Genomic DNA, 144,179 nt, shown 5'->3' with positions numbered 1-144,179 from the left:
TGTACATCGAAGGCACCTGCTCATTCCTCCCCGTAGCAAGGAGGACACTGACATTCTGCAGCAGCTGTACTAGCAGCATGCTGGGCACAACCTCCCCGTGCTCTGCTTACCCTGTTCCTGCTTTTGTGCTTTCTGTTGAAGATGTTTCATTTCATATTCTTAAGTCATTCCTCCTCAGGAATTTGTAATTACTAATGCTGCAGACTTTGAAACTGCATAGAATTTGAAACTACATGTATTTTAAGATATCTAAAGGAAAATCGATGTTTTTCAGTCAAGATAGGTGAAGAAGGCTGTTCCACGGCTTGTGATGCAAGCTCAGCTAGAAGCATTAGCATCATGCCAAATGCACCAATTGCTCACTGAACCATCTCTTCCAGTGAGATGTCATAATGTGTTGTTGTCTTGCTCTCTGAGGCTGGCTGTGTATTCACTGCAAGGTGCTGCTTAACCATACCAGCTACCTATATTGCCTTGAAATACTGGCAGAAGAGAAGAACTGTAGAACAATGTGTACCGTAAGTCCCATGCCTTTTTCCTTATATATAGCTTCCCACCAAGAACAAATCAATTTTCCATCAGAGGCCAGTGTAGACTGTACCTCAGTATTAAAAGTGTTGGATAAGAAGCAGCTGTCTCATATGGCAATGTAATATGCTCCTTTTGTTAGAGCCCAGCAGCAAAGCCAATATGGAATTTGTTGTTAAAATTGTTCCATGTTCTAGGAATGTTCTTATACTAACTCTTTGCTACTAGTTTGAGGAACTGATTAGTGTACTTTTATATACTTTTCTCAAAAGCTACAATAACCACAGGGTGATTATAGGATGGTCTGACTTCTCATAGCTCTGTTAGATATAAATTGCACTAATCCCTCTTGCATTTTGTCCAGCATTTTGGTTCTCTTTCAGAATAAAATGCACTTCCTTAAGCTAAAGGCAGCTATCAATTCGTAAAGCCCCCTGCCATTTTTTGGCAACCAAGGAGCAAATGTTTTCCAAAGCACACAAACCAATCAGATATGTGGTTGTAGTAGTAATTTAATGTTAAAACACCTTTTTTTCCTTAACAGCTTTTATACCTCATATCACCTTGTAGGTCTCTTCCAACTAAGAATATTCTGTGCACCTTCCACAGTACCTGAAAAATAGCAGCTACTTAAGCCTGTAAGATTCAGGTCAGTGTTGTAGGCCAACATCTTTAGATGGCAAATCCTATGTCTTTATTGCCAAAATAAGCCTTTTTCAGCTCACTCAGCCAAAGAAAAGATGTTTCTTGGTGCTGATTCCCTGTATTAACACTTCAACTTATTCTTTCCCCCTGGAAGTATTTAATTCCAATACATTTGTTATGGGTTGAAAAGAAGAAAACAATATAATGCTTTTGGATGATTGCTTGGAATTTTGCAGATGAAAATCAACAGTATGAATACAGCCTTTCTTAACTGAGCCACTGTGCTTACAGATACTTCAGAAAATGCTGTCTTTAGCTGAAATGGTGGTGCTTTGTTCCCAACATACAAATGACTCTTGTGCCAGAATGAGTGTAGCTGCAGAGTTTGAATAAACCAGCAGGTTTACTACAATGTTTTGCTCAAGAGGGAATATTTTTGCTTAAACCATAGCATAATGTAGGTGTGTTCATGCTAGGACATTTTAAAGGATGTCAGTACCCATGTACCACAAAATGTTTCAGTAGCTAAACCCATGATTTATCAAAAGGTCTTTTCCCTCAGAGATGAGTAGTTGCTGCTTGCTTTATCCCACAGGGAGGTTTGTTTGGGCCTAAATGAATTGTGGTAATTTAGAGTTTTGTCCTGCCCTATGTAGCTGTGCCATATTTTGTGTTGCAAGGTGGATGTGAGTTTACCAGGACAGCATATGTTGTCAGGAAATGCTAAACCCTCCATGCAGGTACTCCTGTGGTCATGATGAGTTCTGGTAGTGTTTTAAAGGGGTGTTCCTATCAACCTCTAAATTTCTGGAGAGGGTGAAACTTTAGTTTTGAGTTAGTATCTAAACTGTTGCCTTTCAAACTCACCTCTTCAGACATCAGTTTAATGTCTGGGGTTTTTTTTTGTGATATGCATACAAGCTGGGGCACCTAGAGCTGTCTTCAGCCGGCAGTGGGAGCTGGGAGACTCCCTTCTACTCCAAGAGCTGAGGTAGTGTGCTGCCTTCCATGGCTCAAGAGTGATCAACAGGAGGAAGATATTTGAGTTTGTCAGCACACTTGTAAAAGTGTAGAAATTTTTCTCTAATTCAGCTTGGTCTGGAGCATCAGGCTGCCTATCACAGCAAAGGTGATTTGTGTCTAAGCCCAGAGGTTGCCTTTGTGTAGAGCTCAGATTCTGCAGCTGGCCATTCAAAGGCATGCTACAAAGCTGGAAATTATCCCAAAGAGAAAGAGCTGTGTATAAAATAACTTTCTGATACCTCAAATGATAAACTAGCTTTGTCCTTAACCCTGACAGAAACTGATGGACAAATTACTAATGAGCTTGTAAGCACTGTGTTGGAAAAGGGGTAACCTGCTGCATATTAGATCACATTAAGTAATACCAGACTTCTAGGTTCAGAAAGTTTCTCTTCAGGTGCGGGAATGTGGTTGGCAGAACTGCCTGTGTAAGTGCACCAAAAAATTTTATATTGAGAAAACCCCAGAACTGTAACATGCAAATGAGGATTTCCCACCTCTGGAAAATGTGGCTAATATTCTACAGTATCTCATGAGCTAGAATTGTGAACTCTCCTAATGTATTTCCTATCTTCTGTGTGTACAGCAGGGTGGAAGAAAATATGAATGAGTATGTTGGTTTCGGGTGGTAGGGGATTTTTAGAGAGAAGGAAGGAGGAGGCAGTAGGTGGGTGAGAAAAAATGAGGTGGAGAGAAACATGTTGCATCTAAATGAAGTGCTGTGTTCTCCCGAGCTGTTGTTACCCGTGCTGTTAAGACCAGTTAGTCTAAGGAGAGAAGTCTGACTCTGAACAGTTAGTGTGCTGCTTGACCCTATCACAAGATAATATTCAGTAGCAAATGCTGTGAAGAAAGTGAATGCAACAGCTTCTGTGGGGAAAAATTGGCAGGAAGGCAAGTAGAAGCAGACTGTGAGACATTTCTTACAAACTGTGCCTAGAAACCAATCTGTTCTTCTTTATTGTTCTCTGATGAAGGGATGGATTATAAATGGTGAGGCCTGTGATTGTACAGTATCTGCAGCTTCTCCAGTTGAAGGCTAAAAACTCTTAATGGTTTTTATGCAAAAAAGGGTAAGAAACCATTAAAAAATTCTGAAAATGTACATGTAAAAACCTTAGGCTCAAGAGCAAATTATTATTTTATGCAGGAGAAGGAGGATTGAAATAACAAAATTCTAAATATGTTTTTACACTTCTTACCTACATTGCTTATATTTTGGCTAAGATAAATATCTAACTTTGAAAGTTTTAATATGAAAGAGATTTCTCATGTCATCTCCACTTCAGTCTGTCCTATTTATGTTTTTGATGATGTCTACATACTAGTATACATGTGTCTAGAAGCATAAAAAATTACAGGCGTTGTGTGAGTGCCGTACAAGCTCAGCGCAGCAATGAATGGCCCACTCTTGTCCCACTGAGTGCTAACAGCTCTGTTAATAGCCCAGACTCATTCCCACGAAGTCAAATGTTTGAACAAAATTCGTGGCGGCGGGGTTGGATGCTGTGCCATGGGCCCCAGTCACTCTCCGCAGGGGCAGGAGCAGCCTGTGCCCCAAAGGAGCTTTGCTACAAGCCCGGAGAGGTTTGGTGCCGGCGATGGCACGGCTGGAATTGGCTGCCTTGGAACCCGCCCGTGGCTGGGCTCAGCTCTGCTGCTCCCGCCGAGAAGGACGTCCGGGAAGAGCCCGGATTCAGCCGCGAAACGGGTTTGCTCCTTCTGCTCGGCTTTCTCTTTAAAAGGGCACCTCGCCTCGCCGCGGCTTGCATCAAACGCGAGGCAAACGATCCGCGAAACGGACGGAAGCAGGCTGCAGCCCGGGGTGGTTTTTGGGAGATAAGCAGCCTGGTGCTCGGCGGGTCGGTAGGCTGGGTGACAGGGCCATCTGCTGGCACAGCCGCTGCGACAGCATCCCTGGAATTCCGCTGCGAGCGACGCTCCTTCTGGGAGCGCTTCATGGCTTCGTTCTAACTTCAAAACAGCCGTCGCTCTTCTCAAATTATCTTTTTAAGCGGCTTCGTATCTTGTATTAATTTCTGATTCGGTAGCAGAACTTTTTACTGTAAAGAAAGACAACTCTTTAACTAAAAATTTAAGCTTCATTCAAAAGTTAAATGGGATGTTTGATCTGGGGCTGGTATTGCCTTAGATCGTGCCAAAACCTAAAAACTATGTTCTGAGGAAGTGTGGCTTTGTAGAAGAATCTCTCAGATTAACGAGAAATTAATGTTAATGCTCGGCATTCCTACAAAATATATACATTAGGGATATTTTGATTAAAAATACAAATCAGATATCTTGTGAACAAACATCAGCTAGATGTTTAACATTGTTAAATTTTTTGTGTCTTCAATATTGAAAAGGCTTTTGGAGGTATTTTAGTTTACTTTTGCAAGCACTGTGCAGTCAATGCAGTGTCTCAAACGTAACAGACATGTCTAATATACACGTGTGCTCATGGTTACCTGTCTGTATGTTTAAGTACATCAGTCCACACTGCTTGACATGTGTGTATTGCTGATGTAACAGGTCACACGGTTGTCTCAAACCTGCAGCAGATCAAGGCTAATCCTGATTCCAGTAGTGTTTATAGTGACTCTCTTAAAGCAGTACCCCTCATCTCTCTTGTGATTACAGTAAGAGATGTTATGCAGTAGCTCCTTGCTGACAGAATGGCAATTTATTGTAGACTAAAATGATCCCCTGAGAATGCACTTATCTGACTGTATCCAAAAATCCTTTCTCTTCTGTCCATGACATTTGTTGTCTCTGGCATCATATACCTTCACCCACAGAGAATGCAAGTTATTACATACTGCCTAGGGGCTGTTCTGACCTTTTTGACTTCTAAACAGTTTTCTACTTTTTTACTCCTTTCACAATTCTTCAAATGAAACGACAGATATGGATTTCATTACAGGACCTTGGACCAAAATTATTTATTGCTTACCTAGTAAACCTGGCCATAAATGTAATTGATTTATAAATCCCACAAAAGCACAAATATTAGCCAGTGGCTGCTTGTATTGCTGCTGTGTAGAAATAATGTGTATGGAGGGAAAACTTTTCTTCTGGTCAAAAGACTGTGCAAGCAACAATATTTTATGACCTCTGTGGATGAGGACTATTCTGGACCAAATTTTTTCCTGGTAGCTCATTCTATATTTTCACTTTCTGTTTTAGTGACTGTTTTCTGTTATCTGTTCTAAAAGGAAGGCAGAATGGACTGCAGTATATCATGAAGGATGGATTGGCCTGTGGAGAGGAGGAAGTAACTCCTCTTGTCTGAGAAACTTGGAAGAAAATGTCTATGGTACTAGGAAGCTAACCTGACAACATGAGTAATATAGACAGAGCTGTTCTGACCATCAGGGTGAGATGGAAGGCCAGGTAAGGTATTGTTTCATGTTTATATTTTTCTCTTGAAACTCTTTTGGCTAAATGTAAGTGTGGCCCAGTAACTGTAATTTTTGTTGTCAAGTTCACCTGTGAAAAATTGTACTGTATAAGGGAAATGGCATTTTACCTGCAAAGTCCAGTTTAGCTCCTGATTTACTGTGCTGAGCACTGGTCTCCAAGTTGTTTACACTTGTTGAAGTTCTTGTTTGCACAGTGATGTTGGGCTACTCCAAATATCAAATGTGTTTTCTGACTTCGGTGCAACTGCATCTCTTCCATTTGGCAACACGTTGGTAATGAAAACCTTGTTTCATCACCATGGAAGAGGCCGTGGGTATTGGTTTTTTTCTGTGTGATATTGGATGTGTGATGTACAGTGTTGCAATTCCTGTTAAAGTACTGAGTCAGATCACTTTCTTGTCAAGGTCCGCAAGTTCCACAGAACTGGTTCTGAGCGGGCTCTTGCAGAATGTAAATGCAGTAAAACAAAGCCCTCCAAAGAACTGTAAAAGGATTTGTCATAAATGGGACGAAATCTTGCATTTGTAGTAAAAATGCAAGGAATACAATTTTTGCAGTGATACCCAATCTGCTGGTTTTCTGTCTCAGCCCGAGCGTGAGAGCAGGCAGCGCTCAGGTTACGCGGAGAGGGGGGAGCAGGCGGTGGCAGGGACAGAGCCCGAGATGGCTGCTGGGCTCTGACAGCTGCGGGGGGACGAACGAGCTGCTTCTGGAGCCGCAGCAGCGTGTCTGCACCTTGATTTACTTCTTTGGATAGTTTTGGATGGTGGCAAACACTTCTGTGCCCTTGGTCGGACAGTTTTATTTAAGGTCCAGAAATGAAGATGAGGAGCCTCTCCTCCTTTTACGTCTCTCTGTGGTTGCTGTTCGCAGCAGTGATACTCAAAGGTGAGAATACTGCTTGCTAGTTAAATGTTGCACTGAAGTTTGTTTTATTCACATAGGATCTTGTGACCTGATGTACCCTACACGGCTGAGCCCCAGAAGTGTTTGATCTATTCAGTTTAACTCTGTGTCACTGATGCATAGACAAAACGATCATGTACGACCAGAACTGCAGCGCTCCTCGGGCAGGTTTGATTTGTTGGGCTATCTTTTTAGTCAGGAAGATTTGCTTTGAACTCTTAATTAGTCCAGAAAGCAGGTGTGAATCACCAGAGATGTACTCCAAAGCACTCGTTCCCTGCAAACTGCCAGCTGGCATTTGCACGATCTTGCAGGTGTGCGGGAGCAGGAGTGCCGCGGTGACAATGACTCGAGCAATCGGCCATCGGCGAGAGCAGCGGGCGCTCCGCTGGGGCCGGGCTCGCCCCGCCACCACGGGGAGGAAGGCAGGGCAAAGCGGGTGGGCACCCATCACCAGAGGGCACCGGCACAAATTAACCTTTGTTTAGCCACAGGCTGGGCTTTGAACCAGATAAGGGAGAAGACCGATAAAAAGCAGGTCCTGTGAGACGGAATAATACTTCTTTATCGTGTATGGTGACATTTGTCCTCTCCATTATCTACTCTTATCTTTTCTTTCTTTTTCTTTCTTCTATACTTTCTTAAGGGCAGTCTTTATGCTTTTATATTGTTTCATTTCTGTAGATAATAACCGATACGACTACGTACCTCTTTCCCATTGTTGGAATTGAGGCAACTTTTAAATTTTTTTTTGGTAACTTTTAGTCAGGGCTTTACTCGCCTTTGCCCGGGGGAGGGGAATTGAAGTTAGTCTTCAAAGGACTGCTCACCGGGTGAGGTCTGATGAGTTTAACATCTGCACATGGGCAGTAGCCAGAAGGTACCCAGGAAATAAAGGAACATTAACGGGCATTACTCCCCCGGAGACACTTGGTCTGGGAAAAGATTGATAAGAGAACCAAGGAATGAGGGCCGAATTAGTATCGAAGGGATCAATTACCAATAGAAGATTGAACACTAAGAACTGTGTAATTTAAAACGAGTGAACGTGAATTTCTTTGGGGTTTTTATGTGTAAATAGGTGAAAAGTCTGGTAAAGGACCATGTGCGATGGAATGGTTTTCATTGCACAATCCGGGCATGTGTGTATGAAATAATTTCTATTGCATGTCCTGCTTAGAATAACATCCTGCCCAGAATAAAGTAATGCCTAATTCTCTAACATGGAAGAGGAGTTGTTGGAGTGTTGTTGTTCTGTTTCCCTGTAGTTTCAGTGACAGCATTGCACCATACACATAAATACATGTATTTATACACAACCATTCAGGGTTGTTTCACTCTTATCCATCCCAAGGGATCTATTAAGAAGAACCTCAGTTACCCCACCTTCAGGGGTGGGTTTTGACAGAGTGCTTCTGTTGTTCTTGCCCTTTGCTTGCAGAAATTTGTGTATCTATGTAAAGAGGCTGCCTAGAGAAACTGTGATGTACAAAACAGTATGAAATAGCAAAAGTATAATTTAAAACCTCAAGTTTTGGCCAATTATCTTTAGTATCTAAGTCTGGATAGCAAGAAGCATCTCCAAATATATGGTTTTGAAAAGATGTTGGTGCACAGACATATTCACACATTAAGCAATTGCCAGCTTGTGAAGAAAAGCAGCTCAGATATTTTACAGGTGGTAGTTTAAAAAAAAAGACTAAATTTTTGGAAGTACCAGGAATCTTACCAGTGCTGCATGTGGGGACATACCAAAAGCCATTAGCCTGTAAGTGTAATTTCAGACCTTGCTGACTGGATGTCAGTAATATCTGCCTGTGAGAGTCATTAGTAAAATAAAAGTGATTATATTTACTTTCAAAAAAGGTAGGGATTGCTATATACAGTATCTTTCAGTGGGTGTGAAAAGCTTAAGTTAGCTATTCACTTGCTCCAGGTGAACACTGCCTTTATTTGAATAACTTCATCAGGTACTCTTCTGTAGCTGAACTAATGATATTCTACCATATATGAATGATAAATATTGTTATAGCAAATACTGCCTGAAGCAGTAGAAAGGAGGTGCTTTCTGATGCTGCTCAGTGCTTAATCTAATGTACTGAACAAGTGCATGTTTTCTAGCTGTAGAATCAGCCAAAGGAAAATATGCTCACATGCTGTTTAATGAACTGTTTGAAGACTACTCCAATGCTCTGAGACCAGTGGAAGACACAGATAAAGTTCTGAATGTCACCCTTCAGATCACGTTGTCCCAAATTAAAGACATGGTGAGTAAAAGCAGAGTTCTGTTTTTCTAAAAATATGCAGGAATATACCAGATGTAAGCCTTTTGTTTGGAGTAGGAAAAGCAGCCTTCAGTCTGTTGTGACAACTCCAGGAATGCTTCCTCACGGGCAGGGGAGAGGGGGTGGCCTCAGGGACTGGGGGTGTGTTCTGTTCTCCAGTTTTTTCTACATTCTTCTCTGAAGAATTGCATCACTTAAGGCTTCCATTATAAGTCTGGAGACTTAGAGCTGCTGAATTTTTAAGACTTCTTTTGTAGTTAAGTGTTGGTATCCCACCCTCCAGGCAACTTTTGCTGAGTTTTAAATACAGCAAATGCTTTTTCTAAGCTGCAATTAATTTCTACATAAAATCCCTAAAATTAGCCTTCAGTAATTTTATAAATATAGTTTTTAGATACACTTTTAAGGCAAAGGAAAATGTGTCTGGAAGGAGAAGGAAAGATTATTTTTATGACTTCTGAATTATAATTCCAAGGCCTCGCCAAGCTCCCAAAAAATTTCTTAGCCTGCATCTGTTAGCTATTTGCTGTTCTGAAGCTTGCAAAAGGAAATTAGGAAGAACTGGGGGCATTAGATACTGTGATTAAAACTAGGGAGGGTGCTGAGAGATGAAGGTTTGCACAAGTGAAAGTCCAGACCAGTGAGTTTCCTGTACAGTGTACGGGCCTAGATGCCTGTCTGAGAATTATTTTGTGGCCTGTTAGTATTCTCGCCTGTTTTGAGCACTACATCAAAGCCATGTCACAAATGCTGTCTGCGTATGTGATGTGATTTTTGTCACCTTCAGCTAGAAATATTTCTACATTTTTATGCAGGATGAAAGGAACCAAATTTTGTCAGCTTACTTATGGATTCGACAAAGCTGGTATGATGCATACCTCAGATGGGACAAAGATAAATATGATGGGCTGGATTCTATCAGGATCCCAAGCAATTTGGTTTGGAGACCAGATATTGTCCTATATAACAAGTGAGTGTGGCTGGAGAAAATCACCTTGCATATTTGAGGGAGGGAGGGGGTTAAAGGAGAAAGTGGCCTGCGGAGTGTGAACTTTCATCTCTGCCTTACCTTAGCAAAGGGTATGTTTGTTGTCTTAACATTTGTTGTTGATAATCTAAATATTTTGCAATAAAGCTATAGTCAAGATCTGAAAATTATGCTATCCAACAAATTTTCTGAATTTCTCTGCACTGGGAATTGAATACTCTGGCTGTCTGAGGTGCCTTCTGCTGAGGCTCCTAGAGAACTCTGGAATATTGTCCACAAAAAGATGATACATAAAGGCTGCACTCCTTGTCTGCTCTCCCAGGCCAATAATGACCTGCAGACTGTTTTCATCTTTTAATGGACTCTTATCCTACTGTGTTCTGTTTGAGGTCGAGTTTGAAGGAGCTATGGCCAACAAATGCAACATAATTCAGCAACACTGATGTTTGACATTCATGGGCATTCATACCTGTAAATAATGGTTAATAGTAAGTTCCTACTAAAATTCAGTGTAAATATGATTTCAGAAACACGCTTGTGATGGTGTGAAAGGAGGGTCTTCCCCACTGCCTACCATCTCTTGCCCTCACCCTTAAGTTTTTGTCTGTCAATCCTGATTGCCATTTTTCTGTCTTTTAGGGCTGATGATGACTTTTCAGAACCAGTAAATACTAATGTAGTGCTGAGATATGACGGAAAAATCACTTGGGATGCACCTGCTATCACAAAGAGCTCTTGTGTAGTGGATGTGTCTTATTTTCCCTTTGACAGCCAGCAGTGCAACCTCACCTTTGGGTCCTGGACCTATAATGGTAATCAGGTAGACCTCATCAATTCTCTTGATAGTGGTGACCTCTCTGACTTCATAGAAGATGTGGAATGGGAGATTCATGGTATGCCAGCAGTTAAGAATGTTATCACTTATGGCTGCTGCTCTGAGCCTTATCCAGACGTGACCTTCACGCTGATTTTGAAAAGGAAGTCCTCTTTCTACATATTTAACCTGTTGCTTCCCTGCATTTTGATATCTTTCCTGGCCCCCCTGGGATTCTATCTTCCTGCAGACTCTGGTGAGAAAGTGTCTCTGGGTGTTACAGTTCTTCTTGCTCTGACCGTGTTCCAGCTGATGGTTGCAGAGATCATGCCCCCATCTGAAAATGTACCTTTGATAGGTGAGCTTTACACACTTAAGTCTTTAAGCATGACTTATTAATAGCCAGGCTATATGTCAGGAAATCTTCATGTAATTTGTGATTTCTGGGAAGATAAATTTGCTACATTTTTGAAACACAATGAAGTACTTAAAATATATGTGGAATCTGTATAGGTATGCTGCAGTTTTTAGAAGTTATTTTGTGTTTATTTTAAATTATACATTAGCTAGCTGTTTTATATTTATTAAATATAATTAGATATTTCGAATTATGCTATCACATCTTGAAACAAAGCTGGTAATGGAAAACCATTTTAGAACTAATGCATGAAGTATAATCAAAAGCTATAAGCACAAGGTCAGACTGTTTCAAGATACGTTTCTGTCAGATCCAGACAGCTGGATGGCCTGGCTGGCATACTCACAGCTGACTTAATATCTGACAATTGCTACCCTGGATTATAGCTCCTGAGAAGTCATTATGCTGAAATTTAATTTATGTCTGGGAGTTCAGGAAAGTTCACGTGCAATGAAAGGAACCCAGCTCAGTCTGTTTTCTCCATTCCCACGCTCTCCCTTGCCATCCTTTCCAATCCCTTTGAAACTGGGCTCATGTGGCACTGGTCTGCGGCACGTCCTGCCTGTGCTGTTGCCGTCAGCTCTCGCTTCTCCTGCAGAGGCTGCAGAGCAGGGCTGGGAGCTGCTCCTCGCACAGGCTGGCTGGGTGCCCAGCCGGGTGCTTCAGCTGCCAAAGCAAGGGCAGAGGAGCACAGCTTGTGCTCCTACAGCTGTGTGCTCCGACATGGGAGCAGGCAGCACAGTGATTCCGCATGCCAGCCGAGCAAACATGCCTATTCACTGGCGTGTTTGAATGTGAAAGCACAGATCTGGGGTGCGACAATAGCTCAAACAAAGTGTGATCATCACTGTTGTTAATACCTGAGGAAATGGGATTTTCAAGGTGCCATGTGAAGCCATTGGCATGGGGATTTTGCAGATCCTATGAAAAGAACAAGGCTCTTCAGAAACATTTTTGAGCTGCTTTCTGAATGGATGTGTTTGAAGTAATCAGAGGGTTTAGCTTGCAAATATTTACCGTGCTAATACAGTAGTCACACATTCATCTGATAAAGACATGCCAGTAATGAGTATGAGATTTCATTTTAATGGCTTTTATCTTTGTTTTTAAATGGTGAATCCTGATCTAAGAGAATTAAGGTGATTAAAATTTTATTTCCCTTGCATTTATGCTTAACACTATGTTGTCACACTGTTACATTTCATTGAATTTTTTATTAGAGTAACATCTTTAATATTATTTCATTTTGTGTTCTAGGGAAGTACTACATAGCAACTATGACCATGATCACAGCTTCCACTGCACTGACAATCATTATAATGAATCTCCATCATTGTGGCTCAGAAGCAAAGCCTGTTCCACAGTGGGCCAAAGTGGTTATTTTGGACTATATGTCAAAAATCTTTTTTGTTTATGATGTGGGTGAAAATTGCACAAGTCCAAAAAGAGAGAAGGAAGAAGAATGTGGGTTAGAGGGGGATGATGGGTGTCAGAGGAGGCACAAAGAAGTGAGTAGTCCTCTTTCCACTAGGAATGACGACTGCAATCTCAAGGAGAAGCTCAATGGAAATTGGAATAAAAGCTATGGAGTTAATGGTGAAAATGTTAGGGAGACTGTTAATTGCTGTTCTTGTTACAAAATGCTGATTAAAAATATTGAGTATATTGCTAATTGTGTTAGAGACCATAAAGCAAACCGGGCCAAAGGAATTGAGTGGAAAAAAGTTGCAAAAGTGATGGACAGGTTTTTCATGTGGATTTTCTTTATCATGGTGTTTTTTATGAGTGTGCTGATCATTGGGAAAGCTGCTTAACTGAAAATGATTATATTCCTTTTATAAATCTGAATATTCTATGTTAGTTTGTTTAGGAGGAGTTCAGTGATAGGGATGCTTTTGAGATCTTTGTCTTGCATTCTGTAACAATAAATAAATTGATTCTGTAGGCTGTGACAGTGAGTCACAGCCTACAGAACAGCACAGCTGAGGACTTTGCTGGTGGCCGTCCTTGCCTTTTAGTACGGGTGTGCTGATGAGGCTGCAGGACAAGCAGTCAGTGCTGCACCTTGGTGGGCGCTGGCCGCTGCTGCCCGGGACAGAGTACTGCAGCAGTGCAGCAGACAGCCCAGCAGGGAGTTGTGTATTCACAGGGCTGCATCTCTGCACCTTGCAATTTGATCAGCCTTTTCTTTCTTCCAGGGGTGGGGAAAAAAAAAAAAGTGCGTTTGTGATATCACTTGTGATACATTTTCTGGAGATCACCCCTTCATGACATTGCCTTTTTCCATTTTATTTTAGCTTGACTTGAAAACTTATGTTTTTTGTTCCAGCTCACTGATCGCTGTTCATTTCATAAGCTCTGCATGCTGTGCCTTTATCTTCTAATATAGTTGAGCTTACTGAATATGATCTTCCTCTTTAAAATGTTCTGCTGCAGAATGTCACTCTGTTGTCACCATGGCTCAAATAAGCCAGATTGCCAGGGTTTCTTCCTCAGTTAGTCAGAGGGCTTCTTTGCAAGTCTTTCTCTTGAGCCTAATAATTCTCCTGTCTTTCCTACATGTCTCATTGCCCTGGGCATTTGTTCAAGGTGTGCCTTTAAATGTTACTTGAGACTGCTAAAATAGGAGGCTGTGACTTCTGTCTTCTCTCACTGTCTTTACCTGCCAGTGTTCACCCTCTGTGTCTCTTGTTCACTCTTACAAGCTCTTTAATACTTAAATTTTAAACAGTTTACAGGAATGCCAAGGTTGCTCTGTGCATTACATAGCACAAAATCATGATTTACAGACTCTTTAAAGCAGTGCCATAATCAACACTCCTTGCTCAACACCTTAGGTCTTACATATACAGGAAAATGTTTGTTGTTGACAACACCAAAACCCCCTCTTCTGTGTGTTAATTTCTGTTAACCCTCTCAGACTGATGGAGCTCTGAAAGGTGTTTCTTGTAGTAAAGTAAGAAACCAGTACCTCGGGCATGCCCATGGCAAATAAATTGCTTTTGCAAAGCACCCTGAACTTTGAAACCATGATATTCTAGATGGGGTGGGAGAGGCAGAATGGATCCATTGTAATGGATCCCAGTCAAAAGTTCATGTGATAAAACTAATTTTCATAATTGTCGCAGTTAATAGGAGCATACCTGTGAATCAGTAACTTAAAAACAAGGAGCTAAACTGGTAAAGTGATGCAGTTGTTATGCCCAAATTTATTAGAAGAAAGGGAATTGTCCTTTTTATTTTGATGATGTAAATGATGCATTGAATTGCTAATGGCAGGTTTTCTTTTGTGTGGAATAATTAACACTGTAAACTTATCTGGATTCTCATACATAATGCAAACCTTAAAGTCCAGGTTTTAATGTAAAGCTAAACTGGGTGTGTAGCCAAGAATAAACTCAGTATGTGGAAAAAGTCTCAAGTGTGTTCCCTGTGTATTATCAGTTCCCACTCAACCAGGGTAACTTTGAGTAGCTCCTTTGGAAGACAAGCTGTTCGTTTTCGTTCACTGTGCAGAGAAACGATTGCATCCATTTGCCACATAGTTCAGGGGCTGGCACTTACACCGCCAGCTTGAGGAAGCTGGTTTGCTCTTCGTTGTGGAAAAAGTTAGTGTCTGTAAAGCTGAGGGAGTAAGGTATTTAAAGATAAGGGTAAAATATTCAGAACAGGAGTCTTCAGCATGGAAAACTGATGACCAAGGGTTCATTTAAGGCTTATGGGTGGCATAAAGAGCTACTGTTCACAGTCTCTTACAATATAGGAACAGGGTGCATGAAATGTACACAGTGTGTGGTGGTGGAAAGGTCTGTACAACACATGATAAGGCTGAAGAACTCTTTGCAACAGAATTGGTGAATGTCAAAAGATTGTATGGATTTCAAGACTTAAGGGAAAAAAATAAAAGAAAAATCTAAATACGGTCACCAAGCATTTAAAGGAAGAGTGATATTTTAGGGATTCATGACTATATGATCTTCAGTGCTCTTCATCCCACTGGTGACACCCACTGGATGCAGTTTAAGATTTAGACAGCCCTTTAGTCTGATTCAGAATATCTTAGAAATTCAGTTTTTGTCCATGTCACTCTGTTCAAAGCAAACTGCTGCAGTTGTGGCTTTCCATGTGTAAGGGAAAGTTTGCAATCATAGGTGAATAGTGGGCCTCTGGGGCCTCTGTCATTCTGGTGCTTTTCAGTGTTTTACATGCTTGGATGATGTTGAAATAATGTTTTGTAATTCCCTAATACTTTTTATGTGAAGATATGATGGTATAAAAAATACCTTCCTTGCAAGAATATGACTTGAAAAATAGTTCTAATGTTTCAAACTAATTAACTATTAAATTTGTTTTAAAATTTTTATAATTTTCTTTGGATCACAAGACATTCTCAGGTGTTTCTTTCACCCTTTATTTTCATAAGGTGATTTTTCTTGATCTTGTAAGAAAGACTTTTCCATTTTTAGTTCACAAGAGCCCTGGATTTGATAAAGATTGTAAGTAGCAGATGATGAGTGCCAGTAGAAGCTGGTCCCTGAATTTTTGTGATGTTAGGACCCCTGAGCCATGTCTCTGGACTTGATCATCTTTCAGGGTAAAAACCATGACGTGACACTGCATGCCATGATTCTGGTGACAAGGCTGACCCAAGGCCCATCTACTGCCACGCAAGGGCTACCTGGTTTAAAGCTAGCTCAGGAGTTTCTGACTAAGCTGTAGGGACAGTAGCTTAGGTCTTAATATTTGCAGAATCACAGAATCATTTAGATTGGAAAAGACCTCTGAGATCACCTATAATGTCCAGTCATTTCTTGAACACTGTTTAATCTAATCCTATCCGTCTTGGTCTCTTCCTCTTTCCTTTGCGTGCCTCGTGCTTAGATCCAGCAATCTTTGAGGAAGATGAAATTCAGAAACTATTAATAACTATGATTCTAGTAACATAAAGTTAGCTATTTATGCACTGAGTAACTCTGTTTACCATGAAGGCAGCAGGGTGACTTTATATTTACTGAGGAGAACAATGATGCTGTAAAAATATGTTTTAGATCTATGTGCTGCAGAGGGAGCTGACAGATTCTTTTGTTGCACCATCTCTTGGCAGAGAGATCAACTCTCCCTTCTTGTACTGAGTCACTGCAGTGTTGAAATGAGGAAAAATAGAAACTGTCTCTTGTGATGCCTTCACTGCTCTTTTCACAAGCAGAATTACAGAGCTGAAGTGTAATGGGATGTTGGGGTGTTGAATTTTCAACAGTGGGTGCAGAAAGATAGAAGATGGTCTTTCCTAACCTAGGAAATCTGTTTGAGTTCATGGAAATTGGAGCAAGAGGGTTCAGACTAAATCAAAAAGGATCATCCTGAACAATAAATGACATTCTGAGAAGGAAAAGATTTTTTCCCATATTTCAGGAATTCATATGTCACATTCTAAGCATCTACATCTTTTGTCCATTGGTTAGCAAAGCTTGGTTCTCTGACACTGCCAGAATTATGATACATGTCTCACAGTCACTTCTCAAGAAATGCAGGAGTGTGGCAAGAATTCCTGATTGTGCACCAGTCCCAATCTGAGAAGCTGAAGACCTGAGTATGATCGTTTTGGAGACAGAAGAAGGAGACTATGGACTGAAAGGCAGCTCCTCTCATTCTGTTTACAAAAGTGTGAAGAATTCATCTTTTCTTACAAACTTATCTTATTAATTGAAGAAAAGAATATATTGACTCTTGTTTTCTTTCTTAACATGTTTTCATCAGTGGCAATACACAGGATCAAAGGTGACCTCTGTAGTTTTTGTGCAGCCACCTCCTTTGTACTTGCAGGTAGAGTGAGTGACCTAGAGCTCAATTAAAGGAGGGGAGCAAGCTGAACATCTATTTTCTCACTGCTCTCTGAAGTCTACTAAAAAGGAGAAATCTTTCTTCTTTGCTAGAGACTCTGTGGAAAGGACACAGAAGGTAGTGAAGGTGTTTGTATCTAGTTTGTGCTGTGCAAATTAGGGCTTCATTGTCTCCTGACACTTTTAAGAACTCCATTTTACCTTTGCAGTGAGGAATAACAGAGATAATCTAGCTCAGTTTTGCTCTTATGTCTGTCTTTCTAAACACTTTTGTACATTTGATTCCTAGTTTGCAGACCACTGAAGATCTGCAAGGCCACCAGGAGTGTCCTGCACCACAAAGGTGAGTGTCTCAGGTGGTGCCTTCTGGTGACCTGGGCTGCAGGGATGGATGCTGGTGGTGAACTAAGTCATGCCTAAGTCACATGAGTTGCTCTGTGTGGCCATGGCAGTGCTGTATCTTCTGTCAGGTGTACTTCTAGCCGTGGTGGTTGAGAAGACCATCCGGAGGAACCTTTACATCAGGATGAAATACAAATCTAACTGTAGAGGGTGGGATGTGAGCTTATGGGGAGCGTAGCGGGGTGGAAAATAGGGTCTGTGAAGAAGCTGGAATGTGGAAGTGCCCTGGTCTCTTCTTGGGTATTCCTGCTTCAGAGTAGAAGTCCATCTATTGAATTTTCTAGAACATCTAGAAAATGCAAATTGAGATTAATAAAAAGGGCATCTGCAATTCCAAGTAGGGTGTCTATTCTACTTTCTGAAGACATTTATTTAAAAAGTGATCCACTACTACCTTTTTTAGTAAGTCATCTAGGATTACGGATTTTTCTGGGGAGTAGGTATTGTTTTTTTTCCTTTGCCATTATCATGTTCTCTGTCTTGACATTCACACAGTTACTCACAACAAATCTTTATCTCTATTTTAAAAGAATTTGAAACAGATTTTCATAGGTCATTATTTTTGTTCATATTACTCTTCACTGAACAAGATTTTATCTATGGTGTTGGGAGTGCTGGGGAGACTGCACACCACAGTCTTTCCTACATTTCACTTTTGTTTGAAGAATGCACTAGTTTTGATTAATTTAAATGCAATGCCAGAGATGTCAAAAGAAGAGTGGAGCAAAAAATCACATGCTTTAAAAAATTACTTAAATTTAACCCAGATTATTGTAGGCACAGTGTTTCACTGAATAGAATTATTAAACTGGATTCATTGAGTATTTGCTTGCTATGTGTCTGTCACCACTAACAGACAACTTGATTAATAACAGTCTTAAATACTGTATAGTCACATCATACTCTGGTTTTGTTTGCTTTTGAATTCTCCATTAGCATGCTTAACAACAAGTTAGAAGGAAATTTTTGAGGCAATATAATATGAACAAATAAAGCATGATAGTATCATTAATGCACAGATCTGTATGCTTCTGTTGTTAGTGTGCCATAGATAAGTAACAGATCTGGCTCTTTTATTCATTCTGTATTTTCAGTTCCAGCTGAGCACTACCAAGCTGCTCACCACATTTCAGTAACAAGAGTGCCTTTTGTTAATGTTACATTGGAGCAAAAGCATAACCTAACAATAAATAGATGGTAAAGTCATCTGGAGTAGTCTCCAGCAGTTAGGAAAGACCTTTACAGAGAAAGCATTTGGCTAGAATGTGGAGTCCATGTTCAGTGGGGATGAAAGTGTTGGTTTGACGCCCATAGGGCCACAATTGCTTAGAGGATGGTAGCAGACACAGCTGTGTTGCAAAATAATGCTACATAATGTTAGCAAAATGAAGAGGAAAGATACGGGAAAAGCTAACTAAACATGAAGTGATAAATGTAAAATTACTGAGACTATTGTTCAGCGCCTGTGAGCTCACTAGAGCATGTTCAAGCTGTGTGATAGCTACTTTAATTTTCCATGTCCCATTCACTGGGCAGCCTGTGTCCAGGGGTGCACTGTTGTCAACACTGGGGCTGCATCAGCAGTGGGTCTCTTGTGGGGTAAGGGGTGACTGTCTCAGTCAAGGACAAGGGTGCCAGCTTACCCCAAATCATGATGAGGCGTCCAAGCCTTCAGCAGTTCGGTGGATTATTGGTGGAACCCTGGGGACCCACTGTCATCACCTACTGGTAAAGCAGATCTACTCCGTCTCTGCTCAGTTCCCAAAAGGAAGTATCTGGTGGCTTTCAGTAGGAAAATTGTCACTTCTATGGTCTGGAAGGTTGGCTTTCTCTGGGCTACTTCATAGCACTAAGTTCCTTCTGGAACCATGATTATTTAAATAATTTTCTGTCCAGCTCACCCATGTTTTCACAGGAAGTTGGTAGCTTCCTCCACAGGAGGCCTGACATGGCTCATAGCTGCTATAGGTGTATTTTCTTGTCCTGCAGGTCCTATTTTTGATTAGCATTTTAATATTCTACCTGAATGTCAGCGAGACATCTGTGATGAATTAAACTTCTGTTGCTTTTATCTACTGTTTTTAACATAGCTGAAAACAGAATGATGGTCACAAGATAATTTCTCTCCTCATAGTTAAAGTATGACAGTTTATGAAAAACTTTATGGAAAAGGCTTAACACTAACATCCCAAACCCAAAGGTGAACTGCCTTCTTACCCCTCACTCTGAAACAGCAGTGGAGTGCAAATAACCTCAGGGGTATGCTGTTCAGGTGTGAGCAAAACGTGGTCACCTGCACGTCCAGTGTCTCAGTTCTGCTTCGGAATGCCATGTTCACTACCCTGCAGAGGTTGTTTGACCTGCAACAAAGAGCATTCTCAACACCTATGTTCAATGTGGACTGGGCTGGATAAGTGTGTTATTTGAGACAGCACCATTGAGCTGCATGAATTCTCAGCAGTGCTTCAAGCCAGCATATTTTGTGTCTCCAGGGGCATTATACTGGGACCCTAGATTCCTGAGGCACCAGCAGCAAACCAGCTCCTGTCCTCAGGGGAATGGTAGAGAGGTGAAGGGTGCTGGAAAGAATAAGTCCAGGGCCCAAGTGTCTCTACTGTGAAAGCACCTTGCAAAAGTTCCTTCTGAGGAGTTAGTTCCTCATCTAAATCCTGAGACCTCTAGGGGTCATACAAGTACTGTTCTAGTTCCTGGGGTGCTTCAAGGCCATGCTTGTAGGCAACTAAAAAAAAAAAAAAAGCAGCAGCTCTTAACCATAAATGTGCTGTTTTCTCCAAGATGCAACAAGTGATGCAGTCTTGTTAGCACAGCTGCTCCTGTTAATCCTTTATTATATATATGAATATATGAAGAATTCTATCCTATGGGTAAAAGCAAAGATTGCTATTCTGAAAGGCTGCTTCAACACTTCCTCAGAAGCCATGCTTTAATTTGTAGTGTGATTCAGGGGCAAACAGTCTTAGGAAGAAATCTGATTTGGGGTAGGCTGTTAGTCCTTGAAGTACTGCAAGTTGGGGATTCCATGAGCAGTGGAGGTAGATCCTTACACTTGGTCAGAATAATCTGGTAGATTGCTGGGACCAAGAGAAAATGCCTGCCAGAGGCATTTGGAGTTATGACAGGAGAAACCTGAGCCCTTGGCCAGGTTGTGAAGGTAATTTTCTCCACAAGAGCCCTCACAAAGCTGTGCTTTTCATTGGTAGCTAGAAAAGTGTGGCTAACACCCCAGAGCTTTGGCTGCTGCTGAGCAGTGCTTCACTGCATCAAGTCTGTCTCTCCAAGGTTCCCCTTGCCAAGGAGGCTGGAGCTGGGCATGATTTTGGGAAAGGACACAGCCAGGAGAGCTGACCTACTGATCAAAGGGTATTCCATAACATAAGACATCTGCTCATCTATAAAAGCTATGAAGAAAGAGGAAAGGAGAGTGGTGGCAGGGAGGAGGTGGGGAATTTTTCTTCCATGGCAACTGCTATGTGTACTGAAGGCCTACTCCCCAGGAAGAAGCTGGACATCATCTCCTGATGGGAAGTAGAGAATAAAACTTTTTGTTCCCTTTGCTTCCATGCACAGCCTTTGCTTTTGCTTTATTAATCTGCCTTTATCCTTATCCATGAGAGGTTTTTTTCCACTTTATTTTCTCCCTCCCTGTTCTGCTGAGGAGGGGAATGGTGAGAGTGACTTAGTGGGTACCTGGTGTCCAGTGAGGGTCAACCCACCATACCAACTTAACTTTCATTGTTGCATCAGATTACCATCCTCTGGAGAATTCCTGAAGTGCACAGACTGTGCAACTGCTCCTGTGAGGTAATAGATGTAATAAGACTGTGTTGGAGGAAATTTGGTCCAGCTCAAGAGACCCAGAGCACCTTAGCTGCTGCCTGGGCCTGGTTCATGCTCTAACCTTCCCCCATGACACTGTTTCCATTTTCCTGCTTATGTGCCTTGTAGGAGGTCCTCTTGAGCCCAGCCAGGCTCCTTCCCCTTCCCTCTGCATCCCAGAGGGACTCATTCCTGCAGCTCTCCGTGCGCATGGCAGAGGGAGGAGGCCGTGCTGCTGAGCAGGCAGAATGGCTGCAGACACTGTCAGACTCTGTCACCAGCCTAGCTGTGTTGGAATGGTGATATGACCAGCAAATATTACCATTCCTGGGGGGAATGGTGATATATATCCTCCTCCTGGGGGGAAGGACTTCATCTTATGCAGCAGCAAAACATCAGTCACTGTTCACTTCCACTGTGCTGCTGCTGTGACTGTTACGTTGCTCTTTTGTAACTTGTATTTTTTTTTAAACCCACAAACAGAAAAAAATAGCTGGAAAAGAAGGCAAACCTTAATCAGACCTGTATCAATATTGTCTTAAATCCATTAATACACAAAGCCCTGCCTGTAGAGAAGGAACATGACACAATTACTGATTTCAGAAATTCCTGACATCAGAAAAGTTATAAGCAATTAACTCAGAAAAAGGAAACCTTGTGGGGATGCCATGGAACCTAAAGTGGCAAGTTTTGCACATAGATGATGGGGCTTTACCACAGGCTGGAGAGAACCAATGGGCAGATCAGCAGTGGTGTGGCATCTAGTTTTAATGAGATGCTCGTTTAAAGATGAGGCAGCAAAGTATTATTATAGCTCTGGGCCATGGTCCTGCTGCTGCTTGTCTTGCTGTGACTGAGGCCTGCTCTTGTGGCTTGTATATCAGCAAGCAATCCATGTTTTTTTCTTTAGCAGGATGTATGAATAAATTGCTCTAGCTGGGGGTGAATACAAGACAGAACAGAATGATTTTGTTTTCGTTGCCTGCTTCACTGTGTTTAGTGAGGGTGCTTATCTAGGACACTGTGTATTGGTAGTGATTTCCCAATTCCTTTCACTTAATGACTGTAGCTGTGTTTTCTTTCAAAATTAAGCATTTCTTGACAAGTTTAGAGATGGCATTTATAGAAGTAGAACATTGTGCTAGAACAGCTGCTTTGGTTAAGTTCTGGGTCCTGCTGAGGTGCTTCATGCCCTGGTAGCAGGACCACCACTTTGGAATTATCCCAGAAGTGTGGCCGGCTTTCCTGCAGCTCTGCAGTTCTCAGTGTCGACCCTTCAGGTGCACCCAGACATTACTGATGAATAAACAAACACAGGCAATTTCTATTACAGAGATAAAGATTTCCCTTAAAAGGGAATAAATCTGTAGGGAAAGGGAATAGCCTTCATTTAGTCCAGGAAGAGCTGTGGTGTGGAGCGTGTGTCGAACAAAACAGAGCTTTGTAAGAATTTTCAGACTTTTTACCTTGTATGTGGGCCTCCTCTCTTTTTATTGCTCCTGTGGATCATGCTGTCTCACTGTAAGTAAGATCTCTCCAAAGAGCAGCTTTATCTATACCAGGTAATTCACCTAATTGCATGCTATTGAAAGAAAAGGCTTTTACTCTGGTAGGGAGCTAGAAGTTCCAAGGTTCATGGCAAAACTAAGAGAAAAAGTATCTTATCAAGGATCTATACAATCACTTGTAGTTTGCTTTTGTCTCTTAAATACTGTCCAGCAACTCTGGATCCCATGTGAAATAAGTGAGTTTACTTTTATGACCTCAGTATACAACAACTGATGTTTTACATACCTCTTCTGACACCAATGCTAATTCCTTTTGCTGCTCTTGGTGGATGTTGCACAGCCTAACTTCTGTCTTGGCTTTTTTGCTTTCAACCTTGCTGACTTAAATGCTAGAGGTTTATTACATGCTCTCTGTCTGAGTTAATTTTTTTGGCCTCTGAATCTACTAATTGCCATTTGTAAATTTTCCTGGTGGTAAAGGTCACAGAGATAAAGATTGGCCCCCATGGCTCAACCTCTTGGCGCATTTCAGGTTATGAAAGGCGGTGTTGAAGTCTGCTGATTAAATTAATTACTCTTCTGAGGTTTCATCATAAAGAAAAACTCTTTTGCCTTTGTGGTTCACTTCCATAAAATTTTTTGCATCATATCTCAGAGCTGGGTTAGGAACCTCTAATTTTACTGGAGCACAATCAGATGGTAGAAAGAGTTTGTTTGTCAAACATAAACCTGATCCTGAACTGGGTGTTGCATAGATGCCTTCCTCTGCTTCATGAGACTGGAAGGCATGCTGCTGCTTTTGCTTTCCCTCTAAACTTTCTGCCTTTGCTAGGAACATCTCTGGGCTGGACAAAAGCCTGAGAATAAACCAGCAGTGTTTTGGTGTCTAAAGCCACACAAACCAGCACTCAACGTTCACTCTAGCCCTGGCAGAAAACTCACTCATAGAAGTGTGTGCTTCTAAGCATAAGAAACACTTTCCAAAGTCATGCCTGAGTGCCAACAGGGGATCTGGTGCCCTAAATGAACCTATTTCTATCTGAGGGAACCAGGAGCAGTCTAGTACCAGGATGTTGTCATAGAAAGCTGGTCTCTCGCTGTTTCTTACATCCAGCACTCCTGGTTAGCCTTTGCTCCCTTGCACTGAAATGCCATTTCCACTGCTGTTCCTGACAGTCACACTGCCAGAGTCCAGCAGGGTGGGGACAGCTGAGTTAGTACCAGATCATGCAGAATAACCCTTGACATGAGCTGTTGGGGAGGATGTGTAAAAGCAAATGCCCCTGTTCCTGCTGCAGGCTGTCCCCTCCTGATTTTCTTTGCCAAGCTTGTTCTTACTGTGTTTATTCACTGGTTACAGCATTGCAAAACTGGCACTGCAGCTTTTCTGGAGTTGTTGGAGTAGAGCAGATTGTGGTGTGCTGACACTTACTGAAGCTTTGAAAGCTCCCCAGAGCCACTGCAGCAGAGAAGGCCACTACCTGCAGAGGTAATCAACCTAGGGACCTCTCAAATATCTCCTTGCTGTACTCTGGAGTCCCTATGGACTAGCATTGCAGCCTTGTCTTTCCTACCAAGGTCATCTCCAAGGCAGCTGCAGCAAAGCCATTGTGGTACCTTTAAAATGTAGATTATAATTTTTAAAACAGGAAATACAGTATACATATGGCTATATAAATCACAAGGCAAGGTATAATCATTGCATTTATAGAATTATAGAATGGTTTGGGTTGGAAAGGACATAAAAGATCATCTACTTCCAAGCCCCTGCCACAGGTAGAGGTAACTTCCACTAGACCAAGTTGCTCAAGTCCCTATCCAGCCTAGCCTTGAACATTTCCAGGGATGGGTCATTCACAATTCCTCTGGGCAACCTGTTTCAGTACCTCACCACCCTCATAGTGAAGAATTTCTTCCTAATACCTAGTTTAAATGAACCCTTTCTCAGTTCAAAGCCATTTCCCCTTTGCCTGTCACTTGTGCCCTTGTGAGAAGTCCCTCTACAGCTCTCTTGCTCATCCAATTCCCAGCGCTGAACCCCAGCTCAGGCAGAGGGGCTGGGGCCAGAGTACTGCAGCTGCCTGACCACCCCTGGCTGCTCTTTTCCATGCAAGTCCAAGCCTTTGGGGGTTTTGCAGAGCATTTGGAGAAGAAACGTACACTATAACATCTGTATCCTGTTGTACTGGGGAAAAACTGAGTTCAGCTGTTTCCAGTGCCTTTGCTGGATTATGTTTTAGCACAGAATTTATGAATGCAATAATTAAGTGTACTTTTGAAGAAGCTTTTCTGGCACTTCACTGTAGTGAAAGTAAGGGCGGCTTTAGAAAAAAGCCCCTCCAAGAAAGATCTAAAGGCAACATTCAAAATTATTCTTAAGATGCAATTTGCCTTCTCTTTCCAGCACATCCAGTCCTCATGTCTCCTCCTTTTTTACTTAGTCACTGCTCTTCGTTTTTCCAAAGCCCAGCTTCACAGCTCCTCTGCTCTATCTCTTCCCAGCATGGAAATCATTTGCAGCACGTCCTTGATCTTGGATACATGAGATTCCCAGCTGGAGCCAGACTTTGTTGCCCCTTGTGCACAGGACACACTTGATACTTTAGGAGTACTATGCCCAGTATGTCCATTACATCTGCTGCATTTCTGCCAGATGTCAGGCTATCTTTCTAACCAGTACAGTGTTTGGGCATGATCTGAATAGCCTGAGTACCTATGGCAACCCCTGGTGCTGAAGCTGCCACCGACCTGCCAACACAAATTGCTTTCTGCAATATCAGAGCTGTTGTAAGCTTTATTTGCTCCTGCGGACTGAGTGTGTCTGCTGTTTCTCAATGTGCCTAGCTTGAATTGCCTTGTGGAAAGTAGCTCTTTCATCCATAACTCCTTCCTTAAAATCAATGATAGCAAATACCAACATTTTCAGAAATGTTCAAGATGAGATTTTCATGGGCACAGTGCTCTAAACTGAGTTTAGTGCTCCAAAAGCCAAGACAGAATGAGGGCTAAATCTTCAGAACTGCAGAGGAAATGCTGCTAGATGGGTAAGCATGTCAGAGTAACTACCAGAGTCTCCAAGGGTGAATGTTACTTCCCACCTTCCCCACAATGAGACATTATTCTCCTTCTATGTTTCAGGCCCAGGAAAGTCATGCATAGTTTAAATGGAAGTAATGACAGGAAGGTAAAGGGAGTGTAAAAAGTACCTATGCAAAATAAAAGGGAGCCGTGTCTGGTTGAGCTTCCATCTGTTTTATTTGAGAGGGAGAGTACTTGTCTGTTGACAGATACTAAATAAACAGAAAACATGTTCACCTGCAGAAGTCCCCCAAGCTGGAACTGCCTGGAGGTGGAAAGGATGCTGGGGAACAGTAGATAAACTTGTCCTGTTCTTTCTCTTCTCTGGTTATTGACTTCTGACAGTGGTGGACACTAAATCTTGGGCTAAATGGATCCTGCATCAGACTCAGCACAAACCATAAATTCTAACTGTACAGCTGCTAAAGAGAGGGAAAGATGTTCCTGTGGAGTTAATATATTTCCTCCTAGGTTGTAAAAGGTGTGGAAGCAAATCCATCACTCTGCTTCTTCTCCACTATTCATCTTGTGCTGCTCTGAAATACCATTTTCTCTCTTAGCATTCCTTTTAGTAGCAAACAAGTTGAGTAAATTCAAACAGCTTTGCAGTTTGGGCTCAGCAAATGTAGAAATAAGAGCTCAAGGTAGTCACAGTTGTCTCTGTTCTGGCAGAGAGCCCCCACAGTACACTGGACCAGAACAGCCATTGCACGAGGCTCCTTATAATGGGAATGTCCAACCAAAAATCAAAATTTCACACGAGCAGTTGCTTTGGCAACAGCCTGCTAGCAAGCTGTCATCTAGCAAGCTGCCAGGGTAACTCTTTACCAAGTGGGGAGGTGTTGGCAGCTTAAACCCATGGGAGCAGAAGTGATGGGTCAGGGCTGCAGTACGGGGGCTGACGCTACGGCTGCCCAACGCGGCACTGCTCACTCAATGTGTCTGTCCTGTTTGGGATGCAGCTCGAGTGGAAGCCTCTGAACAGCTTTTTGGCAGAAATTTCACAATGATTTGCCCAGCTTTATCATTTGTATCATAGTTCCTGTATCAGCTCATCCTTGTTATTGAGCCTTTTATGTCAATTTAAATGTATCTATTTCTAGCTTTCATCAGTTTGAGCCTCTTATGCCATCTGCTAGATGTCCAAAAGTTGCTTTCTAACTAGAAAATTGTGATCTGCTATATTTACTTTTCAATCAGATATTAGCTCACTTGGACTTGTTTTTTATCTTTGATCAATAAATCCTATAACAATCATCAAAAGCTTTTGTTACTTCTGATCAAAGCGGAAAAGTAAAATGTAGAGAATCACCTCCATTTTCCTTAGCATTCCTCTGCTTTTTGAGAAGAAGATCCTTATTCATTGTCTATTTTCTCTCTTCTCCACCCTCTTAAACTTCATTACTATTAAATCTTATCTTTTGGGTTGCCATTATCTTCTTGGAACAAGCAAAGCCCTAATTACATTGAATTTCTATATTAAAAACACTGGGAAGCAGATCCTTAGCCTGCTCTGCCATTTCTGGAGTGAAATAGCTGCTTCATAAAGCTGCCCTTTGTTTTCCTTGCTGACCTCTTGCAGGTTTTTCCACTCTGCCTTCACTTTTTTCCTTCCCCCTTCTGGTTTCATTAAAAGAGTAGCTTTCATCTTTTGTTTTGGGAGGTGTGTGTTTCCAAGGGCACTCATATGCTGGCCCTTTTGTGCTGCTTTCACATCAAACCAAACAAAAGCGGAAAACTTACAGGGAATAAGACCTGAGACCTCTGAGCCCTGTCCAACCCTGTGACATTGTCCTGCTCATTACACTGAGCTTGTAATGTCAGACTGCAAGGAAAAGCATTCTGGAAGAACATATAGATAGAATTTTGTCAGATGATGACTATACTTCCACCCCCTCTACTCATTTTGGGGCTTGTTGATTGGCCAATTAAGAAATAGCCAGGTAACAACTAATTAAAAAAAAAAAAAAAAAAGAAAATGGGCTCTACTGGTAAGACTGGAATTGACAATTGGAAATAGGAAAGACTCTAAGAAAGCCTGTCTAGATTAATTTATAATAATGCTTTTAAATTTATAATTGAAGTATCAGAAAGCTGTTCTGAAATATCTTTTTGGCAGGCATGTTCTCTTTTTCCCCCAGCATAACATGTGGTGTTAGGATGTCTTAGTAATCTCTTCTTAAAGACTTGTCATGAAATACACAAAGTCATTGAGTTATGTGTATATAAGACTATTACATGTGATCCCTTATCTTATACAATCTGTTCCAGGGTGTTCCTCAGTTCTGCCAAAGTCAAATCCTGAAATGCTTCTTGGTAGGAATTTTCCACGGTTGTGGTAAGATGGTAAGAATGTACCTCTGCGTGGGTGCAGTCTGATATACCAGTCAAATCAGACCCACAGAGGAGTGATGCCACAGGAAGCCTGCTCATCCTTTGTTTTTCATTAATATTTTTGTCTGTTCCCTATTACAGGCAATGTAGCCTTTGCGGACCCAAACAGCCAGGCCAGGTCTCCCCACAGCTTTCCCTGTTGACAGACATGAAAATCCATTTCTCAAGTGAACTGGAGGTGAACCTCTTAGAGGTGAGCGGTGGTCGCGGTGTGTGCGGGAGCACCGCCATCGCTCGGATGCCGAGACCGCGGCAGGACTAAGCTGGGGCAGCGCCCACGTGTGAAAAAGCTTTTGGTGTTCGATCCTTCTCTGGCTGGTGGCTCCTGCTGCTGGCCCCTCCTAAGCCCCGAGGAGATGCGTAATGCCATTGTGCAAGCAGGGGCGAGCCAGCAGAGATGAGAGGAGCCCGGTGGAGTAAGTCGCGGGGGAACGGGGGCTGCGTTGGGCCCAAGAATTATCTTAGCAATAAACCTACTCACAAGTATGAATGGGAGCAGGAGAGCTGCCAGTTAATAAAAAAGGCTCACAGCAGGAAATATTGGGGCTGAGCATCAGAAGCAGCCTGACAGGCAGAGTCACAGCGCATTTGTGGCGTTGCCCAATTTTACGTACAAGATGTTTTCTGTGCCAAAGGTGGGGCTTTCACATTGCTTTGCCGTGCCACGCTTACCTGCCAGGGCATTGCCAGGTGTGCTGCTGCTGCTGTGCCCTCAGCATCGCCCTGTGGACGCAGGCAGGCTGAGACGGGAGCAGAAGCTGGGCTGATCCTTGAGCTGCCTTGGGCTGCACGGCTCGCCCCTCTGCCAGTGCCACGGCTCCTGTGGGGATGTGGCAGACCTGCACCAGGGAGCCGAGCCTGGTTAAACACAAGCCCTCGCTCCTCCCCTTGGGTCCGTCCTGGCCGGTGGGAGCTGGTGGAGCCAGACTGGGGCTGGCAGCAGCGGCTCTCCAGGGATGGTTACAGGTACTTGGGGTGTGTGGCTCACCTGCCACTGCTCTGGGCTGGTCAAAGCTGAGCCAGCTCCAGTCTGGAAACCTGGATGTCATTCTTTCATAACACCTGAAGTGAAAAGCCCTGCTTAGCCTGTATGGGTGTCCAGCTGGCAGGTTCCAGGAGATTGCAGCAGTGCCTTTACAAAGGTACATTTCATCTTTAGCTGTTATCACGCTTAGACCAACATGTCCATGGATTGAGTGGACTGCAACAAAAAGCTGTTTAAGTAATATGATGAGACTAATGTTGCCCTAAAGAAGATGTTGGCATGTGTTAGCATGTGGGAGTGAAGCCAAAAAACACCAAAAGCAAAAAGTCATAGTTCTCAGAACTCACACCACCCTAGGTGCCGAAGAAGGCAATCTCCAGTGCCCAGCACTCTGACAGCTGCTACTGCACCCCTCAGTCATTTGGGGTCTGCTCTTTGTGCTAACAGGAAAATCAGAGCTACCCTCTGGACTGCGCCAGGGCAAGTCATGAGCATAGTCTGCAGAGTTTCTTGAACATCTTCTGGCCCCATTAAGATTTTCCCAGCCTGTGTCCTCATCTCAGCTGACAATGTTGACTAAACATTGCCTTGCCAAGGGCTTATAACCTCACCTACTGTGTCTCAGGGGCCAAGACTGCCCTTGTCACTTCAGGGATGCATGCTGGTCCCTGGGGGTGCTCCATTAGGAGGGAGTGGCTGAGTGTACCCTGGCATCTTCACACATTCTGCATCAGCATGCTCCTGATCCAGGGTGGTGGCAGACCTGTGCCTCTGGTTGGTCTCAACTGGCTTTCCCTGTCACACTATGACAGAGTGTGCAGCTCACCAAACAGCCAGCTGTCATTTTAACAGTTTATGATATTCTGGAGATGAAGCAGAAACTGTAGTAATTGCTGCTGCTCTATCTCAAAATGCAATTGGCTTTTGGGAAGTTGTTATTCATACTCTGGTTGTAAAAGCAAAATGGTGGGCAATCCTCACCTGCAATGGGCTGACATGTCCCTAAGTGCCACAGTCAGGACAAATAGTGAAGCTCACTGAGAGTTTTCAAAGTAGGAAGGAGTATTTGGTCACAAACAGATGCCCAGTCCCAGCCTTACTTATGTTAACCAACTCTGTAATGTTCTTTTTCCTCTCTTGTCGGCAAATCATTTACTGTAATTTAACAACAACCACGTGAAATTCACTTCCTTATGTTGGAAAAAAAAAAGACAAGAAAAATAGGATTAAATATCTCAGTTTATCTTTCCACATAGGTCACATGGCCAAAGTTGATTGTAAAATGTTGAAATACTAGTTTGAGGTGTAGCCAGTGCCAAGTGTTGTACATTTCCGTGTTCTCCCTCCCCTCCTATCACTCACAAAGATGTCACAAAAAGACAAGGAAGTTCAGTTTCTCAGGAGGCAGATTTTATTTTTTTTTTAGTGTAGATTTAAAGTACCACTTATTATCCTTAAATCTAATCCTTTTAGACCTTGGTGCTGTCCTAGTCCCAAACCCAAAAGGAGCAGCCTGAAAAACTTGTACAAAAGCCAAAGTGTGTAATGAAGTCACTTCATCTAAGAGTGTCTCAAAACCCCAGATGAGCTGCAAGGACTGGGTCCAGAAGTGTGAGGTGAGACCCTCGTGCACCATGTAGCCTTTTGTGGAAAGAGCAGTGCAGGTCCCTGTGTTTTTGGGGTGTCTAGAGACCCAGACAGGGGGCTCAGGCACAGATCGCTGAACCTGGTGAACACCTGCCTGGCAGGACACCGAGGAGACTGGGGGTTTGCATCTGCATTTGGGAATTTGGCTCCTAAGGGTCATGGGTGTAGAGGAGTTTGGGACTCAGAGGCAGTACAGTGCCATGCAAGACTTGATTTTTCTTCCCAGCTACAAATTACAGCAGACTTCCATGAATTCCTTTTCCATGAGCAGCAGCTTATGTTCGCTACGGTGGAAGCAGTGCTTCAGTGCTCTGCCAAGCTCTCCTGAGCTGCCCCACTGCTGCTTGGATGCCAGCATTGCAGCTGCTGACTAGGATTGTGTCCCTCTGTGTCCTGCACAAAGGCTGGTGAGCCAAGGGATCCACCTACTGGAGTGAAGCCAAGCTTTAAGGGAATACTTAGCTCATCCACATGGCCAGAAAGCCTCCTGCGAGGGACAGCATCTGAAAAGGCAAAGACTTGAGAAATTAAGGATGCCCTGTGCATGGCTAATACATGCATAACAACGTTAATAAATAATCCCTTGTCATTACCTGCCCTTTGGAGTGACTGTAAGACACCTTGGTCCATAACCTATGGATTTGTTACAGGAGTGAGAATTGCTTATTGTAGTTATTGCTTCAAAGATTTGGAACGAAGGACTTGCTCTAAGGGTAGGCTGTTTTGCTTCTGACTGACTTAAATGCATTTTTCTCTCTGCTAGTTAGCTTGAGGTCACTTCTGTGGGTTGTGTAGGCTGTTTGAAGGGGTTTATTTCATGCTTCATGAAGATTTTTGGGCTTACCTGTGGCTTCCTGCTTCCCACCAGTGCACAGATTGCAGGCAGCGACTGAGCTAATGACGAGCTTCTGTGACATTGCAAAAACATGCAGGGATGGACTCAAAGTGCAACCTGGCTGGCAGAAATGATGTGTGTGTTTGGAAAGAGGTGAAAAAAAAAAAAAGAACAAAAGCATATTTTTCTTCACAGTAAAAATATGATGGTGTCAGACAAAACATGAAAAGTGACCCAGCTTCCTCCAGGGCAGCCACCACCCCACAAACCAGCTGCGTGCAGAAGTGCAGGAGCAGTCAGGGTGGGCACCAGGTTTGTGATGGTGTGTCCCCAAATGCTCTGGGGAAAGGTGGCTGTGGGGAGCCCCGGTCAGAGGAGGTGAAGCCCCAGGGCCCACTGTGGGACAGAGTTTTAACTTTCACAGTCTGTTAGATGGAGATGTCCGACAACAGACACAGCCTGTTTAGACAAAGAGACAAAGACATCTGACACTATGTGGGGAAGACACAAGCATTGGTACATGTGGGACAAAGCTGAGCACACCTGAGCATTTGTCCCTGTAAAGCTTTCTGGTGCAAACAGTCCTTGACTGTTCATTTCCCACATGCAGGATTTGCAGTTTTGCCTGAGTGAGGATGGTGAGACAGAATTTCTATCTTCTTTGATTAGGAACCAAGTGAACTCCAGTTCTTGTCTTCTGGCTGGTGGGAAAAAAAAATCCCATCTAGTTCATCAGCATGACAGAAAATATTTCATGTGGAAGTACTTCTACAGTTCCAAATTTCTAAAACTTTCCATTGTCTCTTTCCTCTTTGGCAACTTGAACAATCATAACTGCATGGCACAGCCTGTCTTTGTGCCAAAAGGGAGGGACTTGCTGCCATAAAAGTACCTTTTTTTTTATTCCCTAGCTTGCAGCTTCTCCCTGCAACACCGTTCCGACCATTTTGCTGCCAGGCAGGACTTGGCTCTAAAACTCAGTCAAGTGTGATTCAGCATTTAATTGACACACTGGAGCATAAAACCTGAATATTACTGGCTTTTAGATGCATGGCAGAGGTAGTTTCTGTTGTTACAATGTAGGTCTTGGATTTATTTATTTTACAGGTCAGCATTATGGGCCAGATTTGCGGCTGATTGGCATCCAGGGAGAAGAGAGTCCTGTAAGTGCTCAGGACTCATTCAGACCAGAAATGCTAGGGGTGTCACATCAACCACGGAGAAGGAAGTGAAGCACTGCATCTACCTTTTTGTATCTTTGAAAAATGCATTTTACATATACTCTGAATGGTTTTGTAGATGAGATGTTGCCATATCAGAGTGGTGCACTTGAATTTCTTCTAAATCTGTTCATGTAATAGTTGTAAAACAGTTGTGTTCTGGATGGCGTTTCCTGAAGAAAGCTAAAGGTGGTTTTTAGCATGGTTTTTAGGATGATACCAGCCAGGGAAGAGCACATCTGTTCTTCAAGAACATGAAGAAAGACATTCAGAAAGGGAATGGGATCACCTTGATCCCAGCATTTTGTGTTGTCACAGTGCCCAAGGCCTCAGCAGAGCTCCTAACATTCCCAAGGCAGCAAGGTCATCTTGAAAGCACAATTGCATTTCTCTGGCATTGTTTATGTTAATATCCTCAGAATGACTTGCATATTTCAACCTTACAATGAGTTAATAATTAATTAAGATCTTACAGAACTGAAGACAGAAACCAGCAGTCTAGAAAAATAAAGAAATAATCTTGTAAAGTGTATGTTTAGAAAAAGTTGCATAGATTAAGTTTAACATTGGGTAGCTTGGGTAAAGGGAAAAAGGAAAGAGCAGAAACATTTCAATGTGGCACAGTTAATCTCATTTGGGAAACATTGCTTTTTGTGAAGGTCATGCCTCATGTTTAAACTTCTATAAAGGGCTGTGGTTTGCTGGTGGTTTCTTTCTCATTCAAGTGAATTATTGAATCATTAAGATTGGAAAATACCTTTGAAATTATGGAATCCTGCTAACCTAGTACTGCCATGTTCTCAAGTAAACCATGTTCCCAGATGCCATGCCCAAATACTTTGTTAACACTGTTGGGGAATGGTGATTCCACCACTTCCTTGGGCAGGCTTTCCAATGCTTGAGCACCCTTTCAGTGAAGACGTTTTTCCTAATATCCAATCTAAATCTCACTTGGCTCATCTTCAGGCCATTTCCCCTTGCCCTGTCACTTGTTACTTGGGAGAACAACCCCCACCTGGTTACAATCTCCTTTCAGGCAGTTGTAGAGAGTGATAAGGTCTCCTGTGAGCCTCCTTTTCTCCAGGCTAAACACCTCCAGCTCCCATAAGCCTTGTGTTCCAGACCCTTCCCCAGCTCTGTTGCCCTTCTTTGGACACGCTCCAGCCCCTCAATGTCCTTCCTGTGGTGAGGGGTCCAGAACTGGACACAGGATTGGAGATGTGTCAGTGTTGGGTACCGGGGGAAAAATCCCTGCCCTGGACTGGCTGGCCACGCTATTTCTGACACCAGCCAGGATGCCATTGGCCTTCTTGGCCACTTGGGCACACCATGGCTCATGTTCAGCAGCTGTCAGTCAGTATTCCCAGGTCCTTTTCCACTGGGCCACATTCCAGCCATTCTACCCCAGCCCGTAGCACTGCATGAAGTTGTTGTGACCCAAGTGCAGGCCCTGGCACTTGGCACTGTTGAACCCCACAGCGCTGGCCTTGGCCCATTAATCCAGCCTGTCCAGATCTCTCTGCAGCACTTTCCTGCCTACCAGCAGATCAACACTCCCACCCAACTTGGTGTCATCTGTGAACTGACTGATGGGCACTCAGTCCCTTTGTTCAGGTCATCAACAAAGATGTTTAACAGGACTGTCCCCAGTACTGAGCCCCAGAAAACACTGCTCCTCACTGGCTGTCAGCTGGATGTAACTCCATCCATGGGCGTAACTCTGGGCTTGGCCATTCAGACAGTTTTTTACCTGGTGAACGGTCTGCTCCTTCATGCCATGGGAAGCCAATTTCTCCAGGAGAATATTGTGAGAGACAGTGACAAAGGCTTTGCCTCACCAGCTAAGTGGGTCATTCCTGATAGTTCCTGGTTTCTCCATCCACTCCTTCTGGTAGATAGTTGTTGGATTTGATATGTTCCAGCAACTGGGACCTCTCTGGTTAGCCAGGACTAGTGCCTCAGACTTCTCCACAGACTTGGTATTTGCAGCAGATTTTCTCCAGGTGTATTTACACCAAGGAAACAGCCAGGGAGTCTAGAGCACTGCAAATGAGGTGCAGCTTAGCTTTCTGTGTTTGAAGCATGGAGCATGCTGAAATGAAAAGGATGAACCCCTTCTCAGTGCTTCTGCCTGGCAGTGAGGACATACAAGAGAGATACAGGAATTTGTGCACTGGGTTGTTGGAAAGCACAGAGAGATGTTAGCTCCAGCTCCATCCACATCTAGGCACCGACTCTAAACTGCATACAAGGAGAGATTTAGGTTGTTCAGAGGATGGTGGAAGAATGGAGAGATGCCCAGTATGCATGTTGGGAAGGTCACTGTCCTCTGCAGGTGGTGGGACAGAGAAATCAGTGGGACAGTTCACCTCCCCTCCCTGGAGGAGCCTGCAGGGATGATGGCTGCAGTGCCCTGCTCCCCTCCTGCTCTGAAAACCCTCTTCCCAGCTTGGAGGGGAGCACAGCCTTGGCAGAGTGGGATGTTGCAATGAAGTAACAGTCTCTGTTTTTAAAGAATGCTTTATTCACTACATCCTAGAAATGTACCATAAATGGAGCAAGAACTAAATAAACTCAGAGGCTTCTGACAATACAGAGAAGAGAGATACAATAAAATATCTAAAATATCAGCTCTTTTGAGAATAAGGCACACTAGCTTTTTTTTTTTTTACATATACTTTTTTTTTTCTTAGAATAGTTTGTTCTTAACCTAAAGATGTTCACATTTCAAGTTATTAGACTTACCTCAGTAGTAGTGTACATGAAATGGTTCAGAAGTAAATGTCAAGACAGGAATGGGCAGGAGGCTCAGCATGACCTGGCTGCCTGCATGCCTGGGTCCTGCCTCCATCCCTGGGTACTGCCTGCTACTACCCTGGCATGGGCAGCACCCACTGTTGGCTGGGGATACCTCATGGTTTTCCCTCATTGGCTCCTTTCTCTTCCTGCCATCTCTGTGAGTAGCAGGTCCCTTGTCCTGCTGCCAGGGAGAGGATTAGTGGGAAGGGAGCCATCACCCTTCCTCTCACCTCTGGGGGTCAGCCATGGCATGGAGCTGGAAGTGGGCCAGCAGAGGCCCAGACCACTGGACTGCCTTTTCCTGGCCCCAGGGCAGTTTGTGCATGGCCCAAGGACCCACGCTGGCGTTTAGTGTTGAGCCATGTGAGACCTTAGATTGGAGGAGGCAGTGCTGGACTCTGGCTGGGGGCTCGCCCCTCAGGCTTTGCCCAGATCTCCTCCTTTCTCACCCTACACAAGGGCAGGACCTTGAGGCTGAGGTCTGGGCGTGCTTTCAGATGTGCAGGTACAGACAATAAAAGTTTCCTGGGAAGGGGCGTGGAGGGGCAGAGTCCAACCTAATGGGTAACCTCACAGTGCTTTCGCTAATGGGTTGACAGGGTTGACAGGGTCAAGGGGAGCTCAGCTTGTCTGAGCAGGAGCACCTAAAATACAACTGCTCAATTTTGAGGCAAGCAAAAGCAGCGTCTTAAAAAGGTCACTTAACTGAGCTCAATCCAGTCTGGAAGTGGTTCAGTTGTCAAAATGAGGCCAATGTGAAACTCCGTTGGTATGTACTTATACCTCAAAAACTAAAGGAACATTGTTTACTGACTCCCTGCTTCTCACCTTTTGTCACCAGACGTGTTTGTAGAGCTGATGCACTTCATACAAAGGGCAAGATATTTTTTACCATTTTACTCTATTTTACATTCACTGCACTACTAAATAAAAGCCTTTAAACAGGCCACAAAACACTGCAAGAATATATTTACTTCTTAATAAAACAAACTTTTTTATAACATTGCAATAAAAGGTTTTTGTTTTGTGGCAAACCACATACCATGTAAATTTGCAACATAAAATGACTTTAAAAATGTATATTAAAAGATATTTACAAGCTCTATGTCTTAAAATCATTGGGTCTAATCACTCCCACCCCTGATGTGCATGTACAACTCCAGTTGTGGAGAAGGGGAATTAAGAGTGGAAGGGAGGCTGGGAGGGAGGCTAGCCCTGTTTCACTAATTCCAGTATCACTACCACCCCTAGTACCTTTGAAATTTCTCATGGAACACGATGGAGCAATGAGTAAGTAATGCTGCACATCTTGGCGAGAGCATGGCTACTCTTGCTAACAGCAACATACGTTCTCAGTCACTACAACATATACTTCAAAGAATAAAATGAAGAGCATTGAGAAAAAGCCTTGGCTTTATACTGGATGAAGATCTAAGTCAAGACACCTCGCGTGAAACATCAGCTACTCGTTTCTGTACATGCTGCAACTACAAGTAGCTGCAATAAATAGAAAATCCAGTTGCTGAGGAAAACTTGGAGCCTTTCTTTAGCTAAAAACAAGCCTGCAAATCACACTGTGAAGAGGTATGTGTGAGGAGGCTTTTTTTTTCTTTTCTCTTTCTTCCAAACAGGCAATATTAGTTACTTATGATTTCGAATGAGAATGAGCAGATTGTATTAATGCCAGCAAAAAATGCAGAGGTCTTGCACATTTTTCAAATTGCACTTTCCAGTATAATTTTTAAATAAGATACTTGTTGTTTTCTTCTTAAAAAACAAAACAAAACAAAAAACTAAGGTATGTATTCTTTAAATATTGAATATACTCTTCAAAATATATTGTTAAAACTTTCCCTAGCTGCTCAGGTGTGCTTTTTAATATATAGCTGATATATTATTAAAGGCACTACAAAATAGACATCTCTGGAGTGCAGAAATTACTAAAAAATAACCTTCATACCACAAATATATTGAAAATATAACTGCTAAAAAAAAAAGACCCTATGCAACCCTACTGCAGTGCATATAAATGCACATCAGTGGTGGGCTGGATGCACCGAGGTCCTTTGGAAATGTATGAATACAGGCATGTTAAATTTTTAAAAATAGCCTAAAAAAGTTAGTGAAAACTTCAAGCATAGAAAATATTTCAAACATGTTTTTCTATGACATTCTTCACTTTCTGCATTGTTTTACTAAGCCCAAATGTTTTCTCTTTCGCAGACAGTTCTTTCTTCATAAATAGTAAAGTGTTCCTTCAGTGTGTGTTTCTCCGCCGCCCTCCTCTGCCGACAGTTTCAATACGTCTGGTAGACATCGTGGATGGGCACCTGGATGGTGGCGGCTGGGAATGCTGGGGGGATGTAGCCGGCGTAACCCCCGTAGGCAGCGGCGGCAGCGGCAGCGTTCTTCTGTAGCGTGGCTATTGTGGCCGTGGCCGCGGCAGGCGCCGCAAATGGCACATAACTTGTCCCGTAAATCCCGGCGGCGGGGATCCGCTGCACGTTGGGAGTCATGGTGTACACCGGTGTGATGGGGCGACCCTGGAAGGAAAGGGTTCAGACCTCAAAAAAAGTACTTTGTTGTGACATCCCACTTCTGTGCCCTGAATGGCAAACCCTCTAGAAGGGAAGGAGGGAATGGAGAGGGTAGGCAGTACGTGCCCTGTTGATGGAGAGTTATGCTGTCATGGGGGGCTGCTCCCCCTCTCACAGTTTGGGTCCCCCACAGTGGGGAAAGCAATGGCCCAATGTGCAGGTGTCTAAGACAGCTCAGATGAATTTCAGAGCTCTTGGGCACTCTGACATCCTCAAGAGCGTGTCCTGAATGGAAGTAGGGCAAGACACTAGGCTTTCCCCCCACCCTGGGTATGCATAGCAGGATGTATGGGAAGCAGGATTTCTGTGCTGAGCTCACCTGGAAGGGAGGAGGTGTTGAGACAGCTGGTATTACAGCAGCGGCTGCGGCTGCTGCGGCAGCTGCTGCGCTAGCTGGGTCCTGCTGGACAGCTATAGGGTTGATGATGTGCTCAACAGTGTGGATTTTGCCATCTTCCATCATCTTGGCTGGTGGTGCAGCCTGAAACATGGAGTACTGGGCACCAATGGCAGGGATGGCCACTAGGAGAGACCAGACATATCAGATACGTTGGGAGAGAGTTTCCAGGACCTCTTGTCTCCCTCCCAGCTGCACCAACTCTCCAGCAGTGATCCTGTGCCGCTCTTGTCAGGGGAGGCAGCCTTTTGTGCAGGCAGGAGACCTGGGGCACGTCTCCCCTCCCATGCATGGGAGCACCATAGCTGATGCACAGTGACAGGCTCAGTGCTGTTTGGTCCAGGATTTTTCTCCCATGCTCCTGCCATGAGTATCCTAGGGCCAGAGTCCTCCTGGGGACTGGGAGTTGTGACCCAGATTTACACAATCCCTTCTGACCACTGCTGTCCTTCCCTCTGGCCAAGAGTGTGGCCTGAGCACAAGGGGTAAGACTGTGCAATGTCCCAGTGAGGTCCCTGCTCCAGCTGTTGACATCGAGGAATATGTAGCTGCCATAGGAAGAGCTGCTCCAGGACAGAAAGCTGTGGTTTGTACTGCAGAAGTTACAGACAGCAATGGGTCTGCTTTACATGCCAACCTTTGGCCAACCCTGTGAAAATATCAGCTCTTTTACCAGCATTTCCCAGGACTAGCTTGGCTAAATGTATTTTATCCCCTCTGTCTGCTACAGGATCAATCTACTCAATGACATTTAAAAAAAACCAAACAAACTTCTCTTTAGGGAATTCTCCCTCATGCCAAAATTGGACAACATGATGTAATTGGAGCTATGGTCTTTCAGACAAAGGGAGAACACTCAGAATAATAGTGCTCAGGATAGTGAGTCTGTACATGGTCCAAAATGGAACTTCATGGCTTGCTTAGGGAAGAAACATTCTTTGCTGAACATACCCAGTAATCACAATAATTGCACATGGCCTGGCAATGTGCACTTGTAGCCCAGAAAAACCAGCTGTATTCTAGGCTGTATCAAAAGCTGTGTGGCCAGCAGGTTCAGGGAGGTGATTCTGTCCCTCTGTTCTGCTCAGGTGAAACTCCACCTGGAGTGCTGTGTCCAGTTCTGGGGCCCCCAATATAAGAAGGATGTGAACCTGTTGGAGCAGGTTCAGAAGATGTTAAATGAGATGGAGCACCTCTGCTGTTAAGTCAGACTGAGAGAGGTTGTTCAGCCTGGAGAGAAGATGCTTCTGGGATAAAGACCTCTACTGGAGCTTTTCAGTACTTAAAGGGGACCTATAAGAAAGACTTTTTGGTAAGGCCTGTAGTGATAGAACAAGGGGTAGCAGGTTTAAACTGAAAAAGGGTTGGGCATAAGAAAGGAATACTCTATAATGAAGGTGATGAGACACTGGACAGGTTGTCCAGAGAAGTTTTGTGCAGCTCATTATTGGAAGTGTTCAAGTTCAGCTTGGATGGGCCTTTGAGCAACCTGATCTAGTTTAAGACATCTCTGCCCATGACAGGGGCATTGGATTAGATAATCTTTAAAGTCCCTTCCAGTGGAAACCATTCTATGATGCTATGATTTCCCTCATTGCCTCATATTGCACGCTTCAGTATTCAGTTTGCGAGCTTTTTAGCAGTAAGGTTATTCACAAGAAAAAAATAAAAATTGATAAATAATGGATGATGGGCCAAGAGGTGGCATTGGCACTTATGGGAAGTGCAGCCACTAAGCCAGAAAAGAAGCCTAGTATGTACTCAGGTTTATTTCTGTGCAATGAAACTTTGCAATGTTAATGTGTGCAGTTATGCCTGGTGGAAGGAGGTGACAGAAAGCAGCACTCTTGCTCTGATCCTGGAGACTGCAACAAGGAAGCTGATCAGCTATCTTTCAGGCAGAGATGTGTCCTCCACCAGTGGACTACCACTGTTTCCTCGAGCAGAGACCCCCAACTCACGAGGTTTTCCAGTTCTTTTACTCCAAGTCCATGTGGTCAGGTCAAACCTGTTTTATCTCTGGTTTAAATATCCTGGATAATTTCTCACCAAGGCAAAGAGCTCACATGCTCCATTCTGCAATAACTTCTGGCAGAAAAACAGTAGCAGGCATCTGGGGTATTGGGGTGACCTCCCAGGAGTATTCCAACTATTTGCAAAGCAATGAGCTTTAAGGTTGGTCTAAACAGTAGGCAGGAAACTTAGCAGTCAGTACATTTCTACTCCTCTGTTCTGGTAACATGCTTTCAAAGTCATACCCTCTTTATAGCAGAGGTAACTCTTGCGTGTGGTACCTCTTATTAGATCAGCTGATCTGACAGGAAAACAGACCACGTGCTTCTGTGCTCAAAGGCTGTTCTGGAACCATACGACACGGGAAGGTCTGATAAAAAAATCTGAATCTCAACATGCTTCAAATGTAGAAACATTTTGACTTGAGCTTCAAGCTTTTGTTTGGCAGTCGAATGAAATATAGACACCACTAATAAGCATGCATTTCCAAGCTCACTTTTCAAGCATCCTTTAATAATACCTGGAATTCCTAAAGTATCTTTGCAAACACACATAGCGGTAATATTTTCTGGTAGTGAGTGGGTAGTTTTCTCAGGAAGTCTGATCTTTCTCCAACTCTAAACCTAACAGCCTTCCTTTGTCTCTAGACTTCAGATATTGTGTCATCCAGCTGTTATGAGGAGCTCTTCACAAACTTCATTAGATGCAAGCTGTAATTTTCACTGACATAAATGAAACGTGTTGGGAAACCACAGTAGCTCTATTATTAAGCAATGCTTACATCTTGCCATTTACAGTTTACTTGGAAAGAGAAATGGAAAGAAGACATCAGGACTTCAGGATGGGGTCCCCATCCCCTTCAAGAACCTTCTTCCTCAGGTTACTTTTTTAAATAAAAATCTTTCCTAACAACATCTGGAGGAATTACATAGCTTCAGCTTTCTTCTTGTTCACTTGGGAATGGCAAGGGCTGGGTACTCAGCTGACAAAGCAGCAGAAGGGGGCAGCCCCTGCCCCAGCCCTTGGACTGCCCCATCAGAGCCCAGCAGAGATGAGAGCACTCCTGCAGGCACAGAACAGCAAAGATGGACCCCGAGGGCTCCCTGCCTTGCTCCTTCCCCATGACACTGATGGAGATGGAGGAGCTTGCCTCACACAGGGACTTTCCTGCAATGGGAAAGCCCCAGATCCTTTTCTCTGCCTTGTTCCACTGGAGCAAGATGGACTAAACAGGGCTCCAGTCTGGCTGGAAATCTAGGATAGGAATCTCCCAGGGTGAAATTAGCATTGAAGACATTAAAAGAGAGGAAGATTGCTCTTAGTCACTATGTTCTGGTTTACAGGACTAGGAGAGGAAAGTCTGCTTCCTCCTAAACAAATGCAAAAGGGGAGAGGAGTGAGTATCGCTTTAGTCCTTTTTATGCTGGCCTGAAGAACTCCCAAATATTTGTGTCCCCTATCCCACTGTGTGCCTTTTGTGTGAAGAAAGTCTGGCCAGGGCCAGGAGGCACTCAGCACAAGGGAGCACTGAGCCCCAGCCCTGGGGCCATCCCCATTGCTGCAGCTGCAGTTGTGGACTGGCCCTGGAGGGGTCCTCACATGCTTGAGACAGGGCTTGCAGTGGGGGGCTGCCCACCACCCCTGCTTTCCTCCCCTCCTTACCCATACTAACCTGCACCAGGCTTAATGGCCACTGGATTGACTGCAGGTAACTCCAAGTTGGGAACCAGTTCAAATCCTTTCTCTTGCTGTTTTCCTTTGCCTTCATGGTACCTGCTGTAGATTCCACGGCCGGCGGAGTATCCCCCCAGGTAGGAGCCCCTGGGACCTGGAGCTCTGCTGCCAGCTGCACCTCGCCCTCTGCCTCGTATGCTGCCTGCTTATGATAACAACACAGAAGATGGTGAATAATGGAGAGTGACAGCCCCGTGGGGAGCATGAGTGACCCCAGGCTGAAATCTGGAGGCTTGCACCTAGAAATGTGGCTGCTTAAGTCAGCATGATTGAGTTTTTAGTCAGCATGATTGAGTTCTGTTCTCCTGCTTAGGAGAACAGAAGTGCCTAAGAAGCATCCGGTAAGCCTATGCTTGTTTAGCTTTTGATGTTTGTGAGCATATATTAACTGCTCATTTATATTGATGGAACTCTTGTGGCAAGTGTTACAGGTTCAATACAGTCAGCTGAAAGTGAGGGGATCCTCTGGCTGATTCTGTGCATTAGGAACAGCATCTGCTTTCCCCTGTCCTGCAGAGGAGACCCAACTTGTCAACTGCCTGCAATGGGACCCTGCCAAGATGGCACAGCATCACAAAACCTGCCCTTTAATCAACTTTGTCACATGACTGCATGTATTTTCACTTATGTTGTTTAATTGTTTTCTCTGCTATTTTATTAGGTGCATATAACCCATTTCCAAAAATATTACCTTTATGTATCTTAGTGACTCCACATGTGTTATGACAGTATCTTGCACACTGCAGTATTGATGTACTTTATGATGGTCTACTTGAATATTTAGACTGTTACTCAACTCTGTCATAGTTCATTGCAAGTACAAATCTGGAAATTGAGAAGAAGCTGAAATTCTTGAACACCTAGGGCTAAAAATACTTCTCGGTTTATGTGGGTGCTTTAAGAATGTATTTATACTAAATTGCTTCTTCTATGGAAATACACATCAAATGTCAGGAAACTCTAATTCCTGTAAGTACAGGATAATTGTAATTATAATACCAGTTATAGCTGTTAGGGTTTTTTAATGAATAGGTGATTTTTGGTTAATTTTTAATGATTGTAACTGGTAACTAATTAAAGTATACATAATAAAATAATTATTTTTCACTCATGTGATTCCTTCTGCTTGTAGTTCTCAAATGACTTTATGAAGGACAGCATTGCTGTCATTTTAATGTGGAAGGTAAATGACACCTAGAGAGCTCCTAACTAAGGGTTTCCTTAACCTCCTTCCCTTTGGATAGGTCACCATACCCATGCCTCCAGAGCACTCTGTCATAGGATCCAGCTCTTTGAAAGGAGACGGATTTGAAAGATGATGGCATCCTTAGACTTGCTCAGACTTAGTACATCACTCATAAAACCCAGATCCCTCTGTTCCCCATCCCATGCTTGGTTTTTACCTATTCTTAACCCTGTGTTTGATACCTCTCATACTATCTTGTACATTTGCAATTATTTATAGATAAATATACTTTGTGTAGTCATAAACTAAAGTAAGACCAAACAGAAATATGACAAAAAGGCCTATACAAGAGTATTAAGAAAAAATTGGGTGGCACTAGCTGTCCTTTGGCTGAGGCAGACCTCTGGCATCAGCCTAAGATCAAACCTGCCCATCACATCCCCTAAGCGTGCTTTACTAACCTTTCACAAAGTAATCTCTGTTGGGTCCGATCAAGGCATTGTATGGATATCCATAGTATGCTAGTGTGTATGGATCACAAGAGTAAACATAGTTAGGTTGCTGGGTTACTTCGGAGGTTGCTGCAGCTCCTCCTTTTGCTGCTTTCTGGTAGCGAGTGTATTGCTCCTTGTCTACTGGCTTGGCCAAAGTAACCTCCAGGCAGGAGCCCTCTAGTTCAACACCATTGAGGTTGTTCATGGCATGAATGGCATCTTCCCTGGTTGTAAAGTGCACAAAGGCGTAATCACGTATTTTTTTCACTCTCTCTACACAGCCAGGGTTAAACTGACCAAACACCTTTTTAATGGTGTCCTCTGTGGTCTCAATCATTAAATTCCTCACATATAAGATTTTAACAGTCTCCATGACATCTTCATCCACGTCTATCTCTGGTTCTGCCCAGTCAACAGCAATTTGATGTCCCCACAGTTGGATCCTTCCAGGCATGAGTTTTCTCCTGGCCATGGCTGCTGCTCGATGGCTCTCATACTCCACAAAGGCAAAGCCTCTGTTCTTCATCTTGTCTGCGGCGCTGGCATACACGATGACATCCAGCACGCCTTCTGTCACCTTGGCAATCTCTTCCAGGATCTCCTCTCTCTTCTTCATCTTGGGAATGCCTCCGATGAAGAGCCGGCAGTTATCCACGCTGCAGCACACACCCAGCAGCCTGCCGGGGCGGATCTCGTAGTTGTTCAGCTCCCTGACAGCCCGCTTCGCCTCGTGCTTCTGTGTGTACATCACAAAGGCGTAGCCACGGTTCTTCCCATCAAAGTCCATCATCAAGCGCATCTCGTAGATGCGGCCCACAGACTCGAAGACGGGGACGAGTTCATCCTCGTAGACATCGCGGGGGATTTTGCCCACAAAGACCTCGCAGCCACGGGGAGGGTGCAGGCCCTCCCAGCCGGGAGGTGGGCCGCCATACTTGCGCTGCCCGTTCTCCTGGATCATGCTGTATCCAGTGCGGGCCATGAGGGCCAGCAGAGCTGTCTCGTTGGGCGCACCAGCGACGCCTTCAGGGACTTTTGTGGTGGCCACATTAGTGGAATCATTGCTCATCCTTGCAGTGGAATCCTCAGCGGTCATGGTGTCAAACTCATTCACAGCGTGATAAAACCTGGGCAAATGAAGAAGGAGGACACTCATTAAAAGCTAGTAGCTACCATGAGAATTCCACCTCTCTCTCTCATTTTCCTGTAGCTTGTTTGTTTTTCCAACTGGGACTAAGGCGGCAGGAAAACAGAGGAACAAGCCACACCAGCCTGAAGAGTGATACTGCAGGGACAGTGCATCCTGGACATAGGCAAAGCTCCTCTTTGAGGGAATGGTCGAGGATCACCTGCCCATACATCCCAGGCATCAAGAGCTGCTGTCAAAGGACACCAAAGGCACATGAATGATGCCACCAAGTACCTCAAAATCTCATGACCTTTGAGATCCTTGTCTTCTCTTTGAAATGGTAGGAAGGAGATTACACAGAATTGGGAGAGACAAGATACTGACAGGAAACCACCTACAGAGCTTCTCCCTCTCAGTCACTCATCAGTTAATCCATTTACTCCTGAACAGCACAAACATCAGGTGCCACATTCCACGGTGGAAGGTGGCAAATGCATGAGAAGCACCAGACAGTTTCCATTTGATAACAACCCCTTGCTCCTCTAGACCTCTGCAGTAACTGTCAAGTAGGAAATAATAAATACACTTTAGCAGTGGGGGTGGGGGACAGTTTTTGTTCTTTTGTGCAAAGAGTGATCTGACAAGCTTCTGAGTTGCCTACTGCTTGTGCTACAATGTCTGATGTGTTTGTCTCTTCAATTAGTACAGCAGGACTCGACAAAAGCTGAAGAGAATCACTCCTTTATGAGAGGCTGTGCTTTAAACCAAGCACAGCACTGCAAGCCTGCAAGAGGAAGGCAAATCTCAGAAACCTTATTCTGCATTTGAACACAGGCAGAGAGCAGGAAATGTCGACATACAGGAAATGACCATGCTAATAACCAAAACTGCAAGACAGTGGGCTTTCTTTCTGAGCACAGTTAAATAAGACACCTTGGACTCTGAGAGTAGTTAGTTCATTGACTTTCAAAGCTGCAGTGCTCCACCAGACAATTTAATACAAGTGACTGTATATGACATGGACCATTACATTTTAGTGCTATTTGCACATTAGGTGCTATAGCATTTATCTGAGTGAATTGTATCTTCCACAAGGACCTTGGCTGTATGGAATCAGAGAGCTGTGGACCCTGCCACATCCCTGTATGTCTTGTTTGCTAACCACTCCAGCATACAAGCAAGTGTGCAGTATTTCTCATGAGAATTTCTCTGGCTTTTGCTTCCAGATAGGATTAGATAGACTGCAGAGTCTTTCAAAACCTCTGCTTATGCCTTGTAGTGATATTTAAGTCACTTAATCATGACACTACTCATCTTTTGAATAAAACTTGCAGGCTAAGCTCACAATTAGTCATTTTTCCGCCTAAAATCATTGGTTTTTGTTATTTGGACAGTTCTCTAGAGCTTCAGCCTTTTTCACCTTTGCTACATACAGGGATGAAGATCATCCCTCCTTCTTCTCCCCATGTCTCTGTCTGGCCAAAGCCTGCTTTTTCACATCTTCTCACTAGCAAGTCACATGGAGTTGGGTGGGTTTTTTTTCCAGCTCTAACCTCAAATCCTTTATAGAAGCACCACTTGCTCTGGTTATGTCCCATGTAGCAGGCATGACTTGTATTTATTACTCTGAATGCCACCTTGCATTCAGCCCTATCCCAACTGCATTTTGAGTAGATCCCACCTATTGAATGTTACACAATTGGCTCCTCCCCATTGTGTTTTACAACTCCACCAGTCTTTCCTTCACTGATTTATTTGTCATGACTTTCATTCATCACCAGTCTGTTGATGGAACTGTCAAAATACACTGACTCTTGTAGGACACTGCAAACCACTGTAAGAAATGTTCCCAATATATGGGTTTGACAGGGTTATTTTTTATTTTAAATAAAAAAGGACGAAGCTTCAGAGAGATTTATTTATTCTATACAGTTTTCTTATTCAATGAGACACAGGTTTCTCTCTGTCCCATAATTGCACTGGTGACCACCAAGGAAGATCTTTCATTAGTGCAGCAAGGCCAAGTTCACAAAAATATCGGCACAAATTTTAGGCACCAAAGTCTGATTGGTTCACAAAATCCACTAAAATCCTAGTAACCTCAGCACCTCAGATGTTTTTCAGTAAACCTCCTGAGCTATCCAGAATTGCTGGTCTATACCCAGAGGTGCCTCTGCATGAGCCAGGGCAAACACTGTTGAGCCTGGTTCATCTCCTAAATGCATTTGGGATTGGGAAACCAGACCTCTGAGCTTTGCTCTGTGGTAGGACCTGATCCTGCCTGTGGTTTTGGGCCGTGAGTGTTGCATGCTGATGCTTCTGAGCCATTTTAATTTAAAAATATGGAGAGCAGAGGAGAAGATAAAGAAAGTGGAGGGCAGTAAAAGGGATGCTGATGCTCAGGCAATACTTTACTAAACACAATTCCTTTGAAGCCAGATCTGTCATGGATAGCTTCTTGAACTATTGTTGATACAAATTTCTCTCAGATTCAAATATTACTCTTTAACAGTTAGACATTTTAATTTTAATTCCTTGGAATTTTTTGAAATAATTAAGAAAGTTAAGGCGGAGTAAAACAGCTTCATTTTTCACTTGACAATTTGCTTCTAGAAGTGTAACTTCACCTTTCTTGGAATAAAAGCAAAGCTAGTTGTACAAACACTTTGGTGGGAAATAATCATTACCTTCACATGGGCCACCTGTTAGCAAGTCAAGTACTTATCACCCCAAGTTTGGCTAAGTTTAAAAAATACCAATTCCATTCAAACCACCTGTTTTAGGTCAACTTACAAAATAAGTCTCTATATCTCTGTTATCTGCAAGGCTCTGTGTCTAGGGCTATAGTCTGGAAAGCTACAGATTACTACTGGGTTTGTGGAGTGAGGGGAGATGAAACAGAATCTCCCTTGACCTGCAGAAACCAGTTGGTAATTCAATGGCCATGGAGGAGATTGTATGTTCTCTAGCACTTTGCATTGCACCAGAAAGGTGATTTCTCATATTGCAAGTTTTACATGAAGCTGCTTCTAAGTGCTGCTGGCCACCTTTGCTGCAGACACTGCCATACACCATTTGTGATAGTGCATAATTAAAAATTCCTTATGAACCTAAACCACATTTATCCCTATGTAATTTATTTTGAATCAAGATTCATGATCAAATATGGTTTAGGTTTTTTTTCCTGTGCAGCTGCATAGAGTTGGGTAAGTACTACCTAAGAAAGTTATAGAGCCCATATAGCCCTAATTTTTGTAACTAAATACACACTTAACAATTTGTTCACTGCCACGTTGTACAATCAACACCTTGACTAAGTTCATACAATCAACAGCTTGATAAATATTACCAGAACATTTATCATTAGTGATCATCTGTAGCTTGATGAGAAAATGCACAGGATGTCTGACCTGAGCTCTTCTCTTCTTCTGTTACTGCCTTTTAAAACAGTCTACCAACACAATTTAACCCTTTTCAGACTGGAATGCAATCCCTCTCAAGAAAACAGTTTATGAAAATACCAGTTCCCAAAGTGTTCAAACCTGCTTATGCATTTTTTAAGTCAACAGTCATGATAACCTGCTACTCTGTGTTGTGGGCCTACACAAGGCATGGGCTGGTAATATGGGTCTAGTGGCCTTAACAACGCCAAACTGATTTCCAGCATCCAATAAGTGAGATTAATGCTAGAAAAGGCAAAAATTTAATCTCCATGAAAGTGCAGTGTCTTTGAAATATAAGTGGTTGGTTTCTGAGCTCTGAGGAGGAAGGCACATCTGATCTTGTTAACATAGAATCAAAAACAGAGAGACAGACGTTTTTAACAAGAAAGGTTATGTTTTGAAGACACCTAAGTTTTAAATGACTCACTATCAGGACTGAAACAAGTCCTTGGCTTCTTTTTAGAAAAAGGTAAATCCTGCTTGATTGTTCACACTATGTTAGACGGCTGCTAACATCTGCCAGCCTACCCAGGAGCAAGGCTTACGAGCCCCTCAGTTCAGCATCTCTGTTCCAAGGACTCTTCCTTGCACAGGTGAACTCAGACATATATGTTTCACTGAAACCATTCAAATGTCACTTCACCTTGCTTACAAAACTCCTCTGCTGCAAGTAGGAAGGGTGTAAATAGTTGTTGCGCTAAACATTAATTACCTTATTTTTAAAGGTACTTTTTTCCCACATCCCAGAATATTAAATGGCAAGCTTACTGTTGGCAATGACTGACCCAAAGCATACTGTGAGCAGGCTGATTAACTGAGACAGGTATTTATTAAGTAGAAACACCACACCTTGATCAACAGCAATACAGGGCCAAATAGTGATGTCCCTTGTCCCAGGGCAAAGGCAGCTTGGGGCCCCATGCAGAAAGCAATGCCCAAAGTCCATGTATGAACCTATCCCTGGGTCAGTCCAGCACTGGGCAGTGGCCTGCAAAGTTAGGCAGACACGTTCTCCTCTGTTGACCCTAGTGTGGTCAAACAGGCTTTTACAAACACAGGGACACAGCCAGCGTCCTTGTGCCAGTAACAGTGTGTCCACTTCACTCACGTGCTCCTACAAAATGAGGTTGTTTATGTCTGGACTTAATTCACCCCTCCAGTTTTGTGTTACATGGATTTAGTGGCATCATCTGTGGGTGACACAACTGCTGGCAGTCACAAAGCCTGGGGACAGCACCACCACAGGCAACAGGAGAGACCAGGGAGATGTGCTGTCTCTGTGATAACTGTCCAGGGAGGGATGGGGACACCTGTGCCCCACCTGCAAGACCCTGTACTGCACAAACTCCCACTGAGCTGGCAGGGCGTGTCCTCATGGACTCTGCACAGCTACTGCTTCCTTCAAGAAACTGCCACAGTTTTGCATTTTAAACCACAGAGGGAAAGACAGTTGCTGAAATTTCAAATACACCCAGCTGACAGAGGAAAATAACAGCTACTGGTTTAAATGTGACCTTCCCAGTGTTTTACTTGAAATAATAAGGGAAAATGTTGATCCTGATGATGATGGTAGGCAGCAGCTCTAAAAGCATGGCTGTTATTAAAGTTCTTTATTTTCAAATCCTGACTCTATTCTCATGACAACTTTATATTCATAAAATGCATGCAAAAACAGCTTACTAAGAACAATGGTGTAATTTTATCACAAGCATCAGACACCCCAGAAATGCTCCTGCATAAAACCCAGTTTGCCTGTTTAGAGATCTATTGGCTGAACAGAAAAATTCAACAGCCTCATCAATTCTAAATAAGGTAGTGATTCATGCATTGCTTCAAGTGTCATGTGCAAGTTACCTCCCTGCTTAAAGACTATTACACTATCATTATACATCACTTTGCTCTTTCTTGACAAGACTGTTACTTTTTTCTTCCTCATTGATTTCATAAATGAGCTGAACAAAGCAGGTGTCTTTGAGATTTTTGCCAAAGCTGAGCCATGGCATGCCCAGCTGCAGGATCTGGGGCCAGTGTGGGGATCAACAGGAACTGGATCACACCTGGTATCCTACGTTCTGCCATTAACAAAATTCAGGTGTCCAAAGCTGAAATTTTGGTGGGTCAGTGCAAGAGAGTGCAGCATTTCAGGACAGCTTTTGTCCAAGGCCATTTTCTGAAGGTCTTTTAGGCAAGAAAGCAAAGGTTACAAGGGATGGATGATGCCTTCACCCTTTTACAAAAAAGCCATACCTGGGGCCAACGGGCCATGACAATGACTGCAGTGTGTCAGACACATATCTTTACCTGCAGCTGAACTGAGTGAAGAAGTTGCCCCAGGCTAGGTGAAACATTTTGAAAAGGTGATTTTTTATAATCTGGACCATTTTGGCAAAACAGTAGAAAAAGTGGTGAACTGTGTCAGCAGACCTGAAGGGGCAGGAACAATGACTTGATGAGTAGCTTGTGATGAGCGGCTTGGAAGAAAGCAACCTCAGAGACCATTGACAATGACATGTCTGTCTGCTATGTAATTTATCCTCCTGCCAGCACTGCTAAACGACTGCTTATTCTCATCATCATCTGCATGCCTCAGCTGGGTCATTGACCTTGTCCCTCTCCAGCCAGGGTCAGGAACGTTTTGGCTCAGGTGCTGCACAAAACACTATGAGATGTGCATGGAGCAGCATTTGCTGCACCGCATATTTCCCACGTATGTTCAGACAAGAACATGCACAAGCAGAGGCTCTCTGCCCACTAGAAGTACTATACTTAAATATAGAGAGCAACAGTGCCTGAGAGGTAGGATAAAACCAGCCTATTAAATCCTGAGGCTAGCTGCTGAAATTAGGACAAAAGGAAACAGCCTCAAGTTGCACCAGGGAAGGAAAGATTTCTTCATTGAAAGGGCTGTCAAGCATTGGAACAGGCTGCTCAGGGACGAGGTTGAGTTACCATCTCCAGAGGTATTTAACAGACATGTAGATGTGGCACTTAGGGATGTGGTTTAGTGGTGGACTTGGCAGTGTAGAGCTAACGGTTGGACTCAGCGATCTTAGAGGTCTTTTCCAACTTAAAGGTTCTATGATTTTATAGAATTCCTAGTTCTACTACGGTGACAATTGGCATTCTAATCTAGAGCCTATCATCAGAGTTCTGACCATTGATTTAATTTCAAGAGTTTATATTTCATGCTTAAACCTCAGTTTTATTCTGGTCAGTTATGTTCACTTTGTATGGGGCAAGTTAATGTTCAAGGCCTGAAAAGCAGTCTTCAGGGTGGATTTACTGCAGGGAGGGTCTGTGCATGTTTTTCAGTTGCTTAAATTTGTCTTAAGTGACTAAACATGTTAAAAATGGTTGGTTCAATTTAAAACTCACCAAAATCTGTTGACTGACTTTTGATTGTATTAGGTTCAAAGAAAGAAACAGAAAATAAAGTGTGATATTTCCATCAGTAGTCCCATCTAGCATGACTTCCCTGACATCAGTTATGAGACTCTAATGGCTGAAAGAGGGATATATTTAAGACAGGGATGAGCACTACAGAAAATCCTGCTTTAAAGGTCTTGCAGAGACAGGTTATATTCTCCAGGCACCAGTCAAAAGCAATGCATTTGGCTTAAAAAATTGTAACAAAACTACTAGATATATTTTCTTTTGCTTCTTGCTCCTTTTCAGGAGGAAAACACCTGAAATTATTCTGTAAATTAATGTCCTGGAATTTCCCAGGTTAAAACTCGAACGCTAATCAGATAATTCAACAAGGAATTTGTACAGTCAACAATTGGCTACAGCTTCAAACTAGGTTTTGAAGGTTAAACACCTTATTTGTACCATTACCATTAGAAAAATAACAATCACAGATCTAATTCCCTTAACCATATTAAACCAGTCCCCTTGGCCAATTAATCTTACCTCACAGCAATTTTATGTACAATTTTTAAAATGGAGTTAAAATTATGATTCTCATACAAAATAAGTCACCTTGTGTTGTGCAAACATCTTGCCTATTCTGTTACAAACCCTCTCTGCAACTTTCTACAGTATATTTAATCTTGTGTGTGATCCACTTGCATTATATGTAAGCAGTATCCATGCTTAGCAGTGAACATTCCCAGGAGGAAGGTCCCTCAATGACCTGACCTCCTGCTTAAAAACTGCAAAAATTATATTCAATAAGATATGAGTAAAAAGTTTGGGTAAGCAAAACCTAGTCTCCCCCCTTATTTTATATAATGCACTTTTCTGCAAGTCATTCAGAACTTTGTCCAACAAGTTGTGTAACCCCTGTTTTATCCTATTTGCCCCAGCTCCATCTTTTACCCACTCCAGTTGATACTAATTCATAACTCTTACCTATTTTGATAAGACTTATTACTGGCTGAAATTATCACCCTACATTATATGGAAGCCACACATTGAGGAAGGCCAAGAAGATGAGACATGATTTGTGTAATCACTATTATCAGCTGTCTAAATCAGGAAACAGCACAACCATCCCCTCTTCCCCAAAGACCCATATTTCAATCTAGTCAATAAAGTCCATCATTACCATGATCAGACAGGAAAACACATGGTATATAAATTTCAGCGTACTCTTTCATATTTTGGATGAGCTGTACTTGATTGGAAACTTTTTGCAGTGTTTCTTTACCAAAAATGAAATTAAACACTGTTCTCTGCAGGAATTCTGATACAGGTAAGTGTGTCCTCCTCATTAACTACCTACTTTAGAAAGCATTCTGCTTGGAAAGGGAGAAAGTTTCATTCAGGGTGGACTAGAGGCTCACAAGCTTTTGCCATAAGAACGACAGGAGAAGCAATGTTCTGCAACTGAAAAACAAAACCACAACTAGACTAATCTGTTAATCATTACACGGGAAAGATAACACATTCACTTATTTCACTTCTTGTCCTTCTGAAGAAAAATCTTATATATGAACACGGTGATTTAATTCAATAATCGAAAATGTCTGTCAAAGTCTTTGCTGAACTCTGTGGTGCAGGAATTTATAACACAGTGTCTATCTGTCTACATAAACATTACAGTAATATGTTCCACTCTGCAGTGCTACCAATTGTATCTTAAAAAGTTCATAACCTACAGTTTTCTTCTTAGCTTTTCTGATCAAACTTTTTCCTCTAACTCTCCTGGAGATTCTGGAGTGGAACAAAACACATCCTGCTTGTTTGTATAAAGTCTACTCGCTTAGTCAAATTTATTACAATAAAAATAGCTTCAGAATTCTCAGTTTACCCTAATCCCGTGCACTACTTTTATTGCAACATTCTAAGCTTTGTGTATACCACGTGAACACTGCAACAACAGGGGGCCCAACCTGCAACCCTGCTTTCAGCAGGAGGCAGAGATTCCAGGAAAAGCTGAAAGTGGCTCAACGTGTTCCCTCCCCCTCAGGTCACTGAAATGAAAACCAACATAAAGCAAACCACAGTTGGGATGTGAATGTTCGCCGCCGAAAGTACATTAAACTCAAAGTATTTGGCTTAGTCAGTGGCTGGGGTTTTGTCCTTTTTTTTTTTTCCCTTTGTGCACTGACATTTGACCCTTTTTATAATATGCACCTTGCACCGCTGAAACCCAGTTAGTTATTAATTAAGCTCGGGTACCAATGGCTGACTCGTACATATCACCATTTTAACTGCCTGGCGCTGCCCGTGCGCCGAGGAGTGGGGGCTGGAAGTCAATCGTCTCTCCGGTGAAATTCTGTCATATCGGCAGAAAGGAGCTGCAAAGTGCAGCAATTTGTACCTGACCTCTGATCTAAGAAGTTTGTACAGACCTTTGAACGTTGGGTTGGAGAATTGAGAAACAAGGTTTACAAGTACAAGGAAGAGATTTTCAGCACTCGTTACCTGTGCCCAGTGTTAATATTATAAATTTAAAAAAAAATGTTTAACCAAGGCAGGAAATCTCTCAGAGGGCAACTCTCCCATGCTGGGTTAATTCAAGGCAATTTAAGACTACTGAAATTACAGCTCACTTGGAAATATCTATGGTTTTGAAATGAAATTTCTGTTACTCCAGAAAAGGAGTGGGGTTTGAGACACATATGATTTGAAATTCACCTTTTGTTGACCTTAAGTGAGATTATTTATCTTTTAATTAGAAGCTGAAGAAAGAAGACAAGGATCATTTGATTCAATATAATTTTTTTCAGCAAAGACTGGAGGTGAAATGCAGAATTGAATGGAAATCATTAAAAAGAGTAGCAAAATGGTGACTCCTTTGTTAATTTTATTTTTATGCAACATATTCTCTAAACTTGATTATACTGTGCAAAGCTATATGAGAAACCCATGGAAAAAGAATCAAACCAACAACATAACAACAAGTTCTTGACAGACAGTCATATGGCCTTGTCTTGACAAACATAAAGGACACATTTCCATGTTCTGTTGGATTAATGTGTCAATTTAATTACAAACCTCTCTCAACTCTTACACACACGGGCAAGGTCTTTGGTGCAACACCATCACTAACACCAGCTGCAGACTGCATTGGGTGTGAAGGCCTTCGGAGATGAGCTGTGATAACACGACTGGAAAAGGTGTCCTGTCTGCAACCCAGTCTGCCAGGCCATGGAGCACTGCAGGGGCAGCAGTAACATTTGCCATGACATCCCTCAAACGTTCTGAGCACAGGCTGTCATCCATGGCATGCTGGGATGTGCAAAGGGAGAGGGGGTGCCTTACAGATACATTTTGAATCATGATTTCAATCCCACCTAGCTCAGGACAGGACACCATTATATACAGCTGCTGCATCTGGTCCACATGTAAACTGACATTTTTGTCATTGGTTTTAATTACTTTCAACAGCTACATTTATTTTTTTCCTGGTTTAAGTTCAAACTTCGCTACTGTTATCAGCACTGACTCCAATAAAACAATAAATTAATAATTAAATAAATAAGGGTGAACAGATTAATAGCATGTGTCCAAAGTCACATACAAGTCTTACACATTTCACATGCTGCTTAAGTAGAATATGAATATCAAAGCTGACTTTCTTTAATGCTTTCAAATTTTCAGTATGCAGATTGAGCTATATAGATTCATTTGTATTAATAGTACTTGCATATATACCCTGTTTACTTAAATCTTCCTAGCCACCTTCAATCTACAAACCCCAAATTCTGCACCAAAAACCGATAACATAGCGCACTTTTAAAGTTTGATTTTTTATGTCAATCTCTTGAAAAAGCAGAACAAAATACCAGGCAGCCCAGACAATGGCAGACAGACTGACTGAAAACACCATGTCAAGCAGTTGCAATTGGCTGCCTTTTGCTTCGTTAATTTAAGATAGCAGACAAGATATCTCGGAAACATGATTTTGTTTTCTTCTGTCTAAAATATCAGTAGTTTAGTGTTCATTGTTCTGACATTTGTTTTGGCATTTGCTATGCAAATTCTTTTAGATATTCACATGATCTCACAGCTCAATCTTACAAGCAGTTGCTTAATTCTCAAACAACCCCTTAGGACCCTATAAAAGAAGGCAAACCCCTGAACCCATACCTTGATGATGACATACTTTTGGTCTCGACTCCCTGATAAATGAAAACCAGATAAAAAGCCCTACAGAGCAAACAAGATTTCCCTTACCTCTCCGCTCCTGCGATCGAAGTGCAACAGGTTAAGGGGACTCACGCCTTTGCCCGAACAACCTTTCTTCCTAATGGCAAGAGCTGTGCAACCTGGTTATAGAGTTTATGCATCTCTTTATTGGCCAGCGAGCGTTAGCCATTTAAATTCCTTGGGAGTCATTTGTTAAGGGCTCTTAGGCTGAGGCTAAGTGGGTGGGACGGGAGGGAGAGGGGATGTTAGTGCTGCCAGACGCAGCGAGCTCTCCGAAGTGGTTTGAAGATTAATAGAAAACTCTGCAATGAAGGGATCTTTGGAGGGAGGTCTGGGTCCAACCTTCAGGGAAGCATAGGAAAGAGAAACTGTAACATTTTCACAGGTAAAAAGAATTTGGAGAGAAAGATTTCATTCAAAATTCAAAACTTGGAAAAAAAGGAGTGAAACATGTACAAACAACTCCTTCCTAGCACAAGGCGTTGTGCAAATAGCTTGGGTTACTCACGACAGATAAGATAAGAAAAGGGCATATTTTGCTTGACTGCATGAAGCTTTTTCAGTGAAATATTTCTTTTTCTTTACATGTGTCTGGCAAAATGATTTCAGGCTGCGCTGAATCAATTTACCTTTGGTTGTAGGAAATACAAAGGGTCTGCAGCTCCTGGAGTGAGAAGCAGATTTACTGAACATGTCGGCGGTGGGACGGTAGGAATAACTCAGCCTATGCCGTGTACCCGACATGCACTGTGTCAGCAGTAAACACGGAAACTCCAATGTGTTTGCTCAAAAGGAAAAAAAGCACCTGGTGCAGAAATAAAAGCACAGGGGTGGTAAAACATGATTCATGACAGTAGAAATGGTCTGTACATAACAACGGAGCATTAGGCCCTGGGAGCACTTAGGCAAAGCAAACAACACACCTTCTCGAGCAGCCAAGAGGAGGAACTGCTCCGAAACACTCTTTGGATGATAGATTTGCCCAGTTGGCAAGCAGTGTGCACAACCAGGCGGCGGGAGAAGAGGGAGCAGGGCATGCCTTGGGAGATGGCTAATTTCTGGGAAAGGAGACAGCCTGAAGAAGGGGAAAAGCAAACAGCATGTTGCAGTAGCAAAACACCTACAGTTTTCAGTCCTTTCCCAGGTGTTTTTTACAGACATAACCATTCTTTTCTTCTTTCTCTCATTTTTTTATTGTTTTTCCCACCCCAAAAAGAAAGCTTGATCCAAACCTCCATCCAAAGCAAACAAGCAACAACCTCAGCGCATCCATGTGTGCAAGGAAAAGTGTCTTAAGCTGTCAGTGACAAACCACAAATACAAGTATATTCTTCAGAGTCAGTTTGTTTGAGATAGTCCTACATAGTAATTTATTCTTGTCTTATGAGTCCTTTAGTCTGGGCATGTAAAACTTAAGAAATAACCATATATTGCCAAGTCAGAGGCTGGTCAATAGGGAAGAGGGGTAGGGGAATCATTGGGTGTAGAGATAAGCACTCTAATATTAGAAGGCTCCAAGTTAGAGAGAAAAATCTGGAGGATGGCAAAGACTGGCAAAAGAAGCATCTTTGTGGTGGTTTCTGAAAGCAAACAGGAAGGAGACCTGTTCTACTTACACTGCAAACCAATGGGTGATTACAATCACTCTGTTCTGGATTTTTATTCTTGTTTATCCACTGTACTGAGCTGTGGTGTGTCAGACACTGTACAAACACACCTGGAGCCTGGATCCTGGTCCCAGAGTGCTGGCAGCCCAAGTCTACCGTGCAAGTCTTTCATCTTCAGAATTCATCCCCGTAAATGTTAAGCTGTAAGAGCTGTGGAGAAACAGGTACTGTCCTGCAAGCAGGGAAGCTGCAGCATGGAAATTTAAATGGTTTACCCAAGACTATGGAAAAAATCAGTATCAAAACTGGGAAAAAAACTCTAGGAGATTCTGCCAAAATAAGATCAATCCCACTGGTCTCTATAAGAAAATGAAATAAAAAATCGGCAGTTATGAATTTGCAAAACTCCATCAAATTATTTTAAAAATTCAGTATCTTTCTCTCATTTCATATTTTTCTGTTGGAAAACAAACCAAACCTACTTACAGCTAAAAATATTGTAAAGTGAATCCTATCAGCAACAATTGTGTGTGTACTTGAATGCCCAGAGAAGACTACTCTGGTGTAAGTGAAAAAGCACTGATGCTAGCCATCAGTGAGCTGATGGGCTCATTTTCAGAAGGCTGTTCAAATGCTGTGTCAATTAGGATCATGTAGGGAGGCCTCTTCAACCCATGTTTTCATTTCATATGTTCACTTTTAGCTGCATCCTGTTGTGAGTTTCCAAGTTATTTTCCCATTATTGTTTAAAGCAAGAATCATCAACATATCATCTGTTGCATGGTATACTGAGGTGTTACCATTCCCAGTGGCAGAATTAAAAAATAAATTAGTTTTTCTTGCAGGTTATGCTTTTAGAAGAAACTTCAGAAGTTAGGGCAGAATTCTGCAGTGTGTGTCGCAGCTTTCCCTGACATTAGACACCTGGTTTCCTTTGACTTCAAAACCACTGTGTCCATAATGATTGCACAACTCTTTATACACCTCTTTATGATGGCATGTAAGGAAGAGGGGAAGATGTTAAGGGCAAAGCCATGCAAGCAGCAGGGAGAATGGATTGTGTATACACCACATGTTCCTCTCTTCATACAGCGTCCATTGCTCTGGGCTAAAAATATAAGCACTTCTTTCCTAATGTACAGCTGACTACAATGAACAAAACCCACCCACTGTTACAATAATAACATATGTATTTAGTTGTCTTGTCATTTTAATTATTGACAGTGAAGCAGGGGCTAAATCCTAAGAGATGTGAAAAGGAACAGTCCAGACCAGTCCATGCCCATGTTTCATTTAAACCTTCCATTGCCTTTTAATCTTTCCTGTAGTGGGATTGCAGGTGAAAAATTTTTCCTAAATAATTATTCTCCTGAACACAGTGATAGAAAAAGCTAGAAATGTAAAGAAAAAAAGTGATATTCACTGGAATATGGTAATGCCTGCGAATGGGGACCTTCTCCCTGATGCAGAAAAGACTTCCAACAAGTTGGTGTGCTTCCCCTCAGCTGTCTCTCTTCTATAAGTAGACACACCAACTGGCCTTTACAGATGGAGTGCACCAGGCTCCTCCTCAGTGTGATGGCAAGCTCTAATGAAGCATTGGATCTGCTTCTGAGATTTTTAGAAAGATCAAACCCAAGTGCTTTGGGAGATCCAGAGGCTGAGCACAGGTTCATCATTTTACTGGCAGGATGTCATTGTCCTGAGAAGAGTGAGTATTTTTGATGATTATGGTAGTAAATAGGTTTTCAGGAGATATTTCATGATGGAAATTTAGCATAATGTGACAGTGCAGACATGTGAGCAAATGAAATGAGAAGGGAGAGTAAGGAGTGAGCAATGGGTTGGCCTTTATGATTTCATTTGCTCTTCAAAAACTGCTGAGAGACTGCAGTAGAAAGAGAAGGGAATGTACCAAGTAAAATATTTCACTGAAAGGACACATGAATCTAAGAGTGACCAGCAAGGTGTCTCTAATCTCAATCTCAGAAAGTCTTGATCAGTATATTCACACATAAACCCAGTATCAGTCACAATACAGCCACAAAAATTGGGATCTCATAATGTTAGAAACAGGGTTTTTTTTTCCTTTTCTATAATTTCCTTCTCTTTTTAAAAAAGTCACTCTGTAGTTTGTGGAACAGGTTCCCACATGTTTATGGAACAATTTTATTGCCTATTTGAATGTTTAAAGGGACAACACCACTTTATTTAAATTAATAACATGTTATTTTACACGTGTTCTTATACAATGTGAGTTAATACAGCAGATCTTGCCATTTCCTGACTTCCCTAAGCTACTGCAGACCAAAACCTGGGGAGACCCTTCAGAGAACATAAAGCCTGTAACAGGCACAGCTTTCCAAGTTCTCTCGCACCCAAGCTTTTTCTGTGCATAACCTATGTCAGTGTTTTGATCTTTACCTTGCCACATCACAGAGAATTACCCTTCTGAAGATGGACTCCCCCTCTGCTCTGCCAGCCAGCCACATGCCTTTCCCCACCGTGGAGATGCCAAAGTCACAGTCCTGAAGGCGGAGTACCAACAGGGGGAAATTTGGCCAAGGACACCTTGGGCTTTCCCACTTTGTTTTTTAGTCTTAGGCTTTTCTAGTTAATGGGCAGTGGGATTGGCTCTTATAACCTTTATGGTCACTAGGCAAAGGTTTTGTTCTATTTTTAGTAAAATCTATATTATTGTCATTCTGCAATGAAAGCACAGAGGATCACTGTAAAAGTCAGGCTCAGTTTCTCCATGTAGAATTTTGTGCTTTCATTTAAACTTGAAAGCAGGCTTTAGGTTCCAAAACGTAAGACAGATACTGAATAAACCCATGGAGTGCAATAGCTTTTTAATCAGCACACAAAACAAAAAGGAACCAGCAAAACACAAAAGTGGTTTTTTTTGTTTTTATATAGCCATAGCCATTACATTTCTGTGGCATGTTTGCTTTCCATTAAAATAAATACAGGGTGGGTTCTGGATAGACATATCTACAAGGGAGATTAATACAATAATTGCCTTTCAGTCCTAGGGTAAATAAAACACTCCATAGGAAAAGGTTTTGCCCTTGCTAGTCTGATGTGGCTACACCAGACCACTCTTTCACACCACAGCTTCACCAACATGTTAAACTGGTGCTGTCTCCACAGGGTCCTGCTCCATCCTTACTGCAGCCTCTGCATGTGCTACCACGAGCATTTGTGCAGCTGCACCATGTACCCATCCACACCACCTGAGCAGCTGTGCTGGCAGAGGGGTAAAAGAGGGTGGGACCTGTCCCTCTGCCAGCATTGCTGGCTTAATGCATTTATCAAGTCACCAGCATTGAGCAAATTCATGGCAAAACAGGGGAAGGGTTTCTTTTAAAACCTGCTGAATCAAGTTTCACAGCACAGCTCCTCCTCTGAAGAGGCCAATGAGGTTCCACAGGGGGGTAAATGACAGCCTTTCTCTAACACCAAGGGTCTCACTGAATCATCCAGGGAGACCAGAGGGAATAGCAAATTGCAACTCTTTATAAGTCTGTATGCAGCTGGTGAATTTTAGCATTGTAGCTATTGAGGGGCTGAAGGTCCTGGAGGAATCAAGAAGGAGGGGCAGCACAGTAGTGTGAGCTCAACAGGTCACAGAAAGGTATCCAATGGCCACCTCCTGTGGCTAGCAGGGATATCCAGCCAGCACAAGCCAACCATGTACCAACCAATTTTGATAACTAAAAGGTTACTGGCAAACAACATTCTTGCTGGTTCCTTGCAGGGCCTTTTTGCAAAGAAAACCACAGGGTTATGTGATACATGTTCACAAGAAGGAGAATAAAGACCTCCAAACATATATTTACAGGAGCTTTCAGAATCAGAATATGAAAATGAGTGTGGTTAGCATACACAGTATCTCCTAGTAATTGCTCTGCTTTTTTTATAGCTCACAGTAGAATATAAGGATATTAAGGGAAAAACTCTTCCTCCAGCCAACAGACATCATCTTTGGTAGGGCATAAGCTTTTCTGTTTTCATTCTTAATGTCTTATTGAAAATGAAACAACAAGCATCACATAGAAATTGTGTGCAAAAAATGGTTATCCAATAAGGAAACTGACAGCGTTTTCTTTAGGAAGGCAAATTTATTTTTCTTCCTCCCAGTAACATGAAGGAAAAGTTTAGACTACAGAAGACTGAATGATCTGCTGGGGAATTTAAAATATCCATTAACTCCAGCAGCTCTAATATTGTATTTTATTACATGTCCACAACTTCCATTTCTCAGAAAACTGATTTACTATCAGGATTAGAAAAAGCAGCTTTTGATGATGTTGGCAGAGTGCGAACTCACATGCACATCAAAGGCATCATTACCAGAGAAGTCTGTCTTAAGCAGGCTGTGATGGGACTTCCCAAGGAAGGAATTTGTGTGACTCAGTCACCCATCAGTGGTGGGTGCTGCCATGAGGCCGGAGCGGGGTCACACCTCTTGGCCCATGGCACGGCAGATTTTGTCCATGCGGTCCAGCACAGATTTACCCATGCTGTCACATGCCTTACCTAACCTCAGCCCAGTGATCTGGCTCCTCCTCTGCCAGCCTCTGCATCCTGTCTGCTCCTCTCCACTGCTGACCTTCCCTATGGGCAGGCAGGACAGGGGCTGCAAACCTGCTTCCAGCTGAGCTTTCTTCTCTGCAGCCAGCATTGTACCAGAAACAAGCTGGAGGCATGCTGCTCCTGAGCCACTCTTCTGGGGTGACTCGAGCTATGGTGCCAGTCTAAGATGTGCTTCTGCAGTGTAGGAAACAGGATGGATTTGCCTGTTATTCCACCAAACATTATCTACAGCACAGGCAAGTCCTAGAGCTACATCTACAGCCAGCCACCTGCATGGCACACAAACACAAGTGTAACATAAGCGACTCTTGATAGAAACTTTGCAACCTTGTAGTAAAAACGCTCACCTTAACGAAACATGCTTAAATAGTAAAAGGGCACTTTCACCTCTGCAGCTGCACCTGGGCCAGGGCTCACTGCTGGTGTGGGACTCTCAGGCATCAGCCCCTGAGTGCCCGAGATGCCCAGGTCACCCTGTGGGGTAGAGCCAGTCTAATTAAACTTGAAAGTACTCAAAGGCTGTGTTAATGGGCAGCTCTCAATAACCACAGCGAGGTGATTTTTTTACAGAACTACACTTCTGCTATAAAATGCTTCTGTCTCAAAGAAAACTCTCAGAGTGCTGATGACATACCTCAACAGATATTTGACAAGATAAACCAGGCAAAGTGTCTGTGATTTCAAGGACCGTAATAGCTGAAATATCTAGGAGTGAAAAGAATGGTCTGAATGGCAGTAATTATTAAATCCAATAGCCAAATTGCTCTTTTCCTTTCTTGATAAAGAAAATATCTCTACAATGACCTAGGATCTGCCACTCTTGAGCCACTGACAACCCCTAAGCAGGAGATATGTCTCATTCAGGAAGAACCTAAGTCCCACACTTCCTATCTCTAAGAGAAGGTTTGTATTTTCAAGAGGACATTTTCAAACTGGCAGTAACTAAACCCTTAAGTTCAGACCTGGAAATGGTCCTGAGACAGGGAGATACTTTTACTTTGGTTAAAGGAGGGGCTGGAGCCACAAAATGAGTTGTTCTGAGCAGTATCTGCACTCTCAGCTCTGCTGAAATCTCTCTCAGATTTCATCTCTTCTGCAGGGTGGATGGATGTAGACACTTGGACTGCCCAAGCTAGGCCCTGTGGTTGAGGCCACCTTGTTTTGGGGGGAAGGAGAAGGCTTCATCTAAAAGGTTGTCTGCTGTGCTGTCTTTGGGTTCAGGGAAGACACCCCATCATGTTTTATTTGTTAGCAGAGATATTACCCATGTGATCAACTGTTCTGCTGTGGAGCAGAAATAATGCTCACCATGCACCTGAGACATGAGCTGTTTGCAAGGATGAATTTGCAATTAAGCAGGAAATTGCAGCTTGTCTGTGTTAAATGAGTGACAAATGGCAGTCAGTATGCAGAGATATTCCCTTTCTTCGGAAAAAAAAAATTTAAATCTTCTCAGGAACTTAAAAAGGTCAGTGACTTTGCCCTTCCTAAAAATAAGCAAGGTAAACTCACTCCTAAAGGAAGCGCAATAAATTGGTGGGAATATATACAGGTTACATCTTCAAAGTAACCATTTTCCCCAATATCCAGAGAAGGAGCTGCAACAGTCTCCGCGCAAGATAAAATGGTTGAAATGTGACCTTTGTAGGGCTGTGTGCTGTCTTCAGAGAACCAAGGGAGGTAGGCAGAGACTTATGCATGAGGACATTGTCCTTCCTGCTGCCTCACCCGTGAGTATTCCATAAGATTAGGACAGAATGTCTGAATATGAATATGTAATATATTGCTATCTAGCACACAGATTAATGTGGCAACCACCAGGTTGTCATCTATCCAAATACTTAGATTTTCACGTCACCTCTGAGGTCTGAATTTTCTATCTGTAGGAGAAAGTATTTGTTCAGTTTATATTTAGGGTTGTATATGAAGGGGTGGTTGAAATCTTGTTGGTGTATTAAGTTTATTTGAATGAAGCCAATACACTCTTGGTGCCACATCATCATGCTTGACATGAACTATGTCATATCAGGACTTTAATTTGACTTCTCATATGTTTCTTGGTATGAAACTGGTGGTATGTAAAAGAGAGCACATTCCAGAAAAAGCAAATAAAGCTATCAGGCGGTGAGGTTTGCCTTGCTCTAATCTCTGGCCTTTGAAAGGCAAAGCAAAATTATTTTCTGAAGATGTACCACAAGACCAATGAAGAGTAGTAAGGTTATTTTGAGGCTTTAAACAGTTTTTCTTTGGAAACTCTCAATTCTTGTGGGAACAGTTATTGCTAGAAGTGAAATCTAAGTGGATTAAAATTGCCTTGATGATGCCAATAAAAGAAAAGTAATTTCTTTATGCAGTTACTGAGCTGTATCATTTCAGAGAGGAAAAAAATGTAATATTTTGTCTTTGTGTATTTTCTCCAGAAAATACCATTTTATACACTGGAAAAGGTTACTTTTGTTCTGTTATTGATCACCTTAGAAGGTGAAACATAACACTAAAAAAGCACTTGGGGAGCACAGCATGGGGGTTGCTGTACATGCTGTGGCACTGGTGACCTGGAAGAACAGGAGCCTCCACAATGACTGCCTGTTTCTAACAGGGATGCTCAGTGATGCTCAGAGCACAGGCAGCTTCACAAAAGGATCAACTTTCCTATCTAAAGCACAAGACAGTCTCTTGCATTTAGTAGCTAAGGAGACAGATTTCTGAAATAAGATTTTCCATAACCACCTCCTCAATGGACATTGTGTTTTAGGGCATCTACTACTTCACTGAAACAGGTTTCTCACTGTCCAGGCTCCCTTTGACACAGCCTGAACCCCTTCTAAATACCATAGGAAATATAACCATGACCACAGTACTGTCATGGGTTATGGTGACTAACCTACAGGTCGTTCCTCAGCTGGCTGCCAGAAGGAGGTTTGTGCCCTGCTAAGCTGTCACACAGCTGGTGCCTCCATCAACAGGGTGTCCCCAGCACCTGGCCATCCACTGCCTCAAGACCTCAGCCAGGGACTTTGGAGATCACAGAGAAGCAGCAGGACAGACCTTGTGCTTTCAGATGCTCTTTTACTGAAACTATCAACGAAACCTAAATCATTACAACCCCTAACAATGACTGGAACTGATTAAAGGGCATTTTACAAAAGGTTCCTCCCTGGGTACACTGTGATCGTGTTTCGCCGAGAGCAGCCAGCTACTCTCCTACTTCAGCTGGCCAAAGGTTAGCACGTCAAAGCGAACAAAGTCCAGCAGCAGTTCATGGTTAAAAGGCTAAAGCCACTCTGGCTTATGGCAGGTGCTCTAGCAGTAGAGCTGCTGTGACACTGAAAACACACACATAGAAACTACTGTAAAATTTGGAAGAGGAGAGAGTGCATTTTGGCACAGAAGACAAACAACGTTTGCTGCTGTAACTGCGCAAACAGGCAATAATAGACTCATTGTCTTTGCCTGAGTTAATTTCCCTGTTTGCACATCCTAACACTGGCATGCTGTTCCTGGTTTTCCTGAATGTGTGGTGCTCCCATCCTGGTTTCTTAAAAATGGTCCCACACCCTGCCCCTGCAGGGCCTACAAACTCATGACTTCCAGTCTTTCATCTCCACATTCCCACTTGGGGCTCTCTCACCAGGAGCAGTCAGGCCACTCGTGGGTGGGGAGAAGTCTCAGACAGTTCATGCAGCCTTGGGAAAGCCAGGACTAACTCTGAGATTACATTCATATGAAGTTGAGGGAGAAGCAGTCAGAGCTGAGCTTTCCCCCCATGGTGTTTGGGGAAGCAGAGGCCAGCAGGGCTGTACAACCTGCTGGTGATGGCACCCATGGCCTCAGCAGCCACGCAGCCTGCAGGACACGGTGGAGACAGGGGCAAAAGGACAAGTTGGGAGGATGGGAATTGCTGGGAACCTGGACTAAAGCTGGAATTGCTCTGTAATTCTACAGTGGTATTGTAGAAAAGCAGACTTAATAAGGTGTGTTATAGATCAGCCTGCTATAATGATTTTTAATCCTCCAGTCCCTGTCTGTCAAATACACACTGAGATAAGTAGGAAATAAGCATGCTCAAGAGCCTTTGAAGACTGTATGGGTGCCTAGATACTGTAGATACTGGGCTTGGGAGGTCTGACTTTAATTATTCATGTCTTAAAACAGCAACATATAAAAATCCAGTTCTGTCTTTCAAACACAAACTTTAATCACTCACATATTGCCCAGGCCACAGAAACTTTATCAAAAAAAAGGACACAGTAACATTCTAACCCTGAGTAAAAATCAATTTTCTGAGACTATGCTGTATTTTATTTCATTAGGCATCATTTTAAAATTAACCTAGACTTAAAGAAACATATTCCAGAAGAGCTGACCTTATAATGAAACAAGGAAGAAACACCGAGGACAGGTAGGAATCTGAAGAGTAGAGGATATCTTCAGGTAAGGATGTATAAGGGAAAAATCCCATTGCTTGTCTGCCTGTTGGTTTGGAAACCTCTGACAGCAAATATACTGCATGTTACTGTGCCTTCATTTCAGCAAAGAGAAAACACAGTTTATTTATTATCCCATTACAGGGCTTTGTTTCTGATGTCCTTAACGCTCAAAAGTGGCAAAAGCACCAAAACAACATAGTGTTTAATATCAAACAATGCTCTTGTTTCTCATCAGAACAGGGAAGTCAATGCTTCCTCAGCTGCACAGCCAGGATGAACATAATTACACATTTAGACTGGGATTATCAAAGAAAATAAGGAACAGCGTGAAAGCAGGGCAAATTTATGATAGCAGCAAAACCTGTTAGGATTTTCTCTAAGTGCCTGTCAAGCTACAAGCATGATGTTTTCTAAAACTCAATGTCAGTTCTTAGCTCAGAAAAAGGAATCAGCATCTGCAGATGTGGCATGGGGAAAAGGAATACGTTGCATTTCAGTGCAGACTGGCACACAAGATCCCCAACTTTTGTAGCTGGGATAGAGGTTACTGCTGGCATCTCACAACTCAGATAGATTCTCTGCCCTGCTTTGCAGTAGTTCTTTCTCTTGGTTTGACCCATAAATTGCATTCTGGACACGAAAGTTCAATTGAAACTTAGTTCTTAAAAGGATATTTTTAGTTCTAATCATGTATGCTCTCCACCAAAACTGTGTTTTGCTTAAAAAAAATTCTCAACAGGCCATAACATAAGCACATCACCTGGACTTTAGCTTTCATATCTTGAGGAGGAGCTGCAGAAACTCCTTGCTGAACAAGGATCACTTTTACTCCTAGGAGGAGATTCCTGGTGAAGGAAGGACTTGCCCACTGCCTGTGCTGCACCTCCACTTGACCTGTGAAACAGCAGGGCATGGTACATGTGTCCTGTCCATTCCCAGCCAATGAACCCCTCTGCTCTCTTTTAGGTCCTCTTTTAGAGAGAATCAGCCAATTCTTCCTGACCAAAGTCAAAATGTGGCTCCAGGGACAGACAAAATGGGTCAGCTTGTGCCAGGAATGGCTGCCTGGGCTGACGCAGCAGAATCTTCTAAGAGGATTGTTGCACTCCCAGGTCACCCTGTGTGACCCTATGCTCTCGTCAAATTATAACGATGCCTTAGAACTAGGAGGGTCATCAAATGTACTAGAGAAGACATGGGTTACTTGTTATATGGATGAGCCAGCCTGCTCCAGAGTGGTTAGCAGGCCACCCCCAGCTTCTGACACAAACAATACATTGGTATTGATTTAAATTAATAAACTGCTTGCTGCCTACTTTTATTTTCCTTAAGAAACACAGCATAGTTAGTACATGTAAGTGAAAACTGCTGGTTACAAAAATTACTCTAAATAAAAACAATATCTAGCAGGCAAAATAAATTTGGAAGTCTGAGGTGCAAGCTGCACATGTTTTGTGTCATACCTCTAAATGACTTTCTGTGATTCTGCTGAAACCTGCCAGGAAAAACCTACCCTGGGGTCAGGTGAGACAAAATTTATTTTCCTTCTGGTTTCTCAGAAGTGGAGTAGTTGCATGAAATGTGGGCCTACAACTAAAAGGTTATTTCATTTATAAGTGTGCAGAAACTTGCATCTAGCATTGGACCAATTAGAGGATGCTGCAAACGTTCCTATGCCTGCCCCTCTCTCATAGACATTTGCAGTGCAAGTGGTTAAAAAATCCCCTCACAAATGACAATGGCATCTTCTCCTGGGAAGAGACAGGCAAGCAGAGGAGAGAGAGGCACATCATGGCACAGCCTGCTGCTGACAACCTTAAATCACCAAAGAGGAATGATATACTGTGCCATTACACCCAACTTGCACAGAAAGCATCCCACTGTTAGCAGGTGAATGACAAAGTCATATTTCACAACCAGATTTCAGCAAAGAGGTCATGCTTTGAAGATGAGAGGCTGTGCAAAAGAAACAGGCTATTTTTAAAAGTCAAGCCCAATGCTTGGAGAAAACCTTTTAAAAAGTAGCCGCCAGCACAGCTGTGTTTATGGGTCTATTCAACCAGTGAGTTGGCTCATAGAATTTGAGTGCAAGCAATGATTTAACTTCATGACCCAAGCAAGAAACTGGAACACTCCAGAAACAATTTTGGCAAGGGTCCATTTAATGAGTCAGAGTGTCCTGTTATCTGATGGCATGCTTTTACATGGGGGGAGCTATTTTAATTGCTGTATAATAATCTAAGAAGCTGCAAAGGGTTGAACACTTCCCCCTTCAGCACCTGCCCAGTCAACATGCATCATGGTTGTGTCCTCCTCAGCAAGGCAAAACGGCTCCCTCTCCACTGGACCTATGTGGTCATGGGCCAGGGTAGGGAGTCACCCTGCACATGCCCTCCGGACAGCTGGGACTGTGACCTGGGCTGCAGCTCTCCTGTCCTTTCCTGTGAACTTTCCTAGCTTTTATGGCTGGGGAAGGGGTCCCATCTTCCTGGTATTTATGTCTGTTCTTTTTCACATGAGCAGCCAGGAGAAAAAATGAGAAATAGAGCGTGTTCAGGAATCAGAAATAAATCCTATTTGAAAGCGGAAGAGATGATTCAGATGGGTACATTTGTTCTGGTGATGATTTTCATTAAAAAAAACACCTCCCAGCCTCTTTACTCAGTCCCACATTAATTTTCCAAAAAGCCCCCAGCAAAACCCAAATATTTGACCCTTTTGATCTGTTCCTGACAGAGCTGACAGGAGACTTATAGACACTATGAATTAACTATATGACCACAAACTGCCAGTCGCAGATATTTTTATAAGCAAACAGGAAAATCTATTGCATGTAAGAAAAACACCAATGTAATATGCTAATCTGAGGTGTCAAAAAGCTGCTCTTACATCTAAAAATATTTAACATTGTAAAGTTGCTTAATTTAAAAAAATAATGTTTGGGTTTTTTTTTCTTCTTTGGTCAGGCAAAGTTAGATCTGGAATGATCAAATGCCAGTTGCTGAACTATGTGCAATTGCTTTTCTGTCAGGAATTGCCATAATTTCTAATACCAAAACTCCACCTGCAGATATAGGAATACTGAATATTAACTGCCTTCCAGAGTCAAGGTGATCAGAGGCATTAAAGAGGAGGAGCAGAGGGACTTGCTTGAACATCTGTTTGTCAGGTACTTGCATATTCCCCTCTCATACAAACTCACAGATCTTCTGGCAGCCTGAAGGACACAAACCAGAGAGGTTTTCAGTGCCTGCTGTCTTGACACAGAAACTAATCTACAAGACAGAATAACCCTTTTTTAAATTGCTTGCAGTTCACTCACAGAAGAATAACATTAAGTAATTTACATAATTTCAACTCTGGAAAACCTGTGTTTAAACAAAACAGCAAAATCCCTGGAACTGGACTGGAGAAGCATGACAAAAAAACCAAACAACAAAACAACAAAACATGGATCCTATCTCCCACAGCCTGGCATGTTAGCACAACTCTATTCCAAAAATTTACTTCCTAAAAAACCTGTAAAAATCTGACCTCTTGAAAATAACCTTCCTACCCCCTTCCCCCTGCCCCCCCCCTTTTCTGTTTAATGTACCTTTATGGTATATTCAGGAACAAAACAATCAGGCCTCAAAGTTCAGCACCATTATAAAATTAAGTGCCAGTTAATAACTTTCTAAGGAGAGCAATCATGGACTCTGGACACAAAGTCTAGTGAGGTCGCTGGAGTGTCCTACATACCCAGGGCAAATGGAGATCTGCACCATGAAGTTCTGTTACGTGGTGCTAGCACAGAATCTCTTTGCTTAATCAGGTAGAAGTTTAAGAAGACTGCTTATCACCATAAGGAAAGAGAGGGAACAATTCATGAAAGCATGAGTTTACCAGTTTTGCTACTGTCCATCAGAAATCCTAAAATTTGACTAGGAATGATTATTATGTGTGTTTTTGAAATAATTCCTTCTTGACCTGTTTTTAACCTAGTTCTTTAGTTTTCCACAAAACAAAGCTCTAATTAGACTCCTGATGTAGTGAAATATCTAAGCAAATGCAAACAGTTTAAATTTCATCACATTAACAAAATTATGCTGTGTCTAAAACTACACATGTGCTGCTGGGGGTGGATCCTCCCTGCATCTCCCAAAATGTAGCCAGAAGTCTCAGTAAACTTCCTACCACTGTGGTTAATGAACAGAAGAATTTCACTGTCTTTTCACACTGCCCTAAAGACACTCCCAAGTAATTCAACAATTCCTTTATTGAAACTTCCTTGTTTAAATGCAAATGAAGAGCAGATCTGAGCCTACAGTGTTGAATAAACATAAATTGAAATGCCTTAACCGGATTTAATTTTCATGCCTTCCCTCTTTTCTTCTGTCAGGAAGATATGTCATCATGAAGTTTAAAAGAATCCTCTTTCTATTTACAGAAGGCTGCTCACCTTTCCATTTGCCATTTTTAAGATGAACTAAAAAGAAACACATTCTTTATTGAAACACCCTTTACACCTGTGCAGAAAGCAGCCACTCTGAAAATTGCTCAGTTGCAGACATGTACATTATTCCAGTTAGTGAGTCAGAGCCTTTGTATCCAACATCAACACTAACTTCCCATTTACATCAAAAAATTCTGCAGCACAAAATACAGTACTCCTCGAGTGAAAAACTTAGCATATAGAACAGTACCATATTCAACAGCTGTGCATGACTCTAGCTTTAATGTGGGCTATCTGTTACTATGGTGGTACTACAGAATCACAGTGGTGGTTTTCACTCTGGCTGATCAGAAAGAAATTTCTTCAGCCTCACTGGAGCAACCGCTCAACACAAAATGGATCAGGAGGGTCTTTGCTGACTTTTGTTCAGGGTGAAACCCCATCAGGGCTTTGAGGACTGTAGCCTGTTGAACCTGTCAAAATAGATTTGCACTGGATGTACTGACCATTCTCCTTATCTCTGGACTGTGAAAAGGAAGAGCCTGTTGACTGTTGTCAAGAAGACAGGCTTGTTTAGGCCCTTTATATTGCTCCTCAGCACTCTATTCTTGGATTTCCAGCCAAATGACACCTTTCTGCTGTGGGGTGTGATACACCTCTGAAACAGGCAGCTCTTTTGAAGTCCAGGCAGCTGGTCATCAGCCCATCTTACTGCTCCCCACTCCCCTCTCCCACCTGTTTGTTTTGGTGACATTGCTCCCTTCCATGGAATTTTGCTCAATGTTGTGAAGATATACCAGGTGTCCAGAGTCCTTTTCCTGCCTTTCAGCCTTCTCTCAACCAAGGGCAGCAGGGTTCCCCCATGCCCACCACCATATCAAGTCCTCTCCACAGAGATCTCCAGGATCAGTGGTGCTCAATTGGATAGATGTACTTGATCATCTCCCACTCTCCCCTATGATTTTGGTTTTGCAGGCACTGTGGTATGATAATGACAGCATTACTCAATTTCAAACAGTGTCCCCTCTGCTGAGAGATTCCCACCTGACTGCTCACACAGAGCTAAGCTTTCCACTTCTATACTGATTTACAAGAAGTTGTCATAAAATGTCGAGTAGATGAAAATATAGGAATATACAGAATGGGGTCCATAGGCACATGCTACTAATTTTTTGGCAGTACAGCCTGTTTTTCCTGGCAATCCATTCAGAGCTATCCTTGATGTTATGCCCATATAATGACCCAGGCATGCATTGCCCTTTCAGATTTACTCATGAGCACAGTCCCTTCAGTATGTAGGATGTAATTGCAATGTAGGTCCCCAGGATAAAGTTAACAAGTATAAACCTGCTACCAGATAGAGGAGGGTTTGCAGAATCAAGATTTCATCTATTATTCCCATTGATTAACACCAATGGACCAAGTAATCCTGCTAAATTCATTCTGAAGATGCTTATCCACAAATTTTCTATTGTCAAGTCCTTAGTTTCAGATTTATCAAGTTGTCTGCCCATACAGAGCTAACTACAGGTGTGGTTTGATCATTTCTGGGAACCACTCAAGGAAGAGCTTTGTGATAGAGTGGCTGTGACTTGGAGAAACATGAACAGAAGTGCCACAAACGAGGGTGGCAAAAGCAGTTTCTGTGCATTACAGAATTTTTACATAGCAATGTTCCTTTTAAAGCATCCCAAATTTTTCAGGTGAAAGTATTCTGTTCAGTAAAGCTTAGCATGATTCCAGCTAACAGTGTGTTTAAGGCTGTTGTGGGGGCTGCTTCCATCACAGTAACAGAGATTTCCCAAAGGAAAGAAGATAAGAGCAAGATGTGCAATTTTTCTGGAGACCATTAAAAACTACATTGCTGCGATAGTACCATTGCATTTTGTCTGATAATATCTTTGCAGGAAGTAGGAAAGACTGGAATAATGATTGTTTTCTGCAGTTCTTCAAAAGGGATGAGAAATCAGTAGAGGCTGACTCCACTCAGAAACAAAAAAAAAGATTTGGTTTGAACAATGCATTTTCATTTTTAATCCAAATACTCATTAGATGCAAGAGATACAATCTAATGACCTCTCAAAGTTGTTTCTTTCAAAATACAAAGGTTCAATGGCACTATGGCACTTTTGCTCAGTGTCTTTTTGCTTTTCACCCTTATAGCCTGGGGGTTGCAGGGAGTCAGAATATTGTGCTATGAGACATCAGCCTTGGTTTAGTTCAGCCATTAAAAAACATCTATGCACAATTATTTGTTATTACTTCTACCTCTGCCTTCTAATGTGCAAGCAAATGGTGTTTGATATTGACAGTTGTTTAATGCTGGAATTAAAGGGAACCATTGAGGCCCAGCACCAGGGAGGGGAAGGCAGAACTGTCATTCATCTGGATAGATATGCTTAATCATCAACTATGTACTGCACTCTGATCTGTGCAACATCTGACTTCTGAGGAAATAAAAGTTCTAAAAGTTATTACAGGAAGCAAAAAATTCATAAAGAAATATCACTGAAAGCACACATTGCAAAGAAGGAAAAAGCCAAACGAACATTTAAGCACTCATTTCTCTTTGGCACCATTGGGAATCACATATACATGCATGCAGCACAAAACAACTTTTGTAATTAAAATAATTAAAGTTACTTCATTTTATGGAAATTGTATTTCACATTCAGCTGAATTCATAGGTTAACTTTGTGTTATTTTAGCAAAATTGAAAAGCTGGGTTTTAATGCATCACTGGTACTTCTGCTCAGCTAGAAATGTGCAAAGGTAAGTTTGCTTGTATCTAATCACTGTCTTTTAATGTTTGCATTTTACCTGATAATTTCATTCACTGCAATAGAGAGAGGAAAGTCAGCTTATTGTCTCAAAATATGCTTCTTCAATTGGCTCTGAAAAAAAAAATAGCTTCCCTCAGAAAACCCTTAGTCCTATAAAAGAAAGTGTCCCCCAGTAAGATTTACACTTCTGCCTTAAGGAAATAAACTACTGAAATGCCAGTGTTTTAAATTGCTCCCAAAGTGACACAAAGAGGTTTTTCTGATCGTGTGGTCATGTACATGTAGACTTCTATAGAGAAGACTCTCCAACATTTACAAAGAAAAGTCAGTAGTTTTTCTTTATAGAAGGAATGAGTCTTCTGCCAGAGACTGCAGAGCTCTTGCTCTTCTGCCCTAAGCCCAAAGCATCTGCAATGGCCATAATCAGCTGCCATGTGGCTGTCAGGGGGAAAAAAAGTAACTACAAAGGTCTCGTTTGGGGTGGGCTCTTAAAGAAAGAGGTCCAGCACAGCAAGACACGAGTTACCCATCTGATCCAGGTGATTTGTTGTCAACATCTTTGTAAGGGGGAATCTCACCAGTGGTGTGATAGCTGTTACACAAACAAGTACAGTAAGCAAATGTAAGCCTCCAGAATGAGCACTCGAGTGCAGGAGGTCACTGAAAACAGGGCCTGGATGCTCCTCTCGGCACTCTCCAGGGACAGCCCTGTCACTCACCCAGGGACTGAGGCTATCCCAGCCTCTGAAGGGGCACTGCTCACCTTGTGGGGCCCTGGCAAGCATGGGCAAGCTGGGAAATCCTGACACTTTCCGGGGAGGAGACAGCAGAGTTTTGCAATGCTCATTCTGCAATCCTGGTTGCACGAGGGTTTTTGTTAGGCAGGGTTTCTTTTTTTGCCATTCAAATATCTGGCCCTTACATTGGGAGCATCACTCCCAAAGTATCTGAAGAGATCATTTCCATTTAATATACCCCTTTAACATGGTAATTTCTGGTTCAAATATAAATTAGAAACTTAAAATAGCATCATTATGTGCACTTTGTGAGATCCAGGACATTTTATTTCATACAGGTTTAGCATTAACGCCTGTGTCACAGGAACTGCCTTCAAGGGTGAAGAGAGAGTTGTTTTTAACCAGCAGCTCTACAACTAGCCCAGTCTAAACACCAGTCTCAGTCTTTTTTGCCTGGTATATCCAGAAAAAGGTTTTGCAGACCAGATTGTCCTCGTGATCCCTGTGCAGCCCTGCTCCTTTCAGTCTGTGTACACAGATTCAACCAACTGAAACTCGGTAAACAGCTGTGCTGAAAATCAAGCACAGGGGATGAAACCGGTTTGCTTCATTTTAGCATGCGTTGATATGTTACTATTTACTGAAACAATTTAAATTGTTCGTAATTTACAGATGGTCATGGCTCCCTTATCCTGAAAGTTGTCTCAAACAGGACTTAAAGACTGAACAGATCCTGTCTGTGAACTGTCAGATAAGATTTTACCACTTTTTTTTTTTTTTTTGTTACTGCAAAAGAAACTTTTACATCAGTCCAAATTTACTGTCAAATACTGTTCCTAGGAGGAGAGGGCAAGAATTCCACAACACTATGACACAGATGAAAATCACAGGTTTTAATCATAGTCATGTTTTATGTCTACCAGTTCACCAACAGACTGAAACTATGATGCAGCCTTTACCAAAATTTTTATTGAATCATATTTCAGTCCTTTAAAGCAGCCTTTTGTGGGAATCCATTTGTTTTGTTCTCCAGCAACCTTTCCTTGCACTTTTCTCTAGGAGTTTTAGTACTGCTAAGAGTTGGAGCCACACTGAGACTACTTTTAATAAAGTAAATGTGTTACCACACTCCACTGCAACTTTACACCACAGAGTATGTACTGAGCATAAATATCATGTAGTGTGCAAGCACAGTGAGCAAACACATCAAGAAAATCTCTGTCACGTCAGGAAGGATCTAAATATGAAGCAAGCACAGCCAGGGCCAGACATTGATAAACTGGAAGCAACAGGTTATTTTTTTAAAAAAATCTCTTGCATTTTGTTTAGCACACAAAACATACTGATGATAAATCATGAATACATGACAACATGTCATTCATTTCACACTGAGCCCTCTTCAGGATTATTTGACAGTTGCCTGGGATGTAAAAAGTAATTTCTGAGGAGTCACAATATGTACATTTTTTGAAGACACATCCAGATCAGCAAAGCACACATGGAGGATGGCTCCTGCATGAATGAGTCAGTTTCCACTGCCTGGCAGAAACTTTCAGTCACTGAGCAAAATTAAAACAATTATTTGAATCTATTCATCTAAACCTCTCTGAATGGCACATGCATACTAGGAACTTAAATCCTGGCATTTTTTCTGTTTCTAGTGTCCATGTTCCACGTTCCAAGGAACATGGAAATAAGCTTGAAAAAATTAGTCACTTTGCCTATTTTTGCAGAGCTCAGTCAAAAATCAGCAAGCATTTTTCAGCATGAGTCACTACCCACATCCCTCTTGCAATAATTGGATTACACATTTTCATTAAAATCTCTATTATTCCTACTCTTCAGTTAGAAGAAGAGCAGAAGTCAGGTTTGAGTTTTATTAGAAGACAATGACATTTTCAAATGCACTAATTTTGTTTATTTTAAGACACAACAAAATCCAAACAACTAGTTAATCAGCCCATGCTCTAGAGGACACCGTTCAGCCAACTACAGTTGATAAAAGCAAACTGCAAAATAACAAGGCTAACTCCCCTTACTGCTTCCAGGGAGACAAGCTTTGGCAAACCCTACAACCCGGCACCATTGCCCTTCTGCCTTTCAAGGCTGGGAAAATGAAAGTGGAAAACGGTACCTGGGGAGAAGCTGCAGAGTTCCCGTGGGCACTGGCTACCGCTGGGCTCTCGCTGCCTGCCTGCCTGCCGGCCTGCCTGGGCAGCCCTGTGCTTCCAGCAGCTCGGCTGCCCGCGCTGGTCAATGTTTTACCAGGCTGGGAACAGCCCGTGTCCCACCCTCCTGGCAAACATCTGTGCGAGAAGGCAGTGCCGGGGCCACGGGGGCAGAGCCAGCGCTGGAAAGGTCGCTCCTCTTCTACCTGCCCTGCTCTCCACAGGGAAAACAAAGCACTCGAGAAAATGAAAACTTCCTAAGAGGGAGATCTAGGGAAAGCATGTCATGAAGGGTAAAAAAAAAAAAAAAAAAGATACATAAGCGGTGCTATTAATAGATAATTTGTGGCAGGTAAGTCATGATAACCTTTCTGTGTATTGTTCTAAGGTTGCAGGCAAGCCTAGGCGTGCCTTGCTGAGGGCTGAGCGAATGCTTAATTTGTGGGAGTACATAAATTTCCAAGTAAATCTTTTGTATGAGACAGCACTCAGACAAATGGCAGCTAAAACGCCAAAATTATAACAAAAAGACCAGAACCGCATGATAAAATAATGCAAAGGGAGCCTAAACACAAAGATGGGAAAGAAATGGCCAAAGCAATGTGCAGCACCTCGCTCTACTCCTGTGTCTTGGCTTTTCAGGAGTGCCGCAGAGTTAAAGCTCTACCTGTGCTAAACAGAGGTTTCCTGTTCTCAGGAAGTTAACAATTCCAGAGGGCAGATGAAATGGGCTGGCAACTGAGCACAGTGCTGATAAGGTGACACTGCTGCTCCCTGAGGAGGAAAGGATAGCTGCTGAACTTGGGAAGCACCCAGAGGCTGGGACTCAACATGGAGTGGCTGCTCCCAACATGGGAGACATTTTCTGGACCCGGTACACAGATGTTTGCCCATGGAGGAACAATGAGAAAATCTAGGTTACGTCGTATGTTCTGGTTTTGTGATATTGCCTTGTCTGTCACGAGATTTCAATCCTGGTTTGGGGAAGAGCAATTAATTTCATCTCATTTGGATCCCCAACCTAAACATAATGTATTTTAATGTACGTGTTTAAGGAGAAAATCTACATCATAGCTGCTGCAGCTAGTCAGATTAGCTGCTAAGACCTGCCACACAGTGCAACAATGATCACTGTAATGGGGTCCATGTGATAGGGTTGCTGTTGATCCGGATCTTGTACAGCCTTGCAAAGGGTTGGGGATGTCCATACCCAGGGATGCTGGGTGGAAGGACGCCAGCGGAGTCCAGTCAGGTTGAAAAGGCACTCTCTGCCTGCTGGGTATGGGTACACTGCTGTGTGTGTATTCACAGGTGGCCAGCAGCACAGCTCCATCCAGCTCAACAGCTTGCACACACATGTGACACCGTTGCTTCAGCAATGGGTTGTGGCTTGACTCCAGCAGATGTGTCACTGGAATCAGGAGTGCTTTCCCTGAGCCAGGACTGCACAGAGCCCAGGGCAAACCTGCAGGGGCTGATGCATGGCCACTTGCTGCAGTAACACAAGCCCTGTGGCTACAGCCTATACCAGATGCCCAGAGTGCCCAGCACACAAAAGTCTGCTCAGCTCTCCAAGGTCCATTTGCTCTGTGTGTTTTCAGGTGTGTTGCTCCCTCTTGCCAGTCTGCATTCACTTCCCCTCCTCTTTTGCCTGGAAAAGGAGAGGCATAAGGGGAATGTCTCATGCATTTGGTACTATGCCACCATGGCAGCAGCCTGTGACTGCCTGCTAGGATGCTTCTTTACTGGGAATGGGCAGGATACTGCCATGATTAGAAAAGGTATGTGGACTTCCCTACAGCTGCTAGACACAATCCTGCTGCTGTAGGACAACCTGCAAGACTGATCAATATCTTTTGCATGAGCCTCATGAATTCCCAACATCAATTTGTATGTATACCCTCTGGATGAAAATCCCTCCCAGCTGCTTTACAGCATCTGCTGCCAGCCTGTGAGGAAAAGTGCAATAATTGTGCAGGAGAGGGAGGGACCCATCTTCTTCTGCCAGCTTCTTGGGCTTGTAAGCCACATCATGATAACCTCTTTGTGCCTTGCTGATACTGCAGTAGGAGTAAGAACACCCTGCTATTCCACAGAGCTCCTTGGAGTCTCAGCTGTGGCTACCAACTCCAAGACCCCCAGGCAGAAGGAGGGGATTTATCTGAAAGAGCTTATGTGGCTTAAGACCCTGCCTAACCAGATTTAGGTAGCAGGAACTTCTCATGGCAGTCTTGCTCCACCTGCTAACCGATGCTGCTTTCAGAGAGGTTCACTAGATAGGCAAGGGAGAAGGTCAGCCAAGCTGTTTCTCTCTTCAGTTTGGATAAGGAACCCGTTCAAGATCTCTCAGGTTTTCCCAACAAAACCTAGTTGGAAAATACCACATTTCTGTGAAAAGATTTACCTTTGCCAGTTTGATGTTTCCTGATTGCAGTAGCATTTCACAGAAGACTCTGGAGGAGACCTGGCCACACATCTCCATCAGATAAAGTTTTTGTCACTGTTGTATTCCGTGTCTTGGTCTGGTCTTTGGCGAGTTGAAAACTGAGGCTGCAGTGGTGAGATCTGGCAGTAGAAGAGCAGCACACTGGTACTCGGGTTATGGAGCCAGCCCAAATTTAGTTTGCCTGGCAGCATGGACAAGGTTACTGCCTGTTATGGGAAGGTTGTACAAATACTCAATTTTCCACAGTGCTAACACTTCTACAAATCATGGTAGCCTGGCACAAGCCTGAGAGTCCAATAGTGTGTTGTATTGACACTCCAAGGCCAGAGGACTTCGAAGAAACTCAGTTATCAGTTGTAGCTGCCAGATATAGCTACCACAGAAAAATGATGGCTCTACTACAGCACACCTAAAGTTGTATCATGTCCCCCATGGCAAATAGAGCAGTGCAAAATTTGATGGGTCCTCCCTCTAATCTGCCCTTGTAGATTAGCTGATACAAAGCAACAGAAACCAAATCCTTTTTTCATTGTTGCATAAGAAATAAGTAAAGAACCTTCCCTGTATAGCCATCACCTTGAGAAAACTCAGTGTTTTTCACACATTTTCCTCTCTCAGAGATGAGGTTTCCACAGGGATCAGAGAGCAGTGGATGCTTCTGAGGAGGCCAGGTCTGCCCTGGTGTCACCTGTCCCAAGTGTGCTGCACCAGGCTTTTGCAGGTCTCTGGGGTGGGCTTCTGATTAAACACACAGCCCACAGAAGGGACTGGGGCCCATGGAAACTTGGCATTTCAGTCTCTTTTCAGCCTGCAACCTTTGTCACAGAGCACAGGTTTCAAGGGCAATGTAACACTTGCATATTTGCTTACTGCAAATGGAGGAGGTGCCGGGTTGGACAGCATACAGACTGAAAAGTCAAACATTAATTTGATGCAGACATCGTATAACTTTGTACTGGCTTGGGAGCAACTAACACTTAGGGATATTAAAAGTGAGAAAGCACCTAAAATTCACAAAGCTCTTTCAATGAAACACCTATTTACTTACAAATTGTTAACAACCTTAACAACACAGAGACCAAACAACAAAACTAAAACATGGGTATCAGGTAACAGAGGGGAAATTTCTGTGAATCTTAAATAGAGCTTAATTTTGTTCCAGTTCTCTTTCAACAGATGCATTTGTATTTCATCCTGCAGGGCCACACTTGCTTTGGAAAAGAGTACAGGCAGATCCAGAGGGGCTACTGTGGAGGCTTTGAAAATTTTCCATTCCCAGTAAAGAACCTGCATCTGAGCACATGGGGCTATTAGGAATATGTTTAGACCCATCCCTAAGCAACGTGTCGAAACTACCCCAGGAAATACAGGTACAGCACTGATCTCCTCCGACAGGATCTACATCCCCCTCTCTGGAGCAGAAGGACTAGCAGCTACCTGCTGCTGCTAAAAAGCAGGTGGGAGGGGGAAAATAATGTCTGTGAGCAGTGGAAGATCTTTATCACAGTAAAACAGCAGAGACCTGAAATATGAATTGAGAGCACTATTTCAACAGTGGCCTGAATGCTGCACACATGAGGACACCTCTCCAGATGTGGGTTTGATTGGGTGTCTGGGCTCTTGGAAATCCTACCTGGACATGCCAGCAGTGCAAGATCTACAGTCCTGCCATACCTTCTCATCCTTTTGGTCCATAATTTAGTATCTTGTGCTGAGCTTTCAGATCAAAATGCCCTGTAGATATTCATCTATCAGAGAATGAGTCCTCAGTGCTTGACAAAATACTCCTCTGGATGATAAAGAGATGGTAAAGAAACTGAAACATTGCTGCTAGCTGATCCCAGAGCCGTTTGGCTTGTGGTTTCACTGGATAGGAGTTGAAGTCATCACTATTCCCTTAGAGGGAGCAGACCTTGCAAAATACGCACGATACGTAAGAAAAGTTGATCATGATTCACAGAGAAACCAAATGTTGATGTTGATTTGCAAGCAGTTTCTGTAGAGCTGCTAACAAAGAATGGGCAACACTGATACAAAATAATATATCAGGCTGGAAAACACCCTACAAAAATGGGCCTTTTTTCAAGACACAAACCAACATATCCCACCTTTCTTGTTCACTCCCTTATTTGTAGCTTTTTTTTTTCAAAAATACTATTACGAAACATTATCATCCAAAGCTTTCAGGGAGTATTGCCTATTTTTACTCTATCTTGTTTTGTAAGGCCACACTACACTTGTGATTTGGCAACTTCACACTGTGGACAAGTATTTCAAAACATTCCCTTCTTCTGAACACACAGCTGTTAAACCACTTTTACATGTATTGCTGCATTTTGTGATGCCACCCACAGTCGCTCTTAGGAAAGGACCTGGGAAACTCAGTGTTTTAAAATCAGGGATGTACATACCCCATGGGTTTGATTTTAATGCAAAAGTCTCTCATCTAAGCTGCTTCTGGGATTTGCTGATGGGACAATTTTATGTAAACAGGGAGAAGCTCAGGCTTTGGTGGTTCTCATTTAGTCAGGATCCTAACTGGACAGCTGGGAGGGGTATTTGTGGTCTGGATGCTTTAACAGTGTCCTCATCTTATCCCTGGACCCTTGTATCCAGTTGTGGAGACCAGGTGCAGAGGGGCAAGTGGACAGGTCTGGGAGGAGATGCCTTCAGGAGCACTGTGGTACCACAACTGGCTGACAGCCATATCCCAAGGGCACTGGCTGCAGGTAGCAGTGTCTGTGGGGCATTGGTGTGTGGGGACCATGACATTAATTTATTTATTATCTATTACCTATTATCTATTTTTATGTCAAGATACATTAGGTTTTAAAATGATTTGTAAGAGCTGACTGGACATGTGGATCTCTAAAAATTTAGCGTTATTCTAATAAAAGAGAAAACCTGTGTTGCTAACAATACTTTAATTCCACTTTCTTGGGCATTGACATTGGAATTGAAACTAGCCTGTAGCCATTTTAGCATTGAGCATTTTTCTTACACTGTCCTTAGCACCTTATTTTAAATTTGGGCAAATATTTGCTTTCAAATTCAGTTCCTAACATTTGATGACATAAAGAATCTTTATTAGACTCCACAAGTGCAGCTAGTTGCTTTGAATGAACCCCAGGAGACAAATAATGTTTCTAATTTAAAACAACACTTAAGAAGATAGTACATACAGAGATTTTATATCTGAATGGAAAAGAATGGGTCTGAATCAGCCTTTCCAGAACATCCTGCCAAGATGATGAATGAAATAATTTTATTCTTATTTGCTTCACTCAAAATCTCAGAGGAGATATTGATACGGATCTCTGTGAGGCCAGTTCCTGAGGGCTGTACTTACGTATTTGGAAGCTATTATTTACTTAATTATCTCTGTGCAGCCCAAAACATCCCAAAGCTTCAGTACACAAATGCCTTTTACAGCACATCCACCTCATCACCAAATTCAAGGCACAAGGAAAAACATTTGTAGAGGAATGGGATGAAGATCTGAAGGCTGGACCCACACAGTGGACCTCTTGATTTGTGGTTTTCCTATCAGCTGCTGGTAAGAGGTGTCTGTCTGCCTCTCACTTCTCTCTTTTGGTGGAACCCAAATATTTCCTGCCTAGAAATAGCAGAATGGCTAAGACACAGCTGGAGGTAGATGGGTTACCACAAAAACATCAGTTAGTTGAGGATGCCAAGGATAGAGTGAGTGATTTGATGACTGTCTGAAAGGAAGTTAAGAAAAAATCATGGAGATTAATAGACACATAGTTCAGGAGGAGCAGGATATTGGGAACTGCTTACAGGGTGAGTGATAGATGCAGAGGAAGGTGGGATAGAGCTGGAAGGCATCTCATGCGTAGAAGAGATAAGAGGAAATCCACAGTTTCTGAAGGGAAAAAAAAATAGGATGGGGCAACCCGGCTGCTGGAGTGAAGTACGTTGTTTTGGAGGGACAGCTGACAAGACATAGTAATGCTTGTGAGAAGGGAGAAAATGAGGGCTGAATTGGAAAGAGGAAGTAGCAAATACAGGATGTGCAGATGATGGCTCTGAAGGATGTGCCTGTGAGTCAGATAAAATAATAGTGTACTGGAAGAACATAACCAAAAGGACATCTAGTCCCTGGGTGAAGGAAGAATTGATGGGTAGTGTGCTTTCAAGCCATGCATCTGGCACCACTGCTCTGGGTGCTGGAAGCCAGACTGCTCAAAAGTTGAAGAAATGGAGTCCATCTAGAGAGAGAAATGGGAAAGGGCCAGAGGGGACAGTGCAACGGAGCCTGACCACATTAAAAAAGGGATATTAGGGACAAAATTCCTGGTGTGGTGAAGCTGGAAGGATGCAAACTATTCAAGAGGGTCTGGTGGGAAAGCTGAAGTGATGACAGCTCAGAGGTTTGAAGATCAGAAAATAAACTGCCTATGGGGATCTGAACAGTTAGGGAGCATTTTTGTGACCAGGGTGAAGTCTTGTTTCACTTCCAAGAAGTCAAGCAAAGCTGTGAGGCTGAGAAGGTAGAAAGCTAACAGGGACATGGGACATTGAATGACAGTCACTGTGCTGAGAAATGAGAGATCTTTGGGGCAGCAGGAGAGAGCCTGAGGTGCAAGATTTTGGGAGGAAAACAATGAGGACAGTGTACAGGTGGTTGAGCAGGGGGAGGAAAGAGAGGCAGTGCTGGGTGCAGTCTGCAGGAACTCGAGCTTGCTGACCCTTGCTGGCACTCAGCGGCGCAGGGTCAGAAACGGGCGGGCGCCGTGGCTGGGGAGGGCAGGTCCGGCTGCTGCCAGGGTGAAAGGAGGAGCGGGGTAATGGTAGAGGAAGAAAAATGTCAAATGAAGCTTTTTCCTGTTTATGTTGAAAATACCCTCAAGTAGATTTTCATACTAATCAAAAATATTAATATAAAAGGCTCCTAGGAGAACCAGTGATACCCTCTCTACAATAGCTACATCACATGTGCAAACAAAATATGTTGTTAATCTTGTTTTTTTTTTTATACATAAGGACTAAAACCAGGAGGTATCATTTATCCCTATGCATACACAACCAGTAATAGTTTATGCTTGTAGAGTTCCTATCTATTGTATGAAAGCTGAAGAGCTGAGTAACACAATGTTCTGTACCAGAAAACTGCAGCATTTAGCCATTTTATCAGTTCCCCAGAGTAATTTTATGGTATTTCTATTTTTTGAACTTTTAGTAACAGTGAAAGTGGATTTATTTTTCCATGCAAAGAAATTATTTAAGAGCAAATCTGTAATGCCTACTCTGGCAAGCACATTGATGCATTTTCTGAGCTCAGTGGCACATTGATCTTCAGTCTGGCTGTTCTGAGGCAAGCAGCATGGCTAGTGAAAAAATCACGATTCAAACTCCCAAGTTACAAAATTCATCTTGCTCCTGCGTAAGATTTTAGAATTAAAAACCTTTCACCAGATTATGCAGAATTCACTTTATAACATTTAATCTTAGGCAGACAATGTATTTTGAGATCTGATATACAGAACCCTGCTCTACTCACTACTGTGAAATCAGGAGCTACTCTACACATGCATTTCAGTGAAAATAAAGTGCTATGTACTTATAAGCACAGTCACAGATATTTGTGGTTGTCTGGGTCTCAGTCTGGCTTAGCTGCAGGCTACAATCCAGATTTCAGGCTTGGACTTATGTTAGAACTGGAGTTACACATTGTGTTCTCACTAATCTTTGCACAAGATGGAGGGACTCTCAGGACCAGCTTGTTCTTGCAAGTCTTCTGCTTAGAGCAAATCTTCCCAGAGAAAAAGAGTTTGCATTTGAATTTAGCTTCATCTGTACTAGAGCAAGATCTTATAATACTAGAATTATAGATTTACAGAATTATATAATAATTTGTGTAAGAAGGGACCTTTAAAGGACACCTAGTCCAGCCCCTTCAGTGAACAGATATATCAGCTTGATCAGGTTAGTCAGATCCCCGTCCAATCTGAACTTGAACACTTGCAGGGATAAAGCATCTAACATCTCTCTGGGTAACATGTTCCAGCATTTTACCACCATCATGATATTTTTTTTTTCCTTGTATCCAGTCTGCATATTTTATCTATAGATATATCTATATTACATGTAGATATACAGATATATATACCTATAGATACAGACATATCTATTTACCCTCTTTTACTTTAAAAGCATTACCCTTGTCCTATTGCAACAGGCCCTGCTAAAAATCTGTCCCCATCTTTCTCCCTTTAGCTACTAGAAGTTGCTATAAGATCTCCCCAGAGCCTTTTCTTCTCCTGGCTGAAGAACCTGAACTCTCAGATTTTCCTCACAGGAGAGGTGATCCAACCCTCTCATCATCTTCATGGCCTTCCTCTGGACTTGCTCCAACAGGTCCATGTCCTTCCTGTGCTGAGACCTCCAGAGCTGAATGCAGCACTCCAGGTGTGGTTTCGCAGGAGTGGAGAGGGAGAATCACCTCCCTTGGCTTCTTGACCACATTTCTCTTGATCCAGCCCAGCCTGTGGTTGGCTTACTGGTCTTTGAGAGGACATTCCCAGCTCATGTGCCAGCACCCCCAAGTCCTTCTCCAGAGAGCCATTCTCAATTCCTTCATCCCCAGCCTGTCTTGGTACCAGGGGCTTCCCTTCCCAGGTGCAACACTTGCACTCAGCCTTGTGCCTCATGAGGTTCCTATGGACCCACTTCTTGATCCCTAGGGATGGCATCACATCCCAGCTTGATGCCATCTGCAAATTTGCTGAGAGTGCACTCTTTGGCTTGTTGTTTTCAAAACAGTCCCCTAAGCAGTGAGGACTTAAACACCTGAAAGTATTTAATTTTATTCAACACAACTTCATTTGTTCCATGAGGATATTGAAAATCACTGAAATTTTGCCTGTTGTGAACTCCTAGCTGGGCCATTTTTATGGTACTGCACATCAGTCATGGAAAGCTACATTTTTTTCCCTCTTTTTTAAACAACATAGTAGATGCATGAAAACAGCTGTTCAGAAATAACATACAAAGAATCCTAAATGGATATCATAGACCACTGTGAAGGCAGACCATGAATCGTATTTTAATGATTACCAAGACTCCAAGCATCACCAGATTATGAGAAAGATCTTAGAAGATGCCTTAGTAAAGACTGCTCAATTTATCACCATCAAAATACCAAATTCTGAACCCAAACTGTTAGTGTCCTGTCCCTAAGTGTAAGAACAGTGCTACAAACCTGTTAGCAGTGTTTTTTCATGATTGATTATTTTCCTTTTTTTTTTTTTTTTTTTTTTTTAACAATTTATCACCTGAATCTAGAAAATAATCCTTATTCTTCAGGGATAGTAGGTATTTCATGTTACACCTATATACTTGTGGCCTTTCAAATCCTCTTAATGGTGTACATTTCCTTAGCCTTTCCCTTGAAGGAATCCCAGCTCACTTGTTTTTCACATGGTGCTTTCACCTCCTTTGACATACAGTCAGCTCTGAAGGAGAACACTGGAATGATTAAAGTCAGAAATTAAGAAATAATACTTGGTTTCACTAAGCTTACCGTGGCCATTTTGAGTGAGAGGATAGCCATTTTATCTGATCTCACACATTAGTCAGATACTGGTTAAAAATGTAGGGATGGGAAACTGAGTGTCTTGGCCACTAAAGATTTTTCCTCTTAGTAAAGGACAATACTGTCTCCAGACAAAATGTACCAGCAGCAAGCACCATTCATCATAGGAAAAGTCAGAATGCTGTCATATATTTAATTATTATAATTGAAAGTGGCTCCAGATCATGAAAAATGTTTCCATACCTTCACCCATTGCTTGGGGTGGCAGTGGGGACACCAGACTTCTCAAAAGCAAAGACCAGGTCCAGCACAAAAAGGAGCAATGGCTCTGCTGTGTTTTGTCTGGGGCCAGCCAAGGCTGTTAAAAATTTCCTGTTTGTCACTTATGCTTGCTTCATTAGAAGAAATAGATTATCTCCTGCTAGACACTGGGCCTGTTTGAGCCATGCAGCATCTTTTCAGAGACACAGCACATAGCTGGCGTGAGCCTGCCCTCCAGCCGAGCTCTGACAGCCTCACTGCTCTCTGCAAGCTCCCCTCCAGGCTGGGCAGCGCCTCGGGAGCTGGAGCTGCGAGCCTGCGGCCAGCAGATCTCCCGGGATCCTGCCTCCAGCCGGCATTGCTGCCAGCACGGCCACGAGGCCGCTGGGGGAGCAGGCCGAGCTGGGAGTGCCTGCCACCCGCCCGGCTGAGGGATAACCCCGCACGGCAGGAGCAGGCAGGGCTGGGAGTGCTGCCACTCGCCCGGCTGAGGTGTAACCCCCGCACGGTAGGAGCAGGCCGAGCTGGGAGTGCTGCCACCCGCCCGGCTGAGGGGTAACCCCGCACGGCAGGAGCAGGCCGAGCTGGGAGTGCCTGCCGCCCGCCCGGGCTGAGGTGTAACCCCGCACGGCAGGAGCAGGCAGGGCTGGGAGTGCCTGCCAACCCGCCCGGCTGAGGGGTAACCCCGCACGGCAGGAGCAGGCCGAGCTGGAGAGTGCTGCCACCCGCCCGGCTGAGGGGTAACCCCGCACGGCAGGAAAGGTAAAGGTGTTCCTTCAGCAGGGGCCGCTCTCGGGAACGAAGGTGACGGCATGTTGGAACGCCGTCACTCCTCGACACAAACAAGTGAGGGCAGCTCAGACCGTCCAAATAAACAAATAGTAGCACAGAGGGAGGAAAAAAAAGCACGTTTTGGATTTGCTGCCATTTTTCATGTGTACATTCGACGCTTAGATGTTATTACAATGCATGGATGCCATGGTTCAGTTATTGATTGAATCCAAGCTGCTGAGCCCATTTCTTGTTCCTCACTGATGTCACTTTATTGATAGGTTGAATATAATTTCATTTGCTTGTGGTTAAGTAAATCATCAGTGCAATTCTTTATTTTCTTGCAGTGGTAAAGCCACTAAAAACATGAACAAGGCAGAGCATCAATCAATTTAAGCTTGTGGGATCACACTGTGTATGAGCCTGAAATTCCAGACTGTGAATCAGTCTGTGTGGCAGAGCCTTTTGTGATCCTTTGTATAAAAATGGAGTAAGCCTTGTTGAAACATCATTCTTATCAGTGTGTTAGTCAATGTTTTGGGTGTTAGCATCTTGCTGATTGCTTTATTTGTTAAGGAACAGTAAATAAAATGGTAGTGTGTAGCTCCTTTGGTGCGCAGATCTCTCACCTGTGATGCTGTATCTCTAAGGGAAGAAGCGAAGGAGGGATGGATTTATAAGTGCAGAGTTGTACTAAGGAATTGCTACTGTTAAAACAAAGTTCACTCCATCCCTGCTCCTTCTATATGATAATTGGAAATGGAGGCAAGGGGTTGTATTGTCTTAGCTCTGCTAAAATCCCTCCCTTGCCACCTGTAGACCTATGTGAAGTAGTATATGCAAGGAAGGAAAGACGATAAATGATGCTCCAGAGAAGGTGAAAGGAATTCTCATGGCCTCATTAAGAACACATTCCCGGAAAGCTGGTTTCTAGAAAATAAATTTTCTACTGATTTCATTCCAGTTGAGTGAAGAAGGAAAAGGTGAGACTATGGCAGTCATTCAAAAAGAGGTTTCAGCCCTATCATATTTTGGTGATATTCTTTTAGAAACCTGTGTCTCCAAGATCCTTTTTGCCTTGTGAATAAGATGGTGAAAGAATATCCAAGCTAAATGTCTGCATTTCTAACCTAAAGAAAAATACCATGCTCAGTCATGAAAATTCATGTGTCAGTCAGAACCCACTGACATCCCTGGGATATCAGATCATGGGTTGACGCAACCTCTTTTAACCTAATGAATCTGCTTTCTTCATTACAACAAATTAGCACAGTTCCCCTAGAGTCAAGGTAGGGGTACTGTTTCAGAGAGCTTCACAGCAGAGCTTCAAGCAACGTGAATAATATCAAGAATAAGTTGCTTTATCCCCTCTGAAACAAAACCTAGAAGCTCTATAACAATTGGTACTTATATAAAACCTTAAATAATGCATATACCATTTATAAAACTTTTATAAAAGCCTGTATTCCAGGCAGTACAGATATGTATATATCTCAAAAAAAGCCCATGTGAAAACATGCCATAGCTGCCTGCAGCCACAGAAAAGCTCACATCTTGTGACTACATGCATCTCTGCACACATTTGACACAATTCTCATGATTTTTTGTATATATGTGTGCATAAAACCTGCAGTATCCCTTTTTAAAAAAGTATTTGTAAATAAAACTATTTATTATATTTTTAAATTTTAGAATGTTTATTTAAATAGTTTTTACAATTACTAAGCCGTAGGAGTATCAGAGTGGTTTTTTTCTTCATAATAGATATTTCATATACTTTGCCACATTGTCACTCAGATGATAAACCCACAAAACACAGTGGGCCAGAAACAGCTTGTCAGAGCTTCCCCCCCTCACAGCTTCAGACTTTAAGGCAATGGGATTGCACTGATGTTTTTAACAAAGTGCTTATCTTTCCTGCTCTGTAAGACAGGAGGATAAATAGTACTTTTTTTTCTGGTAGTCTGAAGATAAGCAAGTTAATTTAAACTACCAAGTATAATGTTTCTCGCTATATGTTCTCAAGTACAAGGGCAACCCAAGTTTTGCTGTATTGCTGTGACCCGTGTTTTACTTATTTGGAGGACAAAGGAAGAACTTGGGGTCATTTGTTAATCCACAAACTTTTGAAAAATTATTTTAGTTTCATAAAAGAAAGTACAGATCTCAGTTCTGAGTCTTCCTATGCACAAAAAGAGGGACAAAGTGGAACAGAAGAGACAGAAGGTCTTCTTGGCTAGGGCAATCTTGTCAGGCTAGTTTAACAGGGTTAAAAAACCATCCTAGTGTAAATAAATGGGAGCACGTGGCTTCACAAAGCATAGCCTGCAGGGCAATCTTGTCAGGCTAGTTTAACAGGGTTAAAAAACCATCCTAGTGTAAATAAATGGGAGCACTGTAGTACGTGGCTTCACAAAGCATAGCCTGAAATTTATTGGACCCCAGACAAAATACACTATCATGCAATGCTGCCCTTGCCACTGAGCCCTACTGCTGTGTCTTCCCATGCATCTGGTACCTATAGCCATGGTGTAGCTGACAGAACCACCTGCTTCCCAGAGGTACTGTGGCACCACTGCTCCCTGCAGTGCTCTCCCCTCCAGCTCAGGCATAGATGGGAAGTCAGAGTACCTTAAATTAATCTACACATCAGAAAACTGATACACAATTGGCTCACAATCCAAATCCAATAAACTGTCTGCAGCAGTGATGAAAAACGGACCCCTGAAGAATAGCAACAATAGGATGAATGTAACTGATCTTTTCTGCAAGTTGTCTCCCAGCCTCCAACCATTTTCAGCTCAGGGGTCTCCTCCAGCCTGATCTAGGTTGCCCAGTGGTGGACCTCTCTTCCAAGTACTTGCGCAGTCTTCCCTTGAGTGCCTGAAAAAATTGCTGCAACTGTCATACCCTTCGGTAAAGGGTTTCACAAATCCAGTAGTTGCTGCATGAAGAAATATCTTCTTTTATTCTGAAAATGGCTCCTAAATCTTTGTCTAACAGTCACTACCTCTTGCATTGGGAGAGACTGTGAACAGCTCACCCCAAACCACCCACTTCGCACCACCCTAGATTTTATAGACCTGAATCAAAGAAACCTCCGTGGTGATCTCTGCCTGAGCTTGAGCCTACTCAGCCAGAGGCTGACTATCACATGTGTTTTGGCTGCTTTTTTCCAAGGGATTAGGGAATTTACTAAAATGTTCTTGTTACCAGGGTCTCAGCACATCCTTGTGGCAAAGCCCTCACCCACTTGTTGAACATGGAGCACGCTGAGCACAACAGCCACGCAAAGCTTGGTGGGGCCCCTGGTCTCAAATATTTAACTTTCAAGAGTGTGAGTGCTGAATTGCTCCCTTCATGATACTTTGCAAAGTACCAAAGATTTTGCTTTACCTGGTGTATTAAGTTATGGATATTATAGGTAAGATCCCCTCATTACTTAGGTGCACTCAGTAGCTTTTCATTGTATTGCCTGACATCATGTTTCCCTTCCATCACATAATTCTGCCACATTTTAATTTGCCTTATGGCTTGCTTTCACTTAGTTGTAAGTAAGCCAGAAAACAGAACTTTTAATGGTCATCAGCACTGCAAGCACTCATATATTTATTGCTTCCTGCAAATATTTGCATGTGATACTACTGAGTAAGATTTTCAGTTGCCCTTTGAAAGCAAAAAATTGATGAGCTCAGTCAGCACACTTTTTTAAAAGCTGGCTTCCTGAGAAACGATTTCTAATGCTCCATGTTTTTGGTATTTTAACTTCTTTCAGTAAGTGGGCTGGAATGGAAATACTGCCTGATCAAGCAGATCTTCTTCAGGCAACATACCTTCAATTGATTTTACATCCATTCATCAGAATAATTTGCTTTAAAAATTGATTTTATGTCTAGCTAGAACACAAGCAAATATGTTTAAACCGGGTACCCCGTGTTTACATGTGCACCATATGGCTACCTGGTTTACCTCCCATAATGGGGCAGAAGGGCATTTTTAATTATTTACAACAGCGGCAGCTCATCATAACCACATCTGTAAAAATCACCTTGGCCAGTCATATTCCTCACAGGTCTGTGAAGCATCCCAAAAGCATATCCTGCCCTGCTCACTATGCAGACCTTCCAGACATCTTCTCCCCTGCTGGGGCAGGGGAGGGCAGGCAGGGCTCCCCACCCCGAGAGTAAGTAATGGCATCCTGAAGAAGAGCAGCTGGAGCCAGGAACGAATATGTGCAGAATGGAGGGGCAAATGTACCAAATACCTCAGGTTAATTGACAATCAGTTAAAGCTAATGCCTCGGAAAGCTCTCATGATATTGCAAACTCAGGACTGAAAGTGATAGATATAGAAGGCTTACATCTCCACAACTTTAAATAGAGGATGCTGAAATTTTTTCTCACTTATTTACTTACGTTTCCTATGTTTAGTCAGTGATTTTCCAAAGCAAATTTAAGATGATAGTATAGACCAGAAATAACTCCATGGCAGCACACTCAGTGGGGGTGACTTGGTCAGCATCACTTCCACTGACACAGGTGTTTCCAAAACACCACAGTGGCAACAGACAGAGCAGAGGAAGGTAGTACTGCTGTAAAAGTGCAGTGAAGTGATACCCCTGTGAGACACCACTCATGGTCCTTCCCTCCATTCTCAACAATCACAATATTGCTCTGGTTTCCCCAGGGACCTGCTGGAGGAGCACTCTTAAATACTTCACACAGCCCCCCAGGATCCCTCTGAGAGACACTGCTGGAGAAACAGCTTGGACCTGAGAATCATTTATGGATGGGCTCATGGATGGGCTTTGCACAGCCAGGGCCCTGGTTCTGTGGCAGAGCTAGTCTCAAGTTAGTAATTGCTCATTAAGCATATTATGCAAGCATTTATTCCTGCTTTTTCACAAGTACCAATGCTTCTGCTTTGTGATAGCCACTCCTTTTCTCACTGATTTCACGCACCACAGGAGCACAGGTCCCGTTGGCATCAGCATTCTCCCCCAAGCCTTGCCAGCCCTGCTGCAGTGACCCTGTGCTTCCTAGGTTAGGACCCATGTACTGCTCAAGCCATGTTTCTCCTGGATTCAGATTACTCAGATCAAAAGTTCAGCAGGTTCTATGCTCAGTCAGTCTGTTTATGTGTTTATTTGTTCCAGTAATATGCCAGATCTTCGCAAGACTTAACAATCCCATGAGAAGTTCCTTGCCTTTCTTCAGAACTGGCTTGACTTGTGCAAGCACAAACTGAGGGGCTGCTTTGTGGGGAGAGCAGAGATGAGGGGTAAGTGAAGGAACACGAAACATTGTTTGGAGCCAGCAAATTGCCATTAAAGAATGCTGCCCACTTATGTAGAAAAACTGGGTGCCAGCCACTCACCAACCCTGTTATTCAAGTTCTGCAGCCTGCAGCAAAAGGCTCCTAGAATTAGCTCTCCCAATCTGGTGGTGAGACACCTCTGATGTCTGAAATGGGCTTGCCTGGGGGTTGTTAAATACCTGCTCCATGTGATTGGACTAATTAAAAGTTTTTAGCCAAACAAACCCCTGTTTGTGAGGGTATAAGAGCTAAGAAGATTAGATGTTAGTTAAAGTAGACATAACTGAGAAAACAAAGTTGCTGCTGTTAATTCTTAAAAATGCTACCCCACTGTGTGCGGGTGAAAGGAGTGGATAACAAAACTAATAGATGAAACAAAAGTCTCAGGTGACAGGTATATCCCATCAGAAAAAGTGCTTCCTTGAATTCAATATTGCAATGTAACAGAGCAATATATTTATACTACATAGAGATGGCAAAACCAGCTTTAGTAAAAATTGGTCTTGATCTCTATTCTTCCTGCAAAGGACATGTAGGTATTTTCTATTATTCTACAGGTTTACTACTATAGCTCATCGACAAAATACATATATACAAATAGCCCCAGAAGCTGGCTAAGCACAACACAACTGCACACTTTGATCAGAAAAATTGTCTTCTACTACACTAAGAAACTGGATGGGTCTTGTTGTACTGACCAGCTGGGAAATCAGTGCCTCTCAAAGACTTTCTACCCTGTCCTTCCAGGGGGGTCTCAGTTAAAAAGAATCAGCTTCTTTTACTTTTTCATAGGAATCAGAAGTCAACTGTTTTCTTCTTCCAGTAGGGAACTGCTTGCAATTGCATCCCCAGTAAGAATAGGTTAGGGAAAATTGAACTTGGATCCACAGCATATTTGTGCCGAACAAATGTTTCCTCCCTTCAAAAAACCCACAAAAAACCACAAAACCCAGGTCATTAGAGCCTCCAGACTCCTCCTTCTCCCCCTCTGCAAACAGACTCATGTCTTATGCTTGCTTAGAAATTCTTGACTTTATTCCCAGTGAAACTGTTCAGTTCAGCAGCAGCCAGCAGCCCTCTCCTTCAGCATCTGCTGCTACCTGTCATTTTGCCTTGTTTCACTCCTTTCTGGGCAGACATCCCATGGATCCCAGTTTTTTATCTTGATGCCTTCATTCTCCCCTACCAGCCTCATTCTAGAACACCTGCTAAAGCTGCTAGCACTAATTATACTTTTATTTGAATGCAAATACTTTGCTTGGGGACATAACAAGTATACACCTGATTTTGGAGCCTCTGAAAGAAGGCTGTTGAGCTGATCAGTGCCAATGAGGAAGGGAGAGATGTAAGAACTACCTCCACAGAAGTAAGTGAAGTCAAACACGTCAGTGAGCATTCCTAGGTGCTGGAATGGAAACCACTTGCACCTTTTAAGGTTCAGAACAGCTGGCACACTTTGGGCCCATGTCATTTAAATGCCAGCTGCCCAAAGCAGAGGGCAGATCATCACTCTCCCATGCACAGACCGAGGTTAGGGTGAGCTCTGGATCGTACCTTATGCACAGCGTGGGTGCAGTCATTGGGTTTTGGCAGGGGACACAGCATCCTCCTCTGGAGGCAGCCAGCCCCTGTGCCAGAGAGCATTTGATTTACTATCAGAGATGTAGCTAATAGCGTGCAGAGATAGAAAACCAAACTCCTTATTTAACAAGTAAAATAAAGAAATCTTTTATATCTGGAAATACTGAGGCGGATGATCAAATAATTAGCACTGCAAGTTTGTACTGCCTGCAGCTAGAAGAACTGCTCTCTGTGGAAGCAGGAATGTGGTTGAGCCTGCAAAAACGTGATAAGGGATCTGTACCTAAGATTTTTGGATGGTCTGCATACGTCACAGGTAAGTTTCCAGAGAGTTGAAGGAGCATTAAGGACTGGGCTCCCATGGAAAAACTCCCTACTCTACCCAGCTGAGGATGACTTAGCAAGCAAGTGCCAATGCCACATTTTTTCTCCTTCTGAGGAGGTGTAGCAAAACTAAAGGTGTAGAAACAGCCTTTCTTTTTTTCATAGCACAAGCTGACCCCACAATAAGCAATAAGAAAAATTCTTTTTACTTGCTTTTCTCAACCAAATTAAAAAATCAATTCCAGTTTAATTTTTTTCTCCAGCACCTTAGAGGTTCCTTCAATTTCCACATAAAGTGCTCACAATTGAAAATTGGAAATATTTTCCTTGGAATTTTAATTTTTATACAGATAGTCTGTTTTTCAAACTCAACCCAAACTTACAAATAGTTTTATTTTTACAGAATCTTCAACTTTTGGTAAGTATGTAAGCTGTTTACACATATTTTTGTCCTAGATGGAATCCTGATGAGCTTGCATATTGTAAAGAAAAAAGTACAGGTATGGATTTCTGTGCTGATGTTTCATCACATGTGTGGGCTGAGGTTGGCTGTAGCTATGAAATATAAATGTAGTATATACAGATCTTGCTGATCTAGTAGAAGTATTAAATAACGAGTCTCCTGGCTCATTTACAGAAGATGATTCAAGCAATCCATAGGTTCCTAGGCTGCTGCACAAGATCACAGCCTGATCACACGTGTATGATGGCATAAACAGATGAATAATAGCAACTGCATTTTCAGTCCCACCCACATTTCATCTTATTTTTTTAAATCACATTACACCTACACACAACGCTTGGCTAAGATTGACAAACACAGACTACAAGAAAATCAATATGTTGTTTTCTGTACGTGTGTATATTAGGAGGAAATAATATCTGGGAGATTTTTCCCCTTTTTTCTTGTTTTTATTTTCAAGGAAATAAATCTGAGAAAACAAGCGACAAAACTCATTAGTTGTCATGGGATTTCAAACGCTGAGTCCTAACACAAGTGCAGGTAAGATTGGACTAGAGTAGGAGACAGCTGACCTGTTCCAAAATATTGCAGCCTGGCTTCCCCACTGGGCTGCTGTCAGCCCCAGCACATGCCATGACCTTGCCTCTGTTGAGAACTGGAAGAGTCCTGGCCTTGACTCGAGTGGAAGCAGGACCAAGCCCTGCTCAGACGGTTTCATGCGCTGCGTGTCGGATGTGCGTGCCAGCGTTATGCAACGGGGTGAAAAATGAAAACCTGTCAGGCACAGAACTGGTGCACTCAAGGACATACTGGTATTTGTCTTGCAGCTTTGCCACTCTACACTCTGCTTTGCCACAGGGATTAACCACGTGCCATTGAGAGCTGCCATGATAAAGTCAACCAAAACACTTCATTTTTTAAACTTGCAGAACATGATCTAAACTTTTGAGGGAAATGGCTTGCTTGGCCTCAAGTTTTTATTAAAAAAAAAATTAAACTGGGAAAACATTTACTTTTTCCAGCCTTCTTTCCCTAATTTTCCCCTCCTTTGTCCCTCAGCTAATAAAGTAGCAGATTGAATTCACATCCCAATTCCTTTATTAATTATTTTTTCAACCAAGTGAGTAGGTATTGTAAGTTGCCAGCCTTTGCTTTCTGGAAATTCTTTGGTGTATTACTGCATAGCAGAGTGGTGTGACAAGGATAAAGAGATTAGAAGTAATTTCATATAACTCCTTCTGTCAAAATCTGCAGAGGGCTTTTACTGGTAACTCTGAGTGTTGCTGAAATTCTTCATTAAAAACTTTCAATATATGGGAAGGAAATCTCTAAGCTCTGAAACACAAAGTAACCAAAACAGAGGGAGAGAAGGAATATTAAATCAAAGTCTGAATGGAGAGGGAATACAAAGGAAAAAAAAACCCAAAAAACTTCACCCCACTCAAGTACTTCAGTAATAATGCATGTTATCTCCAGGGGGTTTGACATCAATTCAGCTTTTGAAAGCCAGAAAGCCACATGCTGATTTTCACCAGTTTCAAGTAAGTGGGCATAACCTGTGCAGACACAGGCTCTCCTTACCAGCCTTAGACTGCCCAGGTGGCTGTGACCTGCTTGATGGTCACTACTGCCAGCTGCCTTGGCTCACACCAAACTCAGGCTGTGCTTTCCCTGTTTGCTGTATCAGCACACTTCACATACAGCCTAGAAAGGCATAATCTGGCCATTAGACGAAGAACATTTCTTAGTATGGTGGTCAGGTATGGCCCCTAGGACTGTCAGTGTGAGAAAGCAGAGGTGAAGCACCCAGAGAAGAAGGAACTAAATATGATCTGGCCAACACAGCTGGGCCAGCCTACAGACCTGATGAAAAAGCTTTGAAGATGAAAAGAGGGTGGTTTTGCATTCTCTATGGTTGCTCTATTAAATGAACAGAGGAATGGACAAACATTAAATGATAATGTCAGTCCTGCATATTTTCAAAAGTTACTATTGTGTTATAAAACAATCACCAGGTATTGCAGTCCTGTTCAGAGCCTGTGGCCTTGCAAAACAGAGAAAGTGCAGATGAGCATGAGCACAGGTGCATGAAAGGGAATGTACTGCTACCACCATGGATTAAGAGAAGAATATAATTGCTCTGTCCCCTATTTGAGGTGCATACTCTTCTGTTTTGGGAGGTCCTTTTCTCTCTTTGTGAATCATTCACCCATTAGTTTCCCCAAACATGTTCATGTCTCAGGTTTGCTCAGTGAAGGCTGTAGCATAATCTGCCGTGTTGCAGCCCACCCAGGACAGGAGTTTTCTTCCTTATCTTCAGCCATTTGCTATGAATGAGGGAGATTGCTCTGTGTGCTTAATTTCTGACCCTGGATTCCAAGCTAGCTGCCCAGGGGATTCCTTCACTCTGCCGTCTGTGGCACCCGTTGCATCAAGTGTTTCTCAGTTGTCCATTTCTGCTTTAAACAGAACCAAACCTTTGCCAATATGTACTGGCTAGGAAATATAAGGCATTCAGGCTTTGATCCTGCATCTTTCTTGACTCACAGTTTTGGGATGGGAGGGAAAGCAGCCCCATTGTACAGCTGTGCCTCAGCCGTGGGCTGCCTGAAGGCAAAGTGCAAAGGAGAAACACAGCCCTGTGTGGCGGGCAACCCGAGTCCACAGTCCGATCATCTCGGTCTCTGACCAACCTCCTCTTCCTCACCTGAAAACAGCTTGACTTCGGGCAGCCATCCCTTTTAACTGTCATCCACCAAGAAAAGGAGAGTAAAGCAGCTCAACAGCACAGGGTGAATTGCTACATTTGACTTCTGCCACTTTACAGGCCACTTTAATAAACAGATCTCTAGAAGAGGTGCACTGTGGTGGCCAGAGCCATGCTGAACATATTCCCTAAACAAGGAAATGTCTAACCCTAATACATCTAGCATGGGTAATATCCCAGTCCTCAGCACACTCCTCACTCTATGTCTTCCTTCTTTACCCCCCTATCTTTTCTTAGCATGCAGAGGACACCAGCCTCATTTAGGTTTTCATTTGTTTTTTCAGCTGCAATGCTGTCAGTGAAAGAGGCTTGCCCTGCAAGGTTTTGGTCACCTGTTCTGCTTGGCCAGTCTCATTAGATCTCCAGCTGACCAGCAGGGATGAATGTGGGACCACTGCATCCTCAAACCAGCCTCTAAGTCAGCAGAATTCAGACTGTGAGTGACTCCCACCCATGAGAAGCCATGGTTTGCTCCTCCCTCTTTTACCCTACGAACGTGCAGGGATGGGGATAAAACACAGAAAGGGGCCATGGCACAGAAATGACAACCCAGAATCTCCCTTCCCAGCCCAATACCTAATCAGCCACTGATGATGGGGATGCCTCTACTTGCGAGTTCTCCTCCTGGCCCCACAGATCCCTGACAGTGGCAGGAGGCTGGCATCTCCCCACCCCAACCACTTATTTCTGGTGTACTCCAACACAGCTCTGCAGCCCAGGAGGGACAAAAGCATTGCAGGGCTTTCTTTGGGTACCCTCCAACCTGACACGTGCCAGGTACCATTGTCCTGACTCCCACATTTCACCAAGTGAAGGTGCCAGCCTGGGCCTGGGTGGATCTTGCAGATGTGTGCATGGTGGGGGTGAGTGCTGCTGCAATGTGCTGCTCTCCTGGAGCACTTCATATTTGGAATGTGGGTGCTGCAGATTTGATCTCACACTGCCCTGGACCCTCATGGCAGACAGGGGCCTCCTTCGCTTGGCATGCAGTAGAGAGGGTGACCTTGCTCCTGCAGAGGAGCTCAGACACCAACAGTAGCTGCTATCCCCACCATTCTGCCAGAGACAACAGGAGGTGACAGCACCTGATGCACTGCAGGAAAGGGAAATCCAAAGCTAAGGCAAGAGGCTCTTGATTACGTCTTTCTGCCTTTGGTCTGCACATGGATCTTGTGTATCACTGGCCAAGTCATTTAAACCAAGCTTTGTACAGATGGTGACCAGCAGCATATTCCTTGTTTCCAGATGGGAACATTTTCTGGACTGCAATTTTCTTGCAGGAGCAACGAGCACTTAGAGCTGCAAGGGAGCTGTTTGGGAAATGCATTTTGAAAATGTGGATTTTAAGCAAAATTAAGTTTTCTGGAAAGTGGAGTCATGAGGTGAGCAGTGTGACTGACTTATACTAGTAGCTGAAGGGCAAATAAAACAAGAAAAGAGGACAATTTGTTTTGCCTGGAGGTGAACATTAAATTTCTGAATTCATTACCCCATCATTATATTTGGTGATATTTTCTAAATGAAATTCCACTCAACAGAAAAAAAAAAAGAAGTGATTGCACAATTTTGAAAACATGGAAATAACACATCAACTTATTTGTGTACGTGTATTTGTGACCACCCAAAATAACCTCTTAGCTTGACACAAACCTATAGCTAGAGCTTGCTTACCCTTAAGTACACTGTTCGGTGAAGATGACCTTTATCTAAGAAAGTTCACCTGTGCCTGGCCCTGGTATCCTAAACTGTGTAATTAAAACTATGGTAAACTTCTTCATTTATATCCTGTGTCCCTATTTTTTAGAAAATAAATATCAAATGGTTGTTATGCAGATTATCTCATTACTGTTTGTAAGTATTTAAATGTTATAGTAATGAGCACTACTAAAAAGCCAAAGAGTAATAAATCTCTCTTCAGAGCAAAGGAATTCAAGAGCATGAACCATTTACATCCCAAATGGAAGGAGGAAAAAAAAATTAAATATTTAAAGTTCATTGTCCACCCTAATTTTTTATGGATGGCATATGCAAGGCTCCTTCAAAAACCCTCATCACCACTGAATGTGTCAAAAAGCCATGATCATACTACAATAATTTATATAACAGAAAGCAAACTAGGATTGTGCAGACTATAAATGTAGCACTTCATATTTTTATGAGTATGATATATCTGTGCATGGTTTCCTAAGCTTCCCTGTATCTTTTTTTTTTGGATGCAAACTGAAACCCAACCCCAGATTCCATCATGAGGCATCCTACTGATGTGTGTGTCACCAGAGGGGTAGCACATGATATTTACTGCTTGGACTTCTGTTTCACAAAGGAACAGTAAATGACAAAGGCAGGGCAGCAGCAGAGAAAGAGGGAAGAGGCAGGAGTGGGGGACTCCTTACAGCTCCTTGAGGGAAAGTTGGAGTGGTGAATACCCTTGAATTCACATCCCAAAGTGCTCTGGCTTGGTCTGCATCCAGTCTCCTTGGATGACTTGCCCTTTCTTCTGCTCCTGCCCTTGTCCAAGAGCAGTGCCTCAAACTCCCACATTTCCTTTCTCCTGTCATTTTCTCTAGCCCTGAGAACTCCTGCCTGGCTGGCTCTGAGTGCAATCCCCCATGTCAGACCTTGATCCCAAAAGTGCTCTCTCCCTGCCCAGCCACCTCTTCTCAGTCATTTCTGTGTTAACAAATCCCCTTTTCCATCAGCCTTCTGACTCTGCATCAGCTTTTCAAGGCAGACAGTGGTCTTCTCTCTCCTGCCTCTTTGTCTCTCTTCTCCTTCTTCCCACTAGGTTCAACCTGTTCTTCAGGAGCCCCACGCTCCAGTGCCTGTTTCTTTGCTTGCTTTATCTTCAGATGCCCTACAGACTGCTCTTGAACACAAGGTAGAGAGCCCAGCAGGCTCATGCTAGAACTTTGCCTCAAGTTTTGTCAGAGCATAGGCAGTATCAACAGTGGGTTTGGGGACTTGGAAGTTAAAAGTTGAAGTTTTCAGTAAACACATGGAAACTCAGTTTTCAAAGGTTCATATCCTGCTTTGACCCCTGCACAAGAGCCACTTCCCTGCTTGAGGTCAAGTGCTTAGGAAACCTTAGGAAGAAGTTGCAAAATTTGAAAAAAACCAAATTCTCTAGCTTTGATTCTCAGAAACTGTCAAATACTTTCAGGCTAAGTGACTCTTGGACCTCTATACAGGTAAATGAAGAACAATTCACAGGCCTCAGGCATCTTGCCATGCAATGCAGAGCTCTGCAAAATTATGAGCAAATAAAAATAGTCTCCTAATAGAAAATGCAGGACATCCTTATTAACCAGAGTTGCTCTGTCTTCTTCCTTTTACATCTGCTTGTACAATGGAAACTTTTGAATGCTAAATGTCATGCACTTGAAGCAGTTACAGTGCCGGATCTCTGTAGGTTATATTGTGTGGGCACTTTTTTCTGGAGTGGGCTAAAGAAGTTATATTTATTTATCAACACTGAAGCTACAGCAGTACATTTCAAACTGCTTTTCCAAAACCAGTGGTCTGAAGCAGAAACCTGGGACTTGTCCCACCAACATCCTGGGGACTCCTGGCTCTCCTCTGCCCCTGGAGTTTCACAGCAGGTGCTGCTCACTGCTGTGCCAGCAGGACTTTCCTGTCACTTCACAGGGACACAGCTGGATCCTGAAATGCTGGCAGTGCCCCCTTCCCATCCCTTGACAGGCTGTGCCATTGCAGTCCTTCACAGAGTCTCCCTCACCCCAGGGCTGTGGGACTGAAGGAAGGGGAGCTGAGGCAAGGAGCCCAGGGGCTGCCAGAGGTTTGGGTAAGGTGTCCAGCTGTGACTGGCACCTTCCCTCATCCTTCCCCAGGACTCGCACAGCACAATGGCCCAACCCTATTACAATGGAGGTGGAAGCCAAACACAGAAAAATCCCTGAGATTTGCTGAAGTTCTCCACAGACTGGCCATAGCAGACCTCACAACCTGATGGGATGTTCAGCTATACCAGAAGAAACCAGTAACACAAAACAGATATCCACAAAAACCACTGGACTGTACCATTGTTAACTCATGCATGTTATTTTCTATGGCAAGGTTTCCTAAGTTTTATACTGGTGCTTTTCCTGCAAAACCAGTCATTTGTATACTTTTTGCTTCTTGCCCGGCTTGTTCTACACCCTGTTGCACATATGTGTACAATAGTACGTGTGAACTCAGAAGAAACCTTTATTTAATAGTGATTGACATTTGCAGGAGCTTTAAGAATGCAATGATTTTGGCATCAGTTACTTTCCAGGTAAGGATTAACAAACCAATGTGTCAAATACCAACTGATGTTCTTTGTTTGAAAAAGGCCACGTTTCAAAATGGCAGCAGCTTTCAGATTATTTTTTCACAAAGATTGTGCTTTGGTTTGGAAATAGGGAAGCACAGCAAGGATTGCAACACAAAACAGATAAGATTAGATTAAGAGGAAATGTGATATAAGTGTTTTGGATCTACAGAAGGATGAACAAAATTATGTTCATCTCACACTGTTCGTGTTACAGTGCTTGGTTTAGAAGACACAAAAGCAGTGTCCCCCTCATCAGAGCTCAGGCAGAAGCTGAGCCCTTTCTGTGTCTTGGTATTGTGTCCAAAACCTACATTCAAACAATGTAGAAAAGCAGTGAAAAGGAAAATCTGGTTCATCCACCTTGCCTGTCATTTAAAGCTCCTGACGTTGGCCAGAAGGAGGTTCACCCCTTTTGCTTTTCCATGGTTCTAACATCTCTACATCCCGCTGTCTAGTGTTTGCAAGGATGCAGAGTGGGTGGTCTGTGGATCACCAGGGCACACACAAGCCAGTTCAGAGCATGTATCCTCTGCCAGGATCCCTGGCCACAGTGCCAGACTCACTGACTGACACAGACAGAGCATGCAGAGAGCAGGGAGACCCAGAAACTGGCACCACTGCCAGAAGGCAAAGGTGAGCCTCTGAAGATGGGGAAGCAGTGAGCCAGCTTTGAACACAGACCTCCAAAAGAAACTTGCATAGCAACAACAGCAACTAGCAAGCTTATCTAATCCTCTTTGCACCAGCCTCAGCTCTGCAAAGCGTTTGTCTGACCCATTTGTGGGTATTCCTAGGGCACAGGGGATAGATAACCTTGTATCCACAATTACAACACAATCACAGTTCCCAAACTGCAGCAGGATGCTTTGTGATTGCTTTGGAGTACAACAAAAAAGACAACATACAGTTACCTATGTATTAAAAACATGAAGTTGCGTCCAAAGATACTATAAATTTACACCCCAGCTTACAAACCCCCTGTTCAGTCCATGTTTTGTGTACTGGCAGCATGCACGAGAGTTGAGGTCTTTAACTGATTTTCACTATTACCAGTATGAAGCTTTATTGAGAACTTAACCTTCTAGGCTTACAGATGCATGGCATTTTCCATAAAATTAAGTTTCTTACACTGCCCATGGGTACGTAGACCTCACTGTCAGCAATTTTGCTTAAATTTCTTTTGGATAACCTGTATTTTTGACAACCCTTATTTATTTAGAAATAAACTCTGATGTATGTTTTGGAAAATACAGAGGCAGAGATGCTTCATGCTTCACCTCTTTTATATATGTAGTATATTCTTTAATTATATTATTTAATTAATAATCTCTTGTGGCACTTCTCAAGAGTGTATTTCTGGTATACAGAGGGAGAGAAAAAAATATGACACAGTGGGCAAAATGATCTCATAATATCATCTCCATGAAACAGAGATAAAGATGGTAAGTCACAGTGCTTTAGGAATTGAAAATCCAGCACTGAGACTGATTTGCTGTTTAAATTTTTTGTATGTTTATGTACAAATATACAAATATAAATAATATCTTTTCCTTTTACAAATAAACAATCCAAAACCTCAGTGATCTATAGATGGAAATGCTAGGATTTTACTCAGATTTCAGTCTCCTTTGTAAAGGCCAATGGGATGGACACCACAACCTGCTGTCAGCAACCCCACAGCCCAGAGACTAGCAGGATCACTGTTAACACCTCTCAAATCTCTGTGTTTTTTTAAAGGTGCCTCTCTTCCCACTGGCACACCACCATAAACCCATCTTCGGGAGATGACAGGAATCAAAAAGCCACTGTTGAAACTCCAGATAATGCCCTAGACAGAGGAGGGGGGGAAAGCCCTGAAACTCTTCTGTAAGCAAAGTGCTCGCCCTGGGCTTTCCTCATTCTGATGTGAAAGCCAACAGACAGACCACCAGTGCCTTTGGTTTAGCAATACTTGCTGTATTTACTCAGGGCTTCTGGCAGCTCATTCCACATTCCTCAGAGCTGTAGGTTTTATACAGTGCCCTGTATATCAACCAGACAGTGTACCTGATAAACTTCCCCTGAGGCAGGTGGCCATGGGAATGGCCAGGAATTTGTGCAGGAATTTGCACAGGAATTTTCTTACTTAGACTCATAAGGTTAAAAAACAGTAAAAAACTAAAATTGTTCACCAGTCAGTCTTGCTGCTTACCAAAAGTGTAAGCTTGCAGATGACTCCCTGCAGAAAACCAGAGCTTTCCAAGAGAAATAAAGAGTCACCATGGGAAGACACCTTCTCACCACCTCTGGCAAGTACCTGCAAACACCTGTGGTGAAACACAGGTCAGAGAATGGACCTTAAAATGTCAGGGAGGGCTCCCAGTTGGAAAGGCAGAGAGGAGCAGAACAGCACAGACACAGCTGTGTTCAAGAGCTGCTGCCTGTCTCAGACCCTGTTCCCACTGATCACACACCATGGAAGGCAGGGCACTGTGTTGACATCCCAGATACCTCTTGCCACCCCTGTGGTGCTTAGGAAGATTTATTCTGCACACATACAGTCTGACCTGTGACTCACATTGGTAAGTTGAGACTTGGGACTCCAGTATGTGGAAGAAGCATGTAAAAGCCTTTTTGTTTATTGTTGCTCAATACAATTATCCTCTATGAAAATCACATTTTTTCCTTCCGTGCAGGACAACTGTGGCCTGTTTGAGCCCTGCCCAGGTTGGAGCTTGCTTCTGGGCCCTGGGGTTGTGCAAACACTGCTGGGTACATCTGCAGCCACCCTTGGCCTGGGTGCTTAGGGTGAGCAGACAGCTTTGTCAGTAGCATCTACTCATCCCATTTACTTTGTAAACACTGAGTAAGACACCACAATGGCAGGAACAGCAAGCACATTCAGATCTCCTTGACCCAGCCAGAGGCACCTCCACGTTCATCGAAAGTGTGCACTCAGTAAGTCAGATGAGTTGTGTCTTTTCTTGCCTGCTTCATGAGGCCAAGAAGCTAAAGGCAGAATTCATCTTCAAGAGCCACGGACTATACTGCAGTCCCAAAAGTTTGAATGCACTCACCAATTAAGTCTAGGTCTGCTTGCAGCCTTTACTGTGACTGTGCTCCTATGAGCTTCCAGCGCCGTATTACTGCTACCTTTAATGAAAATGCTAATGACAGTGAAATGCTTCCTGTGAGGACTAACACATATTAGGATGTGGATAGCAGTGTATGAGCTCTGGTGAAATTTCAGCATACAGTCAACAGAAATTTTACTGCCAGAAACATGGCCTTAAGTCATGGTAATAATGTTAATATTTAATTGAGGTGAGTTGAACGTGCTCTTTTGTTGCAAAAACATCTAGAGGACATGTCCCTGCGTGCATGATCGTGTTTGACTCTACCTTCCCTCCTTGCCTTTCGTGCTTTTTTCCGTGCTCTGGCTCTTCCTCCCTCCCCAGCCACAAGAGCTCCCACAGTTGCACCCTGCATACTGCTCACACCTCATACCCTCTGTTTGTCACCCCAGGACAACTTCCAGCTTTAAATACCTGTTAGCCACAGTCTATTCATAACTCCACCCTTACAAGTCCTGAAATCTTGAGCACAGCTTTCAAACCCTAATGAAGCACCTCTGTCTCAGCTTTTCTGATCTCAGTCGGGGATCAGACTCAGTGAGCTGACCTTTTCCTCCCCTGTCTCCTTCCTCCTCCACTTCTTTCTCCTCCTCCTCCTCCTCTTTTCAAGGATTGCTCATTTGTCATTTTCTCCCTTCCCTTCTCTTCCCAGCCCTACAAATACCTTCCCTTCACCCAAGTCCATCACCTTCCTCCTTGGGTTTTGATTCCCCATTTTCTTATTGCTGCTGATTTATGCTGATGACCCATATCACCCTTTTTGTCACGCTATGTCCATTTTACCAATTCTGTTCCTCTTCTGCCCTGATCCTTTTCCTCATTAAAAAACACTGTTTATTTGGCATGCACTGTCCAGAGGCTATCTACTGCTGGGTTTTTCCTGCACTAAACTACAAGTGGTCCCATTCAGCACCATCCATTAGCCTCCCCCATTATGTCCACCATTCCGCCTTTTTGCAATTTCCGTTCCATCAACCCTCGTGACTTCTCTTTTGCTTTTAGCCCTTACCTCTATACCAAGTTAAATTGCAAAATTCTCCCTACATTTCAATTTTCTTAGATTCTCTTCCCCATAATATCCAGCTCAACCAACACCACTCAGTTTTTTCTCTTCTGCTAGAAAGGTTGAGATACTGTCTGCTGAAAGCCCAGCCATCACTTCCAGCTATATGTGGATAAAGCAGAGCCTCTAATACTGCCCCCCACTCAAGGAATACCCAAATACTCTTTTCTCTCCTTTCCACAGTGACCATACTGCTCTGTTTGCAGGCAGGGCACAATTTTTATTTGGGCAGCCTTTCTTTCAAGATACAGCTAAGACCTGTTGATGCTTTCTGCATGCATGTCAAAGACATTGGCTATTCTATCTGCCCTCAAAACTTAAATGCTTCCCTGGAGTCTCACCCTCGCATTAGCGCATGAATGGTGACATTCCTTTTTGCTCTTTCATAATTTGATCCACTGTTGATCTACAATCTTGATGCACTGTTTTATCTTCCAAATATTATTTCAAGAGTAATTTTCATTGCTTTGAATGTGCCACTCATTTTCTGTGCTCCTATTGATCCTCTTTCCATCTTCTAACAAATAAAATAAAAGGTGTCCTTACACACAATACTTGCCTAGGCAGGCAGACCTGAATAGCACAACCAGATGTATTTTGCAGCTTATGAACACCCACTTTATGCTTCTCATCATATGTCCTTCTGTTTTCCTTCATAATTCCTCACTGGGACTGCTTCCCTGGTCATAGCTGCAGAGGATCTTTTCTCACCTCTCTGCAATTCCTTCTAAAATCTCTCCCTTGCTGCTGAGATAGCCCAACAGCAGTCAGTGTGGTGGCATGCTGCTCTGGCTCTGTACCCAGCTGACCCCTCACCATTTCCTTGTGCTCCACCTGCATCTATCCCCTCTCTTGCCTCTCACCAGCTATTTTGTTCATAAGCCCCACATGGCAGGGACAGCCCTTCCGCTCCGCCTGTATGAGCAGGTCCACGCAGCAGAAACACCCAGGTCAGGAATCCCAGGTCTGTGACACAGCAATCATAAATGACATTTGAATGTTACTGGGAACTCAACTTGCTGAAACTCAGCCTACACCCTGACTTGTGCTGGAGCTAAGTTTCTCTGGTAAAAGACAAAAAGGCAGAAGCAGTACCTCAGTTTATTTCTATGGCACAACTCCAGCCCATCCACTGGCTACTCAAAAGGCCAAAACATGAAAGCAAACTCTGAGCTACATCACTTGGGGTGTTGCTTTTCCAAAGTAAACCTTCCAATGGCTCTCACATTGGCAAATAGGATAGAAAGCCTCTCAGTTGTTAGAGGCTGGTTAAGCTGTTCTCCCTTTGGAAATACATGAAAGTTACTGTTGTCGCATTATTATTGGTTGAGGATTCTTATGCCTTTGTAGTTTCTTTCCATCTCATGGCAAATAAGTGCATCTGTGCTGACTCAGTCTCAGCTTTATGACATACCTAAGCAAAAGATAACATCCAGACTCTACGCATATTTTGTAAAACACGCTTTAAAATATCAGAAACCTCTTTCTTCTTTTCAAATAAAATCTTACTTGGGATCAGGGCAAATGAAAGCCTGGAAAGGACAAAAATGTCCTCAAGTATCAGGTAGTCAGCTCTGCAGTTACTAAAAAGTTGCTTTTCTCTGTTGAGTTTACTGTGTCACCAAAGCCCTACCAGCCATAGCTATACAAAGCCTGCATTGTGTCAGCAAGGCTACTGAGATGTTCCTGATCTTGGCAAGAGCTAGGTGTACCCAGAAGCATTTTATTGAAAAAAAATTACTACAGCAGAAAGAAATATTATTTTAGGCCTCATACTGGAAAGATAAAGGTCAGAGTCCTTCCTTCTGCTAAGAGAGCAGACAAAAATATCCTGTTCACGGGATCCATTTTACAAACTTGAAAATTGCACCTAAAAATTCCCTTATGAAACAAATTTCAAAGTGAATACAATATAAGGAAGGATTTGTTGGTTTAAGTAATTGGTAATTTGGAGATTGCAACTTCATGACAAAAGAGGCAACTCCATACAGCCATATACAGGCATGGAGACAGTCTCTTTACAGTTAATATGTTATATCTGCTTCCTTGCTGCAAAGCAAACCTGATCTTTATGTTCACCTTTATGTTCATCATTGATTTCTTTTTTTTTAACAGGAACAGGATCTGGCCATGTTTATTCACGAAGAGCACATACTTGCCCCTACTACATTTCTCAGTAAATCACAGCAATATTGGTTCAGGAAACTACACCTAAGTGATCAGGGCCATGTGAATGAAAAAGCCAAGATTACCTTTTTGTTTCACCCATAAATATGGTGTCACCTCTGATGGAGTTTGTCACCCTAGCAGTGCTGTGGGCTGCTATGATAACCCAACAGGTACCCTCACAGCACTCCAGGGTAACCCCTGGTCTTCTCTAGCTGTCAGATGCTCTCACAGCTTTCACAGAAGAGGGTGTAGCATTTGACAGAGTGACAGCAAAGTGAGGGGGCTCAGCCATGTGGAGGAAGCCAAAACTCCAAAATGTGGGAAGCTGCAAAAGCAGACCCCAGTGGCAGGGACAGCTTTGCTGAAGCCAGCCAGGTGAGGGCCACGCAAGATTAAGGGTTCAGACCAAAGTGACATAGAAACAGTATTCCCTGAAGGCTCTACCTTCTCCACCGCCTATATTAAATATTTCTATTACAATGTTTTCAACTTCTAAAAAAATCCGTTGCATTGAAGGCAGCACATTCTTTTATTTTCTAAAACTTCAAAGAAAGATTTTGCATCCTCAGCTGCAGCAGGAGCACTCAGAAATTATGAGCTACCCTATTTGTATGCCAGTCCAAAACCTCCAAATATTGCCCTAACAACACTGAGGGCCCGGAGCCTGTGTCTCAGAAGAGGTCAGACCCCAAAAGCAGAAGAGGGTGCTGTGCTCCCCCCGAGCTAGAGGCGAGGTGGGAACAGCTGCCCTCAGCTCTGGCAGGATGCACAGCTTTGAGACAAGCCAGGAGAACAACCTCTCTCAGGACGGGAATATGCAGGGGAGTGGCGGGAGAGAGAGCGAATGTGCAAAAGGAGTGTTTGTCTGCGTTTATCTGGCAGACAGCAGTCTGTTAGCTTTAGCTTCGAGCCTGCCGGACACCAGCAGCGGCCCATTCCCGGCCTTATCTCCACCTCCTCTCTGAGAGCGCACGCTGCCTTCCAGCTTTCCAGCTGTATACCAGGCTCCGCTTAACACCGCGGGCGACCCCTGGCCCCGGGCGCTGCAGCTGCGCGGGCAGCAGCGCATCCCGCTCCGGCAGCAGCGCACCCCGGGCTGGCAGCAGCGCACCCCGCACCCGCGCTAGCAGCGCACCCCGGGCTGGCAGCAGCGCACCCCGCACCCGCGCTAGCAGCGCACCCCGGGCTGGCAGCAGTGCACCCCGCACCCGCGCTAGCAGCGCACCCCGCGCTAGCAGCACACCCCGGGCTGGCCGCAGCCCACCCCGCACCCGCGCTAGCAGCGCACTCCGCACCCCGGGCTGGCAGCAGCGCGCCCCGCGCCCCTGCGCTGGCAGTGCGCCCCGCCTGCGCCGCGCCTTGCGAAACACGCGCGGCTCCCCTCCCGCGTCATGTGAGCTCGGCCGCACTGGGAGACAATAATTGCAGGCTCGTCCAAATTATCATTTGTGCAGTCTGGGAGACACATCAGGGCACCGATACTCAGCTTGCGTTAGCCTCGGGCGGCTCATTTCAGCCCCGTCTAATGCCTCCTGCCAGGTCAGCCCAGTTGAGCCGATAAAATTTAGTAGGGATTTTGCGACCTGTAAGGTCCCAGCCCATCTTTAACCATTACAATAGATTGGCTTTAGCTCAAAGTTTTATCTCAAGCTCCTGAGAAGAAATGAGCTGCGTAACCTTACCTCTAATTTTTTTTTTTTTAATCTACTACTTCTTTTAACATGAACCCTAGTATTTCTCATCTAATCACGCATATCTCAGCGTGAAGAAGATGCTTGACCTCCCGATGGATACATGTATTCTAAATGGTCTTCAGAAACTTTTCACAGATAAGATCCCATTCTTATGCTAATGTCTATAACAGATTGGCAGACAGCAGACTCAGAGCCCTCTTGTCACCTCCCTGTCACTTGTGCCACGGCTCTGTGGTCTGTGCAAACTACATTTTAAGTGTTCAAAAATAAAAAACAGCCATAAAACCAAACACTACTTCCGAAATTGACTCCAAAGACATTAGTCAAGTCACGCTGTGCTTTTTCTTTTACATGGAGAAACACATATTTTAAATTAAAACTCAGATCTGTAAATCGCTTCTCAATCTGTCCTTTTTTAGTACCTGCCTCTCACCTGTCATCTTTCTTCAGAACCACCAGAAATCTGTCACTTGGAAAGAGTCACCAAAACTCCAACGAAAACCTCTGCAGTTCTCTCCATTTGCCTTTCCCCCCTAAAAATACTTTAAAATGTATTTTCTGAGTGAACTTCTGGTCGCTTACATTGTCAACCCAATCGCAGAAGAGTGAGTACAATCCAATCCACAGCTAAGGACGGAGGAAGTGCAGAGCAAACCGAAAAGCGACGGCACCTACCTGGAGCCCACCTCAGCGCCCAGCACCATCCGCAGCAACGGCAGCGCTTTGGGGTAGCGACCTTAACGCATTGTCCTTCCTACCGCGCTGCTAAGCGAGAGTTGAGCAACTCCTTGCCCTGCTGCTTGGAGCAACAGCTCTCCCGGCTTAACACCCTCTCTTGCTCTCTTGGCTCTTCACTCCTTTGCTGACTTTTTTTTTTTTTTTTCTTTTTTTAACAGAGTTTTTGAGCACTAAAACTTGCAATTAGTACCAGCTAAGCCAAAGCCCCTGCCCGCCCCTGCCCTAAGCCGCACATTCCAGGGCGCTGAGCGGGGCGCTGAGCTCCTTGCCGGCACGGCGCAGCTCTTGCACCCCGGCTTTCTGCCTGCAAACTCGATAAGGCTGCAGGAGCTCAGCAACTCGCACTGAAACTCGGACAGGGGAAAAATTGGTCTCTAATCTCCAGCCTGGGTGGTTTTTATTATCCTCCTCCCCCCCTCCTCTCTTTCTCTCCGCACTCACAGTAGCAAGGTTGTCTCCGGACTACTCCCTGCCTTAAACTCACCAAACCAGATTTTTACTCCCAACACCTTCCCGTAAATCTGAACTGAAATTTTACCCTGCTTGCTGAGTTCTGGCTGGCTGAGGGCCAGCCAGCATTCCTGTTGTTTTAAGAGGGCAGATTAAAAAAAAACCAAACCAAACAAACAAAAACCCCAAAAAACACCAGCAGCAACCCCTCCCCCAACAAACGAACAAAAAAACCCAACCCAAACCCCAAAAACAAAACCAGAAACAGAAACAAAACAAAACAACAACAACAAACAAACAAACAAACAAACAAACAAACAAACAAACAAATCCAAAAAAACAAACGCCCCAAAACCCAGAGAAGAAAACCTGAAGAGATGCAAGGGCTGTATCTATCTATAACAGCTGGAAGGAAGCAAACTTTTAGAGCAGCTTTACTAAAAATACTGTGGGAGGGAGTGATTCGCATTTATCGCTAAAGGGCTAAAACAGTGATTTTTTTTTTTTTTTTTTTTTTTTTTTTTTTTTTTGGCAGTGTCAGTCATGAGAAAATACCCTTCTCAGCCATCTGCCTCCTTCAGGTGGATGGATATTTGAAAAGAAAATAAACCTCTGGTACTCACCTGAAGGACGGCAGCAGGCATCAGCACAGCAGGGAGAGGAGCCTGCACCTTTGCCTGATCGAGTTACCCCAGGGCAGCGGTAACGGTGGTTTAAAAAGTGCCACATTTTACACTTTTCTGACCTAAAGTTACATGTGGTTTCTAGAAAAGGAACAAAAGAGAAACCAGTTTATATAGACAAAAAAACAACAACGAAGCCTTCTTTTAAGCTCCGTGTGATCCCTCTGACCGTTGTCTGGAACGCTTAAAGAAACAATGAAGCAAGACTGTAAACTTTCTTACCCCCTTTTACGCTACCTGTCTGTGCCTGGCTAAGGGCTTTGATGTATTGAAACAAAGCACAAGACCTGTTTATAGTAAATGAAACCAACCAACAGAGAGATCTAATTCAGACTTGTGACTAAACAAACTGGAACAGGAAGCACACACCAGCAGATTTTTTTTTAAAGTAGTAATTCCTGCTAGCATTGTCATGAAACAGAAAAAAATAATTCTTCTCCCTTCAATAATTTTTGTTCAAATGCAGCAGTTTTTGCTGGTTTTTTGTTTGTTTGTGGTTTTTTGGTTTTTTTTTTCTGGAGAGCAAAAACCCAACCAACCAACCAAAATTCCAAAACAAACAAGCAATGTTCCATCTGCATACGCAAATATTTAACAGAGCAATATTTACCACTAGTGGTGACCTGGAGATATTATTCATCTATTTGTTTCCCCATGTAGGTCATTTGTGCAACTGATTAGTATCATGACCCTCACCCCAATTAACATCTGTAACTGATGAGTAGACAGAGGATCTTCATCCAGGCTAGTTCAAGTCTCCAACAGTAGATTAGAAGTCCTGCAAGTTAAATTTTTTAAAGAATAAGTAATATTGGAGCTCAAAAATAGTGAAAGAAATTGATTTCCATAATTCTTTGTAATTAAAAAAAAACCCCATTATTTTTATTCTTAATTAATTCTTAGCTATTCTTAATTAAGAATTCTTCTTATTCTTCTAAATTTTTAAAATACTTATTCAGATCTGGGTACCTGCTATGCTGCCTTTTTTCTGTGATATTACCTATACTTTTTAAAAGCAGTTTGTCCTTCTAAACAACTGTAAATCTAATTGTATTATTTTTCAAGCATAGAAAAATCTCACAGGTTTTACCTAAGCAAATCCACATTCACTCCCTAAAAGAGTTTTGCTGCAGGTAGAAACCAATTAATCAAACTACTATTGGTATAATATGTGAAGTTCAGTCAAATGTTGGAAAGTTCAAGTTAACAGTGTGTTCTCTCCAAACTATTGCAATTCAAAAGTTGATAAAAGCATGTGATTCCAGTTTTAGTAAATGCATCAAGAACCAAAAAAAAAAAAACCCAAAAAAAACCCCAAAAAACAAACCTTTCAGAACTTACCTGCAACAATCAGCAAATAATCATGGAGAAAATATTCGTAAAATACTTGAATTAAAATAGGAGTTCAGCATTAGCAGCAAATATTATGCAGTTAAATTCTTTAAGAAAAAATAGTCCAGAATAGTAAATAATGAGGGGTTTAGTGGTACAAAAACTTCTTAAGTATTCTTTAGTACTCTTCTTTAAAATCATAACCCATTCGCCCAAAGGAAGGTTTTCCCATAGAATCCTCATCTGATAAGTTTGCCAACAAAGTTCTCAGGCAATCCATCTCAAGCAGAGAGAACCTATGCTCCATTTGCTCCATTTAGAGGAGCAAATTGGCTTTTCTGGCAGAAGTAGTTCCTTGCCAACATGTACAGATTACTTCTAAATGAGCGTCTCTGTACTACAATGGCTAGTACAGAAAGTGGAAAGACGTGTGAGTGCATTGTCCTGCATGTCCAGAACACAGGTATACTGCCAAAAGCCATGGTTGCACCACTCTGGTAAAGTCAACTATTTTAAGGTATGCTGCTAAAAGTGTAGTTCTGCCTGTTCTACTGACTCTGCACATGTGCTTGTGGGTCTTACCTCTGAAAGCCAGTTCATGCCTTTCTGGTGCAGGATGCAAAGAGGTTTCCTTGAAAGATACCAAAAATAGGAAAGAGTTTGACTTTCTTCTTAATTCAGGTCAGCCGCAGGTGAAGTGCGTGACAGCACTAGAGGTTGTGTAGTTAGATCTGATCCCTGGCAGTAGCTCATCCAGCAATTTAAACACTCCTTATTGCTCACCATCTGTGTCAGGGGACGCGTTCCATGGACCCAGGTGAGACTGCAAGGTACCACACCTGTCCGCATACCCCTGCAGGTGTAGGGATGATCCTGACACATCTGCTCACCACTTTTTCATGGACTTCCAAACTTTGGTGAAGAAAGCAATTTTTACATTTCTCATCTACCAGCAAAACAATAGTGTTAAAACTCTAGTATTTATTGCTTGCGCTTTACTCTGATTCACAGATTCCAGATCAAATAACAGGTAATGTTGCCAGGTTGTTCCTTAAGTGAACTTTCTCAGCACAAAGGAAAGTAGCAATTCAGGAAAGTCTCTTCTTGACCACCAAATGCTGAATCTATCACAAGCAGAGATAGGATAAAAGCAGCCTCAACAATCAGTTGTAGGAATTGTTGTCATTGAGGTTTCAGGTAACCTAAAATTAAACATTAGATCTAACTGATAGAATGGCAATCTGAGACATTTTTGACACAAGGATTATTTTTCTCCCTTTTGTCCCAATTGTCCAGCTGACAAAGTGTTCTGAGGGGTTGTGAGCTCCTTACATAGGAAGGAATGAGTGACCCACACGTAATTTGCTGCAGCACCCTCCAGTCTGTGTGTTAAAATGAAAGAGCAGTCACAATCCTCCAACATGAAGAAGAAATTTCCTGTTTCTCTGCCAAGCCATGGCAGGGTTTCTGACCAAAAGAAAGAATTTAATGAGACCATAGCAAAGCAAATTAAGCAAAGTGCAGCATGATTAGGCTGTGAACACTAATCTTTAAAGGCAATAGTATTTGATTAAGAAAGGTGTCCTCCAAAGCTGATCTTAAAATTGCAGTAAAAAATGTCAGGAGGTTTGGGGTGTTTCTTGGAGGTCTGTGTCTCCTGAACGGTAATTTTTCCTTCTGAATATGGCTTACTGTATTATCAGATATGTGAAATACTTATTGTAGAGTTTGTCACTCCTGCCCAATAGCTGACTTCACTGCAGCAAGAAAACTGCATGTTGAAAGTTTGGTGACTGCATTTCATTAAGGAGATTATGGCAAAATGTTTTTTCCCCCCTCTCTCTAATTGGGAAACTATGAAAAAGTGAGAGTATGTTACTCAAGAATGAACTTCTAATTATCAGAAAAGTAATAGGAGAAGTAGAACACTTGCTACTTTTGTCAAAAATTAAAAAGCCTCTACTTCAACTCTAAATTTTGTTTAAGTTTTATAACACAAATGTTTCCTACTACAGGTTAAACATTTGAATATAGTTCAGTAATCAAAGAGTCAGTAAATAAGTCTGCAATCATGCAACATTTGATTTTTTCCCAGTTAAAGTTGAAGTTTGGAGAGTGAGCATTTCTGATAATGGTCTGTGAAATCGTGTCACTTCCTACATAAAAGATCTCAATGTGCTTAGTCTGTAACACAGCACCTTCTTCTTCAGAAAGATCTTGTTTTCTTTCTCATACTTGCAAGAAGTCTGTTTGTGACCTCTGTCACTGTGGCCCCCCATCATCTCCTTCCAGTCTGTACCTCTTGCTTTCCTACTTGGTTTGACCATCCTACCCCTCTCAAAAGCTGCTTCCTCTACACATGTTTCAGATTCAGGCTTTCATTTAAACTCTTCCTTCCTCAGCCCTTATTCATGTCTCCACCTCAGTGCTTTGCCTCTGTCTTTCCACAGCTCCAGCAGCACCAGCCCAAGTCATGGTAATATTTGCTTTTCTACAAGTAACTTCATGTGTGTTCTTCCATGCTGTCCTCACTCCAAATACAATCCCCCCCAAAAAGGAAGGAAAGCCACTGCTGTCTTTTCTTTGAGTCCCTCCTAAAGATTATCTGTTGCAAGAGCAGTGAGACTCCCAGTGTTGTGTTTTGGGATGGGGATGACAATCCTGGACGTGTGCCCTCACCCGGCCCTGGCAGAAGCTCTGCTGCCTGCCTGGCCGTGCTGAAGCTGCTGTCTTCTCTTTGCCCTTCATCTCACTGCAGTTACTCTCCTCCACGTCCAGGCCCCAGCTCAGGTCGCTGTGCGGCTGTTCACACCTGTGAGAGCCGGGTACAAAGCAGTGGGTTTGCACCTGCTGCGTGCAGGAGCCCCCAGCAGCAGAGGTGCAACCCTGGCCCAGGACCTGCGAGCTGCCAGGGGCTCTGTGCCCATCAGCCTGGGCTGGGGGTGTCACAGCTACAGCTGTTTCTCTTTGATGTCAGCCCTTCACTCAGGGCATGTAGGTATACATGCCACGTGCTCCTGCTGCATTTGGCTAGCAAATAGCCTTTGGGGGTTTCTAGCCAGAGGCATATATTGAGGTGTTTTAGTTCAGGGGTGTCTGCTTGATGCACCTTGGCTGTATGCAAACGTGCCCTTACATAACCCTCCAACCAAACCCACAACTCAGAGAGTAATGCAACAAGCTGTTGCTCTTTTTCCCTCTTGATTTTATTAAAGCTTTGGAGGGAAGAGTGCTCCACGCTTTCACAGAGCCACAGGCAGCACCACCTCCAGCACAGAAATAGTAATAGTCATGTCATTTCCATTGTTGTTATGCTGAGCTCTCTCACACATACAAAGTGGTTTTCCAGTCCTCATAATAAAATGAGGACCTGAAAAAGCAAGGGCAAACCACTCTGATTGTAATATTACCCTACTCTCACAACTTTGCAGCTCAGAAGAGTAGATAGTTTGCACAGGTTATCTTCTTCTTTGCATATTGCTGAGAATTCACAGCTGAAAACTTGGGCACTCTCCTCACAGCAAACATACTTTAGCTCAAAACTGGAAGCCATTGCTGGTGAAATCAGAAGGTGGGTAAAATCACAAGGCTCTGTGGTCAGATTTAACCCTGACTGGGAGTCACACTGTTCTGGTCCGGTATTTACTCTGAAGTCACTTCTTTTGGAAGGGAAGTGAAACAGGCAAAGTGCAGCAGAAGCAGTTCAGCAGGAAATTATCGTTATGTACTGAAGCAAGACCTAAGAACAGAACAAAAGCCAAGCCAAGAATCCAGCTATTTATTAATCCTTGTAAAAAGGGGGAGGAGAGGAAAGACATGGCCTAAATTAACTTCTGTCTCTCAGCACACATAAGCAGTGAGGTCTGAGAGGCCACCAAGACAGCACCAGATATCACTGTGGTGCATGTAGACATTTGTGTGCTTGGCTGGGTGTGAGCTTGACTGGAGGTCAGAGGAACAACCAGGAAGGTTTGTGACTGTGGGAGGGAGAGGGTGTTCACACACATCCCATAATAGCCATGGGTGGTTACCAGAACAAAAAGGACTCAGATGACTCAGGGACTTGAAAATAATGGTGAGATCTGAACCCCTTCCACACTCCAATGGACAGAAGTACTCCAGCAGGACGTAGGACATGGGCTGTGGGACTAGAATGCAGAAAAGGAAGCCATCAAACAGGAAGGTCACCCAGACACACAAGATCTCCTGTACCACATAAGCATTATGATAATAAACACTGATATTCTTTTTGACTTAAATAGCCAGGTAAAATTAATTTTTTTTTAAATTAGTAATTTGCAAAAAAGCCAGGAATTTTCTGGATGCAAGAGAAATCAGAAAATAATGAAATAGTTTATTTCAGCAACAGATGATGCTAAATCAGAAACCTTCTCTGCAGGCTTTCAGTAGGACTGTTCACCTGCACTGCTGTAACCTGTTGCTTTCCCTCTCTGTTCTGTGCTTTGGCTTGGAGCTTCTGAGTCCTCAGTTGTTTCCAGTCTACCCACCCAGGAGTAATCAAGGCACTATAGGATGTTTTGGGTTAAAGACCAACTTCAATTCTTCTTCTTCTTCTTAAAGACCATCTTCAATTCCAAACCCCTGTCACAGGCAAGGACATCTTTCACTAGATACACCAGGCTGGTCCAGGGATGGGTCCTCCACAACTTCTCTGGGCAACCAGCTCCAGTACCCCAACACCCTCATTGTGAGGAATTTCTTCCTAAAATCTAGTCTAAATGTACCATCTTTCAGTTTAAAACTCTTTCTGAAATTTTTGAATACTTTTAAGTAACACTTTTTGTAAAAATGTTCAGTTTTCATGTTCTTGACCATCTAACCCTGGGAGAACATATGCCCAAAGACAAATTTCAGCAGAAAATTATGGTTACCTTTACATTTACCTTGACTTTCATCAAAGTTCTGGGTCACTACTCAAATTTGGAGATTGGGTTTTTTTCCTAATACTCACTCTGGTACAGGAGCTCCTTCAATAATGTCAGAAACCAACTTCCATGAGATCAAACTAATTTTTGAAATGATTCCCTGAAATATTCTCATGTTGCCATGATAGGGCAAAATGAAAAGTAACATTGGGCCCTTGAACACCTTTGATTGAACATTACTCATGTTTTTTTATCCCAGGCTTTGGGCAGCTGCTGCCCTCTCCCACTGCTGAGTAAAGCCCAAACACCAAGTGCCAGCATTCAGCTCCATGGCTCTTACCCTCCAAAAAGGACACAATCATTAAAAATTGGTGATGCAGAAGGAAAAAAGAGGATGCAGACTACTAGGAAAGATAAGCATTAGCAATGGGGACAGAAGGCATCATTAAACATGACAAAAAATCCACACACCTGTCTGGGAAATAGGAACAGAAGGCTTTGTGACAGGAAAATACTTGAGGCCACAATATTTTTTCTTTTCTCTGTCTTTTAAAAAAAATTTTTTTAAGAGAAAGACAAAACATGCAAACAACCCACATCATGTTGAAAAACTAATTGAACTGTAAGCCATTATAAGAGTTGGATTTGCACTGAGTAGTCTCAATGGGTGTAGTCCCAAAATTGGGTGGAGGAAATCTAAAAACACTCTGCTTGCTTGTCTAGTCTGCTTGAAACCTAGAGAGGGTTACCAGCTCAGGCAGGAATACTCTGAGTAGTACTGAAGTCCAGTTTTGAAAATTTCTATGATAATAATTTCATAACTGATCGTCATATAACAGCAGCATGTGTCTTGCTGCAAGACTTGAAGAAGATGCCTGCACTTACCAGCCCCTTCAGATTCATAGCAGCAAGATGAACAGTTCAACACGGATTTGAGGTTTTATACAGAAAGCATACTTATCAATTTAACTTCCTTACTTACAGTGTCCTGCAGTTAGCTAACAATGAACATTTGTATGTTTCTGTTTCTTCCATTTTTTCAGTATTTCACAGCATCTTTTCAGCTTAACTTGAGAGTTCAAACAAGTCGGTTCTAGAGAGCAAGTAAATCCTCCCCAGCTGAAAATTAATTGCAAATGTACAGTGTAAAGATAAAATCCATCCAGCCTATGTGAAATATGCAGGCTGTATATGCTTGAATGAAAGTTGTGGCACATTAAAATTCATGCTTTATTTTAGTCTTAGTTGCAACATTCTAAGTAATTCAGTGTTCTTTAAAAAATTAATCTAGAAACAAATGTTTAGCACTGCATATACCAATTCATGAATAAGAACAAGATCAAAATAAAACCATGAGTTCTGATTATACATAACATGGCAAGTGGAAGAATTTGGAACACAGACACAAAGAGGGGCACAGACACAGTTCGTTTCAATTTTAAATAAGTACGACTTTTAGAGTTGTATTTCAAGTATAACTCACAACAAAAAAAGGCAATTCTTGCTGTTTCATCTTTCCAGTCCAGGTGTACTCTGTTGGAAGGAAGATCTGTTGACACAGTCTATTCAGATGATGAGTTCTGTGGGGAAAAACATGGGATGTGATCCACATTTAGCAGCATTTGGCATAAGAGGGTCCTGATCCATGACCAAGTCCATCCAGATCTATCTTAACTCCAGTAAGATAAACTACATTAGTGACCATAATAAACATTGGCTTTTCTGTAGTTTTTCCCATTAGGGACTCTGATGAAATATTTGGCAGGTTAATTAATGGGATTCACCAGAAGAAAAACTAACGGCTTAGTCTCGTCTTAGTAAGTGAAGGTCAAATAAATCTGTGCACCCTAAAATAGTGTCTTAACAACAGCAGCAAGAAGTACAAGTTGCCACAGACCTGATGACTTACACTGATGAGCTGGAAGCCAGCCACCCTCTGTGCCATGTAATGGGGCTCTGCCATCCCTGTCAGACTGCTCCTACAAAATTAGAGAGATTATATGAATTTTATAGGCCTTAATTGTGGGGTGTCTCTTTTAATTCTATTAGCTTAGTAATTAGTGGTTTGCTAATAATAACCTTGACACAGCCAAAATATCTACTGGTATTGTTTTAAGCAGGAGTGATGGAGAGGAATGGCACAGAGTCAGAAGAACCTCCCCTCAAGCCAATGCTGATATGACTGGGTCTTTAGCAGCACTTTCTACTACCATGGCCAAGGTTCTTCCTCCCTTCCCTCCTTCCTTCCTCATCCAGCTGCAGCTTTTCCCAAAATTCACCAGTTTAAACTGCAGGTAGAAAAAAAAAATCATAGATTCTACCCTCTGTGCAGGGGCAAGTGGAGAAATCTAGAAGAAGGCTTTGAGCACCTGAGAAACATTTCAGACAGAAGCCAAGCAAAAACCTGGAGTGCTCTGACCTTATTCTCTCCCATCTTCTACCACTTCCTTAGTACAAGCTGCAGCTGAGCTGACAAAGAAATCACGTATGCACTTCCAAAATGTAGTTCTGGTCAGAGCCATCTTGCTCAGCGTAAATAGCCCCTGAGCCACCAGAGAGGTGCTACTGAGGGCAGCAGGGGAGGAAATGCCCAGTTATCAAGGAATGGTCTCCACCTGGGAACAAACCCTTCATGCCCACAAGCTACTGCAGTGGCACCAGTTCACACCATCACATTTCCATTCACATGAGCATCATGAAAATCTTCACCAGGTGAAGTAATTTTCCCCTTTCAAGGCAAGGATCTTTACTATAAATTGAAATTTTCATTGACTTGTGTGCTGTTGTTCCTAGTTTTCTTGTGGAAGGCAGAAGAGCAATGATGAAAATAAATTTGCAAAAGTCTAAATCTCTGAGATATGGTGTCTCCATTCTTCTCTAATATAAACCTCTTTCCATTGAAACAGGTAAGAAAATAGTAATTTTACTGTATATCATTGGACTGAATTCTAAAAAAGTTCATTGGGCTGAAGTCTCTAAACTAACAAGACAGCAGGACATGCCCTGCAATTGGGGCTCCATTTCCAGATCCATACATTACAGCTGTCACAAAAAGTATAATTTTGAACAGAGAGCCTGCCATTAGCAGCTAGCATCATAGTACAATTGTAGTAATAACTGGAAGAAAATAAACAAATATTTATAAAAATTTTACATGGCAGGAGAGTTTTGCATACCTATCAATGAGCTCTGCTTGCAGATGGAAGGATATTTTTTCCTAGCTGTTAGCTGCAGCCCTGAAAAGAGCTGACTACTAGAAAAACAAGCTGGGGGACTTTTGGCTTTGTGTTGTCACAGAGTCACGGTGCTGGAAGAGACTTTGAGAGGTCATCCTGTGCATCCCCCTTCCTTAAGGGATGAGCAGTTATTCGCACAGTTTCTGACATACTTTGCCATTAACCATCACTGTTAATTATGTGACTATGTTGTGCACACAATGCTTGCAGTGGGGACTGTACTTGCAGAGCAGAAGCATGATATAGCAAAAGAAAAAAAAAAAAAAGATCCAGCTTTCTGCTCCTTACCTGTGCCGGCTTAGAGGATCAAAGAAATCCAGAAGAGAAGGGAAACAAACAATAATTTGCACTAGCAAACTATCAGGATTCTGAGTACAAAGGTGCTTTTTGTAGTTTGGGTTTCTTTTAATTAGGATCATACTTTGTAATAGTGATCATGAGAGCTATGCATGACACTTCCTAGCAAAATGACTCAAATTCCTGCACAAATTTTTGCAGTATGCAGTGCTTTCAAGCATAATGGGCTTAGAGCCACAAATTTGCAGCTTGTAAACTGTTGAGACTATAGCAGAGAGATTCAGAATACCAGAAAGAAAACTCGCTTTCTATCGTTTCAGCTACTGTTTAAGCAAAATTCTATAACCACTGTGTGTGTGGTGGATCCAAGCAGAAGACTTTCCCGTGCCCATCAGTGCAAGGTAGGAGCAAATCAAGAGGTGTTTTGAATAGTCCAAGGAGCTGCTATGTAAGGGAAAAAATAATGAACAAATGTGCTAGACAGGATGGCAAATGGCTGAAGAAAGATCTTTTGCAGAGGCAGAAGGCCTAGAGGGTAAGGAGAGGAAAGGAAGGAAGGTCAAGTGACTTATTCAGCTTCTTCTGCTGCTTTGGATAAGAAAAATATTTTCTTCACACCAAGTCAGCAAAAGCATTTCCTGACATCTTGATCTCTTCGCTGCTGTTTCTTTTTTCAGTGAAAGCCGCTTTCTAAAAGGCTGTGAAAAATGTGGGTGCCGGTCAAAGGAATGTATTCAACTGTCTCCTGGCTTAATGCTGACTCTGTTGCCAGAACACCCAGGCACTTTCCATCATGCTCCTGTGCCAAGGGTGAGCTTCACTTAGGCAAAGCACACCATGCAGAGCAGGTGGACGGTGCAGGGAACAATGGAGCAGCATGAGCCAGCAGCCAAGCAGAACCTGGGAGGGCTGGCATCAGGAACTCTGATGTGCACAAAGCCAGTTGTGGGTGCCTGACTTAAACCCAAACTCTTAGACAACTTTTCTTCAAGCATTCAAACCAGTAGAGTGCTTTTGGGTTTTCCTCCTTTCCTGCAGGCGGGTCTGTAGCTGGGTACAGTTCAGGGTTGTGCTCTCGCCGCCGTTCAGCTGCTGTGAACCCACTGAGTTTTAAACTCATTAGTGCTGTGTGGAACAGCAGTGAAAATATTTCTCTGAGTAAATCAAGCGGCAAAGGGAACCTGAGGCAGGATTTGCCTCTGCTCTTTCTGAAATGTAAAAGGTAAATGGGGACTTCCCTCTGCACTCAGGTAGAGCTGGTTTTACTTTTACGGGATGAGTTGTTAATAATTTCAAATCTTTCCTATTTATGTCTTTTCATATGCTTTTAGTGAGAACAGGTGAACTTCTGCAGTGCAACTGCCTAAACTGCAAAAATCTGTTTGCATGATTTGCAGAACTCTAGGAAAACAAGCTTGAGAAAAAACCGTAAATATTTTGTATAAATGTAAACTACTCCGCTCACCAGTAGGATTGGGACCCAGGATTCACCCTGCTGCTGAGCCTGGGCGAGGACAGCGGCAGGAGGGGAAGGAGCGGCGGGTGCCCGGGCCGGGCAGCGGGGGAGCCGTGCTGCCGCAGGCGGGCGGCGCAGGGCGGCCGGGCGGGGGCACAGGGGCCGCAGGGCCCTTGTGCCGTCCTGCTCAGCGGGTAGCTCGGCAATGCCAGTGCCAGTGCACTCACAGAACCTGCGGTGCAGCCGCTGTCCCTGCACGCCCCGAGACAGAGCGGTATTTCTTGCCCGCATTGCTAAGAGGTGAGCGTCCTCCTTGCCTCCCCCTCACAAGGATTGCTGCAATTCCGTCCCATTAGGACACTCCAAACAGACAAATTATTACGAGCACACGAAGTGCCCTGGATGACCCGAGTGAACTCATCACAGCAGACTTGTATTTTGTTTCTCAGGGCGCAGAGCAGTCCCTCCAGGGCTGGACAGCAGACGGCAGCTGTCCCCCCCTGCCACCGAAGCGCGGCGTGGTGACACATGGTGCCAGCCAAACGGAGCGGGCTGATGCTGAGCCTGCAGTGGCCCCGGGGCAGCTGCACCTTCGTGCTTTGTGGTACAAGGAAAGGCCATGCAGCAGCACCCCATGACCTGGTGGTTTCGGGAAATGGCCATCAATGAAAAACTAATGAAAAACAGCCTCCACCAAGTGTCTCCGTTATGTGCTCATTCTTTTTAAACTCTCAAACTAGTTTTGCCCCTTACTTTTTTTTTTTTTTCTTTTCTTTTTTCTTTTTTCTTTCTCCCCGGTTGCTAATGAGCACTTGAGAATTTGATTTAGCTCCTTGGAATGACTGCCACTTACTGCTAGAATGTTAATCTGTCTAAACCCATTCAGCTCCTCTTACTTGGAAGTCAATCACCTGGAGCCTGCATTTTAAAGAGATGCCGGCTAAGGCAGTGGCAACAGCAGAGATGTTTTGGGACAATTCCCACAGTTGGAAGTAGTCTCAGGAACCTCGTAGCTACGGCAGACAGTGTTGAATCCCTGGAATGAGCAGAACTGGAGCAAACCCCGGCAGAGACCAGAAGGGCAAACGGAGGGGAGACAAGAGGCTGTTGAGCTGCAGCTCCCACACGGGATGCGGCACTGGCGTGTTTTGGGGGACAACCTTTAGTTAATGGTGAGAATGTACCCAAGGAGGGTGTAGGCAAGCCGGGTCAGAGAAGGTATGCCAAGACACAGCTGGAGATAAAGCTTTAAAGTGTCAGAAGAGGAGTTTGGCTTTCCAGAAGTAATTAGAGAGATAATTTAATTTGTCTTGTCCTGGCCATTTTTTAAACCCCTGTTTGGAGCGGCACAGAATTCCATATTAAATACAGGAGACATGGGCATCACTTGGGATAATTGATAATGTAGTGGAGCTGTGTATCTGTGAATCATTCCACCGTGCTGTTCTGGAAATGTCTCTGTTTTAGTTTCCTTATCATGCTTAGAAATCCCTGTCAGACCATGCTGCTCAGGCCAGAGGGGCAACCACTGCTGGCCTCCAGTAGGAGAGCCAGGATCTGGGGGTGCACTGGGAGTGGAGGAGACCATTAAGTCCCCGACTACCAGAATTGCTCCTGGGTATTGCTTTGCATTTTTCACACCATACACACCACCTCTGTCACTGTCCCTTCATTCCCTCTGCTGTTCTCTGATGAACTTTGCAGAGAGAAGATGTAATAATTTAACAGCAAGAAAGGCTGCTTTGCTGCTGCTATAGAGGAGAGACTGGTCCTGTGATCCCATGTGAAAAAGCACATTTTTGGAATAAGCAAATGTTCAGAATCATTATTTGCACTTACAATAAAATTGTTCTTTCTAAATAAGAAATGTATCTTTGGAGTTCATCTCCAGAAACCTTATAAATAAGAAATGCAGAAGGAAGGTCACAGTATGTATTTTGTCAGCATATGTAATCTTTTATGAAGAGACAGTTGGAGATGAAACTGGGATTCCTTTAGGTACTTTTACATTTATCTGCTGTCCTAGTTCTGAAACAGAAGAACATAAAAAATTAAAACTCAAATGCACCATTATAATTGATTTATAAGCAAAATGGAAGATTATGTCTATAAGGTTTAGGAGACTTATGTTACGTGAGACCTATTGTTGCATGTTGCATGACTAGCCTGATACTCTTGCTACAGAGTATGATCAAAAGTATATTTTAGCAGCTGCATATAAACCTGCAGGATGCAGGCACAGTAATACCCTAGTAGCTAAATTTTGATGTAAACTTTCTTTAAATTACTTATTAATTAGCAAAAGTGATTTGAGGGATTAAGTACAGCAATATTGATGTGGTTTCAAGTTCTCCTAAAAAGGGGTTTTTGTTGTCTATAATGGAAGAGCTACATTTGTGAATTTACTTCTAATTTTCCATAGACTTCAATAGGAAAAACTGTGGGAAGAGCAATATATTTTGCTTCTGAAAATTTCAAAATAAAATGATGGACTCAATCTGCTGCAGTTACCAGCAATGCACCCACTGCAGAGTCCCTGAGGGGAAACCCTGGTACCCAGTAGCACTAGCAACCTGCTAAACCTAAGACCATCAAAGAAAAACATCCAAAAATTGCCATTATTCAAAGAACAAGATGTTTTCAGGAAGGAGCCTTTGCTGGAAAAAAGAAAGAGCATTAAGTGCAGCCAGGTTTCTAAGCTAATGTGGATGGCTGGCTTTGTATTGAGAAGCCAGAAAAATTTGCCCCTGTTGATGTTGCGACTGTGTGGCAACATGAGTCTTTGTGTGTGAAGAAATGAATGTCTTCTCCATTTACTAACTTCAATTCTTGGTAAAGAAATTAAGAGATGGACAGATTGTAGGTACCTGAAGAAGATTTCTAAACTCCTGTCAACTGGGGAACTCCTGTCAAGCTGGAGATTTATTAATTTAAAAATTAAAAAATCTCCAGCTTATTTCAGCTCACAGGTTTTAAGCTTTTTAAAAAAGTTTTAATGATTTCTATTTTATTTTAATTATCTGAGGTCTAAAGGCAAACTGGTTTTTGACACACAAGAGTATTCAGAGCTTTTGGCAGTGATGGGAAGAAGATAAAACAAAGCTATTGCTGGATGAAATAACTAGACCTGCCAAAAAAATTCCTTCGGGAGGTGGAGGAAGAGCAATCTTCAGGCTTTTCTTCATCTATCATTGTGGCTGAGGGATAGATGAACACCTGTACCAGTGATGACTGTGGGACCTCTGCTTTGCACCCCTCTGCACAGGGGCAGTCCCCTGGGCTCAGAAGTGTAGAGGGGACGCAAGCCCCCAAGCATGGCCAAGACTTGGTCATGCTGCCAATGCAGCCCCTGCAGAAGGATTAAAAAACATTTTATATTTGAATTCACTGTGCAGGGATATCTGAGGTATCTAATTTTAAAGATCTTTAAAAAGTATGTCGGCCACAAGTTTGATCTTTCAATAATTTGCATGAGTCCCATTCCCTGAAAAGTAGAGGTTTGTTATTATAAATGGTTGTCAACGACTGGGGTTAAGCTGTAAGCTGATCTGGAATTTTTTTAATAAAGCGGCTATTATTTGCAGAAAACTGCTGAGTAAAGTTGTTGTAATGCCACCCTATATTTAAAACCACTGTCACAGTGTTTTAAATAGTTAGGCATACATTTAGCTGTGGGGCCTGGCAGAAGACATGTACCAGGTGAACTCCAGCACACAGCACTGGTACAAGCTGTACTCCGCCTGTATGCACGGCTGATACAAGAACTGAAATTCCATCACAGTCAAACATGACTGCCTACAATTTGCAGGTATATTTTCCAACCCCAAGTAGTTTCAAATGTCCCAATGAACATCAAGATTCAGCAGTATAGTCTGAGGCTAAGAGTCTGAAATGTTTTGTATGGGAAATTGTCTTCCTGAGTTTCAGCAGACTGAAAATGTTCAGATATAAACTTCTTCCAGCTGAACTTGACATCTCCTGTGCAAACTCCTCAGCTGGGCTGGTTATCTTCTGCTTATGGAAATCCCATATTTGGGAGCTGACCTCAGTTGTGTTACCTAAAGAAAAAGTCATTCTGGATAAAACCTTCTGTTAAGATTTTCTTCTGTGTGTGTCCTGGCCTGGGGTTTCAAAACCATGGACCAAATCCCAGCCATTACCAACCTCAAGAAAACCCATAAAGCAGCTGCTGTGTGAAAATTCCTGTGTTCTTTCTCACACTGCTCACCAAACTATTACTATGAAACACAAATCACACTTCTCTTGGGATGAAAATTTCTGACAGAACTAGTAAATTCCAAAAGAGCTGAGCCACTTCGTCCCATCTCTACCAGAGCAAGCAGAACTCCTACCCCTTCACCCTGATTGGGCAATTCAGCTTTTACCATGCTCTGGTCTCTTGCCAACTCCAGGAGCCCAGCACCTTATCTCCAGGCAGGTTAGACCTTTTGGGTCACAGCCAAGCTCCCAGGTTCTCCAAGCAACCATTGGCTGCACCCAGGACATCATATCATTTCATCTGCTCCTGGCTCTAACAAAACCTTCAAGCCCTTCCCAGAAGGGAAAGGGTTAAAAAATAAAAAGCCCAAAACAATATAACAAAACCCCAAACCAAAAACCAAACCCACACAACCCCAAACCAAAACTCTTTCCAGGAGAAAACAAATGGGGAAAAAAGGGAAAGGATGTACAGGTTACAAGCTCAAAAATTGGTCTGTAGAGGACTGGAGGGAGACAGCAACTAGAGCATCCTTGAGAGCACCCACCACACCCTGAAGCTGTCCAGACAGGACACCACTGGGTTGCCCTGCACAGGGACTCAAGAGGACTAGGTGTGGACACAGGCCACCAAGGTGCCTACACAGCTTTCTCCTCCTGCTGATATGTGAGATCAGTCTGAGCAGGGCCAGGAGGAGGCTGATGAGGAGCTCCTGAGATGATAATGCTATCTCCCTCTGTCCCCTTAGACCAGGACAAAGAAGGTATTTTGTTATTAAGGATGTAAATATCCCGGTGTCATCCCATGAAGTCCATCATGTGACTGTATGAAATGATAGGACAGATCTCCTATTTTCCTGCTCTGAGCTGAACAAAGCTGTCTGGGAAGAATTGGAGGAGGTAGATGTAGAGCTAAAAGCTCTCTTTTCCTGTCCATGACCCCATCTGATCTTGAGAGTGGGTATTATCACTGATGTATTACCTCAATGGCAATGCAGAGCTGCTCAGAAGCACCAGCTGCCCTTGAATATGAGCTAGTTAGAGGAATATGGACTCTGACAATGCATTGCTGGGGCCAGAGAACACCCTTCAAACTTAAACCCTTTCTGTTCAACAGAACACTGTTCAAAATCCCTATCTGCATGGCTATTTAAGGCAAGTCTAGCAAACTGGACTTAATAGTGCTGTGCAGAAACAATATAACTCACAGACTTCAGGTTACAGGGGAATAACCTTATCTTCCTCATAATGAGTTGTATCATATAATGGTGACATAACTCATTTGGGTGACATGGCAATCAAAACCAAGAGGGCTGAGCTCCTTTGCCATAACTGGGGTTGTGCTGTAAATGCAAATTGTGCTTATAGAGCTTGCCTTCTCTGCAAGACCTCTGTGGTTAGTTACTGCTGCTAAGTGCTAATCCCTGGCAGCAAGGGTGGAACAGAGGGAACTCCAGACTTTGTGCCTTCCCAAACACCACAGGAACAGCACAGGACATGCTGAGCCTCAAGCCCCAGGTGCAAAGGATTGCGGTCAGTTTGGGCTAGATCTCAAGGCAGCTCCTTTACAAAGCCTTTAAAATGATCATGTGTTTTTTTATCTGCAGGCATTTCGCAAACCCAGTACAACCAGCTAGCCATTCCCATAAAACATGAGCAACAGCTTTCAGAAATGCGACTCGCATGAAAGGCTTTAGACAGACCAAACAGGTGAACAAAGGCTCAGTGAGACACTCTGTGGCCTGATAGCTCTCTTCATAGATAGACAGGCTTTTGTTTAGGTTCTTGGCATCTTGTAAGGGAATAAAAGGGATCTAATATATAGAAAATATAGAATATTTTTCTTTCTTTCTTTTTTTTTTAACACTTTTAAAACACTCCAAAGCACTAACTAGGTACAGATTACCTCACCCACATCAAAGAATGGAAGCACAGCTATGTGAAAGAACCCTTTTCATTGGAGAAAAACATTCCTTTCTAGTGTTTGCAAACACATTGTACTGAATAATAGTCTTAAATTCATCAGCTAAAGCAAGCACCTGTAAAGCATGTGGGAAAACTTCAATGGAAGAAAAACACGAAGTGTACAAGATCTAGTGCACCTTAAAATCCTTCTGATATCTGTAAAAACTATGTTTAAACCTTTTTTTAACCTTTAAAAATTATTCTTTATTTACATGGGCTTGCAGCCTCTCTCCACTCTCCTCAAAACACTCAGCTGGATTTAAGCTAACAATGTACTTATTTTTGATGAACAACAGGGGAAATTTCTAACCATCAGCATTACTTGGATTTTTTCTTTTGTGCTGCTTGTTGAAAGATAGATTGTGAATGCAGAAAAGTAATCCATTCAAAGTCAGCTGTAGTATGGATTCCCACATCCAGCCGCGTGAGTAGCAAAGGCCTTTTAACAAACCCTGCAACATCCTATACAAAAGCTGAGAGATAAATAAAGTTAACGATATAATTTAATGGCAAAAGAACACATGTCAAGTCTACCACCATCAGGAAACACAGGTTCAGAAATTCTGTGCGTTCCCTCCCCATATGTAGCAAATTATGTTATCCATAAAATGGAAGTCTTTGGAAGTCTTGAATGGCAGAAAACCATGTTCATTATCCAAAAATTGGCATATGCCTTAGTGTGAAGGTGTCACAGATAATTCTTCTTGAAATTGGGAATCTGATTGCTCAGAACAGGATGCTTTTCCTGCAAATTGTTGGTTTAATTCTAGTTTAGGTAGCAGCTGTCATTCAGCTTTGGCTGTTCAGCTACTGCTGCCAGCCAGGGGAGATGTCTTGGCGGAGAAGGGGACACCATCTGGAAGATAAATAAAGCTGAGTTCTGGGGGAACCTCCACAACAACCCAGAACCTTAGCATTGTGTATTACAGCCCATCACAAAGGCTGCATGGATTCTCCTGCTACGCCACATAAGATGGTCACATGAAGGTGAGGCCATTTTAGAAAACAGAACACGTAGAAAACAAGCCAAATGTACATAGAGAGATGAGAATCAAGTGCACACAGAGACACAAGAATCCTTCCCTGCCTCAAGGTATCTCTCCTGGTCACATGCAGTTAGTGGGAGCTTTGCTAAATGAGTGATGTGTGGAAGTACTTCTGGTTTCTCATCTGGCATAACAGTACATTAAATAGCAGCATAACAGCCTTGCCTTGATTACAGAGCTGATGTGTGATCCAGAGTGGTGAAATTTTCTCATAGGGTAAATCTGACTGAATATTTCTGAATTTTGACTTAGATTGTCTTAATTATTTTCAAGAATTGGCCAGAATTTTATGAATTGGAAAGCACCAAATAATTGAGCATTTTCTGGGTGTTGTGTGAAAGACTTGTTTCAGCTTCAAATTTCCATCTTTGTATTCCTGAGATGATATAAAGTAGTCAAAAACTCCTACAGAAGATGTAGCCAAATGTTTGCCTTGTAAGAGATAAACCCTCACCATCTGTACACCTTCCACAGAGCAAGAGGTTTGCAATAAAAAACACACCAGAGTCTCACAGCTGCCCAGGTGCCACTGTACATCTGTGGTTCCACAGGTCTTTTTGTCAGTGGCACTGCAATCATGAGCATTTCATCCCACTTTTTAAATTTCTGGTACTCTTTTCCAGCCCTCATAGAAAATTGCAGGTTTGCAGGCATAACTGATGAGACTGTACAGTTATGGGAATGAGTACCTATCTATGAAGAAAGAGGAGGTGAAATTAAAAATAGGTCCCATTCAAAATTTCTGTTGCACTGGAACTACACAGGGTTGAGTTAGCATGTAGGAAAATGTATAGTTCAACTTTCTCTCTTTAAGTTAATTCTGCCTTGCAAAAGAATTTCAAAACTTTACTGGAAATAAAATTCTTATCCAGGCATATACTGGACTGGTGGAATAATACTAATCCGCATCTCATTCTCTGACATTATTGAACAACGGCTCTTTTGTCTGATATCAAGATATTTAAGGAAGCTCATATATTAAGAGAAATCTGTTGAAAACTGTGATGAGAGCTACATAATGCAGGTCTTCAGCTTCACAAGCACCAGAACCTGCAGATTCCTAAGAGCAAAGTGAAGTGCAGACATTTGGACTCTGACTTGTATAATCTCGTGGAAAGGGTTTGCCTTGTTTTTTTATCAAATTAAATTAAAAGCTTCTGTTTCCTAAGGAGACATCTGAATGATGCATTTGAATGGAAACGTGGAAACCTGTCCCAGCCCATCTCTTCTACATTGTGAAATCCAGCATTTACTAGTGGTATTTGGCATCATTAGCAACTCTTTTATGTACACAAAGGCTTTGGAAATCAGTGCAGCACTAGTTTTAGTCCAAGACTTCAAAGCAAGACCACAGTGACATGTAGGGGAAGCATACCCAAATATAAACAGCCATGGGTAAACACAGGAAAACACTTCAGTTTTTTAATATTCCACTGCATGTGCAGGAACCAGCAGATATATTTATTATCTAACTGGGGTGAGCTAACATGGACGTTCCTGAGTCTACTGTAGTGGTAATTTCAAATTCAGCATGCATAGAGGCAGAAAAAGGTCACAAACTGCAAGTTTCATTTATTTGTCATGGAATAAAGGTCTGTAGAACAGAACAGCAAGATCTAGAATACTTGAAGATCACAAGCAGTGAGGAATGGATTCACTGAAGCAGGCTAAGGAAGCACAAACATTACATCTACCAGCAAAGCCTCTGCTTGCCCAGGAGGCTTTCAACTCTGAAACTGCTGAGCTTGCTCCTGCCATCCTGATTGTGTATGACCCCTAAAGAGGATATACAGCTGCTTGGTCAGTTCTGGAGGAGGTAAACAGGGATCATTCTCTTTATCTTTTTTTTTTTTTTTTTTTCTTGCAAACCTTTTCCCACTAAGTGGCTCTGACCACTGACACAAGTTCCCTGAATCCTCTGCTCTTCAGCAGATGGGGGGTCATAGCTGGTGTACAGTTTCACAAATTCTGAGTAATTTTTAACCACCTTCTCTTGAGCTGGAAAGGAAGATATTTGAAAGCCAGGCACTCTCTGCCTCAGAGGAATTTGGGGTAGGATTTACATCTATAGAAATCTCTCCCTGTAATGCCACCACTAGTGGGGACCTCCAAAATTAATGCATAGTTAAAAACTCGAGCTACATGAATTCGGGTGAAGTTAGCAATGCTGCTGGGATCAGCAGCACACAAAAAACCACACACAGTATATTTTTGCCGTGACAGGCACAGAGAGAAATGGATTGCTCACTCATTGACCTGGAGCAGCTGGTCAGACTAGTAATGATCACTTCGGTAAACAGCTCTCATTCCTGCCTTTTCTGTCACATACAGGTTGTGCTCTCCTATAGTAAAAGCCACCACAAAGAACTCTCCAAAGCAATATTGTGCCTCTTACACAACCTAGGTGGTTTAAGTACGAAAAATAAGGAGCTGCTGGCACACTGCTGTGCTATCAGAGGAGAAAGTGAAGCTAAAGGGTTTTCTCAGACATGCACCAGGCATGGGGAGAAAATGGAGAACAGGGACAATAGTAGGAAGCCAGAACAGTCCTTGTGGCAGAAAAAGGGCAAAAAATTACATTCATCAAGTGCCTCTATAGATCTGCTTTGTGAGAATGTGAACCAAAGGGAAATGCTTTGATGCTCAGCTTTCAGGATCACTAAATGCATCCTGGGAATCATTGTAATTGTTATCCCCATCTTCCAGTCAAACAATTAATCCTCTGCCTTCTCTTTACATTAGAAAGGAGTGGTTTGCTGGTTTTGTGGGGAAAAAAAAGGAGGAGGCATGTCAATACAAAAGATGGACAAAAAACGTATCTGAAAGTCCGGTAGTGGTTAATACTGTTATTTTAAGGTTTTAGTTAGTAACAAGCATCATTGAAGTGACTGCTACTGAACTAGCAAAGTCCTTACCCTCATGAATGTGTGCTTATGTGCATGCATGTATGGCTGTCATGATTTAAGTGATGCGTAAGTGATTTTAATAGCATTCAAAGACATGACTATACTTTTGATTACACCAGCATTGTACTGCTCATGACATCAGAGCAAAAGTGTAAGTGCAAAAAAAAACCTATGAAGCCACAGCTTGAAACTAACTTTCTTGGTTAGCTAGTAGGGTATCTACCCAAACAAAATTTGAAAAAAAGTGAAAGACTAGAAGGGACCTTTTGTGGTTGTTACTTTGAGAACATTAATGCGTGACTCAACTTGAGAAATCTGAAGATTAATAACTTTTCTCTTACGAAAAACTTGAAAAATGAGGTCAGATACAGTTCAAACTGGTTAAGATTCCCCAAGAGTGAAGTTACAAATACAAATAACCCCAAGACCAAATATATTATTAATTACCTATCAGGGAACTAAAGGGCACATAGTAAATGAAGATAAAGAAAAACTGTAGTAAATACACAGCAGTAATTTATCCTTTTCATGGGCAGGGGGGAGTGGGGCAGAAGGACTAGGGACTCAACCTTTGTGTAGACTATTACATAGAGATACTCCATTAAAATACACAAATCTTTCTTATTCTAGCAAGAAATGCCAGAATAAGACTCCACTCTAATGGTGATACCCATTCACTACAAGAATCTGTATTAAAGAAGAATACTTTCAATATTCTTTTGCTGTGTATAAAAACCAAAGAGTCTGTTTTTTTATCTCTACCCAGTTTGTTACAAGCTTGGGGAACCTAACAACAGATACACATTTGATGCAACATTTCTTCAGAAATTTGACACAGTTAACTGTATCTAAAATAAAAAGATACAGGGATTATTTCCTTAAAACTGTTATTCATCAACAATGGGAAATTAAAATGATAGTCCATGAATTTATGTTTTATTGCCTTTAATTTGTGAAATTGAGCTAGAATCAAGCCAAACTCTGAGTATGTCTGACATTTGATGATAAATCTATTATCTTTCAAAATCAAACACCATATTATCCTTATTTAGATCTACTTATATTTTTCTAAGTATTGAGAAAATATGCTTTTTGTTTGAACTCACATCTATTTTATATAATTAGAACATTGGTGACGAAAAAATTTGTGTAAGCCCTAGACATATTCAGAGAGAAAATTAGACATCCTTATTTTTGATAAAAATCTAACAAGTAATTATTTTACAGAGGTGAAGGATTACTGATCCTGGGCTTTTTATATCTACATATTTTAAAGGATCACTGGAGCAGGATCACTGCTCTTAACAGACTCAAAAGTATCATGTCTGTAATGTTTTAAGTGGAAGCCTGGAGCTATACTCAAATGAAGACACCTTTCAGGCTGAAGATAAGGTGATAGTTGATAAAATACAAGTGATCAAAGGGGAATGAAAATCACTTTCTTCGTAGTCTGAACAGGGTGGCAGGAAAATTTTGTTTCAGGACACAGTAAACAAAGGAAGGGCCTCCAGAAAAATGAGTGTGAGGAAGATAATGGTGGGCATCCATCCCTGAGTCTCAACTAGACTTAGAATAGGACTGACAGAGTCCCTGTATTTCTCTTGGCACATTAATTCAGGCATAGAAACTGGAAAAAAATCTAGTTGCCCTGACTTCAAAACAAGTGCAGACATCAGGCAATCTTCAGAAGCAGCGCAATTCCTTCACAATACTACCAAATGTAGGTCCACTTTTTTCCCCTTCCATATTTTCAAACACCAGCCATTCAATACTGAGATTGTATGTGTGTGATAGCATGCAGCTATCAGGATGCAACAATACCAGATTTACACCTCAAGATCACCTGTTTTGAGCCTAGGATCCTTGCCTGAAAGGTATTAGAAGTCAGAAAGAAAAGATGCCAAACACACTGGATCTTCAGTTTCCTACTTAAACACAAACATCCACTACAGTTTCATAATATTTTGCACTCCTCAGGATCTTGGGCTGGCAGATATGGGACAATTCCTAGAACCCCTCCAGAATGGTATATGTGCAGCTGCAGCCTCCTTTCATTATCTCCTCCCTCAAAACCGTGGTGATCCTGCTTTTTGAGGCAGAGGCAGCCCAGCCTAATATTTTCTTCCTTTTTTGTTCAAGACTTGCACAGCTCTGTGAGGACCGCTCCCAGCCTGGCTGCTCTGTGGTTATCCTGGACCATGTCCTGTCTTCACCTCATCAAATAACTAAACAAATAAACATGTTCACAGTGACACATGCTGAAAGTTCACTCTTTTGATTAAAGGAAGGAGAGGATCTGACATTATCACCTAGTCCGGCTTGGAAAGCTTCCAGAACAAGCCCTGGCTTTCCCTCACCCATTCTTCGGAAAGGGGATTTGTCAGTCTCAACCCCACTGAAGCAAAAAAGAGTGTAATAACTCTGTGTGTGGCAGGACCAACATAAATTTATTCCCAGTGAAGTGCTTCCTAATGCATCCTTTGGCCACGTGATGAAACAGGCAGATAAGACAAACTTCACCTCAGTAAGATTCTGCTGCTATTTTATCTGGATTTAGGAGCTTGTCAGGCTGATACAACCAGCAGGCAGAAGAGCATATGAAGATGACTGGAAGGTTATATATTTTGCAAACTGTCATGTCAACGCTTATGAGCATGGCTCTGGAACTCTGGGGAAGCGTTGAGAAAACCACCCAAAAAGACTGCTTTAGACAGAGTGAAGTTCTGGACTCATATCTAAACCCAAATTTCCATAAAGTTTAGATTTGGATATTTTCTACCTGGTCTGGAGGCTGCTTCTGTTTCACAGTTTAAATGTACACCTAATTAAGGAAGTTGTAATGGGACACCCTGGGCAAGAATGCAAAGCTCTGCCAGAGCTGCACACTGAGCATTTAAAAAAGGGATGAGGCAAAAAACATGGTACAAGTATCCAGGTATTAGTGTGCCAAATGTTTTTATACTAACTCCTTGTGCACAAATGTCAAATGCTTTTAGGACCTGGCCTGTTATTTTCCAGTTTATTACAGGGCCCAGCTTGGTAAATGAAACATAGTATGTCTTGGTCTAACAAATACCTAATGAGAGAGGGAAAAAAATATCATTGTGACACTGCACAGTTTGAGAAAGCAACATGAGGAGCACAGATAATGACCAAACCAGCCAGCAAAACCTAACCAGATGTAAGTTATTGGATAAACCTGCTATGAATAAGGCCAAAATCCTGCAGAGAGCTTTGCACTTGCTTAACTTAGAGTGTGTAAGTTGTCTATTTGCTGCCATTGTATAATTTTCCCAAGTACAAAAGTGTTTGTTGGCACATGTGTAGGAATGAAATCAAGCCCATGCAGAGAATGTGTTGCAGGATCTGGTCGTGACAGAGTCCTAAGGTAAGACAAAGGAATGATAAGAAAACAACTTCCATGAAAAAGAGCAAGGATATAGATGAAGATATGCCAGCAGGATGAATACATTTAGTAATGAAACAGACCAATATACAAGAAATGTACAGGAAAAATTACATGCTGAACAGATAGCCAAACTTTCTTTTACCACAGTTAAATATCTCTTATCATGCACAGTCAATTTATTTACGCTGCCATTTCAGTTTCCTTTACTTAGTTCTACTATTGTGTTTGTTTAAAAATACTGCCCTAAATAATAAAAAGCTAAACCTATACTGTCCCTTTCAACCATATTTATGTCTCTTCTGCCTGGATTTGCACAGCTGTCATGTACTCAGTGCTAATGACTGACAGCTGAAACTTGAGTATTTGCTATACATGAGTACTCAACACTGGGGCTTGGAAAGCACTACCATAACTACTTGATAGACCTTTCACTCCTTGCAAAACGAAGAATAAATCGGGTGATAATAAATTACTCTCTCAAAAATATCTTGTATTTGACCTATTGTAGAGTAGCGTAGACGAAGGGGAACTCTCCTGACAAACGATCCTAGGTGCTTTTCCTTAGTCTGGGAGGAATTGGCTCCTCGTTCCTGCAGCTCCTCCTGCTGGAAAAGCAGCAGAGTTGCAGGAAAAAGAGGAGGGACGGCTCCTCGCTCCCTGTGCTGGGAGCAGCTGCCAAGGCCAGTCATTTTCCCGAGCTGAATGAAACGTTTCGTCATTTAATAAAGGGGAAACCCTGAAAATACCAGCAACATAAAACAGTGCAGTTATATACCACTAGCCCTTATGGAAGAAAAGACGTTCCCTCCTGGCTTGCATGCATGTTAGATATGCTGTGATTATTCCACAGCAAGGAAAAAAATACGGCAAAATGCACTGATAATTACTGTGATACACACATTAGTCAGTACCAGTTCAGACACTTAATTTCACAGCACTCTGATGACTAATTGAATAAACAGCTCAAAAGTCAGCATCTATATTACAGCTATTGACCTTGCAGCAAATGTTATGATCTGTGGAACCCCAAATGTTGATGCTTTTACCCAGTCAGCACCTTGAATCTAGCTAAGTTTCAGTTCACGTCCTGCATCTAGGAAAAAACAGGATCTGAGAAGTTTGCTTATCAATTAGCTCCATGAGTCTGCTCTATTTGAGAAACAGCAGACCCATAGATATTAATGGAAAGGTGGTGAAAGGGCTGAACTGCCACTCCTGAAGACTGGCATGTACTATTTGCCCAGAGGAGAAAAGTATCCAAAAACTAGCCTTAGCTTTGACATAGGATACTACAAAATTTTAACCAAATTAGTTTTTCATTTGGAAAATGACATACAAAGCTACTGAGGCAGGAAGCCTAAAACACTGCTGATAGCTCAGGTTTTTCTGTCTTACGTGTCTTCCTGAGAGGTTCAAATTTTCATGCCTGCTGGCCTGAAGTCCTCACATCAGCACTCTTTCTGTGACAGAGCTTGCAACACCTTCGTTCTCCAGTGCCATCATGCTACAGAACATTATTTACCAGAACACTGCTGGTGCATGATGAGTTTCTCTGCAGTTGGTAGTATCTTTTGGCCTGTTTTTGCCTCCTTCTTCTTCACAGGTCTACAAAATCTAATTTAAATTCTAATTAAAATGGCTGCTGTTCAGCTGCGCATATTCACCAGAGGCAGAGAAAAAAAGATATATAATGCTAACTAATTTTTTTCTGCTGGTTTTGTTATATTTATTAATCACTCAGCACTTTAATGTTTTCATGTATTAATGAGATTTAAATAGAAAATGCACCTGTAAAACTGCAAGGGGAGAGGGCATTTTCTAAATTTGATGTTAAAATGTTTCATACACAGCAAACTGAGGAATATTTAAAGGAATAACTCTAAATAAGACCAAGCTCTAAGCCCCCAGCAAAAGGTGTGATGGAAATCATACACAAAGTATCCACTGAAAAAAAAAACCAAAAACAGAGATTGACAATGCATATGGCTCCCAACTGTATGCTCCCCTCCGAAAGTGTGTCCGTCTCGGTTCTGCTGATGGAAGAAAATATGTGGGCATTTTCTACCATCTGTGCAATATCCCCAGCTTCACTTGAACTGCCTTGTGCAACAGCTGAAGTTAAGCCATCAGACTTTGCACTGGTATGGCCTCAGAGTGTTCAGGTGCCATTACACCAGTGATATCTGACACACAGGTAATAAGAAATCCTAGGATAAGAGGTGTGGTGAAAAGGCATTAGCTCTAACCCATTTGTCAAATGAACAAATGTTTTAGGCTTAGGTTTACTTTTGTGATGGACAAATGTTGTACGTCCCTACCAACTATTGGTTATACAGAAGGGTGAGATAAATGGAGAAGCACAGGCAAGGAAAATGAGGCTACTGCTCACTTGTTCTGGGTGCTAGTTAAGAAATACTGAACTTTGTCCAAAAGTCAGCCAGCAACATGTAAAGCCAATGAAGTGGATGGGTCAGGACCTCCCCGGTGCAACAATGGATTCCCAGCCTAGCTCAGCATTTGAAAGCACAGTGAGGAGCGGCAGTGTCCTGTGTGAGCCCACAAACCTCCCGTGCACGAAAGCGCCTTTATGCTGTCACACAGTACACACGACGGGATTCCCAGTGCCATTGTGCCCACCTTTCCCGCTCACCAGCCCTTCCAACGCGGCCGGAGCGCGGCGGATCCCGCCCAGCAGCACAGCGAGGAGCCCGTGCCGCCGCCAGGCTGCTCGGGAGCGGCAGGAATCCCGCACGGCGCCGGCCGGGAGGCGGCAATGCCGGGGGCACGGCAGGAGCTCTCACGGCTACAGCTCCCTGCCTGCGGCTGGCCGCGCCGCCCGAGGGCTGGCGTACCGCACGCTGCAGGGATGGTGGCCGCTTTCCCCAGCACTGAACGAACCAACTAACACAGAGCCCTTGACTCCACAGCATCTCCTTAATGCCCGAGGAGTTTCCTGAACCAGCTAATGACGCTGTTTCATTTGCCTGAATGTGCTATTTCTTCATAGCAATTGAGGTGATGTCGATGCATCAGGAATGTAGGAGAAAAACCCGGATTGTTATCAGGGGCTCAGAAAGGTTCTGATTAAATTAAGCTTATCTAGAGAAAAGATTAATGACTTTTATGATATTTAAACATTATGTTCCGAACACACAAATGTGTGATCTGCAATTTTCAGTGTGGGACTGCAAGAGAATTAGCACCAAAAATCACATTAATTCTGTTACAGATGAAGTTTGAGCTCTGGACTTTATGGGCTGGCCTTAACTCCCTTAACCATGTGCTGTGTCTCCAGTCATGGTTTCTTAACAGTGAGCAAGATCTTACCAAAGTGTGTGTTTTTCTGTTCTCTGAGATCAGAGATGTCATTCATTCCTTTGATCCAACATTTTCAAAGAGTAGGGGATATTTTCTTATTTGACTCCAGGGCTTGGATTCCAGTGGGGAGAGATATAACACCAGAACAAGGAGAATCTGGATATGTAGCATTAATGCAATCAGATAACTAAGATGTCTGATGAAACACTGCCAAATTGACAATGTCTTCTATTGTAATTATATACATGTTTTGTATGGTAAATTCAGCGTAACATTACGGAATTTCATTGTAATGTTCAATTTAAAAAACATTCTGGCAAAGTTCAGCTTGGAAATATTGCTTTTCCTCTGGAATTCTTCTCATGTGAAGAAGTAGATGGCAGTATTTTCCAACTTCCTTCTACACAGGTATCAGGGTACAACTGTGGATTGAGTTCTGCAAGGTCAACTGAGAGTCTGAACAGTGCCAGGAAGTAGCAGAACCATAGGAAATTCAACACCAGAATCAGATCAGGTTTAAACTACTATTAACTGCTCTCTTGGCTGAAATTGTAACACAAATCACTACTAGAAATCTTTCAGACGAGGAGGGTACCCCCCTACTGCACAAATATCCTTTCCATACATTCTGGGAGCTTTCACATCATCAAGGGGTTACTGCTGAGACAAAAGCAGCCAAGTGCCAGAACTGAAATCTATAAAAACAGTGTGAGATTTTTGCTGTAGGTCCTGAATGGATCATTGGACTTCATGCTGTGAACTTCCAACACAAACTTGAAAAATCAAATCTGAAAGATTTCTTAGGAGTAATCCAATGCCTGTTTAGAAGACAATGTTCAGATTCCTCATTGGAATATCACTGAAATGACCATTATTAATTGTTTCTTTTTCTCACTGGTACATCTCAGTAAAAAATGTCACTAATTAAGTGGTATTAATCTGCAGGGTGAATATCCTCAAGCAAAAGTAAAATACTCTTCATTGTTCTAAATATCCTTGTTAGTTTTTCTGACTGCCAATCACCTGAACACATAAATTTAGAAAGTATGCAATTCCATGTAACAAAGACATTTTAAATTCAAACTGGGTGAGCTAAGTAGTATTTTGACTGCCCAGGGCTTCCTGTGACCAATAATACACTGCTGAATCCAAGTGGAGTTGATTTTGATGAACAAGACAGGGATTTAATAAATTAGAAAAGATTAAGTAATTGAGAACTTTTCCTGTAACTTAAATATAAACCTATTGGAGCTCTTGTTTCAGAAAGAAAAAAAGTTGTTTAGACTTGTATCCCTATATTTTCCTCTCAATGATACTTCTGCAGATTAAGGGAAATTCAGAAGCTCTGTCAGGAAGAACAAAATCTTCAAATTACCAATACATACACTGATATCAAACAGTCAGTGTTTCATTCACCTGCATAAAAAGATGAAAATTCAGGGCCCTGCAGTGCTTCTATGATGATTAGCAATATCACTGAAGGGTTTAACAAGTGAAAGAACAGAGGAGCAACAATCTTCCATGTCATTTTGCAAGTTAATGTCATGGTATCCTTTGCTAGCATAACTAGCAATGAATGAGTGCTTCACAAAGAATTTAATATATGTAAAGATTTGGGAAAAAAAGAGATTATGGGAATATACTTGCAATCTTTTATACTCTCATCCTTTTTTTAGTATTTGCCTGTTAAGTTTCCTTGCAGTATTTTGAATAGAACTGGGTTTTCTCCTATGAAAAGCAATAGATCTAATTCCAACAGCCTCTACAGAAACTCAGAATGTTTGAGAACAATTAGTAAGTTGTGAAATGCTAATGTACACAGTGTTTTTTGGCTTGAACCAGACTAGAATACAGATGCAGAATCAGTGAAATTTTAAATGGAAGCCTGATGGCTGTTTTGATCTAGGACAGACAAGCTATTTCTGTTCAGGAAAGTCTTGCTTGGAGAGATAATATGATCACAGCAGTGCACAACAGCTTTTGGTATCTCTAGCTATTAATATGAACAAATTTAACCACTCAGAAAGTGCAACCTTATCACAAAAATCCACTGAGTAATGCAAAAAAGCAAACAAGCCATAACATCACATGCAAGAAAGACTCAGGCCAGTCCTCAAAGAGAACAGTAAAATCTGTGCAAATCCTTTTATACTGAAACCATGGGGAAGAAAATTGTCTTCTTATCTCCGTGTTGACCATTCCAGTGTTGATTTGATGTCTTTTCCTGCATGGAAGGAATAGAAACTTACCAGCAGCCTGTAAAACTGTTTTCTTGGTTTGTAGCTTCTACGTCTCTGTCTACTTTGACACTGTGATCGCTTGCACAAGGCACATGCACAGTTCCTTCCCTGAGAGGCTATTATTAGATACATGAAATCAGTTGGAAGGCTGTGTTTTCTAAAGCCTGCCCCATTTCTTAGAGTACTCAAACACTGCAGGATACAGGCTAGGGAAGTGTCAGACTTTGTAACAGGTCACATCTGTTCTTCACTCCCTGAAAGAAACCAGGCTTAAAGTGATGAACACAAAGAGAGGAAAGGATGGGCACTGTGAGAACAGGCTCCAAGCCCTAGCAGTGTTCTATTACACAACACAAAGACAGCTTTAAAAGTCATTGGGGTATGCAGGTTGCCTGTTTTACAGACAAAAGGTCTAAAAAAAGCCACTAATCTAAGATGTATCAGAAGCAAACAGTGACAACTTGCTTCTAGTTTTAGGTTATGTCCTGAGCAACACTGAACTTCAGCATGATACCAGAACAGAAATGTGATTCAAAACCACTGTTTCTCTTCTTTATCCTCCTGGCTTTGATGAATACTCCTATGTTGCCTCTGCTTGTTCATTGAATTAAATTCTTTTAATCTTTGTTTGGGAGGACTGTCTCATTTCTGTTTGTTCAAGAAGATAAAAATGCAACTGTGACTTGCCAGGGCTAAGAATGTGTCTTTTCATTATCAGTTCTGCTAGGTGAGAATGCAATGGTCATACTAAAAAACTTGTCCATTCATGTTATTAACAGACTATTTTGTCATTATTGCTGGAAAATTGTGACAAAGGGAAAAGGAAAAAAAATGAACAATTTCACTCAAAAAAACTTATCAAGTGAGTTGCAAATGGTAAAAAGCAATAAATAGGAGCACAGTGTATTTCTTATGGCTGTGGCTGCATAATGGGTCAAGCAATCTCATTCCTAGGCAATGATCTGATGCTGCATATGCACTGCCACAATTGCTGCAATGAAATTGCACTGCTTAAAAAACACTTTTCACAAATCTGCTTCACATGAAATACATTTGAGAGAGAAGTGATTGGTGCTGTGAATAGGGCTGAGTTAATTTTGAGACTTAAAATGGTTGGCAGCATGCCAAGGAGAGATTTCTCTGCAATATTCTTATCTGCAGAGCAGTGCCAAAGATTTCTGAAAAAGAAATCAGCTTCATCAGCAGAGCAAATTGCATACTGGCACTGTGAT

General features: G+C 42.7%; 2 protein-coding genes and 1 long non-coding RNA gene across 3 annotated transcripts; 1 reads left to right on the top strand and 2 right to left on the bottom strand.

Moving 5' to 3' along the window:
* Window positions 1–6,437: 6,437 nt before the first annotated feature.
* CHRNA9 (cholinergic receptor nicotinic alpha 9 subunit) lies at window positions 6,438–12,844 on the top strand. Its single transcript, XM_041402982.1, has 5 exons — window positions 6,438–6,507; window positions 8,647–8,792; window positions 9,626–9,780; window positions 10,438–10,970; window positions 12,288–12,844. The coding sequence occupies exons 1-5, from the start codon at window positions 6,438–6,440 to the stop codon at window positions 12,842–12,844; spliced, it is 1,461 nt and encodes a 486-aa protein (XP_041258916.1).
* Window positions 12,845–35,387: 22,543 nt separating this feature from the next.
* Window positions 35,388–112,917, bottom strand: RBM47 (RNA binding motif protein 47). The gene is made up of 6 exons (XM_041402771.1): window positions 112,876–112,917; window positions 112,579–112,719; window positions 43,964–45,123; window positions 42,255–42,458; window positions 38,492–38,694; window positions 35,388–38,118 (listed from the first exon to the last, which is right to left on the bottom strand). The coding sequence occupies exons 3-6, from the start codon at window positions 45,090–45,092 to the stop codon at window positions 37,873–37,875; spliced, it is 1,782 nt and encodes a 593-aa protein (XP_041258705.1). The 5' UTR covers window positions 45,093–45,123; window positions 112,579–112,719; window positions 112,876–112,917; the 3' UTR covers window positions 35,388–37,872.
* Window positions 112,918–117,902: 4,985 nt separating this feature from the next.
* Window positions 117,903–120,828, bottom strand: LOC121335215. Its single transcript, XR_005952530.1, has 4 exons — window positions 120,754–120,828; window positions 120,340–120,436; window positions 119,839–119,975; window positions 117,903–118,118 (listed from the first exon to the last, which is right to left on the bottom strand). It is a non-coding gene; the product is annotated as an uncharacterized LOC121335215 (long non-coding RNA).
* Window positions 120,829–144,179: the final 23,351 nt, after the last annotated feature.

The sequence above is a fragment of the Onychostruthus taczanowskii genome, unplaced genomic scaffold (assembly GCF_017590055.1).
Source record: "Onychostruthus taczanowskii isolate IOZ18803 unplaced genomic scaffold, ASM1759005v1 scaffold2, whole genome shotgun sequence".
In the NCBI taxonomy this organism is placed as follows: domain Eukaryota; kingdom Metazoa; phylum Chordata; class Aves; order Passeriformes; family Passeridae; genus Onychostruthus; species Onychostruthus taczanowskii.
This window is presented reverse-complemented; position numbering and strand designations above follow the sequence as displayed.

Excerpts from the sequence above, each read along its gene's own strand:
- RBM47 (XM_041402771.1), bottom strand. The coding sequence starts at position 45,092 with ATGACCGCTGAGGATTCCACTGCAAGGATGAGCAATGATTCCACTAAT. Across the intron at positions 38,695-42,254 it reads GGCCATTAAGCCTGGTGCAG|TGGCCATCCCTGCCATTGGT; the intron begins GTTAGTATGGGT and ends GGTCTCTCCTAG. Across the intron at positions 38,119-38,491 it reads CAACACCTCCTCCCTTCCAG|GGTCGCCCCATCACACCGGT; the intron begins GTGAGCTCAGCA and ends CTTTCCTTCCAG.
- CHRNA9 (XM_041402982.1), top strand. The coding sequence starts at position 6,438 with ATGAAGATGAGGAGCCTCTCCTCCTTTTACGTCTCTCTGTGGTTGCTG. Across the intron at positions 6,508-8,646 it reads CGCAGCAGTGATACTCAAAG|CTGTAGAATCAGCCAAAGGA; the intron begins GTGAGAATACTG and ends CATGTTTTCTAG. Across the intron at positions 10,971-12,287 it reads TGAAAATGTACCTTTGATAG|GGAAGTACTACATAGCAACT; the intron begins GTGAGCTTTACA and ends TTTGTGTTCTAG.